General features: G+C 42.1%; 2 protein-coding genes across 7 annotated transcripts; both read right to left on the bottom strand.

Moving 5' to 3' along the window:
* Nucleotides 1–10,825: 10,825 nt before the first annotated feature.
* On the bottom strand, nt 10,826–16,321 carry KCNE1 (potassium voltage-gated channel subfamily E regulatory subunit 1). The gene is made up of 2 exons (XM_037904502.2): nt 16,100–16,321; nt 10,826–13,698 (listed from the first exon to the last, which is right to left on the bottom strand). Exon 2 carries the CDS (start codon nt 13,658–13,660, stop codon nt 13,280–13,282), a length of 381 nt encoding a protein of 126 aa, XP_037760430.1. The 5' UTR covers nt 13,661–13,698; nt 16,100–16,321; the 3' UTR covers nt 10,826–13,279.
* A 55,681-nt stretch (nt 16,322–72,002) lies between these two features.
* Nucleotides 72,003–142,701, bottom strand: RCAN1 (regulator of calcineurin 1). 6 transcript variants are annotated; one of them, XM_037904468.1, is made up of 6 exons: nt 141,940–142,078; nt 138,312–138,857; nt 137,946–138,083; nt 81,376–81,549; nt 77,450–77,609; nt 72,003–74,947 (listed from the first exon to the last, which is right to left on the bottom strand). In XM_037904468.1, the coding sequence occupies exons 3-6, from the start codon at nt 137,976–137,978 to the stop codon at nt 74,775–74,777; spliced, it is 540 nt and encodes a 179-aa protein (XP_037760396.1). In that variant the 5' UTR covers nt 137,979–138,083; nt 138,312–138,857; nt 141,940–142,078; the 3' UTR covers nt 72,003–74,774. The 6 variants fall into 6 exon arrangements, with proteins under 6 accessions (XP_037760396.1, XP_037760411.1, XP_037760368.1 ...); XM_037904483.1 differs by having other exon boundaries at nt 138,312–138,465; nt 141,940–142,069; XM_037904440.2 differs by lacking the exons at nt 137,946–138,083; nt 138,312–138,857 and adding an exon at nt 89,650–89,760 and having other exon boundaries at nt 141,940–142,701.
* Nucleotides 142,702–144,179: the final 1,478 nt, after the last annotated feature.

Below are 144,179 nucleotides of genomic sequence, written 5' to 3'. Positions count from 1 at the left end.
TTTGAGAACCACTGCTCTAGGTCACAGTGCTACTCACTGAAGTCTGTCCCAGCTGCTCCCTTGCTGTCCCCATCCTGATGGAGGGCTGAGTGGGCCAAACCTGAGCAATGCTGTGACCCCACATGCCAAGTTGCAAGTCCTGGGCCTAGCCCCATGGGACACAAGTGCCACTGGAGCTGCTGCTGTGGGGTGAGTCATGGACCCAGAAAAAGTTATGGACAAATGGACAAATATTATTTGTGACTTTTTTCAAGCCATGACAAACCTGCAGCCTTAACAATGATACCTACATTTGAGCCTCCTGGGACCTCTATGGGTATGTCTACACTGCAATTAAAAACCTTCAGGTGGCCCGTGCCAGCTGACTTGAGCTCGTGGGGCTCAGGTAAGGAGCTGTTTAATTGTGGAATAGATGTTTGGGCTCAGGCTACAGCCTGAACTCTGGAACGCTCCCACCTCCCAGGGTCCTAGAGCCTGAGATCCAGCCCAAGCCCAAACATCTATACTGCAACATAAATAGCCCCTTAGCCCGAGCCCCATGAGTCAGCTGGCACAGGCCACCTGCAGGTTTTTAAGTGCAGTGTAGACATACCTTTTGCATCTGTCCCTGTGCATCCCGCGGCAGCTGCTCTGGTTATTCCTCTGCCAGGGTTTTCATCTAGACTGGATGTCTCTCGAAAACATACTGTCTAGCTCAACCCAGGGCTATGGGCTTCATGCAGAAATTATTAAGTGGTGTTCTCTGGCTTGTGTTCTGTTGGAGGTCAGATTAGATGGTCACAAGAGTCACTTCTGGTCTTGGAAGGTATGAATTTTTGAGTCTATATTTCCTTGTTTCTTCCCTTCTCATTCAACCTGAAGGATAGCCATAAACACACCTAAACATATTTTTAGAAACAAATGTCCTTGCAAAACGTGGCATGGAACCAGCAGAGAAAATTATTTCCCTTGAGTAACTTTAGCACGATGCCAGCAAGATATTGTACTTGTTATGTACAGTTGGTTGGCTTTGAGTTACAGTTAACCTAGTACTCAGAACCACCTTCTGCAAACAACTGCTGTCTAAAGAAACCACTTTAAAGTTTCTCCAGGATTCCCAGGAAAATTCAGCTTGACCTTTAATGGCCAGCACCTCTACTTAAGCCCTCAAATTTGTGCTGGTCTCTTGGGTAGTGGTGTCAGACAGGCTTGCTATTAGCTGTTTGTATTAAAGTCCCAGCTCCTCGAGCCAGGTGATTACATGAGATTGGCATCTTCATTTAAAAAAAAAGTTTTGAGCCCTCATGGTTGTAGGGAAAAGCCTGAAATTTGTGAACTTTAAAGATTCCAAAACAAGAGGGCAAATAAACATAATCCTGTATTACTTTTTTTAAATCTCATGGTATTTTGCGGCCTGACTCCTGATTTTTGAACCGTTGGGGTCAGCAATATGATTACCCAGTGTCTTGCTTGGCTGACTCAATTTTCACTGCAGTAATATAAACAGAGCTGATGGCTTCTGCTAGGAAAGGAGATCAGGGAGTGATTTTAGTATAGTGATAATAACACATAGAAACCAAACAGGATGCGTTAGAAATATTGTACAAGATAATTGCTACGCTGGTTATCAACAGTAAAGAATGTTCTGCTTACCTTTGATTGCTCAAAGCTCATATTTATATCAGTTAGTTTTTTGCTATCCTTTGTGCGTGTTTTCCCTGAATAGCTAGTTTGATCCAAGCAACTCCAAATAGAGATCGTTTTGATAACTCTGCAGCGAGTTCTAACGTGCTGGAAAGGAGGGAGCCACCCTGGTCTTTCACACTCCAGGTGTCCTGGTGTGTGAAATATTTCATGGAGAGAGTAGTTAATATTAAAGAGTTTGATCTTGCTTGCCTTTAGCACCAAGAAGTTCATTGTGTACAATCCCAGGCCCATTGACTTCAGTGGGAGTTTTGTGTGTACTAGGGATGGAGCATCCGGGATGGAGCATCCGGTCTGGAGAAAATCCACATCTCCAAGACGGGAAGGAGGGTCTTATGCCTAAGACACTGGGCTGGGGGTGAGAAGGTCTGGCTTTCTTTGTGACTTTGGGTACGTCACTTACGGTGAGATCTTCACCCCACTCTGGCTTTTTTGTCAGATTAAAAGGGTGGCACAGTTGAAAGGGGTCATAGAAGCCCTGGCCCCCAATATCCGGCTAGGTGAGGATTCCCCTGTTGCAGGCAGGGCTGTATTAATCCATTTCTGAGCTGTAGGCTAATATATATACTCTTGGCCTCCACCTTCTAATATGATTATACATGACAATAAACAGCCATATAGCACATTCACTGTGGCTGGGCTGGCCAGGCTGTGGATTTGCTGGGACTGGCTGCTCCTTGGAGTGCTGCTTCCCATGACGGAGGGGTGGCTGTGCTAAATCTGAGTAGCATTGCGACTCCATGTGCTATGTCACAATGCCACTCACTCAAATTTGGACCTGCTGATGACAGAGGGCTGCATCTGGGCCAAACCTGAGTCACACTGTGACCCAGTGCACCAGGTTGCAAGACCACTCACTCAAGTGAGTGAAGTTCTTTCAGTTCACGTGCAAATCTGCATTGGTTAAAAAAAAATTGGCCCCACCCCACGAACTTGTGCCCTGGACACATGCCTATGTGTTAATGTGACCCTGGGTGCAGTCACAGTGGAAGATAGCCATAAAGGCTGTCTCTGTGACCCCTTTGCCCCAGTGTAGGAGGTGTGCTGGGTAGGGTGGCCACTGAGGCATCCCCAGAGTACAGGTTATCCCCTCAGATGCATGAAACCAAAGCCCGCCCCCACTGGCATGACCTGGCACACATGGTGCATGCAAGGTCACACCGGCAGGGGCGGAGCAGTGCATGGTGCAAAATAGAGTTCTCCGTGCATCTGCAATGATACCGGACAAAATCGTGCTGATTTCTATCAGTACCAGACACAAGAACCAACCTTACAAAAACAGGACTGTCTGGCTGAAAGCCGGCCAAATGGCTACCCGGTGCTGGGGGTGCGAGGGATGTGTTGGAGGCAAAAGGGTGCAGGTGCAACAGCGATTGTGGATAGTAGCGAGGTGTATAGAGCATCCTGGGGAGGCTCCTGTGATTTCGAGAGCTCGCCAGGGCCGTCCAAGGTATTCTGGAGGCCTCAACAGCCCAGGACTAGGTTGGCACTAAGATGGTTTAAAACCACTTTAGCTTCCCTTCCCTGCGGGCTGTGATTTCTGTACTGTACCTCGTAGAGGCACAACACAGAATCTCACTCATGAGCGCCCTGTTGCTCAGTTTCCCACAGAAGAGGGATAATACTACTTCTTTTTTCCTACCCTTTGCCTGACAGTTTAGAATGTAAAGTCCTTAGAACAGGGACTCTTGCTATATGGATGCAGAGGACCTAGTGCAATAGGACTCTGATCGTGTCTGGGGCTTTTAGGTGCTACCATAATATACAAGTAAATGGTACTAGTGATTTAAAAAACCAACATACCTATAATGTAGCTTATAAATCATCAGACGATAGCCACAGACGGTTGCCGAGCTAACACACAGTAAGTCGCAGAGAAGTAATCAGCCACACAGACATACTGGTTACCACCATCCAACATTAATATTCTGTATTTGACGCATACAAGTCAATGAAACTTGACACAAAACACCTCAGTTTTTGAGAAGCAGAGAAAAGAAAGGTTTCAGAGTGGTAGCAGTGTTAGTCTGTATCAGCAGAAAGAACGAGGAGTCCTTGTGGCACTAACGAGGAGTCCTTAGAGGCTAACAAATTTATTTGGGCATAAGCTTTCGTGGGCGAAAGCCCACTTCATCAGATGCATGCCGTGGAAAATACAGTAGGAAGATAGATAGATAGATATACAGAGAACATGAAAAAATGGTGGTTGCCATACCAACTCTAACGAGACCAATCGATTAAGGTGGGCTATTATCAGCAGGAGAAAAAAAACTTTTGTAGTGATAATCAGGATGGCCCATTTCAAACAGTTGACAAGAAGGTGTGAGCCACAGTAGGGGGGAGAAAGAAAAGAAAGCAACCACCTCACATCAGTGCATGAACCCAGGCCACATGCATAACTTCTGCCTCCAGAGCTACATATTTTTTTCATCAATTCATATATTCCAAGGGCAGAAGGGACCATTGTGATCATCTAGTTTAGCATCCTGTGTAAAACAAACTGCAGGACTTCGCCAAATAATTCCTAGAATGTTTAGTTTAGAAAAATATCCAATCTTTATTTTGAAATGGTCTGTGGTGAGGAATCCACCACAACCCTTGACAATTTGTTCCAATGGTTAATTACTTCCATTGTTAAAACTTTACACCTTACTCTGAATTGGTCTAGCTTCAACTTCCAGTCATTGGATCGAATTATACCTTTCTCTGCTAGATTGAAGAGCCCATTATTAAATATTTGTTCCCCCCCGTACGTACTTATAGACTATAATCATCACCCCTTATCTTGCTCTTTCTTAAACTAAATAGACTGCGCTCCTTGAGTCTATCACTATATGGCATGTTTTCTAATCCTTTAATCGTTCTCGTGGGTCTTCTCTGAATCCTCTACAATTTTTCTACATCCTTCTTGAATTGTGGAAATGAGAGCAGGACACAGGATTTCAGCAGTGATCACACCAGTGCCAAATACCAAGGTAAAATAATCTCTCTACTCCTACTTGAGATTCCCCTGTTTATTGCATTAGCCCATTAGGCCATTGTGTCACACTGGGAGCTCATGTTCAGTTGATTATCCATCAGGACCCCAAAATCTTTTTCAAAGTCACTGAATATTTACACTTAGCCATATTAAAACGTGTATTGTTTGCTTGTGCCCAGTTTACCAAGTGATCCAGATTTACCACTGCTCCAATTTTTGTGTCATCTGCAGACTATATCAGTGATGATTTTATGTTTTCTCCCAGGTCATTAATAAAAACGTTAAATAATGTAGGGCCAACAACAGATACCTGTGGGAGCCCATTAGAAACACATCTACTCTATGATGATTTCCCATTTACAATTACATTTTGAGACCTATCAGTTAGCCAGTTTGTGTGTTCAGTTAATTTTATATTGTTCTACTTTTATTAATCAAAAATATTGTATGGTATCAAGGCACACACCTTACAAAAATCTAATTAAATTACATCAACACTATTATCTCTATCAACCAAACTTGTAACCTCATTTTAAAACAGGGGTGAGCAAACTACAGCCCGCGGGCTGCATCCAGTCTGTCAGACCTTTTAATTTGGCCCTCGAGCTCCTGCCAGGGATCGGGGTCGGGGCTTGCCCTGCTCTGCGCATGTCATGGGTCCGCATGGCTCCCAGAAGCAGCTACGTGTCCCCACTCTGCCTCCTATGTGTAGGGGCAGCCAGGGAGCTCGCATGCTGCCCTGGGCCCAAGCACCAGCTCTGCAACTCCCATTGGCCAGGAACTGTGGCCAATGGGAGCTGTGCGGGCAGTGCCTGTGGATGGGGCAGCACGCAGAGCTGCCTGCCCATGCCTCTGCATAGGATCGGGGAAGGGGGGGGGACATGCCGCTGCTTCAGGGAGCTGCTTGACCTTCTCCCATGCCCCAACCCCCTGCCCCAGCCCTGATCCCCCTCCTGCCCTCTGAACTCCTCGGTCCCAGCCTGGAGCATCCTCCTGCACCCCAAACCCCTCATCCCCAGCCCCACCCCAGAGCCTGCACCCCCAACCAGAGCCCTCACCCCCCACAACTCCCTACCCCAGCCTGGAGCCTTTTCCCGCAACCTGACCCCCTCATTTCTGGCCCCAGCCTGGAACCCGCAACCACAGCCCAGAGCCTGTACCCCCTTCCACACCCCAACCCCCTGCCTCAGCCCAGAGCTCCCGCCCATACTCTGAAACCCTCTGCTCCACCCCTAGCCCACAGCCCTCCTGCACCCCAAACCCCTCATCCTTGGCCCCATCCCAAAGCCTGCACCTCCATCCGGACCCCTCACCCCCTCCTGCATCCCAACCCCCTGCCCCAGCCCAAGCCCCCTCCCTCACCCTCAACGCCTCATTTCTGCCCCCACCCTAGAGCCTGCAACCCCAGCTGGAGCCCTCACCCGCTCCTGCAGCCCAGCCCCCAATTTCGTGAGCATTCATGGCCCGCCATACAATTTCCATACCCAGATGTGGCCCTCAGGCCAAAAAGTTTGCCCACCTCTGTTTTAAAAAAAGATATAGTTAGTGTGACACACAAATAAATCAGCAAAAAGCCATCAATTTACTACAATTCCTAGCTTCTGATTTATAGTCACTATTATCAGCTTCCCCCTTCTTGCATTTGTTACAGATATAGTTTTATTTTTCATTGCTGCTTTCACTCCCCTCTAAACTAGGTCAGTTTTTTAGCTAATAAGGCCTTCTTCCTTGATTGTGACATTTTGGGCACTTCGTAAAGTGTTCTTAAACAATTCCCAGTTATCATTCACATTTTTCTGATTAAATATTTCCTCTCAGCTAATTTGGCTCATAATTGTTTTCATTTTTATGAAACTGGACCTTTTAAAGCACCAAGTATATATAACTGCTTTGAACTTTATTCTGTTTGCACATTAAAAATGTGATCAAGTCATGATCACATGTAAGTAGGCTATCATTAATTTTTAGTTCTGTGATCAGTTCCTCTGCACCTATTAAGATCAGATCTAACATAGAAGTCCCCTGTGTTGGTTGCAACAGTTTTTGAGTTAGTAAATTGTCATCTATATTAAGAATTTCTTATTACTGGCAGCAAGAGGCCTCCAACATATGCCACTCAAATTGATGTTCCCCCATGATCATGGAGCTTTCTTTCCTTACAGATAGGTATATAAGGAGAGCCTGTTCCCTAGCATGGTTTGATGGTCTGTAGCAGACACCAAATAATACCCCATCTTATGCTTTATCTGTTAGGACGCTGATTCGTAAACATTCAAGATTATTTTCTTCTGAGTTATCAGTGACTCGCAAACAGGTAATGCTGTTTTTTTACATAGAGTGCCATTCAACCTCCCCTTTTGCCCACTGTCCTTCCTAAATAGGTTATAACCATTGGTTTTAACATTCCAGCTGTGAGAGTCATTCCACCAGGTTTCAGTAATACCAGCTAGACTGAATTTATGCTCATAAATTACCAATTCCAGCTCCTCTTGTTTGTTAGCCAGGCTCCTAGCATTGGTGTATAGATAATTCAAGAATTTCTTCTTTTCATGTTCTTTGGTTCCTTGATTAATTTTGTTCTCAACATCTTGATTCTGTGCTAAATGAGTACTCAGATCTTCCCTCTGTTTTACCCTCTTATTCTGTTATTAGTTTATCCCCCTCCTGACTAGTCTATCCAGCCTGTCCCTGAGGACATCAATTCCCATTCTAATGAGTTAAAAAGTGTTGATTAAATAATATACAACAAATAATGTATCTAATGACTGTAGCCTCTTTTTCAGCTTACCAGTAGTCACCTACATGGCAGGATGCCAGGAAATGTGAGTGCTAGTTAATGATATTTATCACAATTTTTTTTGTTGTTGTTGCCGGTCTTTTGTCTGTAAATATGACCAAGAGCTAATTGCACATCCATAAGTGTTACTCGCTCAATTAACACTCTTGCTTCTGTTAAATATTTATGAGCAATTAAGACTCTAGCATCATGCACCCTGAATTAGTCAGTGATTAACGATAGAGGAAGTCGGAGTTAAGTTTACAAGACCTACACGATGCTTTGAAATGCACTCACAGGTGTTAGCTCTCAATATGTGCTATGTTTCATGTACTCACAAAGAGTTCACCCCAGTTTTTAAGCTAAATTATGATCTGGTGGTATCTAGCCTGATCTCCCTTGCTGCTTCTCCCTGCCATCACGTTTGGAACCCCCTTCCAGAGATTACAGGGAATGCAAAGGCAAGCCTGCTCCATCCACCTCCACGCCCGCCCCCATGCTCACTCTGTCTGCATCTCCCCCCATAGGCTTGGGCTACGCTAGGAATGGGTGTCGCTGTGACCTTGTCGCTCAAGGTCTGGAAAATCCTGAGCGACATAGTTATACCAACATAGCCCCGGTGTAGACAGCGCTGTGTAGACGGGAGGGCTTCTCCCATCGAGATAGCTACCGCCTCTCGGGGAGGTGAGGCACCTAGGTCAATGGGAAAGGCTCTCCCGTCTGTGTAGGTAGCGACATCACAGATCGCTACAGAGGTGTAGTTACACCGCTGCAGCGCTGTAAGTGTAGACAAACCCATAGTACTAGACTCATAGAATCTCAGGGTTGGAAGGGACCTCAGGAGGTCATCTAGTCCAACCCCCTGCTCAAAGCAGGACCAATCCCCAACTAAATCATCCCAGCCAGGGCTTTGTCAAGCCTGACCTTAAAAACTTCTAAGGAAGGAGATTCCACCACCTCCCTAGGTAATGCTTTCCAGTGTTTCACCATCCTCCTAGTGAAATAGTGTTTCCTAATATCCAACCTAGACCTCCCCCACTGCAACTTGAGACCATTACTCCTTGTCCTGTCATCCGCTACCACTGAGAATAGTCTAGATCCATCCTCTTTGGAACCCCTGTCAGGTAGTTGAAAGCAGCTATCAAATCCCCCCTCATTCTTCTCTTCCGCAGACTAAACAATCCCAGTTCCCTCAGCCTCTCCTCATAAGTCATGGTCTCCAGTCCCCTAATCATTTTTGTTGCCCTTTGCTGGACTCTTTCCAATTTTTCCACATCCTTCTTGAAGTGTGGGGCCCAAAACTGGACACAGTACTCCAGATGAGACCTCACCACTGCTGAATAGAGGGGAATGATCACGTCCCTCGATCTGCTGGCAATGCTCCTACTTATACAGCCCAAAATGTCATTAGCCTTCTTGGCAACAAGGGCATCCTGTTGACTCATATCCAGCTTCTCGTCCACTGAAACCCCTTGGTCCTTTTCTGCAGAACTGCTGCCGAGCCACTCGGTCCCTAGTCTGTAGCCGTGCATGGGATTCTTCCATCCTAAGTGCAGGACTCTGCACTTGTCCTTGTTGAACCTCATCAGATTTCTTTTGGTCCAGTCCTCTAATTTGTCTAGCTCCCTCTGTATCCTGTCCGTACCTTCCAGTGTATCTACCACTCCTCCCAGTTTAGTGTCATCTGCAAACTTGCTGAGGGTGCAATCCTCCAGATTGTTAATGAAGATATTGAACAAAACCGGCCCCAGGACCGACACTTGGGGCACTCTGCTTGATACTGGGTGCCAGTTAGACATGGAGCCATTGATCACTACCCATTGAGCCCGATGATCTAGCCAACTTTCTATCCACCTTATAGTCCATTCATCTAGCCCATGCTTCTTTAACTTGCGGGCAAGAATACTGTGGGAGACCATATCAAAAGCTTTGCTAAAGTCAAGGAATAACACATCCACTGCTTTCCCCTCATCCACAGAGCCAGTTATCTCGTCAAAGAAGGCAATTAGATTAGTCCCCATGGACTTGTGCTCGTCCAGATTTTCTAAATAGTCCCGAACCACTTCTTTCTCCACAGAGGGCTGGTTACCTCCTCCCCATGCTGTGCTGCCCAGTGCAGTAGTCTGGGAGCTGACCTTGTGCATGGAGACAGAGGCAAAAAAAGCATTGAGTACATTAGCTTTTTCCACATCCTCTGTCACTAGGTTGCCTGCCTCATTCAGTAAGGGGCCCGTACTTTCCTTGACCTTCTTCTTGTTGCTAACATACCTGAAGAAACCCTTCTTGTTACTCTTAACATCCCTTGCTAGCTGCAACTCCAAGTGTGATTTGGCCTTCCTGATTTCACTCCTGCATGCCTGAGCACTATTTTGGTAACAGAGTTCCTATGGTATGGAGGGCTCTGCCTTGGGGTGAATCCTTAATTAATTGGATGTTTTTTACAAACATGGTTAAAACTGTGTTTGATGTGCATCTAAAAGATGAACCAACTGAGTATTTTCCTCCATATAATGTTGGGCCAGATCCTCACCCTGGGGTAATTCAATGGGTGCCAATTTACACCAGCCAGCGATCTGGCCTATAACATCATTATTTCTCCCCTACATTATACAGCCTATAATTATACTTATAATGAAGACATAAAGGTGCTTAGCTATGACACTGCTGAGTATGCTTGAAAACTGAAAGCAAAAGGTCGGTAAATAGTTATTCAAACAGAAACATAGACTTTTATGTAACTCTTAAGCAAACATCTGGGATGTATTAGCAAGAGTGTTGTAAGCAGGACACGAGAAGTAATTCTTCTGCTCTAATGCACACTGATTAGGCCTGAACTGGAGTATTGTGTCCAGTTCTGGGTGCCACGTGTCAGGAAAGATGTGGACAAATTGGAGAGAGTCCAGAGGAGAGCAACAAAAATGATGAAAGGTCTAGAAAACATGACCTATGAGGGAAGATTGAAAAAAATTGGGTTTGTTTAGTCTGGAGAAGAGCAGACAGAGGGGGGGACATGATAACCGTTTTCAAGTACATAAAAGGTTGTTACAAGGAGGAGGGAGAACAATTATTCTCCTTAACCTCTGAGGATAGGACAAGAAGCAATGGTCTTAAATTGCAGCAAGGGCGGTTTAGGTTGGACATTAGGAAAAACTTCCTATCTGTCAGGGTGGTTAAGCCCTGGAATAAATTGCCCAGGGAGCTGGTGGAATCTCCATCATTGGAGATTTTTAAGAGCAGGTTGGACAAACACCTGTCAGGGATGGTCTGGATAATACTTAGTGCTGCCATGAGTGCAGGGGAGTGGACTAGATGACCTCTCGAGGTCCCTTCCAGTCCTATGACCTTATGAGGAATCACATCTGAGGCTACACCACATTTTTGTAATTATATGTTTTATTGATTTTGTAAAAAGGAAAATGATTTTCACAAAACAAACTGGAAAAAAATTATAAGACTAAAAGTTAACATTCAAAGTCTATGGTACACTTTTACACCACCATTGAAAAGCCAATTAATAGCTCCTCTATAGAGGAAATAATGACTATAAAATTGTATTCCCCCCTTTTATAAATAAAAAAAAATTATAGGTTTAAAACAACATAGAAGTTATATAATAACTAAAAAAGTCAGTCACCTTCACCACTAATAATTATACTGCAAGTAACATACATTCTTTTTAACAAGGACGCTGTCATGTAGTTTAGGGCCAAAACTTAGGTGGGGGGAGTTGTTTGTTTACCAGACTTTCAAAAAAAGCGAACATTGATAGTGTTTGTTAAACTGTTTTAGTTGAATTAAACTCGTTTTTGTTCTGGTTTAACCATTTCCCGGCAACGCTTCACTCTAAACTGTACAGCACAGGCCTACTGCAGGAGAACGAGAAAGCAAAACTGCTTAGCTTGTTTTCATTTGTTCAAGGTGAGGGAAATGCAAAAAACCAAACAAACAAACAGCATAAATAGCACTGAGAAGAAAAGTTCCAGGCCAGGAAGGCTCTTCTCCCCAGAGTCGGAGGGTGTTTGGATACGTTGCTTTATTCTAGAAAAAGTGAATCAGATAATAACAATGACTGAGATTCTCAAACCAGCCTAGGGCACATAAAACATAGACCTTCCGCTCAGATTAATGGAAGGTACTTGTCTAAATCCCCTAAACTGCTTTGACAGTCTCCACCAATTATTTTCAGCTATTGTTGGTGGCACAATAAGCCCAAACATTAATAGCACAAGCAATGCTTTTAATAGCGTGGTGATTTCTCATGACAGTGTCGTGCTTTCAGGAGCACCTAAGCTTAGAAAGAGAACAATCAGTGAATTACAGCAATATGTCTTGCCAGTATGTGGCCTGGCACATCCTGTGGTGCTGCACGTATCTTTCCAGCCCTCTGCCTACTTGTCTCTGCAGCTGAAGTGGCTCTCCACAAGAGTTACCCCGACCCAGAGAGGAGCGTCTTCCCACCTCACGTTAATGATAGGAAATTTTGAACCAGAAACTGTACGTGCGATGTGCAGCTGAAAGGGCATTTTTGCTCAGGCCGTGCTCCTTTGAGACCAGGCACAGAGGTGAGGTGCCGAGATCCCTGTTTTTGAGCATGTGTTGCCTGAGGAAGGCATGTGCCCCTGCTTTTGCAGAGACAAGTAATGCTGCTGTTTATTTTAGGTTTTCCCCTTCCCCAAGTTGCTGAGTTCAGCTGATGCTTTCAGCTTGACTCAGAACCAAACAAATGGCACCAGATAGGTAGAAAAATCGTCTTGCCATCACCTGGGCTGCGCTTTGGCCACTGTGTAATAAAGGACATTTACTGAATGTGAAACTGTCATTTTGGAGCATTCTATGGAACTACTCACAAGCTTGAAGTTAAGCACGTTTGTAAGTGCATTGCTGAATTGGGGCTAAATATCAGAGGTTTGCTAAACAAACTCATCACATAGCATGAAATTCACCCTGTGCACTGGCAGCACAAGATCTAAGCACCACTTAAATCCCATCAAAATAGCATGTAAGTGGAACGTAAGTGATGCACAGACATTGTGTTCACCTTGTGAAGTTCGGTGAATTTCATCCCTAGTGCATAATCTTTCTTCATGAGGAGGGAGAAAATACAGAGCGGGGCTGATCTGTAGAGTCAGTTGGAAAACTGTATTTACATTTTTCACAGAACAGTTTTCTGGGTTTTTTACATGCAAAACTGGAAACCAGTTTTTTTCTCAGATTTTCATCAAAAACATGGAAAGAAACAAAAATCTTCCACAAAATTTCTCATTTAGTAACAAGATTGTTTTTCCTTCAAACATTTTTTGAATGACAAATTTCAACCAGCTCTATTGATCAGCTTTTTCCATATTTTGAAAGGGTGGAATTGCCTAGATGCTACTTGATTGTTAACATTTCTAGTGTGTGCTAGATGAATTCCTGTTTTAGTCGTGCAGATTACTACAAATGCTACCAGCAGGTTCTAAATTTTGATCATTGTAAGAATATGGGATGCAGTCTCAAAGTCTAAAACACTTTTTAAACTAGCCTCATTGGTGAGGACAATGCAGTGATGCTGATTTACACGAGCTGAGGATCTGGCTCCTACTGTTCTTGATCTTAGAGATTACTGCAACCTGATATTCAAGGTTGAAAGCTTTGCAGCACAATTGTCCAATTTCATGGAACAAGGAATGTATGAAATGCAGTGCTACCACATCATGGTAGATGCTATGCAAAAAGAGATTTTGTGTTCTACATGCAAAATTATTTTGCACCGGATGGGCCACCAGCAACTTCCATTTGTACCAGGTGAAGACCTGGCTCTATACCTGTAAAGTTAACAGACCATCTCTTCTCCCATTTCTCTATGAAGACTTCACCTGAGGAATCTCATTAATAGGTTGCTCCACAGCAAGCTGGTTCTCAAACACACAGCACGATTTATAACTTCCCACAATTTTTGCGTGAAAATTTGCCTCATCCAACTTATGCCAAATATCTGTTTCAATGTACACATTGAATGGGTCGTTTGAGTGCTCAAGCTTTTTGGAGCGGATGTTGCTAAGCATTGTTCCAAATGTGAAAAAGCCAAAGAAACCAAGCAACAAGAGCACATAGATGATTTCCAGATTGTCACTGGGTTTTCCAGCCTGAGAAGATGCAGAGTTATTTGTCTGGTCTACATATTCTTGTAATAATTTGGAGAGGAGTGAATTCAGTGCCGTATCATTAGACAGCGTTGCCATCTTCTTCCGTCACTCTTTCCTTTCTGAAGTGGTGATTTCTAGAAAAGCATAAAAACCAGGTACACTTTCAAAACCCAATGTGGCAATAATTCTGTACAACTGATAAATATCCTGTCTGCCTTCCTTTCTTAGAGAAGAAAACTATTTCATGGGAGAATGCTGAACTTAGAAACAAACTATTTCGGACCATATCATCGGCTGGTGTAAATTGGCATAAATCTATTAAATTCAGTGAAGATGCATTTAATTTCAATTTCCATCAGCTGAGGACCTGTCCCTTCATGTGTAAATTTATAGTAATGTTTATTATGTAAGTACAAACATCCTAAATAAATTACTACTGCGCTCTCTGTCTGTTTCCCCACTGTGGAAACAGCAGGTGACAGAAGAAAGAGGCAGTAGCCTCCAGAGCCGGAGCTCCTAGGGGTTGGTGATGAAAAGTGCTTCCCTTCACCCACCCTACCTCCAGTAAAACAAAAACCAACCACCCTCCTGTAACTGATTCACAGAGCCCTTCTCAAAGAAAGCCACCATGCAGCTGTGAACTTTGCCGGATGGTTAAGCTGACCTCTGGTGACATCCCTGCAAATCAGGTATACTGCCATATAAAGTGCAATCAAATCACTTTGGCACCCGGAATCAAAGATTTTTGGTAATCAATTCTATTTTGATTGAGAGTTTTACACAAGAAGCTTAATGATCATTTCCCCCTTTAGAGTTTCAACACCAGACATCCTGTGCAGTAAATCCTTTCAGTGGATAAGAACAATGTACCAGGATTGCAATACCCAAGTCTCCCTAACCAGACAATGTAACTGACATGTCACTTTAATCTTAGTACAATGCATAATTTAGCTTTTGTAATAAATTAAAACTAACATTCCCGATCGTATTATGCCCTTGGACTTTTTGAATAGCAGGTATTGTAGTTCAAGGTGACTTCATTGACAGTAATCTTGTAACAAGATAGGAGCTGTCAGTTCTTTATACAGTTTTAATTATGTGAAAACAGAGTGGTTCATTTACACAGGCTCTTCTGATTTAAATGAGATTTTTTTTAGCCATGTACTGTATTTTATTCACTTACATCAAAGGTAAAATTTGCTCCTGGGCAGAAGGCCAGCACAAGGTTTATGCAGGTCTTACATGCTACTTGAGCTTTATTTTGAGCGCTTAAGTAGGACTTGAGTGATGCATAGATCTTGTGCTGGCCCTTTGCACAGCAGTGATTTTCACTCCAAACACTCAGTTTAGGAGTAATGGCACTCAAATATGTGCTATCTTGTGAGGCTGGTTTAAATTTTCTGTTTCTAGATAGTGTATGACTAATGCTGGGCATATTTGTTGCATGAAAGGTTGGGGGGATTTTTGGTGAAAACTGCAGATTCAGTGACACCAAAACCTTTGCAAATTCATGTCAATTTTGTCAAATTCTTTTGCCTGAAAAGAAAACCCAATTTTTTATTTTTTTGATCCAAAAAAACCCCAACAAAAGTTATGATGTTTTTATTTGAAATGACTTCTACCCTCCGCCCCCGCATTTTCCTTTAACTTAAAAAGGAAACAATCCAAAACAAAAAATGGTCAGCACTGAAATGAAACATTTGAAACCAAATGAAAACAGGTTGTTTGATTCAAAATGATTGTTTCAACTTTTTGATTCATGAAAAATTTCAAAACATTTCTTTTCAAATTGACCAAAACCATTTTTTTAATTGCCAGCAAACAGAAAAAGCTATTATTTACCCAGCTCTCTATATGACATCTGTAAACAGAGATGCTATGATGCCCTGGAAATGAAAAAAAGAAATGGATCCTATGATTCTTTGTCCTTTAAAAAAAACGCATTTATTTACCTGAAATATAATGCTATGAAAGTGAATGAAACGAAACACTAATTCAAGAACAGTATGTTGGTTTCAGCACTAGAATTGTGTGAACCTTTTGCTCTGAAACCCCAAACTATGTAATATTTCCCCTGGGTTTGGATTCATTGGGAACTTGACACTCAGCTCAAGTTTGTAAACATTTTGGAGAAAGCAGCCCCAGGGACTCCTGCACCTCACATTTTCTAGGAAAGATTAATGGTTTCAATCAAACCAAAGGAAATTTGATGATTTCAAACTGAAATCAGACAAAAATTGGCCGTTTGGGTTGCTGGGTGGTTCAGGTCGCTCCTGAAATTTGAAAGTATGGCTCAGTCGAGATGTGAACTGAAACAAAACGCTTACCATCAAATTTCATGTAGCAACAGTATCTTTCTACAGCATAGGGGCCCTCGGATTACCTTTTACAACACATAGAAGCTGAGTTTAACATTTGTTTGACGAGGGGTCCAAATTATCTTCCCACAAGATGGAAACATCTCCCTTACAAAATAATACCCAGATCCAAATTATTGCTTTAGACAAAGGATTCTGACAGGTCAAATTTACTTACAGAAAATTACGTCTTGGTAACTTGAGCTCAGCAGGCTAAAATACATTCACATTTCACAGCTGTGGACAGATTCTTTAAAAGCAAAAAAGAAAAGAAAAAAGGAAATTGAAGACTTTCTTGGAGATAATTATTTCTACAAACTGGGTGGGAAGTGCATCAGCATTATGAATACTGTAAAATGGAAAGTGCCACCCAATCAACGTAATTAAAAAACAAAACAAGAAATAATTTCTTTGAATCTCCCAGCTGACCATTCATTCTGGAGAGCTATTTATCTATTTGCTAATGTAAAATATTAACATACATGAGCAACCTTTAAGGACTGATCCGTTAACTTAAATGGGTTGGGAGCCCTCAGGTAACTATCCTCCTACACATGACAATACTTCCAAGATAACCGAACTTTCAAAGTAAACACAGTGATGGATTTGTAGAACATGTGTGTGAATTTTTAAAAATTGCAAATGGAGGTGTGTGTGAACTACTGCACATTACATTTGGACACTGGGTACACTTACTCCTTCTCCACTGATCTACAATGGATGGGCATAATGGGTGGTTCAAAGATAGCTGTGCAAGTATAATTGTCAAAGATAAATTCGATGGACTACTTCCATTCTGGGTGGGTAGGAGATAAATGAGGACTTTAGGAAACCTTTAAGTCATTTATTATTGGTGTTTAAGTAATTTATTATTGGTTCTAAAGTGCCAGCTGGATTTTGGATTCAAATAGAAAGACCCTTAAGAAGGGTCAGAGGGTGATATTACATTGAGACATAAGAATACAAGGCCTAATTCACGACTGCATTACTCCTGTTTAGCACTTGTGTAACTCCACTGAAGCCAGTCAAGTTGCACCAGTGTAAAACTGGAGTAATGCAGTGGTGAATTAGACCTACAGTTTCAATTCCTTGGTGGTCCTCACACAAGAATCAACCCTTGTATGTGGCAATAACTCTAGTGACTACAATGGAGTTGCACCAAGGCTGAAATTGAACTGCTATTCTTTCATGCTCTGTTTATTCCCAATATGGGCATCTTGTCCACTTTTTCTCCAAATCCTGCCCTTACTGTGTAAGGAAATGTGGGATTCTCTCTGAACTCTCTCTTTGAACCAAGAGCTAAGTTTCATTCCCTCAGTTGCTGCTTGATATAGGTACAAAAATATCCCTAGCTGCCACTTTGTTGACTTGATTTCCTCATGTGTGCAATCAACTGCATCTCCAGTGCCTTTCAGACATTTCAACCTCACTTCAATTTGCTTTAAACACAACTAAATTAGCATCCGAGCACCTGCTAGCTGTCATTCTGACAAGAAGGGTCATAGAGCAGGCCTGCAGGAAGCTCATACAGCACTTCTGTCGGTGAGAAAAGCAGGAGAGTTTGAGGGCAGAGTTCCATCAGTTTCAGTGTGTTTTAAAATATTTATTTGTAAATGTAGCACTATTTAAAACAGAAAGAACCAGAGCCTCAGCTTCTATAAATCAGCATAGCTCCATCTGACTTACATCAGCTGAGGGTTTGGCCCAATGTTTCCTTTCTCTATTTGTCTGCGGATATTGTTGGGGATGATTTAAACTGAAGGCTTTTCTACCCTAGGAGTTTTACACCAATGTAGCTGCACCAGTGCAAACCCCTAGCGTAAGTGTGCTGCACTGGTGCAAACTGTGACTTGCACTGCTACAAAACACCCTTGTGGACAAGGCTTTAGACAGTCAGTATCCCCTTTCCCTTATTCAAATGTACACTGAACTGTATTCACACTGCTCAGTCCTCCCTACTGCCCTCCAACAATCTCTTTATGTGCATGTGCTACCCAATTATCACCCAATTAATTCTCTCTGGCCTAGACAAGAGCCCTGTCGCCTGTGAAGCAAGAGTGGGAGGAGATGGGAGAGGTACATTAATGGTGGAGAAAATTCTCCAGAAAACTAAAATTGCTAAATAAGCATCCAATGGCCACTTTGTTCTTGATTTGTATCTTCATCCTATGGGGGCCTATTGCCAAAGAAATGAGCCAGAAGTGGCAAATTACAGATATATGGGAAGGAAAATATCAGAGGGGGTTCTCTGCCTTTCAAACTAGTGCTTAAACAGTTCATGTAGCAATCCAGAAAGTTGGTAAATAAAGCTTTCAAACCACCAGGATCCCTTTGTTTAAAAGCGTATTGCTTTTCAGTGGAGTGATCACGAACAATCTCCTGTAACCGTGCAATCGCAGAACGTGGGCATTAGATGAGCCGGGTGAAAAGCCATTACCCACAAGCACACTCTGCAACTTGATGGAGAGCCAGATGAATTGTCTGTGTGTGTCTCAGGTTTCACACCTCCATGACACGAGGCTGCTGAACGCTGGCTTGAAGACTGCCAATGAACACACCTGGTTCCAGGCCTTTCAAATGAAAGTTCAAGTACAACAGTACCATAATAAATTGTCTCTGATTTCTATCCGTCAGTTCATTACCAAATATAAGCTTGTGTGACTATGGAGTGGCTGTGCTGAGAAATGAAAGACACTCGAACCCTAATTCATCCCTAAAAGCATAGTTACAGCGATGTGAGATACACACAAGTACAATGTATACCACACAACTTGAACAGTTAATTTCAACATGTCAGTATTCCTTTGCAGTGTATAGTCTAAATGTCTCATCTGGGTTGGTGATTCTGGCAGGCTCATGCCGGATCAGAAAGCATGCATTCCAAGGAACAAATGCTGAAAAATTCTGTGTGGCCCCAGCTCCCTTTTACGGTTTTGTCACTCAGGGAGAGTGAGCCTATTACAATGGTCATAATAGGATCTGATCTTGCACCTGTGATGTCCCGGGGGCTATTGAAATTGGCCATAAAGTGGGCAGGATTGGGCCCAACACTTTTTTTAGGCTCCCTCTGCTTTCCCGTGCGTGCTGAGGTTAGAAAGGGACAGATTTTCATAGTGTGTGTAATGTAGACACAGATGACTGTTAAATGCCCGATCCTCCACTGGGTGGAAATTGGTGTGACTCCCTTCAAGTCAATGGAGCGAGGATGATTTACACCAGTTGAGGATCTGCCCCTAATATCTTTCCTGCCGTAGGACTGTCAGCCATAGAAGCCTACCCTGGAACTCTCTACAGAAGTATTTGTCTTCTGAAAATACAGCACTGTTGTAATCTTTTCACGGAGTGGTTGGGGGCTGAAAACCTGTGTGCCAATCCAACACATAGATGTTAGCACAGCCCTTTGCCCATAATCACTCCCATAAAATGTCTTGCCACAGTACTGTCCTCATCCGTTATCCATAATTGTAACCCATTACATCAGAGTGAAAGTGGTTCTCTTCCCTGGCCGTTCACTCAGAGAGATTGCTAGGGTGAGCAGGTTTCTGGAGAGTGGAGTGTTCCACAACTGAGCTCCCATTTTTTTCATATGGCTTTTAGAAATGTATGCAACAATCTGAGTGCCAGGATCCCACCAGAGACAGAACAGAAACAGGTAAAGTTTACTATGAACAAATGCTGGGCGTAGTTAGATATGTGTTTACATGTCATGGTGATGGGCACAAGAGAAACACCCAAGATAGACAGGGCGCATCTACACGGCAGGGTTCTTTCAGCAGTGTGTGGTCTACACACACATTCAGCCCTCAGCAGAGGTATAAACAGCAGTGTAGACGGTAAAACACGGATTAAGCCAGTGGAGTAAAGACATCAGGAAGGGTGTGAGCAAGTAACTGGGGTACATACCCTACATGTTCTCTACTCACCTCTCGTCTACACTGCTGTTTTTAACAATGTAGAGCTGCTCTGCCGCCCATTGATGGACCCTCTTCCCTTTACAGGGAAAGGCTCTAGCTGTGGGAGGACCACAGGGAAAGGCTGCCATCTCCCCACTGCTGAATCCCCTTCCTGCTGCAGGGAATGACTCCAGCAGGGGGGAAAGGCTCTGACAGGGGGATAGGCAGCGGGGAAAAGGCTGAGCCTTTCCTGGCTGCCTTCCTCCCCCTGCCAGAGCCTTTCCTAGCTGCAGTGAAAGGCTCTGAGAATGGGGAGCAGTTGACGTCTTGCCCCACTGCCTCCCTCTGCCAGAGCCTGCCACTGACTCGTGTCGCTGCACACCATGGTGTGCCTTTCACGTAAACTACATAGCTACCTGTAAACTGCACACCACCAGCAGTGGTGTGTAGTGTAGATGTAGCTTTAGGTAGGTTTATGCTTCCACTCCTGTGGAATCAGATTGTTTTCTTCAGCCACACAGATACAGCAGGGCTGGGCTAGTTGGCTTGTTCCTTTACAAAATGTTATGTTCATATGATTACAAGATAGAAATTCAACTCCCACTTCACACATAAGATATGACAGCCTAAAATCATGTGCACAGTGTTTGTCCCTTCAGATCTAGCTACGCTGGGCTGATGCGCAACATATGGACTGCAAAGTGCCAGGCTGACCCCTGGATCCATACAAATAAACAATAACAACATCAAGTTAAAGACCTTCTCCCTTTTTATTTATCTCCACAAATTCCTTTGCGGGAGGCTTCTGTGAGCATTATTATTTCCCCCATTCTCACTCCAGCCCCTTTGCACTGAACTTTATTTTGCAGTGCCAGCCTGTCTTAGCAAAATACAGTCAGGACTCAGGATTCCAGCTACTGCTGAGAAAAAGAGAAGCAGAAACGAGTGAGCTCTGGAGAAATCTAGGGCCAAATTCGCCCCCAGCTTCACTGGGATCAGAGCAGGGGAAAATTTGCTCCTAGTTCCTATGGGGGCCCTGCAAAAAAAAGTCCTGAGCAAGCACATCTGCCCAGCTGCTTGCTCTTCCCTTGATCTGTGTAAAGGCTGAGAGGCAAACAGGAAAACATGCAAACTCACCTGGCTGTGCAGCTGGAAGAGGCAAGGAGCCAGTGATCTGGGTGCTGTAAGATAGATCCTCGCACTATGAGCATGAGTGGGAGGCAACCTGAAGTCTGGGTGTTGGGAACCTGCCTCAGATTATGTATGTATGTGGGCGGGAACCTGCGATATGGGCACCAGGAGCCAACCTCAGACTGTGAGCACGGGGGACAGGGAGGCTGGGGGCAGCTCTGTGCAAGAGCTGGGGGCTGGCTGGGCACGGAGGGCAGGTGGCCCAGAGACACAGCATCCCAGGGGACAGCAGATCTTCAGCAAGTGAGTTGCCTCCTCTCACAAAATAAGAAAGGGGAGTGTGACTTGCACCTGGTACAACGCCCAGCACCTGGCCCTAAGGACACTCAGCCCTTGGCTCCCTTGCCTGCACCTAGTGTTCCCCTGCTCCTGGGTAATCACCCCTAGGAGAGCCAAATAATGACCCAGCCTCCTTCCTTTCATCCTATCTTCAGCACATCCCCTCCAGTCACCCACACACCTGCTCTCCTGGCATCGCCCCCACCCCCGAAGACACACCACACAACTGACTCCACAGGTCCTGCACACACTCGTGCATCTATCAAAATTCCTTTCAACATACTTCATCCTGCAGTCCTCACAGCCCGCTCCATTCCCCCTGCCCCACACCTCTTTGGAGTCTGAAGTAGGGAGAGAGGACAGAAGCTCAGAACAATCATTCTGACGCTCTCTGAAAATGGCTCATTCTTCAGTTGCATTATAAAGTCTGTCACAGGTCATTGCTTAGCTTTGCATTGATACACTGAATGAAACATTTTGGGAAATAAAAATCATCTCCAAAATGGCTTATATAAATGCTATGACTTTTACAGACATCTCGGTCCTGTGAGACCCCTAGAGTAGACGTTGGCATTATCCTTCTCAGTGTTAAAGGGAGAGGGAGCCACTTCCAGCAATTGCTCCTTAAATCAAACAGACACATGCAGACTGTGGTGTGGAACACACTATTTACTTCTGTTCATTATGTGAAAAAGGTTTGCTATCCAGGAGTAAGGCGTGTCCATTTCCACTGGATAAGCAGAGGGATCATTTGGCTGGCAGTCATTACTGCCTGAAAGGCTTCAGTGCCTATGTGAAATGAAGGGATGAGCTCAACTGGATAGCTTCCATGAGCCCTAAATTCACTTTTAAAATATGATTAAATGTGGCATAATGTGCCCTTCATACCCTAAATGCCCATAACAGATATATCTGGTAAGTCTCCCAGCATGTGCCAGCTGATAATAACTTTCTGTCCCCAAGAATTCTGACTAAAGGTAGCATAGGTTCCAAAACAGAAAATATTGCATTAAGAACAAAATTACCAGCTCCTACTTCCTTTATGTAGTTGTGTTTGTTATTCATTGTACATATTCCTTCAAAATTGAGTGGTCCTTGTAGCACGACTGGACTACCGAAGAGTCTGGAACGTGACCAGTACTTAAAACGAAGGAATGAAGACTAACACATAAGCATCTTGAAATACTTCTCACACATCCTTGCCAGAAGAGTGGAGCACATTTTTCCCCCATGGGGTGGGAGTAGACACTAAAATATACCTCCTGTCGGACTGTTGTATCCTGAAGATGAAGCAGGTTGTTAAAATGAAAAGAACAATAATTGCTTTAATGCACCACTTAGCATTCATATAATGCTCCCCATTCAGGGTCTGTAAAGCACTTTACAAACAGTAGTTAGTTAAACCTTGCAGCATCCCTGGACTTCAGGAAAGCAGACTTCGACTCCCTCAGGGAACGGATGGGTAGGATCCCCTGGGGGACTAACATGAAGGGGAAAGGAGTCCAGGAGAGCTGGCTGTATTTCAAGGAATCCCTGTTGAGGTTACAGGGACAAACCATCCCGATGAGTCGAAAGAATAGTAAATATGGCAGGCGACCAGCTTGGCTTAACGGTGAAATCCTAGCGGATCTTAAACATAAAAAAGAAGCTTACAAGAAGTGGAAGGTTGGACATATGACCAGGGAAGAGTATAAAAATATTGCTCGGGCATGTAGGAATGAAATCAGGAGGGCCAAATCACACCTGGAGCTGCAGCTAGCAAGAGATGTCAAGAGTAACAAGAAGGGTTTCTTCAGGTATGTTGGCAACAAGAAGAAAGCCAAGGAAAGTGTGGGCCCCTTACTGAATGAGGGAGGCAACCTAGTGACAGAGGATGTGGAAAAAGCTAATGTGCTCAATGCTTTTTTTGCCTCTGTCTTCACTAACAAGGACAGCTCCCAGACTGCTGCGCTGGGCATCACAACATGGGGAGTAGATGGCCAGCCCTCTGTGGAGAAAGAGGTGGTTAGGGACTATTTAGAAAATCTGGACCTGCACAAGTCCATGGGGCCGGATGAGTTGCATCTGAGAGTGCTAAAGGAATTGGCGGCTGTGATTGCAGAGCCATTGGCCATTATCTTTGAAAACTCGTGGCGAACGGGGGAAGTCCCAGATGACTGGAAAAAAGGCTAATGTAGTGCCCATCTTTAAAAAAGGGAAGAAGGAGGATCCTGGGAACTACAGGCCAGTCAGCCTCACCTCAGTCCCTGGAAAAATCATGGAGCAGGTCCTCAAAGAATCAATCCTGAAGCACTTACATGAGAGGAAAGTGATCAGGAACAGTCAGCATGGATTCACCAAGGGTAGGTCATGCCTGACTAATCTAATCGCCTTCTATGATGAGATAACTGGTTCTGTGGATGAAGGGAAAGCAGTGGATGTGTTATTCCTTGACTTTAGCAAAGCTTTTGACACGGTCTCCCACAGTATTCTTGTCACCAAGTTAAAGAAGTATGGGCTGGATGGATGCACTACAAGGTGGGTAGAAAGTTGGTTAGATTGTTGGGCTCAACAGGTAGTGATCAATGGCTCCATGTCTAGTTGGCAGCCGGTGTCAAGTGGAGTGCCCCAGGGGTCAGTCCTGGGGCCGGTTTTGTTCAATATCTTCATCAATGATCTGGAGGATGGTGTGGATTGCACTCTCAGCAAATTTGCAGATGATACTAGACTGGGAGGAGTGGTAGATATGCTGGAGGGCAGGGATAGGATACAGAGGGACCTAGACAAATTGGAGGATTGGGCCAAAAGAAATCTGATGAGGTTCAATAAGGATAAGTGCAGGGTCCTGCACTTAGGACGGAAGAACCCAATGCACAGCTACAGACTAGGGACCGAATGGCTAGGCAGCAGTTCTGCGGAAAAGGACCTAGGGGTGACAGTGGACGAGAAGCTGGATATGAGTCAACAGTGTGCCCTTGTTGCCAAGAAGGCCAATGGCATTTTGGGATGTATAAGTAGCGGCATAGCGAGCAGATCGAAGGACGTAATCGTTCCCCTCTATTCGACATTGGTGAGGCCTCATCTGGAGTACTGTGTCCAGTTTTGGGCCCCACACTACAAGAAGGATGTGGATAAATTGGAGAGAGTCCAGCGAAGGGCAACAAAAATGATTAGGGGTCTGGAACACATGACTTATGAGGAGAGGCTGAGGGAACTGGGATTGTTTAGTCTGCAGAAGAGAAGAATGAGGGGGGATTTGATAGCTGCTTTCAACTACCTGAGAGGTGGTTCCAGAGAGGATGGTTCTAGACTATTCTCAGTGGTAGAAGAGGACAGGACAAGGAGTAATGGTCTCAAGTTGCAGTGGGGGAGGTTTAGGTTGGATATTAGGAAAAACTTTTTCACTAGGAGGGTGGTGAAACACTGGAATGCGTTACCTAGGGAGGTGGTAGAATCTCCTTCCTTAGAAGTTTTTAAGGTCAGGCTTGAAAAAAGCCCTGGCTGGGATGATTTAATTGGGAATTGGTCCTGCTTTGAGCAGGGGGTTGGACTAGATGACCTCCTGAGGTCCCTTCCAACCCTGAGATTCTATGATTCTATGATCCATGTGAAAGATAGGAATGGGATGTATTATTACCCCCATTATACAAATATGTGAATGGAGACTGAGGTGGGTAAGTGACTTGGCCAAGTACAAAGAGTAAGTCAATGGTAGAGCTCGAAATATAAGAGAATCGGTCACACACTTCCCTACTGTAACTACAAGAAAACACTGCCTCTAGTCAAAGCAAGACTACTAAAAATGCTACAGAAGTATGTGGTAATGAATCACGTCCCTCATGTGTTGAGTTCTCTTCTGGGTGAAGGTGAGTTCCTTACAGCTAGAGCTGAGTGAAATGTTTTGACCAAACCTTTTTGGGGTGAAAAATGACGATTCAAGGCAACCGAAACATTTTGCATATTTATGTCAACTTCACTTAATTGTTTCAGTCAAAAAAACCCAACCCCCCCAAAAAAATCTGAAAAAAAAAGTTTTGTTTCAACATTTTCAAAATGTTTTGGTTTTTCGATTAGAAACTACTCTTGTTTTGAAATTTCCTTAAATTTTATTTTAATAAATAAATAAATAATAAACCTTTTAAAAGTTTGAAATGGAAACAAACATTTCATTTGACTCAAAACAATTTTTTAAAATTGTTTTGGAACTGCCAGCAAACCAAAAAGTCAGTTATTCACCCAGCTCTAGTTCCATCCCCTCAAAGTCAGAATCCTATCCAGTAAGTTTAAGTGAATCCAGAAGAACTCAATGAAGAATGTTAAGGTGAACACTGTGGCTCCTTAAGGAAGAAGTATGGTATTTGGTAACCAAGTCAGTAAATCTTCACTGACAACAGTACACAGATATAAAAAAAAAAATAAAAAAAAATCAAAGGGCTATGTAAACATGTACAGAAGGGGACAGCCTGGATTAGTAATCAGCTGCATCTGACTCTATATTATTAGTCTGCTAGAGCAATGGTTCTCAGCTGGGGTACATGTACCCCTTGGGGGTACGCAGAAGTCTTCGGGGGTGGGGGGGTACATCAACTCATATAGATCAGTGTTTCTCAACCTGAGTGTTGTGACCTCCAGGGGGTTGCGGGACTGGTTTTGGGGGGGGTCGCAAGTGCAGAGCCGGCGTTAGGGCATGGCAAGCAGAGCAATTGTCTGGGGCCCCGTGCCAACGGGGACTCCAAGAAGCTAAGTTACATGCTTCAGCTCCAGGAGGCGGGGATCGGGCTTCCAACTCCTGAAAGGGGTACAGTAGTCTGGAAAGGTTGAGAACCACTGTATGCCAAAGGGAGAGTTGCAAGAAAAGAGATCAAAAGAGAACACAAAAGATTCAAGAACAAAGATGAGAAGGATTAAAGAAGAGTGTACCCAGGCAGATAGTGACAGGAGAGAGCAAAGGGCCAGGCATTGTGCTAAGGCATGGCGTATGGGGGTTGAGATAGTGGGGGGCAGTCATCTGTCATAAGGTAAATGCCACCAGAAGAAAGGTTGGGACCAATGTAGTAGAGTTACCCAGAAGTAGAACAGCTTGAATATCTGAGTGCAGTACAGGATTCTATTTATGTATCTTTCTTGTTGGATAAAATATTTGTGATACAAAGAGAAAAGAACGAAAACAGTTTGTGATCACTGTTTGCATCTCATGGCTAGAGATCTGTCTTCAGCTGCCTAAGCTGACTAGACCCATTCTTTAAAAATGACTAGTCAGTTCTGAGGTGTCAGTTGATGTGGAGGAACTCATTTTCCTAAGTGACGTATTGGAGACAGGACTCACAAACCACATGCCAATCTTTGGTGATAGAAAGATGCATTTTTCCGGTTAATCCACTTCATCCAGTTAAATCCTGTCACTTGTACTGTCTGGCAGACTTTCTGGCCTTGGTTTTTATCAAGTGCCTGTCACTTTACTAGGTAAATGCCACACAACCATTAAAGAAAGCACAAAGTATGCCCTAAATGTACTAAAAGGGCGCTAAAAGGAAGGTATTTCTCAGTATCTCTGTTGGAATCACTAAATCGTCAAGGCTTGTTTTCCCCATGCCCTCTCCAGTAGAAAGACCAATGTGTTCTGATATTTGCAATAATATTATTGAGATGAGTGAGACACCTTGAGCCTTGTCCACAGGTGGGCCCATGAGCACTACAGCAGGGATGTGATTTCTAAAGCATGGTGCACATGAATTTGTCTGTGTAGACCCTGTTGGTGTGTATTAAACGTTCCCTAGTGCCGTTTAAAGAAGTGCTGTTTCAAACATGCTGAGTGGAGAGTTGGCTAAGCTAGCCAACAGGAAATACTGAAGAGAAGGACGAGGCATAAGCCCTTCAAAGAGAGATAGGGGCCTAAGTCTGAGCCGGAGGGAGGTACCTGTCTCCACTCAGGATTCACAGCTGTGAACCCTCTCCTGGAATTTTGCTCCTAAGCCCTTTGTCGCTAAACTCTGAAGAGGAGGAGCCCTCCCCCCGCATCCTTTATAATCTTTAACTCAGTGGTTAAGGTACTCACCTAGGATGTGGGAGACCCTGGTTCAATTTCCTGCTCTGTCTGATGTGGGGAAGGGATTTGAACTTGGTTCTGAGGCCCGTGCCCTAGCTTATGTACTGTTCCGGGGTATGCCTCTCGCAGTCTCACCGACTGAAGTGGTTTCTCTGTGTATAAATAATTAAAAATTGTTGGAGCAGGGGTACTGTGCAGCAGCAGCACCCGTACCCGCTCCTCCCCCTTTGTCCTGTGCGGGGTCTGATCTGATAGGGAGCTTCTGAGCGTGCCTACCAGACCAGGCTCCCCCAGGCGAGTTAGGCAGGGGAATGCCTAGTGTGAAGAATTCCATTGTGGTTCAGGCATCAGCTCGCTGCCTGGGCACCTAGGCTAAGGTGGCTGTGTACATACTCACTGGCAGGTTCTCAGGGGACTTTATCAGTGGAAATTTAAGCACGTAGGGACTTAAGGCACCTACAGGGTTAGGCAGCAACTGAGTGGGAGGTTCTACATTTTGGATTTAGGCACCTGACCTGGCAGTTAGGCACTTAACTCCCTTTGTGGATCTAGCTCAAAATCTCTCTACCCTACTGGGTCTGTAAACAAGCAGCGTCGCCATTTTCTTCAGTACACCCTATGCAGTAGTGACACGCTGAGCAACGGGATCCAACAGGTCAGTCAGATGCTGCCTGTTTTAGGAGGTTGGTCAGTAACATTGCACAAAAATCAAGGCTTTGCAGCTCTTTCAAAATTGCTTGCTGGTTTCTTGCAAACAAGGTCAAACTGGCCCTCGCTGTCAGTCTCCTACCAGCAGCACTGAGCTGGTGTATGGAATAACAACTTATTGTTTGGGGCATTTTCAGTGTTTATCAGAAAGGTTAGTGAAGGACTTGCTCCAGTGGCTTTTGTTAGCAATGAAATAATGAATCATGTAGTTCAAGAGATTGCTATCTTTGGCATAACTCCCATGCATCATACTATATTAAACCATTATCATCACTATAAAATCCTAGGAAAATCAGCTGGAAGTGATACACCTCTTGCCTCTATTTATAATGCATATGTAGTGCAGGGCCCAGTGGCCAAGAACCTGAGTTGTAGCCCAGGATTTCTCTGTTTGGCTCTGGAAGCCGGGGGGGGAGGAAGGGGAAGAGGGTGAGACAAAAGTAGTTCTAAGGCACCTTTGTACTCCCTTGCTCCTGGACCGATCTGTACCAAGCTAGTCCCCCAGCTCACACTCAGAGAAAATGGGCTGCTTGATCCTGAACCTTCTTGTCTGGACACAGTCCAGATATACTTCTCTCCTTCTCAGTCCTGCATTCGTACATCAAGAGTACTTTTGTAAAGTGTGGTCAATTGCTGGTTCATATTAAATGCCAACCTCAGTGACCATAGCTTGAATCCCCCTCCTACTTGCCAAATTGACCTAGATTATCACCTTCTCCACAAATATAAATCCAGTAACTCCAACAGCTGTCAAATCCTACGATACCCCAAGCTATTAGATCTTACCTTGATCCCATGCCAGTGACAATCTACAAATCACTATTCCAATCTACCTGGGGCAGGCCTGGTAGATTGGAGGTCTCGGAGGGAATCCAAACACCAGACAGGTTGGAGGATACATGCAGGCATTCCCATCTTGGTGGTTTAATGAATTCTTAGCATTTAGAAGGATTACATTGCACACTAAGGAACATAGTGTAGTTCACACCAGTGAAGGGCTTGTAATAACCACATCACTGGTGTGAATTAAATTTCTTAGGATGTGGGATTTGATCACTCACACACACTGCAACAGGCTCATTGGTATTTTGCTTGAGGCACTAGCACAAGAAAACTGAACTAAGTTATTTCATTCTCTTTTCATGTATTTAAAAGTAAAAGTAAATCAAATGCAAAAACCTAATGTTAATGAAATATTAATGCTAATAACTTAAACATATATCTCAAGACATTTAAAAGCTAAGATCCCCACAGAAACATCAACTCAGTAACATTGAACATTCACTTGTATCAGAGATGGGCCAGAACAAAAAGTCCCAGGTAAGGATAGTGTTTGCACCAGGACACTCTGTCTCTCTCGCTCTCCCTAATGAATATGCATATCAAATCTGATCACACTGAAATTTAGAACAATTTGGATTAGAATTTTAATCCTCCCCCTACCACTAAATTTCACATTCCCAGTCTTTGATTCTCCCCGCTAGAGAGAGATCAAATATTGGTTTGGGCCCATCCCTATCTAGTCATTTGAATTGCTTGTTCCTTTCTCTTCTTCCCTTCAACCCTAACACTTATTGTAACACCTGTTTTACCAACATTGCCTCAAGCTTCTCTCCAACTTCATCCTGGCTCCTCTCCAATCTGGCTTCTGCCCATTTCACTCTGTTGAAACTGCTCTCACTAAGGTTTCCAACAACCTCTTCTTGGCAAAATCTCAGGGTCATAAGCTTCAACTTCAGTGCAAACATACAGAAGTGTCTGGTGATTCTGAGTGATCAGCCTATGGCAGTTTAAAGAGGCCTGATTTTTTGAAGGACCTTAACACCAGCCCTCTGAAAATCAAGATCCTTTAATTTGTCTCAAATTATAGAACCAAAAATAGAATCACTCAGAATCCTGAAAATAACTGCTGAGATATTAATACACTTATTGACCTGCCAATATTCCAACATTAATGTATGCTCATCAGATTCATAACAACAAGGACACCAATCAATCAAATTCCTTCCCCATAATCCTAGGTCCTTGAGCCACATCCTCCTCTACCACACTACGGGCAGGGGCAGGAAGGTAGGGGATGGAGGCGAGGGGGGAGGGACAGCTTGCTTGACTACAGAAACAAGTTAACTATCACAGGCCAGATCCTCAGCTGGTGTAAATTGGTGTAACTATGTTGAAAACCATGCTGATTTACACCAGCTGAGAATCTGCCTCAACCTTTGTAATGATTCACAGATTGAATCTCCATCTTAGAATGGACTGTTTAATTTAAAATGTGCTTAAACCTGAACAAATTGTACAATCGGTTTGTAGTAGCTTCCACTGTCCATAATGTGGGTAACTGTAATTCCCTCTCCCCTAGATAACTGTGCGTTTTAGATGCCAATAGAGACATGCATGATAGAGCGTTCAATTTTTATGAAGAGCCAGATGTGTCATCCAAATCAGTGATCATTCACTTAATGATGGTACAGAGAGAATTTGGTTTAGAGGTGACTGATGTTACAGTTTATACTGCTGACAACTCATCCTTTAACTGGTGGGAAGACTGTGCCACTAACTAGAAATTAAAATTCATTCAGCAGATCTCTTGAAAGCAAACTCCAGTTATCGGGTATTGCAGAGCATGTGCTGGAGAACCCCGTACTGAACCTTTGAAATATAGTTTCAAGCAGCTCTATAATATGAGCTCTTTGGGGCCTGGGCTGTCTTTTTACTCTGCTTGTAGAGTGAAGGCCTGGAACCCGAGGATCCTTGATTCATTTCCCTTGGTGCTACTGAAAATCCAGTTAATAAAGGAATCAGAATAAATATAAATGAACTAAAAATCATACTGCGGTGGAACTCTGAGACCACCATAAAGTTCTCAGACACATTCCTACACAGGAGCTGAGTCTTTTTGCAGCAGTAGATTGCCTGATTCTGACCTCAGAATCCGTCTTTTTGCAACTGGGACAAGAACATAGCAATCAAGTTGAATGGTCTTTGCTCCATTCTGAGTAGACAGGTGTTCATATCACAATAACTACTGTTGTGACTGGCAGCCACAACTGCAACTGGTCAGCTCAGCAGAGGTGCAAGGACCGAATGGGGCTAATTACTTGTACAAAATTAAAATTTTAAATGATGCTTTCCCCCCCTCTCAAAGGAGTACAGACTGGCTCCTTAAAGAGAGCCCTTTTTAAAACACACAACACATACTAACACATGTAGAGGACGTTTGGTTAAATTGGTAATGGTAACAGAGCCAATCCTGTCTCCTGACCAAGGTAAAATCCCAATAAAGCCGCTTGGATTTTTGCCTGAGGCGGCGTGCAGGAGGGAGTCCTCACCTCCAAGTATGCTGTTTTGGATGTAGAATTTCATCCTAGAGCAAATATTGTTTCTTCCCTCTCATCCCAGGAGGAACTCACTTTTCTCTGCAGCAGTGCCCCTGTCTCCTGGGAATGGGAGAATTCAAAGAGTAGACTAAGGAATTAGAGGACTACGGAAACAGACTAAGGACATACGTTTGTTTCACTGCTTGAAGGGTGGGTGATGAAACACTGTAGAATTTCACTTTCTAAACTTAGACCAGTTTCTCTACTCGTCCCAAACTCCACTCAGTGCAAAAACAGAATGGGGAAGGCAAATGCAGTTTTATACCACCTCACCTCCCATATTCTAAGCCCAGACCTCAGCTTAAGTAATAGCAGCCTCAGTGCTGCTCCAGCGTATGCTGCAAATGCCCCTAAAGGGACATTCCACTACTAAATATAGCCCCCTTCTTCTCCTGACGCACCTCCAACACCTATGCTGGTGACCTTGGGAGCGTATAGGCCACTCCATGTCACTCAGGGTATTCTTCAGATGCCGATTCCTACAACTAGACAGGTGCTTTATGCCACTGAAGCTGCTTAAATGGTACGGAGTGGAATGTGAAACCTGTCCCATTCTGTTTTGGCATGATGGTGTTCATTTCCAATGAAACATGAATATATATTTGCTTATGTTAACAAATCTAATACACAGTAGAGTCCTCAAGGCAGAAATTTCTCAGTGCTGCAGGTCAGGGTGTCAGTACAATGGCATATAAGGTCAGGCCAGGCTGCACTGTGCTTTGCATTTGTTTGTTCAATCAACTCCTTGCCTTTCTGAGCATTAGAAAAACAAATTAAAAAATATCTAGGGAAAAAACTATTGCTTCTCAGATCACCTCACATACACTCTCATTGTTATTCTAAGGAGATGACCAGAGCTGTACTCTTAATAATACACCACAGAGATCCCATCCAACTTCCTACACTCACACAGAAGATGCCTCAAGCCTACAATTATTTCAGACCTTGTGCTAGCTGACACATAATGGCACATGCATCCAACCACCTCAACAACATTCATTCTGTTGAAATGTGCACAATACTCACATGTGCGTAGACTAATTTGTTCCCCCTTACACTTATCCAGAAGATTTTAGGCGTGTAATTCCTCCCAAGAAACCATTCAACACAATCTCCTTCTTGGTGGTCTTGAGGTTAGGTTCCAAACAGGGACTGAGAAGAAGCGGGTTCAGTTCTTAGCTCTTACACAGACTTCCTGAGTGATCTTATTCATGTCACTGAATCACTCTGCCTCAGTTCCCATCTGTAAAATGGAGATTGCATTTCCACATATCACAGAGGTTCTTGAAAGTTAAACACTTTCATATATATCAGTCGCTCAGGTACTACAGCAATGGGAGCCATATAAGAAACTAGACTGACAAATAGATTTTAACATGGCTCCTCCCTTACTAATACCGAAAAACAAAATAGTTTGCTCACACCTGTTACAATCTTAATATATTGAGAGTACAGCCACATTTTTCAGTTTGGTGCTTGAAGTAAGGTATCTAAATACCTACATAGATACTTTAACATGTGATTTGAGTTTCAGAAGTGCTGATCTCCCACTTCAGGAGGGACTGTGGGTGCTCTTCAATTCTGAAACTTGGGCAACTTATTAAGGGTAACATTTTCAAAAGTGTTTATGTGGCTCAGGAGCTGAAGTAACATTGAAAGGCAATGGGACAAGCTTCTAAATCCCTCAGGCATCTGGAGGAAAAAAATTAAAAAGCGCTTAAGTAGAGATTTAGGTGCCTAACTTTGAAAACTTGGAGAAAAATATATATAGGTATCTTAAATTCAGCATGGCTAAAACAATACCTCATATATTTACTTGGGAGGATTTAAAGTCACTCCCTGTGGATCTATCATAAACCAGCCGATCTTAAAAGACAAGACCTTTTAAATCAAAGTTGACACACTGACAGTTACTTTAGGTTTGTGGGGTAGAGCTCCATATTTTAAAACTGGGCTTCCAGTAACATTAGCTAACACAAATGGAAAAAACAGCTTTGCAAAAAACAAAAAACTTGAGCTCATTATGGAAATATTTTTTAAAAAACCCTCAGTTCATTGATTTAAATAAAGTCAATAGAGCCATCAGATGCAAGCTGCAAAAAATAACAGATATAGAATTAGAGTATTTGGTCTATCGTCATACAGCGTCTTGGCTCATTAAACCCCAGAGAAGTTATGATAGTGAAACAAAGACCTCACCTTGGTTATATCTAACATCCCATCTGTAACTCAAGTATGCTACCCCAGAGTGGGAAGGGCAATGAACTCCAGTTTCCATAGTGAACAAGCGATGATCAGATATCACCCACTACACAACAAAAGGGCAAAAATAATTTATTACATTCATAATGGAATCAGCAGGTTCTCAATGTCACTGACTTGAGGAAATTAAATTGTTTGTTATTCTTCCAACCACACAGTTTCAGTACATTAACGCAAAAAATGGATCTCAGGGATTACGAATAAAACCGTGGCAGAAAGTTCCCAAAACAGAAAGGCCATCAGGGAGGAGGCTGTGGTGTGTGGTCATAATCTCCCAGGGGGCAGGGCCATAAGGGATTGCATAGCTTGGAGAGTGGTGGTTCTGACTGGATAAGAAGTGTGGCCAGGGCAGGGGGATGAGGTGGCCTTAGTGAAATTCATTAGCCAGTTCAGACCATTAATTCTGTAGGTGGAGTAAGCCCTGAAGAAACTGAAGAGAAATAAGGGCATGAACACAGAAGAAACATCCAAAACATTCTTGAATTTATCGCTATGATGTTAAAAAATGTATGCAATTATAACACTGGGAAAGGAAAGATGGGAACAGAATCAACGAGGCTTAGACACCCAAAGACTTCTTGGCATAGGAATTCTTTTTAGTGTTGATGATGGGCCCAATTCCATCAACTCCCATTGATTTCGATGGGAGCTGATGAGGTTCACCACCTGAGGAGATGCTCAGTGAATCATAGGAAAAGGCCCTATATTGTGGAAACTTGATAGTCTTAACAATAACTGGAAATACTTCTAAAGAGAGAAGTTAGGTGAGGTTTTATTGGACCAACTTCTCTTGGTGAGAGAGATAAGCTTTTGAGCTTACACAGAACTCTTCCCCAGGTCAGGAAAAAGGACTCAGTGTCACAGCTAAACACTTCTGGCATTCAACAACAAGGAGGCAGCTTCCACTGGTAAGAGTGTGCACAGAGATTTTTTGACTTGGAAAATGTCCCACCAAAAATTACTAACTCTGTTTGGGGGAGGGGTGGGGGAGAGGCGGGGGTGGTAGTGGTAGGGGAGGAATGTTGTGTGTTCTGTTCATACCATGCAAAATTGTGAAAGAGACATGAGGAAACTTGAATAAGTTGGAGAGGGATTTCCCTTTTCATAAAGCTGCTAAACACAGAGTCTCTGCATGATTTAACATATCTGATGTCGTGTATATTTAATTCAGCTTAGTGGCCACGTGCACCTTGAACACCAAGCTTCTGATGTACTTTCAAAGCTTTATATTTGTGACCTTTTCTCTCTCTCCCCTTTTCGCAGGTTCCATTTCTCTTTTCTAATGGGAGCACTGCCAGACTCTCCTGAATGTTGGAATGCATGAAATGCAGATCTGAACGTTAGGTCTTGGGCCAATCATTTCTTCCGATAACATTTGCTATCCCCACCCCTTCTCCCACACTTCACATAATGAGCAGCTGTGTGGTAAAAAATCCAGGTGACCAAAGTATTAGAAAAATGTTACTTCCGCAAAGTAAGTCCAATCAGAATAGATCCCACTGTATCCAGAAGTCTATAGCTGGGAAAAGGTGCCTACACCTGAAAATGTGTACAGATCAATATTTTTTCAATGAACCATGGAGAGCTGTCATATCACCCTATAGGCGGGGAATTCAGAAACAATGACACTGCTGTATTATGACTAAGGTGTTGGAGCTTTATTCTGTCACGCAGCTAATGTCAATAGTGCCAAGATCCTGGTAGGTTTTAACTGCTCACCTTTGTCAATATGTGCTTTGACTAAGAAAAATATCTAGCATGTTATTTTCTCTTTATTTCACTAATATTGGATTTTTTGCCTTAACAGTATTATTGGGGAAATTATTATAACGCTGATGGGCGAAACACTGTGGAAATCTTTGCACTTATATTTAATGCATTGCATTATTTGTGACCTGTATTGTTGCTCAGTATATTCAAGTCTGCATGTAAATTGTGTTTTACTTGGCTCAGTGTCAGTAATATAATTGAAAATTGCCAAGTTAGAGACAGGGATGCAGTGAGACAAAAATACACTGATGGCCCTCCAGGAGAAAAATTCTTTGCCACATTTTTCAGTCCCTTCTAGAGGTGACTGTTTATTTATGATCTGAAGAGCTTGTTGAATTATTCATTATGAATAATAACCTTAGCCCCTTTTTATGTAGCAAATGGTTTGTGAAGTGATCTTCATTTGTATGTATTATTCATAATTACCCACCAGACAGATTGAATGAACAATTTTCACCCAGTAGGTTTTGCAAAATGGTCACTTTGACTATTTGCCATTAACTATTAGTGCTGTGTGGCCAATTAAGTCACATACTATTCCCTCTGTTTCCTGACTGGATATAACTGAAACAGTTTAAATAGTACAATAACGAATAACTCACCTCCTATATACATTCATAATTACATCTGTGAAAACTGCTAAGATTTATGATTTTTTTCACAAATACTTGGCAGTTGTCTGACCACTCATAATAGCTAATAAAAGCTCTCAAATGATAGTGAGCCAAACAGTGCTTTCATTCACAATTTTTAAAATCATTCACCCAGTCCATAAAAGGAGCATTATGTGTGCATGTATCTCATAACTGACTTCATCTGTAGCACTACATGTTGCTGTAAGAGGGCAGGACAAAGTCCTAAGGCCATTATTCTGCCAAAAATATTCCTTGGGTAGTACAAATCTGAGCACGTAATTCAGAAGAAAGTGGCACATATATAACTTTTTATCTAGTCCGTGTCAAAGGTATTCAGTCACCAGGTTTTCTGTTTGTTTCTTTGCATCACAGAAATATACATTTTCTAGTATCTATTGGGAAATCCATGAGCACAAAAAGGGACACTATCAGAGTGAAGGAAAAGCGTCCTGTCCAATTGTGCAAATTAATAAAGGCAAAACTTTCCCCAACGAGCCAAATCGAAAGATGAAAGCTACCCTATACATGGCTCTTTAACTTATGCAACTGGGAGGATGTGGTGCAGTAGGTAACCTGAGTTCTCATTGACCTTGACTGCATTATCACGGACGTCTTTAGAAAGGATGTACTGTTCTTTTTAAAAAAACAAAACAAAACAAAACTTTCCAATGAGGCACAAGTATGCTTTTCTTCAGCAGCAACCATGCATACCTTCCTGTTCCAACTACTTTTCTCTTGAACAAACATTTAATGTGAACAGTCCCAGAAAATTACTGCCCTTCTGAAATGTCTGAGATTCTCTCTATTTCTTATTCACTGACCCAGAGCGGTGATACAGAGCGGGATTTCCCACTCCGCTTTGAGTTTTCTGATCCAACTTTGTATGCCAGTAGCCCGCTTTGAGTTTTCTGATCCAACTTTGTATGCCAGTAGCTTCTTCTTTGAGGCGTTGGAATTGATGTTCCCTACTTTAGCATACTCCAGAGGCCCTGATGTCCCTTTACACCAATTTTACACTGGTCTAACCCCATTATCTTTAGTGGAGTTACTCCTGATTTACAATGCCGTAAGAAAGGAAAGACTTGGGTATAGGAGTGTTGCCTTGATGTGTGGCCAGACATTATGCAGACATAGCACCAACAGCCTAAACTGAAGAGGCAGATGATACCAGAAGTAACAGCAGCAGAGATGCTAGATACATAAGCAGGAACAGACTGTCAAAGCAATTCGTCTAGTGTATTCTATAGGCTCAGTTCTTAGCTGGTATACTTTGGGATTCTTAGAGACACAGAGAACTTCATTGTGTGTGGACTGTCTTATTCTTTGAATCCAGGGAAGATACTGCCACATATCAAAAGGGCAACACTAGTGAAAAACTATGCCTCAAGAGCTTGAAGTGGGTGTCCTTAGTCATCAAAATGATACAGGGCAATTCAGGAATAGCTCGCATTTTGCTCGAGTCCCAGGTAACTGAGTGGCTTGCAGTGCCTTTTCCCATGTATGGCTGGACAAGAGGTAGCGACCCTTCTTGCTGTGATCATCCGTGTCTTTGTAACCTCTAGGACAATCTGCTGCAATGTGCTTTGCTGAGGTCTTCTCTTTAGGTCTATCCAGCAGCTTCAGCCAGTGAAGAGTGCAGTTGCTGGCTCACGCTGTGCTGAGCACACAGCTCTGTGCTGATGCATTCACACTAGCTTTCTGTTTGCTTCTGGATACCATCTGAGGGGTTGGAGATAATCATTAAATCTTTGTTTGAGCTGGAATCAAGTGGCCTGACAGGGTGTCTCATGCTAGATCTGACCATGACAATTATTGTTGGGTGGGGGATGTTCTTGCCTGCACTTCCTGTGATTGAACATTCCACTGCTGCTACCAAACGCTCCCAGTGAAGGGTTAGTGCATTGGGAGCTCACTCCCCCTGGGGGTTTGCCAGAGCCATTTTTAGCGGACCTCAGGGCATTCTGTAAAGTGCATTTACTTGGTCTGGCTTTTGGTTACACTTTTCAATGACAGGTTTCAGAGTAGCAGCCGTGTTAGTCTGTATTCGCAAAAAGCTTATGCTCAAATAAATTGGTTAGTCTCTAAGGTGCCACAAGTCCTCCTTTTCTTTTCAATGAGTGTATGTAGTGGGTGCATCTTGATTCCTGCCTCTTGGCTGCAGTAGTAATCCTCTGGCTACCCCCAACTGGATACCATTTGTGAAGTTGACTTTTACTTTAATGTTGGCTTTAGTAACAAGTTGCTATAATAATAGTGTGTGTGTGTGTGTTGGGTGGGTAGGTGGGGGGAATGAAATAAACAAAAATATCCATCACCCAATAAATAGTTAATAACAACTTCTCAATTAACCACAGGTGAGTGATTTGTCCAGGCTCAGAGAATGGATATAACGTTGATTCCCTGGGGCTGAATCATGAGATCATCCCAGGAACTACAACATCTAAAATCTGACATTTGGCATTCTACCCTACTTCCTCTTTCTCAATAGGCCCTCATTCAGTTCATGCAAATGGAGGAAGAAGTTTGTGCAATCTGTAAAACAGGACAAATTGAAATCTAAAAACAGGATGTTGTAAAATTCATGCACTGTTTGCTGCTAAATCTTTCTATGGGAAATCTCGTTGATTTGCTATAGTTCTTCTGAATAGCATCATGAAAACCATTTATGATAGGGCTGATAGCTACTGTCTCCAGTGATGGTCTAAAGGGACCTGGTAGCCCAATAAGGCTGCTGCTGATTTAATCTTGATCACAGCAGGCAGGACATTGCACCTTCTCTAATTTTCTAAATCCCCTTTTTATGCCCAGCAGAGATCATGAATGGCCTCTTTATGGGATCTCCTGTGCTGCAACTGCTCTTTGGAGAGATTTTTCTGTAAAGTGGAGAAATAATTGTTCGAGGCAATGCATTTTTTGGGGGGTGGGATGGGATGGGATGGGGGAGGACAAACACCTTCTCTTCCAGAAGATCCAGCACAAGGTTTTATGACACTTCTCCAGGGGATCAGCACATGTATGAACGTCCATGGGGAAAGCTTTAGATTTCTTTGGAAAAGACAAGTATTCCCTTGTAAAAAAGCCCAAAACACTGTAGCACAGATTCTTCATTGCTCCATGTGGGCACCAGTATTTTTGAGATGTTTAGGGCTTTGCCTTCCCCTTGCGTAGGAGTCAGCCTAAGGACTGCTGTAATTTACACTCAAGCTGCAATGGCACCCTCTATGGGTCATCCCTCGGCTGAGAACATTACTCACGCTGGCGTAATATGTGCCTGATCTTGCCATTCATTGCTGAGGTTAACAGAACTAGGATCCATGTGAACCAAATATTTCCCAGGTCAGGTTTCATTCATTTTGGTCCACCTTTCTGCTGCAGAACCAATGGACATTTGGATGAAGTGCTTTGAGTGAGCTCATGTACTTGGCTCCTCTTTACCTGAGAATTAAATCTTGCTTTTGCAATTGTGAAAATCACACATGCTCCTGTGCTGCAGGCAGAGCAAGTTTTTGCCCAGGCAAACCTCTTGTCTTAGGACAAGTAATGGATACTCAACCCTTCCAGGCTGATTTTTAAAGAGACTTTTTGTTTGTCAGAAGGTGTTTAAGGCTCTCACCAAAGAGAAATATTTTAGTTACTATAAGTGTCCATCTTTGTTAACCCTGCAGCCAATCTACTTGTCAGTTTTCATAAGATTTGCTCAGTGCTTGGGCGAGAGGCCCCATGTAAAATGGAGAGGCTCCAGGATCTAGTGTTGGTGAATCAGCAGCTGGCACTTCTCTCCAAATCAGAAGGAATATAATGCCTCAAGCAAGATGTTAAGGGGCTCTGTGCCACTGGGAGTGCCATTTACTGGAAGGGTCTGTGAAACCAAGCTCTTCCCATAGATGGCCATTCGAGACGCCTGACACTTCTCGCATGAGTGCTAATCCCATGGCCAAATTTAAACAAGGGTAATTGCATTCTGCTTCTCTAAAATGCTTGCTGTAGTTTCACCAGAAATTATTCTTTGCTTCCACTACTAAACACTGTGGTGTAGCGTTTGTGAGGCAGAAAGGCTATAGGATACAAGTGGTAGGTAAGTGATCTCTCTCATGCCCTAGACTGAAGTCTATAAAAAGATTTTGTGCTTTGTCATGCTGAAAGGTGATACAGAATTTCTAAACTGCTGTAATTACCATTTTGCTTGCTTTGGTGAGTAGAACAATCATAATAATCTTAAAGCTATAGAACTATCAAAGTGTGTATCTATCTATATATTAAAGATCAAAGCCAGCTACAGAGAAGTGAAACTTGAAGGCTTAGAGATGGACAGGTCAGAAAAAAATTTAGACCATATAAATTCTTTACATATTTCAATTTAAATAAAAGATTGCTGTTGAAGTAATCTCATGTGCACTGCCTATCTCTGCATGACATGGTGGCCCAGGGCAAAAAGAGAAAAGAAACGGGGAAAAATCCTTAATTATACGAATCTACTTTGCCAGACTAGGCTGACTTGCAACTGCACTTGAGTAGTTTCCACATAGCCACCAAGGTGAAAGAGCATAACTCAGAGCTACAGGTTAACTCATTGGTAAAGAACATAAGAATGGCCGTACTGGGTCAGACCAAAGGTCCATCTAGCCCAGTATCCTGTCTTCCAACAGTGGCCAGTGTCAGATGCTTCAGAGAAAGCAAACAGAATGGGACAATTTATCAATTGATCCATCCTGTCGTCCAACCCCAGCTTCTGGCAGTCAGAGGTTTAAGGACATCCAGAGTATGGAGTTGCAACCCTGGCCATCTTGGCTAATAGCCAATGCTGGACCTATCCTCCATAAACTTATTCTTTATTCATAAACTTATTCTTTTTTTAACCCAGGTATACTTTTGGCCTTCACAACATCCACTAGCAATGAGTTCCACAGGTTTACTGCATTGTGTGAAGAAGTACTTCCTTATGTTTGTTTTAAACCAGGTGCCTATTAATTTCATTGGGTGACCCCTGGGCAAATAAATGATTATTTGTTTCTGTGGCAGTTCTGGGGAAAAAAATGGTTTCACGTCAAACTGAATTTGAAATTTTTCAGAGTTTTTGTTGATTTGCAAAAGTCTCTGTTGGGTCTGCTCCAGAGCAGGGATTTGAAACTGGCTCTTCCACATCCCATGTGAGTGCCCTAACCTCCAGGCTAATGGATATAAAGGGGAGGAGGGCAGCAGCATCACCACCTTCACCATCTCTTCCTCCTCCTCTGACCATTTTGTGAATGGCAGAAACAATGAATGTCATATTTGCAAACAGTTTCATGTCAGCCAAAACTCCATTTTTCATCCAATAAATGATTCAGCCAAACACTTTTTTTACCCAGCTGTACTCACTAGTTCATGGGATGGGCAGCCATGCTGCAGCACGCTAGAGCACCCACTTCCTCCAGAAAGCAACTAAAGTAGAGGAGACCATCTAAGCCTGGATACGCTCTCCTAGTTACTGGGTAAACGACACCTGTGACCCCACTTGTGCTCTCTGGGCACACTCCATCGAGGTCCAGGCTCAGGCCATCTCCTGTCTCTTGGGATGGAATCATGCGATTTTCCCACTCTCAGATGGGCCCTAGGTTGCAGTCTCCTGTGATCAACCATGTTTGCCTCAGCAGGTCTGACGTAGGCATAGACCCTGAAGTTCTGTTCCCTCTGGGGCAAGGACTATGGGAACCATTGGCCAAGCATCCTCCTTCAAGCAAAGTATTTAGAACAAAAGCATTTCAAAAAAATAGATCTTAAAATCACTTAAACGGACTGTATGCATGTTTACCTTTTCCCTAAGGTTTACTATACCCTGGACCTGGGAAGGTCCAATTTTTTTAGCTTCCTCCAGCTTGCTTGCTGAGACAGCTTCTGGCAAATGATCTCCCTACCTCCCCTCAAAAGGGCTTCTTAACTGTTCTGTGTTCTTTTTGTGTCCAGGCTCCCATTCTGCCAAAATAACTATGCCACTTCAGCCAGAAGCCTTGAAGTGGAAGTCCCCCCCTTCCCTTCCCTCCCCTCCCCTCCCAACAATGTGCTGGGATGTTCTTATTTACACACCATTGTGCTGCCTTCCTGCACAGTCCCAATGGAATTCAAGCATGATAGGCAAATAATAAACATTCCCTGACTGCCCCAGTTGAGGTTAGATCCATACAGTCATACAGGAAATTCTAACGCCCACTGCAGTAACACAGTAACTTTACCTCACTGGCCAGGCCTCTGATCATACTCGTACCATTCTTACATGTTATATATCAAGGCATATTAACTCCATGTCTGTCAGAAAGACTTCCATGCAAACATGTAGAAAAAACGGATTTTGTGGATCGCCACGTGCATTAGAGACTGACTTATGTTCAGACCCCTAGATAATAAGGCCCCCCTGACTAATGCAGTGAAGGATATCACTGTGCAAAGCAGTGCATATGGTAAAATAGTTAGAAATGGCAAAAAGAGGTCAGGCAACAAGAGACTGGAAGCGCTTACAAAGAGAGACTTCCAAGTGAAGAGGGACAATGTGTGGATGCGGCAGACAGACAGAGAGAGGTGTGAATGGGGGTGGACAGTATGAAGAGGAACCAACTGAGGAATGGCAAACCAGTGCACAAGTGCAATGAAACCCAGCTGGCCAGAAGAGGCATGAGCAGGAATTGCAGGAAGGTAGGTCAGTGGGAACATGCCTGGTACACCAAAACCACAGCTAAACTGGTTGTTGCCCATTGGGTCTTTCTGAGGGACTCAAGTGCATGGTGAAGCTGAAAAAGTTTAACTGTTTTATTAAACTTTATAATAAAAATAGGAGCAACTGGCATCACAGAGGAAACATTCACAAAATGAGTAAAGTCCTCCCCTGAGACAGAGAAAACTCTAGTTATAATCAACAGCACAGATGGCAGAAAAAATTACAGAGACTCATCTGTGGCTCGCTCCACCTTTAAGGGCATACCCTACACAGGCATATGTAGCTTTTATAATCAGTAGGTCTTTTGTGTATAACTTGTTAGGTCAGACAGCAGCCAGAACAATAGATCTTGTAAGAGGAATCTAGGGAGCCTGTGGCATATTTGGCAAGAACCTGTTAAAAGAACTTTTAAAACAAGCAGGTAAGATCTTACACTCCCCGAATGACCTACTGAAGAAAGATATAGCAGGATTAATGAGGACAGAAACAAATGAGAGAGTAGTGAAAAACGGAATGGTACACACCTACGGTGCCACTTCTGAAGCTTGGAACAGGAGAGGTGGCACAGCTTAGAGGAATGACTATGGAACTGGGAATCAGGAAAGTAAATGAGGCAATCTTCTGCATGACATTGCCTCAAAGCTGACAGGACACAACAGTGTTTTCATTCCTGGTCACAGCCAGGGGTTCTGGAAGGTTCCTCTACACTCTTACACAGCTCTTGAAATATAAAGCAAAAGGGTGTGGTCTGACCCAGAAAAAGTGAAGGTAAATTCAGGAACTCTCACCACCAAGCAATACCTCCAAGATGAAATGGATGCTAGGGATGATAGATTATTTCAAGTGATATTTGTCAGAACTACCTATTATTAGACAACTCCCCTATACCGGATCAAATAATTAAAAGAATTGAATTGAATTAAAATTCAAGATCAAATGGGGTCATTTTAAAATGGAAAATGGAAGCATTTTTTTTTTACAGATAAATATTGCTATAAGAAGATGGTTGAGAAATAATAAATATTACTGAAGAGAATGACTGTTGGAAGTTTCATCTTTCCTATGGCCATGGATGACTCTGACCTACATGGAAGCTGCTGCTTCCAGAAAGTGAGAGCAATAAGGATGTGGAAAAACTTATTCTGCATAAAATTCAGTGAGAGAAGGTGACCACTTTGAACAATGTTTATAAGACCCGTTTCAATCTATAATTTCTTTTAAACACAGGTTTATTTTAAATTAACTTGGTTTTGTTCACTTTATAGGCAGATGGCTCTGGTGATGATTGGCGAGGTTAGATAATCAGCACCTTCCCATACCCCTGGGAATACTTCTCTCTTCCTTCTCTGATTCTTTGGCAATTCATCTCTCTTCCCATCATGCCCCAACCCAACTTTGGCCTCTATGAGACTCATTCAGTAAAGTCTTACTGTAAATACCATAGATGAGATTAGTCTGTGGACTTGATTCTCCATTCCATAACGTCAGTATATACTCCAGTAAAGTCAGTCTAGTTACACTGGTGGAATGGAATGGAGAGGCAGGCCATATTATGTGATGATGGATGAGTTTAAGAGCAAACAGGAAGAGGAAGGAAATCAGAGAAACACCAATTCTCAGGAGGAAAGAAGGGGGCAGTAAGTAGATTAGGTTAATCTATAGCACCCAGACCCCATATCTGCGTGCAAAGCAATGAAACATTTTTTAAAATGTTAAGAAACAAAAAAGACATTTGCCAACGTATTTTTTGTAACTATCTATTGAAACTTGCCTTTAAAACAGCATGCAAGGTGTCTTGCCTTTTCCCCACTAAATTCTGAGCAGAGTGATTTTCACATCACCACCCCTCCTCAATTGTCCTCATTGTCTGGAAAGACAGTCTCCATAGACATATTTATTGATTATTCCATTTTAAAATGTCTATGCTGTTGTTTTGGATAGAATTCTACTCTATTGCACATAGGTCCAAGCATACATTAAGCAACATGATTAACATCTGTCATGTATCTGTTGTCTCGTCATCTCCTTAGGGGAAAAGGTGTGCACAGTGGAGTGTTGTTTTGGAATTTTTTTAATAAATGCACACACACACAGAGCTGTGTATTTATGTTAGAGAAGGATAAGGTGCCAGAATGCTACTTTTACTTAGAGTGAAAGGTAGTGACATTTGTGATGGTTTCCTTTAAGTATATGAAGACCACTTTCCTGCTACTCTTATTCACACAAGCAGCCCTATTGACGTCAATGGAACTACTTGTGTAAGTACTATGAACCATGGGTATGTGGGGCAGAATCAAGCCACAAAAGAGCTGGGGTGAAGTGCTGGACATAGACTTCAGTGGTGCCAGGCTTTTATCCCTACAACTACCTGGTACCAGCATAGCATGATATCCACAAAATTCATGCCAAAGCTCACAGTTCAGCCTCCTTGTTTTTCATTGCATCCCTCTCCTCTTCTGTCATGTGTGTGTGTTGTCTATTTAGATTGTAAGTTCCTCAGGGCAGGGACTTGTCTTACTTGTCTATAAAACCTCTCACACACTTTGGGCTTTATATAAATAGAGGTAATGTGAATAATTAATTGATCTATGGTACAATAAATCTTTAATACTTCTAATAAACAGGACACAGAGTTTCTATGAAGTGCCACAGGCTGCAGCTCTGCCTAATGACATTGCAAAATGTCCAGACGTGCTGTGAGAAAGATTGTGGCAGATACTCTACCAGAAGTCCAATGGGATGTTTTACTGCCAACCATCTAGAGACAGAAGTCCAGGCCAATGCTGATGTTCTTGAAAGAGACAGACCAGCTCCCCTGCAAAGCTAGAACAAATATGAGCAGTATCAATGGCAAAGAAGAATGGGTAGCCCATAAGTAACATCCAAGTACAGCCCAAGAATTTTATGCCGGCTCACTGAACTAAATGGCCCGATAGTTTACAGTATGTGAATTGCCATCCTCAAAACCCACCTCTCAGCATATTGGCTTGGCACTGGTGCAGACATAAAAGAAGAGGTGGAAACCTATTAGGAATGCAGGTTCAGCAGAGGGTCTGAGAAAAAGGAACCATTCCTTTCAGCTCAGTTGCTGGAAGGCCTATGGCAGAGAAGTGCCATTACACACCTACAGAACCTCCTGATTATTTTCTGAGATTTATTGAAATACAATTACTGTAAACCATCAATGAAAAGGTAAAAGGCACCTGTGGTTATTCTATCATGCCTAAAGAAGTTATCACTGGGGATAATTCCCCATGGGAATAGCCATCCCAGGGGAAATTCCAATAATTCAAAATTTGCATGTTAAATCAGGATGAAAAGTTGAAATAGCCAACATTTCTGTGAAATGGAAAGTTCTGAAAACTTTCACTTCAGAAAATGTCCAAATGTTTTGTTTCAATATTTTTGGTTAAAACAAAAATGTTCTGACAACTTTGAATCAAAATGTTTTTGGTCTTGAATCAGTTCAACGGTAACTGGTGTCCTCCTCAGATCTGCTCTATTGTCTCTGGGTAGTTCTAGCCTGAGTGCCTCATGCCCCTGTTCTCTGTAAGCCAGACTCCCTGGCTGGCTTTTCGCTTTGCGTGCGCGCACGCACACACACACACACGCATAATTTCCTTTACCATAAGCAAATTCACGTCTAAGCAAAATGTGAACCTAAGAACATTTAAGTGAAATTTTTGAATCCCCTGTCAAAATGGGCTTGAAATTAAGCAAAACAGATCTGTCCACCCCTAAATCAGACTATACACACTCTTCTCTCTGTGCACTTGAGTAAAAGGCTGTTGCTGAACCAGTTTAATATGTTCTGCCCCTCTACATTACAAAAATAAGGGTGGAGCATATTCTGTTTCCTAAATGGTGATTACAGCAGGTGGCTGGCAGTCACATCCTCTAGACCAGAGGTGGGCAAACTACGGCCCACGGGACCGTCCTGCCCGGCCCCTGAGCTCCCAGCCGGGGAGACTAGCCCCCGGCCCCTCCCCCGCAGCCATGCGGCTGCACGGGCAGTGCTCTGGCCCACCGCTCCTGCCAGGCAGCGCTGCTTGGGCCCGCCCACCTCCCAGGCTTTCCAATAAGCCTGTCCCGCCACTCTAAGTGGCATGATAAGGGGGCAGGGGATCCTGGGGGGCAGTCAGGGGACAGGGAGCAGGAAGTGGTTGGATGGGATGGAGGTTCTGGCAGGGGGGACGGTCAGGGGACGGGGAACAGGGGGGTTGGATAGGCGTGGGAGTCCCGGGGGGCCTGTCAGGAGGCGGGGATGTGGATAGGGGTCGGGGCACTCAGGGGACAGGGAGTGGGGCGGGGGTTGGATAGGGGGAGGAGTCCTGGGTGGGCAGTTAGGGATGGGGGTCCCGGGAGGGAGCGGTCAGGGGACAAGTAGCAGTTGGGGTTGGATGGGTTGGAGGTTCTGAGGGGGGCAGTCAGGGGCAGGAAGTGGGAGGGGGCAGGGGCCAGGCTTTTTGGGGAGGCACAGCCTTCCCTACCCGGCCCTTCATACCATTTCGTAACCCTGAGGTGGCCCTCAGGCCAGAAAGTTTGCCCACCCCTTCTCTAGACTCCAGCATTGATTTACTGTGTAACATTGGGCAAGTCATGGTTTTTGGCTTAGTTTCCCGCCCCTCACACACACACACCACCACCATCACCACCCTCATGTGCAAAATGGGGATAATAATACCTCAGTCTGAAAGGTGATAGGAAGCTTAAATTGTTGTGACTGAGATCGATGCATGAAAGGTGCTGTGACCAAACAGTTTGTAACTTGTTTCTTTTGGGTTTAGCATTTCCAGGTAGCACACACATATACTACGTTAATAAAAGTAACCATCCTCAGGGAATATTGCACCTTTAAATGGAAGAGTTGAAATTAAAAATGATCATTTAAAGTTATAGATTTCCAGTGCAAGATATTTTACTCTGAAATGTACACACATACATTATAAGTAAAGTTGGTCAACATTTTTAAAATGAAAGATTTTCCTGGTGGAAAATGAGGTTTCATCAAAATCCAATTTTCTACAGGCACAGATTTTGACAAAGAAAATTGATGGGAAAATATCAACACTGTCGAAACATTTCAGTTGTGTGTTTCATTTCAATTTCTGGAGCCAAAACATTTCAGTTTTCCAAACTTGGCTGGGATTTTAGGGACTTCCACACACACACACGCACACACACACACACACACACACACCCCCGCTTCCTTTTTACCTTTTCTCTCTTTCTTCCACTGGAAAAAAGCAGGGGAAGTTTAAAAGAAAGGTGTGATGAAGTGGATTTTCTCCATATTTACATCACCACTTATATGTCCAATTAATTTGGCCATTGCATCTCTGGAAGGACACCATGAAACGATATCACTCAGCACATAGATTCTATCTTATTCCAATACTCAGCTTCTAGCAATTTCCCTCAGGTATCTTTACAATCACACTCTATCGGTGTCTACAATCTTCCGGTTACTGAATCCTACTGGCCCCCTCTATCTCAAACCTCCAGCTGTATAAAGGTGAAGGTTGTTAGCTTTCTAGCTGGCTGTCCAAATAGCAGGTCCATCTTTATTATGGTAACGTCCATATGCTAACTACCAGGAAAGTTATTTAAAACTTGTATATTAACTCTGAAACCATTTTCCATGAGCAGTGGCATTAGGATAGTGTGACATTCACAATGCACTGACTAATAGGGACTTACTAATTTTAAGCCTACTTTGTTTGTCCTGTACGAGGAAATGGAAAAAGTGAATTCCTGTGGTTCAGCTACTGAGCCAGATATATCACACATTATTCCTTTTGTTTGGAAAGTCCTCTTTCCAAACACTTTCCAATACCCAAACTGTATTAACGAAACACATTTATCATCCAAATAGTTTCCAGGAGATCAACAGGATCTTTCCCCTGGTATGCTGAACGGGTGAGTTTGAAAGAGCTCTAGTTGGTGTCCTCTTTTATTCTGAGTGCTTATTGAGAAATAACTTAGTACTGGCAATGGGAAAGCCTCTAAAGCTTGGGAGTTTTAATTTGGTTCAAATGAGCATACAAGAGTTCAGGTACTCCTACACAATGGGTTATTTCAGATGAGCTCCCCAAACCTCCAATCCTGCCACCTCTCCCTCCTCACACAGTCCCCTGACGGGCACCACAACCTTCATTCTTTCTCCAGTAGGCGGCTTGGTTCCATTGCATTTTCATGAGAGAATCTCAGCAGCCCGGAACTCCTTCCAGCATAGGAACGGGCAGCCCCACTGACTCCCAAATCCATTGACGTCATCTTCAAGTCTTACCAGGCAGCCTAATATCCAATTCTAGAATAGCAGGAGCCAGTAACTTCTCTGTTGGGACCCATGGCTCTGGCTCTAACACTTAAAAGCATTCTGGATGTTCTGGCTCCGAGAGCACTGTATTAATCCCTAGTCTTGTACAATCCCTTCTTCCCGCCATTCCCACAAGAATAATTAATCCTGCGGTAATTAAGACAGTGTCTACACCACAAAGTGAATTTACATTTTAAAAAGCCGGAGCAGCAGGATCCAACAACAGACTTACTAGCTTACGCTGATTCAGATCCTTCAGTCAGTCCCCAGAAGAGGGCAGTGGGATGAAGCAGAGGGAGGGACAAGAGATTGCCCATGAAGACACTTGAAGGGAGTATGGGCCTCAAAACCAAACGCTTATTGAGTTAAAAGTGTGTGTGTGTGTTGGTGGGTTTGGGGGGGAAATTAGCTAAACTTTTAGACACAATTTGAAATTACTCTTTTTGAAAAACTAACTTAATGTTTTCTGTTCTATGCTGTTGACAATATAGCAAGAAAAGCCCAACTGGCAGAATATCCACAGCTGCTTAACAGTGAGAGCTCCTGAAAGCTGAGGAAAATCACAAGAAGGGCCACGCAAACAACCAAGTCTCAATATGTTTTGACCTGGAACTGAGGCTTGCTGGTGTGTTTTGTTTTTTTGTTAATAGTTCTTTGATGTCCTCATAGAGAGCTTGATCCAATGTATACTGAAGTAAAAAGATACCAGCTCTGCAGACTGAAGTCCCCTATTTATCCACCTAGCTGGTGAAGTGTTAGCAGTGCAAGTTTTCCCATTGATCAGCTCCCATTGATTTTAGCGGTGAAGGCTCAGGGATATATTCCCTTAATCCCCCTCTTAAAGGCCCCAGAGAAGCTCATTTTATATTTCTAATTGAGGATTGCCTGGTACAGCTCCCAACAGTGACCATGAGTGTTACCCCTGGGTTGGCTGGAGGGATTGTTTGGGCCAATGTGAGGTGACCCGCTCCTACCCATGGACTGAGCACATAGTTCTTAAAACCCCAGCAAGCAAATGACCCTAAATTATTTTAGCGCTTTGGAAAATATGGTAACCCTTTCGTCCGAGTGGTTAGCCAATATTTGGTGCCTTGCCAAGTTTCTGCTAGGAGGAGAAATTGTTGATGTTGTTAGAGTCAGGGTTGTGTGTGTGTGTGCAATCCTGTTTATTTACAAAGAATGTACATCAAGTCCTGTCTCCCTAACCACATTAGAACAAACAATAGAAGATAGTTTCCTTACTCATAATTTCCAGGCCTGCCTATCCGGCCACCACTCTGCCCAAAAGAAACTCTCTCTTTCCCCCTGGGTCACACTTGCACTGAGTCTCTCACTGTCTGCTCACTTTATGATTCCTTTCACACACATTCAAAACGCTGTAACCAAATCAACACCACAGCCCCTGTGTTTACAATCAGTCTCCAAGGAAACCTCTTGGGCCACATGGCTCAACTTCTATTCAGGCCTCGCCATGCCGTGTCCTGGGCAGTGGCTTCTGGTGTTTCAGCTATCACTAAACAAAAGGGAATTTAATTGCTGAAGGAAAGGTGGCTAGCATGCCCTTCAGCTTCAGCGAGGTCTGTGATTGCCCATAGATCAAAGACACAATTGCTGGAAGCCATCAATACCCTCCAGCTTAACAATATTTTTAAAAACCATTGATTCAATACGATCATTGAGCATTGTTGACTCAGTACTACCTCTCATTTTCCCTCTCTGTGACTCCTAGTAACTGTCTGAATTACAATGCCTCTACATGGGGATGGATACAGAGCGCACACACAATTTGCTATCTATCCATGAAGCACTGACAGCAGAATGCTTTTCATTTTGATGTAGGACTGTCCCAAAAGCACTCATTTCTAAAGATTACTTTTAGATGGAAAACCATTAACCAGCTGGTTTTATTTAACCCATGTCTGAAAGAAAAAGCAGGTTGGAGGAAAACCAACATACGTGTAGGAGTAGTTAAATATAAGGGACAGCATGAATAATGTATTTCAGCAATTTAGGGAACTCTATTCAGGTCAGAGAACAGTCCTTAAAATGAGATGGCCTTTTGGCTCTCAAGATATGATCTACTAAAACAAACAAAGATCTTGTCACTGGAGACGAGGAAGCTCACGATTGCTAAAGGAGCAGTGAACTTTGTTTCAATTCAGCAGTGAGTGACCAAAATTGATTGCCACCAGTGTCTGTTTGCTGTACTCTGTGAAACGAAATGAGTTTGAATTCTCAATCCACTTTTCAGTGGCTGGATGTCCTCATCGTAACTGACACCTTTAGCGGCAGCATCAACCAAAAAGTCAAAGAATGGATGGATAGGGGAGATTGAACTACCTACTCACTGCTACTGGTCAGGGCTGAGTCAGGCAGGATGGGAAAGCCAGCTCACCCGAAGCCCATGCTGTAACTGCTTTGTGATTAAGCAGAGGAAAACACGACTACTGAGCTATCATATTTTATAGACACTAATAGTCACATCATTTTGCAATTAACTGCTGACTATATAAATGACCAGCTGAAGTTCTATAGTTAAATCTTTTAAATAGAAAACTTGAACGTTAGGATCACTATAATGGTTTATAACTCTGCTCTAGCAGATCTGGAAATGACCTTAACTTTTCACCACCAAAATGGTTCTCTCTCATCCTTCACAAGATGTAATAATGAGCTTGATGGCAAATACATTAAACATGTTGACAGCCATGACCGAGCCACTGCGGATGGAACAAAGTATTGAAAGTCAAAAATACAGCATGCTGTAAAAAAGTTTTCCATATAAAGCAATAAAGTACATTTGTTCGCTGTAGTATCATACTAGTTTAATTTTAAAGGGACATTGCCAAGTCAAATTTGGCCCCAATTCTGGGCTGTGTGAAAACAAGGTCTTACAAAAGCTAAGAACAATACAAATGTTTCCAAGTGATTGTGCACATATACAGTCCATTTTAGATATGCATGTGCCCAATGCACTCGTGTTGGAGACTTTTGCCAGCAGTACCACCAGGAGACACATGTGCCCCTGCTCTCCTTGTGCATTGAGCCAAAGTCAGAAAAAGGGAATGTCTGCTGTCTCCATCTCTGTTCCTTCTTGCCACTTGTGCAGTTATTGTCCCAACCAGCAGGAAACGTCCGAGGGTCACGGAATGTATATGTGCACACCTCTCGAAGACCAACAGTAACTGTGGATAAGTAATCGCTTTTCTCCTTCACTTGATTGTGTACATATATGTTCCACTGCAGGTGACTCTGTGGCAATTCCCTTGCAGGTGGTGGGGGGACTTCAGATTATCTGAACAGAGACTGCAATACTGATTTGCCGAAGTTGGTATCGTCCCGAAAGACCTGAGAGAAGTCACAATGTCTGGAAAAGGTGTCTATAGACCACCATGTTGCTGCTTTGCTGATGTCTGTTATGGGAACGTTTCTCGAAAAGGCTGAGGAATTGGACTGAGCTGTTATTTTTGGTGGAGGAGAAACTTTGGCAAAATTGTAACAAAAAGTTTGATGCAGTCAGAAACCCTGTGTGAGATATGCTGAGCTGCCACTGGTTGGCCTTTGACTCTCCCGGCCTAGGCTACAAAGAGCCTGGGAGAGGCTCTGAATGATTTGGTGTGGTTAAGGGAGAATACCAATGTTCTGCAGACATCCAAGTGCTGGTGGAGCTGCCGGTGTCAGCGGACACGTCCTGAGAGAATGGAATTATGCTGTCAAAGCTTCTGATGATGCTGGTCACACTGACTGCATTAACGATGCCAGCAGTGCCGAGCGCACTGAGGGCACCAATTGCACTGATAGTGCAGACCAGATTGATAGTGACCTCAGCAGTGCCAGGTGTGTTGATTGCCTAGAAGATGCTGGCAAAGCCAGCGGAGCTGGATGTACTGATGGTGTCCAAGAAGCTGGAATCTACAATACCAGAACCAGGTGTAGTGGGGGATTTGGTACAGGTAAACAAATCAAACCTCTCCAAGATAGAAAAGTCTGCAGAGTTGAAGGCACCAAGACAGATAGGTGCTTAAGTGACAGTGCCAAGACTGTCTGGACCAGCTGAAGTGATGGCAGCAGCCCTGGTATGGATGAAGGCACTGGACTCAACGGTCCTGGAGGAGCAGGAGTCAGCAGTGCTGCCTCAGATGGAGCCAATGAGCGCTTATGCGTGCCATGTTTTGAACCAGCTCTGGAGAACTTACTGGAGGGAAAACGTAGCTTTAGAGCATTTGTCAGCATGAGAACGCTCCGAGCACTTGGAAGAGGACAGGGGAAAGGACGAGGAATGAAGTTTGTCATCTGACTTGCGTTTAGAGACCCAAAGAGGTGGCGAGGCACTCCTCGTGGACTCAGCATCTGCTGATTCATAGTCTGAATATCTGAAGACTGGGGAGAGGCCGACATGGTGAACTCAGCCAGCTTGTTCTCCTACAAGGTTCAGCAGCTGCACACATGAGTCTCTGGTCTCTTGGCTTGGTTCCTTCTCCGTCTCCAGGTGGTGGGGCCACACAGGGCTGTCCTGGGAGCGTTGGAGAGGGCAGCAGGAGAGGTCAGCCTGTCTCTCTTGTTCCTTCAGCTCTGGCACATAAAAGTCTACATATGCAACTGCATGTATAGGTACTGGTGAACAATGTAGAACTGTAGGGGAAGATTTTTCAAAGGCACATTGACAGGTGACTAATTGCTATTGGTTTTAAATAGAGCCGGGCATATAAGTGCTTTTTGTGCCTTTGAAAATATCCGTCTTGATTCTTTCTTAATCCTAGAGCAACAAAAGAATAGCACTAGAATCAGCTCACCTCAATGCCTCAAGAAAAAATAAATTTTTGCCTTTGAAAAAATGTCATCATGTCAACGTTGCAAAATTTCACAAGCCGTGGGGAAAAAACAGATTTCCCTGACTTTTACACACATGTTCAAAGGCAAGTTTTTGCTTTTATTAAAAAAAAAACAGTTTTCTTCATGTCAATAAGTAAATAAACGTATTTAAAAATACATTAAGTTCAGTTGTTTAAAATTTTCACGTTGCATGGAAAACAACATTAAATGACACCACAAAATGTCTTGAGAGCATCATAAAATCTTGGGCCCTGATTCTGTAAAGACCTGTGAAGGCCAAGACTATAGCAGGGTTCAAAATAGAAATAGATACATTCATGGAGGATAGGTCCATCAATGGCTATTAGCCAGGATGGGCAGGGTGGTGTCCCTAGCCTCTGTTTGCCAGAAGCTGGGAATGGGCGACATGGGATGGACCACTTGACGATTACCTGTTCTGTTCATCCCCTCTGAAGCACCTGGCATTGGCCACTGTCAGAAGACAGGATACTGGGCTAGATGGGCCTTTGGTCTGACCCAGTATGACCATTCTTGTGTTCTTATGACTTACGCACACGCTTAACTTTGCACAAACATCAACTTCAACAAGACTATTCATATTATGCAAGGTTAAGCATCTGTGTACAATCTTTGCCAGACTGGGGCCTTGATTTTTCCCAGGTGGTATAAATTGTTTTCCACTGATTCATTCTATTGCCAGCTTTCTCTCTCCTTCTCACACCTTTGATTAGTATCAGCCTTGTGGGGCTTCTTTCTGAGCCATTGATGCCCTCTCACTCACCTTTTATGTGTGTGTGTGTGGGGGGGGGGGTTCCTCAAGGGAAGTATTTCTGTTGATACTACAGCAAATTGTGTAATGATCTGCACCTCTTCCAATAGTAAACAACTGATCCAAATTGATGGACCTTGTGATGAGGAGAGGGATAGGCTAATAACATAAATCACTCTTTTAAAAAGTGTTTATTTGTCTTGCTGTGGTTTTTAAAAAAATAATAGTGGCGACTTGGAAATTTAGTCCTCAATTGCTCAGAGCCTAGGATGATTTTGGCTGATGAAAAGGCCTGTATCCCATCATCAAACACACAAACCCTACCATCTCTTTATGAACATGCTTTTTTAATGTTAAAGATAGTTTAGAGTGCTGTAAAGAATCCCACATTTCAAGGTTTTCTCTTTAAAGATGAAGTGAGGTACAGTAGAACCTCAGAGTGACGAACACCTCGGGAATGGAGGTTGTTCGTAACTCTGAAATGTTCATAACTCTGAACAAAACGTGATGGCTGTTCTTTCAAAAGTTTACCACTGAACATTGACTTAATACAGCTTTGAAACTCTACTATGCAGAAGAAAAATGCAGCTTTCCCGTATTTTAGTAGTTTATGTTTAACAGGGTACTGTACTGTGTTTGCTTTTTGATTTCGTGTCTCTGCTGCTGCCTGTGTACTGCCAGTTCCAAATGAAGGGTGTGGTGGACTGGTCAGTTCATAACTCTGAGGTTCTACTATAAGTAGGGTTGCCAAGCCTCCAGGATTGTCCTGGAGTCTCCAGGAATTATAGATGAATCTTTAATTAAAGATTATGTCATGTGATGAAACCTCCAGGAATATATACAACCCACACTGGCAACCCTAACTGTAATACACATTAGTTTCAGAAATGAGAAGATTCACACATAACAGTAATGCCATTCCAGCCCTAACATTTCCATATGACTTAGTTTTTAGGGTTAAGGACTCGCTTCCTGACACAGTTTAAACACAAACAGATTTTAAAAGCGAAAAGTCTAAACGATAGTTTTTAAAAGGAGCTTTTTTATTATTTGTTGTATCCAACACAGGCCTTGTCATGGGAAATTCCAGGGTGCCCCAGAATCAAAACATGTAAGGCCAGTTTTCAATACCTGAAAAATTTTAGTCAGTAACTATGAAGGGTGGCTGTTAGTTATGAGAGTTTCATGTGTACCCTGCTAAGAGTGCTATTAAAAAACCTTGTGCTTCACCCACTTTGAGGAATACAAAATCCTGGATAGGTTTGTGGACCTCTCAACATAAGAAAGTGTTCTGTTTTCCAGCAGGGTGTTAATTTAGGTAAAAATCTGAGACCAAATGTTTGTGCTCTGAGGAGCCATCTGCTGTCAGATGTACAGCTTCCCAGATGCACAACATGGGCATCTAATCAACTAATGAAGGAAATAAGCAGAATAGCTTGGATTTTAGTACACCTGCGAACTTGGACATCTACCAACTGAAAGTTGGCTGAAGCTGGAGTCGTTTAATTGCATTGCCAGAAGCCAGTCATTGCTCAGATCAGTAGACCTGCATTGGTCTCTAATACAGCCGGATTTGCAACAAGGTTATGGAGCTCCTGTAAAACATTCAACATGTTACTATCAGGGCTGGAATCCGGTGAAGACGACTGAACAGCCTAATCCAAGTCTGAAAATGGGGCTGTCCACAAAGGTACAGACTTGAGTCTATTTCTGTTATGGAATATATTTTAATAGGACCTCCCTTTGGAATTGTCTCCTCCTGAGAAAAATCATGATTCTCCATAGCACAATGGATGATAGCTCAGAAAATCCACAGGGGGTGGGAGAACACAGATAAGCAAAAAAAAATTTGGTCAGTGGTGTTTATGTGTACTTATATTTTAGTATATGGGTGGGAACAGAGTGGCACATAAGCAGATCCCAAGCTTAGCTGTACTACAAATTCCTCAAAGACCTCCTGTTTGAAGACAGTTTCTAGAATCTGTTTCTGTTTGATTTTGAAGTTGGTACAATATCATAAGACGTAGTCCAGGGAAATTGAGTTTGGAACAAAATACTTAGCATCTGCAGCTAGTAAGAGGCATGTAGATCAGTCAAGCTGCAGTGCAAGCAGCAGTAATCTGTCAATACTTTAAGATGTATTTCCAGGAATTCCAGCACCAGCCATACCGCTTTGCTGATCCTGCAATGTTAACTTGGGAAGTACTGCTTTTGGGGGGCCAGCACTGCCATTCAGATTGGCCCTGGATAGCAAAATGATAACCCCAGCTCCAGTCATCCTAGCAAATGGATGATTTTTATGATGTTCACAGAAGTGAACCCTTGTGACTGAAGTGAGTCATACAGAAGTGCCCATGAGCTCCTTTCAGGTTCAGGGTTCATTGTGGTAGGTACTGCGCAAACACATACAAAGATAGGATCCCTGCCCCAAACAACTTACAATCTCAGGGCCCAAGTCAGGAACGCACTTGAGCACATCTTAAGACCATCCCCATTCAGGACAGCACTTAATACACACCTAAGTCCCTTTGATCTCAATGGGACATAAGCATTTAAATGTATACTTTCCTCAAGAGGGAGTGAATCAGATTCTAAGAATTGTCCCAAAGTTTGAGAGAGTTTGGATCCTGAGTTCTTGATTGGGTTTATCTCTACTTAAAGGCTGATTTATTCATTTAGCCTTCCTCTTTGGTCTCTCCAGTGCAGTTTGCTCACATGGCTGGATCTGATCCCTAATTGCCTGTGTTGTAGCTTAAGTTGCTTGAGGCTGAGACCTCAGTTTTGTAAAGCACATGTGCTGTGACAGGGTGATTGTATGTGAATAGCAAATAATAGCTTTTAACCTGAGTGAGTCTTCCCTCCCCCATTCCCACAGATAGTCCACACATCCACTGAGACTCATCAGATATCATCAGCACCTTTGAGAGTAACACAGGCAAAACAATGAATGAGGCACACCTTGCTTCTGCGTTAGCATTCTCTGAGCTACAACCTGGGGCCACATGCTGACATGTGCAATGAAACCCCCAAAGGACTGGTGCAATCTGGCTGGAGCGCTGGGGTAAGTACAGCAGTACCTTGATGATGGTGTTTATCAGGAAATGCGGTCAAAGGGCAGCTGGATTATGAGGATGGAAGTGACTTAAGTTACTGAGCAGTTATCTTATATTGAATAAAAAGTTCAGTTATTACCATCCAGCTCAACATACATGAACCATACTCCCGAAATTAGTGCTGCCCCCTCTCTGGGCTTCAGGCAGTGTTAAAGGAAGACAAGCTCTTTGCCAAACTCCTTTCCTACATAATGCGATTTGGGTAAGGGATCAGTAGCATCATGCCCATATGGCCCTTTAAATCTGTTATGCACAAATTTAGACTGACTTAAAAATACTCTCCTTAATTAGCAACTGGACATGTAAGCCACTCTACTGTGAGCACTTATTATATATTACACCACAAGATTACAGGGCTAGGATTGGGAATCTTTCTTACTGACCTACATACCGTAGCTATATTATAACAGCACTAGTCTATCATTAAGGCTGTGTCAAAGTTTCCATTGTACAAACCAGCCATAGAATCATAGATTTTTTTTTTTTTTTTTGGAGTTAGAAGGGACCCATACTGCTCAAGTGTTAGGGTTTTGGTTTAGTTCAGCTAAGCCTCCAAAATGTGAATGCTTACCAGAAAGCTTAGCCAAATCTTCCTAGGAGCCCAACACCATGTACAGTAACCCTCCATTCCTGCAAGCCCCCTCAAAGTGGGGCACAGCCTACAATAGCCTCAAACTTCCCCACCATCACTTTACCTTGAGTTGTCTTCTGAGAGCAGGGAAGCTTTAACCTATCCATAAGAAACGGTTACCTTTCTGTAACTGTTGTTCTTCAAGATGTTTTCCACATGTCCATTCCACTGTAGATGAGTGCACCCTAAGCACATGGTTATCAGAGATTTTTTCCCCCCTCAGTGGTACCTGTCAGGACAGCTTGAGCGCCCTCTGCTGCTTGCACACCACTATGTGCAGGTATAATGGGTGGAGCCACCCCCCAAACTCCCCTCAGTTCCTTCGTATTGGATAGTCTCTGACAGAGAGAGGAAGGAGGGTGCGTCGAGGAATGGACATGTGCAACACCTCTCGAAGAACAACAGTTATGGAAAGATAGGTAAGTGTTTCTTCTACTTCCGGTGATTGCACATGTCCATTCCACTGTTGGTGACACATAAGTAGATCAGTCTGGAGGTGGGCTCAGAATCTATTTGAACAGTGATTGTAGAACACCATGTCTGAATCTGGCATTGTTCTTGGCTTGATGGGCTAGAGAGTCATGAGAAACAAACGCGTGCACCGATGACCAAGTTGCCACTTAGCAAATGTCAAGAATAGATACTTGTGTCAGGAAAGCAGCTGAAGCTGCGCAATCTCTAGTTGAATGGGCCAACACTCTAGCTGGAGGAGTTACATTAGTCAACCAGTAGCAAAAACAAATACAGGAAGAAGTCCGGGGGAGATTCTGAGAGGATACTGCGTGGCCCTTCACTCTGTTGGCCACTGTGACAAACAGGTAAAAGGCTAAAGCTCTTCTAACTTCTTCTTCTCCATGAGTATGAGTCTGTGGAAGAAAAGTTGGAAGATGGTTTGCCTACTTAACATGAAATTTGGAGACTACTTTTGTCAGGAACATATGGTGAAGGAGAAGGCAAACCTTGTCCTTACAGAAAACTGTACAGGGAGGCTTTGACACCAGTGCTCTCAACTCACCCACTCTCCTTGCCGAGATAACTGCAATTAAAAACACCACTTTAATAGAAATGACAAGTTGTAAGTAGTTCAAAGGGTGGCCCCATTAACTTTGCTAGTTCCAAGTTCAGAACCCACTGGGAAAGAGGCTCTTGCATTTGTCCCTTCAGCAACCTGACAGCTATGGGGTGGGGAAAAGATCTACTATCCACTGATGGATGGAAAACTGAGATATCTGCCAAATGGACCTTGATAGCGCTAAATGCCTTGATGTGTTAGGTACAGACGATGGATGGGAAACACACTTCCATTTAGGCAGATAAGTCCCTCTGGTGGAAGGTTTTCTGCTTTGAAAGGTACCCTCTGTATGTCTTTAGAAGAATCCCTTTCCAGTGGTTGTAACCATGAGCATCCATGTTGTCAAGTGGAAGGCTTGCAGGCTGGGATGAAGCAGGCACCTTGGCCCTGGGAAATCATTCCTGGATCCAACAGGAGAGACAGTGGAGGCCTGACTGAAAAAATTAGGAGGATCCAGTACCAGGGTGGCAGAAGCCACACTGGTGCTATAAATATGATGCAAGTGTGGTCTTGCTTGGCCTTGGACAAGACTTTGGAAAGTAATGGAATTGAGGCAAGGCATAGAGTAGAGAGCTCTTCTAGGGTGGCAGGAACTTTCTGTAGGTCCTTGTTGCAAATAGGTCCACTTGGGGAGTCTCCCACAGCTGGAAAATGGTTCTGGCAATGTCCAGACATAGTGACCGCTTGTATTGATCAGAGAAGGATCTGCTCATCTGATCTGCCCAAGTATTCAGCACCCATGGAAGGTAAGCAGCTCTGAGATTAAATGAATTGGCTATGCAGAACTCCTCCCTGCCTGTTTACACAAAACGTAGTTGTGCATTGTCTGTCAATATCAGCAGATTCTCTCCCACAATATGTGGCCGGAAGACTGAATGAGCTAGACTGACAGCTCACAATTCCCTGATGTTTATGAGAGTCTTCAGATCTTGAGAAGACCACAGACCTTGAGTCTGCAAGGTCCCCATGTATTCCCACACAATCCAGGGATGACACATCTGTGATTAACGTGAACATTAGTTGTGGGAGAATGAAGGGAATCCCTATACAAACTTTCAGAGGGTCTGCCTACCAGTCCAGAGAGGACAAAACTAATGTTAGTACATGAACTGTCCTGTCCTGACAGATGAGGACTCCAGGCATACACTAACGCTAGCCATCCTTGAAGTTTTCTGAGGCATAGTCTGGTGTGTTGCACCACATGGGTACGTGCTGCCATGTGCCCCAGGACCTCCAGGGAGGCATAGGTGCCAAATCCCTAGCTTAGCAACCACCCGCAGCCTCAGTGCCTCCCATCTGCCGGTGGCCCCACCAATCAACTCCTCTCCCTCCCTCCCAGTGCCTCCCACTCACTGCAATCAGCTGTTCCGTGGTGTGTAGGAGGCACTAGGAGGAGGAGGAGGAGCAGGCAGAACTGGGTGGGAAGAGGCAGGGCAGGGGTGGGAAGAGATGGGTCAAGGACTTGGGAGAAGGGATTGGGTGGGGGCGGGACCTGGAGTGGAGCACGGCATTGAGCACCCCTGGGGCCCGATGAAACTGGCACCTGTGCCGTAAGGCGCTGCACCCTGCTCCATCTGTTCCCCCAAGACTCCCCCCCCGACCCTGCAGATAAAAGAAACAGACATTAGGCTTGTCAAATGGCACCCGGCCACACAAGCCAAACCCTGGCCTGTCCAGGTAAAAACTGGACTGGTGGCAACCCTAATGGAAGTACTGTGAATTGGTAATGAGTCCTCCTTACCATGAACCTGAGAAACTTCAGTGATTGTGGTGGATCATCAAGTGAAAGTAAGCGTCTTTCAAATAAAGGGCAGCATATCAGCCCCCTTGTTCTTGGGAAGGAACAACAGAAACCAGTAGAACCCTGCCAAATTTTATTTCCTTCTGGTATTTGTTTAATTTTCTTGAATCTAAAATAGGCTTGAGACCGCCTCTTGCTTTAGGCATGAGGAAGTAGTGGGAGTAAAACCCTCCCCCCGCGAAACAGAGGAACTTCCTCTATGGCCTCCACCTGAAGGACAGCCTGTTGGGGTGGGAAAGTGGGGATAGGAACAACTGAGGGAGTATCCCACTTCCACAGTGGTTAAGACCCACTGATCTGTGATGAGAGTCCAAGCACATAGAAAGTAGGATAGATGATTGGCAAACATTGGGGTAGGAACAGATGGTACCATGGGGGAGTGTCACTCACTGCTCCTACAGCCTGATCTGATGAGGAAGAGGATGGAGCAGGATGCTGAGTCAGAGCTCTATCTAACTCCTGTGATGGCAGAACTGCTAGATTGGTACTGCTTGGTACTGGTCCAGTTCTGACTATCAGCGGATATTAGTTGTGGTGCTGATGCTCATGGTGAGATCTCAAGGAGACCAACTGAGGTGGGTGAGGGAATGCCCTGGTAGGAGGAAGGAAACCCTACAGGGTCCAAGAAGGCCATTGACGGTCTTGGAACCCATTCTTGTGTGGACCATTGGCCCTTAACAGGTGACCATTGCTGAGTCTGCTGTGAGTTCCATGGCCCACGAGAGGCTGATGGAGGATATATGTCCTGTCTAGTTTGAGACACATATGACCCAGTCTCTGACACTGAGAAAAATGACGACTCCAACTGCTCTGATAACAGGGCAACAGACCCTGTCAGTACCACAGAAAGACAGCCAGAGTCCAGAGATGGTGGAACCAGCCAGACCATCAGCAGCTTCTCTCTCAACCATACCATCTTCTGAGGTAGGGAAAGTGTAGATGGCATCGGTACTGCATCCTCCAGAAGAACAGAAGTAGGAGCCTTAGGTATGAGTATTGGCTGGAAACCTTCCTGCACTGCAGGGGACATCAGTACCAAGAGGTTAAGTAGCTCCTTAGAGGCTGCAAATATCTCCAGAGTTGTTGGTACCAGTAGTCACTCATATTTTTGAGACTCTTCCACAGGCACTTCAGGTGCCGGCCTTGATGGACCTGGCAGAGGTTTCTTCTTCTTAGACAACTCGATGAACTTGCTGAACAGGACACAGTCTTTTGAAGCCTTGTGCCACCTTTTTGGCACTGGTGACAGGGAACGTGCTGCCAGCTCAGGCAGTGCACTCTGGACAGAAGCCATGGTACCTGGAGCCCGCTCCGAACGTGGCTGCCTCTATCAGAAGATGTTTACGTCTGGCTGCTCTGTCCTTTTTGGAGTGGGGTTTAAACCCATTGCAAATGTGACACTTGTCACTTACATGGGATTTTCCCAAGAATTTCAAGCAGGTGTGGTGTGAGCTGCTTACCAGCATTGGTCTACTACATGACCAACAGGTCTTAAACCCTGGAGAGTGAGCTTCGGTACTGGTCCTAGTACCGAAATTCAAATTTGGTGAGAATAAGGACCCAATTTAAACTGAAATATATCGTTAACTGTATATAGTATAACTAGCTAACTGACTACTAAATCTAAGAAAAACAGGTTCTTTACAAAGATATGAGGGAAGAACTTGCAGTAGTAAGACTGAAATCACTCCAACTGCAACTGGCATTGGTGGTAAGAAGGAATTGTTGGGGGGGGGGGGGGGGAATGGGGAGGGTCAGGGCTGGCTCCACATTTTATATGTAAACACAGAACCATGCGGCAGCAGAGAGCTCTCAAGCCACCCCGACAGGTACTACTGAAGGAAAGAAAAATCTCAAACAACTGTGGATTAGGTGCACACTCACCTACAGTGGAATGGGCACGTGCAATCACTCAAAGAACAACATAATTACCTTCTTCTGTGGCATACAGAGGGGCAGGTCAACTGACTTGTTATATAGTAAATGTGTTGCACTTAAATATGCATTCCACCCTCCAGTCATGTCTTTGAGGTTCTGTCTTTGTTCAATTTGATTGGGTTTTTCGGATAGTTAATCACTGGAATATAGAATGTGTCTGTATGGGTATATCAGTCTTAATTGCGTATATTCCTTGTAACTAAACTAATTAGTACATTGGTGGCTCCTCTCCTCCATTCTACTCCTCAGTTCTCCAACTAGCTGCACTGCTGCAGGTTTGAAAGTCCTTGCTGTGGCCTGGATTTAGCTTGTACCCAGATCCTGTACCAACTTTGGTGCCTCTTGCTGGTTTCCTGCTGGGCTGGAATGATGGCTGCTATATACTCAACATCTCCCTCCACACTTCCCCACAGCCTCCTGTTTCCCATTTGTCACCTCAATTCCTTTCCTTCCCTCTTTCCCTTCTCTCTTATCTATCACATTGTCTTTCTGCCACACGACACGCTCCTGGCATACTCTGCTCAGTCTGCCTACTGCTCCCCATGCTCCGCCTGCACCCTCTTCAAAAACTCAACATTGGTTTGAAGTATCAGAGGGGTAGCCGTGTTAGTCTGGATCTGTAAAAGCAGCAAAGAGTCCTGTGGCACCTTATAGACTAACAGACGTCTTGGATCATAAGCTTTTGTGGGTGAATACCCACTTCATCGAATGCATGCATTCACCCACGAAAGCTTATGCTCCAAGACATCTGTTAGTCTATAAGGTGCCACAGGAAGGACTCTTTGCCAACATTGGTTTGGTAATATTTTGAGAAGTATTGTACACAGCGATGCAGCTCAGTTTGTATAAACTTGCCTGTGAAACTGAGTGGCTCAATAAATAAAGTGCCATGAATGGCAAAGGAAACAAGGTATGTTTCAAACAATTCTTCTTCCTGTAATGTATCTGAAAACAACATAACCGCTTGAGAACTGGATGTTAAAATAACCAGGGCAATCACCATGTTTCAAAACCAGCCACTTTATGCTGAATGGATAAAACAATTACAGGCAAGAGAGGCACCAGTTTTCCCACAGCAAAATTTCTATTTACAAAAATAGTTTTTTCTCCCTAATCATTCTTCAGCACAAAAAAGCCTATATTCTTCCAACTGGAATATTTTACATTGTAACATTTTTAAAATAGCACTGACCTTCTCAAAATCAAAGTGACAAGGAATGCATTACAATTCCATTTTGCAACAAAACATTTTATTCCTTTTATATATGGTCTTGCCCTGAAACTATACATACAGTAGGTGCTAATTGACATGGGTTCTCAGTTTTTCTTTTGTTGTTTTTTAAAAGTACTTGGCTGAAGAATATTTTCATAAAGCTTTTAGTTTAAAGGCAACCATTCACTGGCTGTTCATTTCTGCAATATCAGCGATTAGGAACAACTTTTTCAAGTGCATTCTAGCATGACAAATAAATTACATGTAGGTAACGGAGAAGATCTAATACACTGAAGGATATGTAAATTCTTAGAGAACATAAATAGATAGGCACACAAAGCCATTGTCCATAATGGACTTGTTATACACTATTTGTCTGCTAACTGCCCAATAATTCCAGATGCAATTTATTCATTTTGTCTTTCAGGAATATTATGACATCATAGCTCAGTAGGGGCTCAATCCTACAAGGTATCAAACTCTCTGACCTGATACAGCTAAACACATTAATATTTCCCCACTGACTTCAAAGTTAAGCAAGTGCTTAAGTACTTTGTTGGTTCAGGCCAAAGTGCTCCGCACCTTCTGGGATCAAGCCCTACATAAGAATAAGATAGGTTTATTTATCAAATGTGCCTCTTAACAAATCGAGAATAAATTCAGTCTCAGGGCTAGATTGCACTCTTACTCATGCCGAGTACTACTTTTCTCTGTGAATAGCCCCAGTGGCGTCAATACCTTAAATAAAATAAATACATTGCTTAAATACCCCCATTACAGGCCCAAGCCAGCACCCACTGAAAAACTTCCATTGACTTCAACATTGGATACTGCTGCAAAATCCACAATGGTATCTAGACATTAAATGCTGCATTTTTTGAAGTTGCTTCCATTGTTCACTCCCGTTATGAAATCCTTTTGGCTGAACCAGGGCCTAACTTTTTAATATATTTACATTCCATACTGCTTCTAATCTTGCAACATTAAGTTATTTAAAAGGGCATGAATTAATATCAGACATTTCTAATAATCTAAAAAGTGTTCATGTAGGACAGGATTATATCTTAATTTGCAAAATAAATATATGTATTTTTTCTCATTATCAATTTTCTACACATTCATTTACAAGTGAATTCACCATGCTAAAAAAAAATCATTTTAGACAGCTGAAAGGTTTTAAAAAGCAGATTACAAAAACAGGAGTCTGGATGTTGGATTTTTAAACAGTTAAGATATTCCAATTCTGGAATTATCACAACTATGATATTTTTGAACAAAAACTCTCTATATCGCATATAGATTTTCATGACTTTTGTATATATATGCACAATACAACTGGTCAGAGGCAACACAACTATTAGAAACCATACTGAAGTTCATGCTCAGGGCTAGATTGCTAACGTTACTGCACCACAAACAACATGCTTGTTTTAAGTTTTTCTCTTCTAACATATAATTCCCCCTTTTTTATATGTAGCTTAGTTTTTGGGTTATAAGTGCTCTGAAATAGCCCTCAAATCTGGGGTTTAGAATAACAGTAGTCTGAAAATTTGCAATACAAAAGACTTTTTAAAAAGTAGAAGCATTAGTTACTACTGTATATCAGCTTATAATGCATGCAAGTCTTGGTATACCTTGCTTTTCACATGTACCATGTAACCTTCATGTACTGCTTTTGTCACCCATTAACCCCCACAAGAACCACCTCACACTACAGGTGAATTTCACCCAAGTGTTGAGGACTTACACGAGATGTTCTGTCCTGCACCACTTAGGCGCCGTATGTTAGAGACTTTGCAGAAATAGCATAGTTGTGCAAAAACTCTAGTCTGTGAGTAGATGTAGCCAAGGGACTGTATTGCAGCCCTGTGGCTTGTCCACAGACTGAAGATGTGAATTCTGTTCCCCGACCTAACTCCCACTGAGTTTCCTGCACCCTGGTTCCACTTATGAGTGGAAGTCCTTACTTTAGGCCCTCATCCTGTTTAATGGACTACTCAGGGGAGAATGGTTTCACATGTGAAGTCACAGAGTGCTTAAGTGCTCCCAGGGCTGGGGCCTAAGATGGCAATTACAATTTGTACATTATAAGTTTAGAATTTTCATCACTAAAAAGGGATTATTATTACATGGTGTTCACTAAAAGCCCATTATACAGTTTATATTTTAATCAGCCATATTCAAAAGGAACAGAGGCTCTGTGATGGCCACATCTCTCTCTTCTACAGTGGTCTTTCTATTGTGAGTTGAAAGGTGATCAGCAGCTTGCAAGTTTGGGCCTTTATTTTGGCTAAATGGTAAGCAGGTTGATATTGCTGGATACTTAGCTCCACCTACTGGGCACCTACATATACTATTACTTTCTTTATAACTATAGGCAGCGGGACTAAAGTATTTTATTTATACTTGAGGCCTGATCCTGCAAGTTTTCTACACAGGCAGATGTAGAGATCTGCTTAGAGCAACATGCAAAATCAGGGTGTACTTTTAAAACATTTTTGGCCCAAACAGCATATTTTGGGGCAGTTTTCATTGCTTTAGTGATGGCCACTAAATGGCAACTATTTGCCCATCAAAACAAGGGCACAGAGTGAAGAGGTTCAAAAGCGCAGAGGACATAGCATACATAGAACTAAACGGAGGTTCCAGCACAGGTATATATACCTGAGTGTAATAGCTATATTTTCTACAGTCCATAAAAAAAACATTACACTGAGTGACTCCAGATCAGGTACTCCTTGGGCTCTTCCTGAATTACTCCTAGAGTAGAGGTCCTTCCTTCGCAGCATTGTCAAGAACTTGAACCAACCACAGAAAAAACTCCAGACACTTGGCTAATAGGGTGGAAGTTTGATTTCCATCGGTCAGAGAGAAGTGAAAGAAGGCATCTCAGATACTGTGGTGAGATAGATCTATACCTAGACTAGAAAATGTTCCAGAATATATATTCAGAAGTTCCACAATGTTTCAGTGAACCCCATTCACTGACTGCACCTTAAACTGAAGCTTGTCTGATGTGCTATGAAACAGAGCCCTGGAATAGGAGACCTGGAAATAATGAAGAATCTGAATAGAGCTTTAATTACCAGTGGAGGGGTGCTGAATACCACAGCCAGGGTGCCTGGTCTAAAGCACTCCTATTTAGAGATTCCCTGCCTGCTGTGGTATTTCCAAGAACTCAGACTGAAAAAAGAAAAGGGAACAGAAGAGGGGGGCTACCAAGGAATTACAAAAAAAACCTAATGCCTGTGCTTTGGGCTTCCTGTACATTCATTTACCTTAAGAAAGGCTTTTCCTCAGACTGAAAGTTCAGCTTCCCGGCCTGTCATCTCAAGGAAATGTCTTGTTGTCAATTGTCTGATGGGAAGCAGGGATGACAGGGTGAATGTGTCCAGTGATGTATCACAGGACCAAAAATAAATAAATAAATAAATAAAGAAAGAAAGATCAGCAACTAGGAAGATGACCTGGTTTTCCCAAACTATTTAGCATCTTTGGGAGCTGTTGGGAGCCAGAAGGCCTAAAGAAGCGGGAGGGGAATGGAACAATGGGAGATAGCCGGGAAATGGAGAGCCCTGTCTCAGGAAGAAAGCCCATGGTACCTCACCCAATGACTGTAGATCAAGTGCTATGGTAACTCTCAGCCCTCCCTCATGTGCTGAAGCAGCTTCTCTCTTCTTCTTAGTAGCAGGGATTCAATAAGAGGGAAGAGCTCAGGTTGCACAACTTAAGACACTTGCTGATGAACAGGTGAATGAGGCAAACATGAGAGGAAGCACTAGGATGCGTAAGATATTACGGGTTTACTCCCCAAGGGTTGACCTTTAAAGGCCTAACTGAGGAACTGCACATGGACTGGGATAAAATTGGAATGATAGCTTCTGCTGCAGCTATGTAGGTCTATACTGTGGCCCATATTAACCAACATACCTGCTGTCGCCAGCCCCTGCTTGCAGAGAGGTGAAGAGCAACTACCCTGGTTGTAGAAAGGGTAAGTGAGCCCTGTCACCATGGGAAACATCCCAGCCATGCAGGTTGAACACAGCCTCTATTTCACAACCACCACGTTTTGAAAGCAGAACACCTACCTGTAAGTCTGAAATGGGCAAAGGTAGAAAACGAATTGGTCTGAGTGGGACAGACTCCTCCTGAAAAGGGCAGGATTGAAAGTGTTTTGTCTACCCAAGTTTGTTTGGTCTACCCAAGTTAGATGAGAAGTTAGAGCAGCTCAGACTTAGGGAGACTTTGGCAGGAAATTTCTGCCAGTGAACATAACATCTGTTCCAAGCAGAATATTCATGTGTATTATTACAGGGGGGGAAATTGGAAGAAATGTTTAAGACTATATAAAAAAAGAGGTTTATTAGAAAGAGCATGTGAAAAATCTAGTGGCCTTAGTGACTGCTAATTTGTAAGGTACATATGTTGCCCCATTTCCGTTGTATCTGAGCGCCTCATTTTTTCAGGTTTCAGAGTAGCAGCCGTGTTAGTCTGTATCTGCAAAAAGAAAAGGAGGACTTGTGGCACCTTAGAGACTTTATTTGAGCATAAGCTTTCGTGAGCTACAGCTCACTTCATCGGATGCATTCTTTCATGTATTATCCTCAAAATACCCCTATGGAGGCAAGGAACTACCACCAAGAGACTATGACTTGACCAAGTTCATGCAAAAGTCTCTGGCAGAGTAGGAAATTGAACCCAGATATAAAGTCCAGTGCTAGTGCCCTACCTCTGAAACATCCTTCCATCTAAAAAATAAAGTTAAAGGGAAGGCTGGATGGAGCATGTTAAATTTGCAACAAGACATTCAGTATAGAACCACTGAATAAGTTTGATACCACTATATCAGACTACAAATTTAGCACGTGTCTGAAAATTAGCCGTTATAAAGAATGTTCATTGACAGTTAAAGCTCCAGGCATGCGACCCATACCATTTAATACATTAATATATGATATAGGAAGGTGTATGATTATCAAGGTCCGAAGTTGTAGATTACTATCCCTTGAATTTTGGGCAAACAAGAGTGTGGATTGTGTTCAACAAGATCATGTTCATTCCTAAGAAGTGTAAAGTTACGCAGCTAGTGAGAAGAAAGGATCAAAAGGCTGTACATGTGGAAAAGTCACCTGTTTGACAGAAATCCAGAGGTGACAGGCGGCAAATGGACAAATCGTGCATTGCTGTTGCAAAATGAAAAAAGAAGATGGCGGCATGTGTGTGTTTGAAGGGAGAATTCAGTGTAATACCAAATAGCCCTGTTGCAACTGGACGTGGTAGACTGCATGCAGAGGGTGCCACCATTTTGGGAGAAAAAGAAAATACAAGGAATAGCCAACTATATGGCAGAAAGACTGAAGGATAAAACATAAGGAACAAATTAGGGACCTATATTTTTATAGGTTAGAAAAGTAGACAGAAGGGCAAGTGGCAAATATCTTGGAAGTAACCGGAAAAGTTAAAGAATATAATTATTCACGGGGTCAGAATTTGTTAGCACAAAAAAGCAATGGGATGAAGACAAGGACTGAAGAGTTTTGACTAGGTATAAAAAAATGTCTACTGCTCCTCCATGCTATCCTGCCTATATACAAACTCAAAAGAGGAAGTGCTAGATCATCAAAATATTGTTTTGAAGCCATGGATATCGAGCTATCATGTCTTTTGTGGGGGAAGAGAGGAGCTTCAGGCCTTAAAAAGTGACAAGGGGAGTGTCTCCTAAACTTCATGGAGCCTCAGTCTGCTGGAGCATCTCCAGAGAGCCGCAGGGAAAGCATTCTATGGAAAATAGCTGCTTCCTGGGTTCCCCCACTACCAGCCAGTGGAGATAAGCATGGGGACATTAACAGCCGGGTAGTTAGACCAACAGAGGTAGTAGGGCTCCATTATTTTAGATACTTAGATACCGATTAGAGGGGACAAGTAAATGACGTAGGCCCCAATGCTGTAGTCATTGTTCAAGCAAGGGGAGTTTTGTGAGTAAAGAGACTGCAGGACTGGGTTTTTAAGTAAAACATCCCGCAAAATACAGGTGATTAGACTGGATGATGCGAAACATCCTTCTGGCTCCGCTACCCATTCGCATGATATACAACATTCTATATTTTATTTTCAATGTTAATATGGGTCAGTGACTTGCATTTTTACAAACAATACATGAATTATACTAAATATAATTTGTGTGATCATTTAAAAATGATTATCAACAATTTTGGAGCACTGGAGCTAATACAAGATTATAGTAAAAATGGGAGATGAAACATAAGCCCAAAAACCAAATATTTTGATACTCAGTTCTGCATGAATAAAGTAGGATTCTACCTATTACTTTATTATTTTGATTATTTGGGGCTCCTAGGTGCAACTGGAATACAAACAAATTATAGGTAGAGAGCTTCAACTTTAACAGAACTTGTTTTGCTAAGACATTCCTTCTAGCATAATGCAGAATATAGTTTAACTATGCAGGCAAGTACTGTAGCTGGGATTTTTTAAAGGACATGAGAAATTCATTGGTAGTTAGGCACCTTACTTCTTCAGGCTTCTTTGACAATGCCAGCCTAAAGAATCAGAACTCAAAATAGTTAAATACTTCTTGATAGCTAGAAATAATAGCCTGCTTAAAAATAATTTTTGCCCTATGCATTTTTGGACTTGTCTTGACTATGAGTAAGGGCCACATTCTGTTAACACTTATGGCACTGTACACAGCCCATCTGTACCAATTTCATAAGAATGAACACACATTGGTAACCATTCTTATATGCATGTGATTTCTTGAATGGCAGAATATCATTTTCATTTTTCTGGAGTTTCATGAGAGTGGGTGAGACTCTTATAAAAAAAAACAGTCAATAAGCAAAACAGAGTGGAACTAGCCAGACACAGCAACTTCCATGTATTTGTTTCTAAAAAGTGAACCAACTTAAGGAGGTGTGCTAGTTAAAGCACACTGGTCCAATTAATCCTGTAGTCTTAGTTGTTCTGTCTTATCAAGAGCCAAATTATTCCCTCTGATGTGTAAGTGGCTTCCATTGAATTCAATTGGAGAATTGCTTGTCTGTATTAGAGGCAGAATGTTGCTACACACAATAAATGTAAATAATGCCAATTGTAAGATACTGATACATCACAGAGTTTCTATGCAGAAGGAAATGTAAAAGACTAACATTGACATCAAAAACTCCTTTCTCCACACTTATTTTAGAATAAAATAATTCTTACCCTGGGTTAAGAGGTGGCCCTTTAATGTATTTTGCATGCCTCGTAATGTTTTGTAATGACTAGGCTTGCTGGCTACGTATATGAAACTATTGACACTATGAAAAAGATTTTTAAAGAGATTAAACAATGTTGTAAAAGACTATCAAAGACTATCAAACTGGATTCTCCCCCCCCTCCCCCATAATTAATATTAAATTTGGTTGGCAAGGATGTGAGCCTACCAAGTAAGCGGGGACAAAGTCCTTATCCTAACATAAGTATATTTTTGGATGCTTGAAGTTTAAGCATTTTTACACCAAAATCTTTAACTATTGTTTCATGCATAAACAACACGACATTTATAAGTAGACAATCCAAATATTTTAATTTAAATATGTCCCATACTATACAATCTTATAAAATACCAGTTTGTCTTAACAGAACAGCTGTTATTTTCATACAGAAACAGAGTGATCCATACACCACATTGGTGCTAAGAGAACAGACATCGGCCAAGATACACAAACTGGGGGCGGACAGCAAGATGGGCAGTTACCGTCCAGTAATCCATGTTCACAAATACAGTTGAGAGTGGCAGAAACTGCAGCCAGCCCAAATCATTCATAGTTCTGAATCTGAATGACTACCTTCAACCTCCATCATGCAGAATGTCTCAATGTGTACCAACATTCAAAATCATGTCACTGTTTGTTTTACATTCTCTTCTCTATTGAAGATAATTGATGCATCTTGGCAGTCCCATAGAAGCAACAGTAACAGCACCCAGTGTTCAGGGTCTATGCTGGCAGCAGAAGAGGAGATGGAAGAGAATGCTACAGAAATTAGGCCAAAGGTTTTGTGCTGAATGAAGGGCAAATATAAAACATCTGCATCAAATTTAGCAGCAGTGTCTTTGGCTACATGGGAAGCCTTAGAAAGCTATACTAGAGACATTTGTGTGCTTCGATGTTTCTCTAGTTTGGTCATTGTATCCTGCACTTAAAAATAAAAAGAACAAAGAATGTCATGCATTGCAGTCTGATGTTTACACTTCAGTAACAGAAAAGTAGCTCATGTGCAGCAGTAAAACACAGCCTGACCTAAAGCTATGCTGGGTGACATTCTACACCTGCAAACTTGGTATCAAACAGCATAACATACACAGGGAGAGCATCTCTCTCTCTCTCTGTCACAGATAGGAACCAAAACTCAGCATCAGTCTGTGTGCATGCATGCTTACTGTAAATCTAATCCATCAGAATAGGGCCCTACAACTCCAGACGATTACTGAGGTTTAACAGGTTTCTGTTCTCTTTGGTCACAATAATATTGTGTGTCTTGGTCAGCACAATGGTAGGCTTTTAGTGGTGTGGAGTATGTACTGTATTATCAGTTGGAATGATTGTACAAATTCATCGGTACATACAGTATTGTATTCTTTATAATATTTGCCTATTTCTACCCAAAAGTGTATTATGTTGGGCCTCCAAGTCAACATTAACTACAAATGGCACACCATAATGCATTTCATTTTAATGCAACAACAGCTACAATGCTGATCCCAAGCCTAGTCTTACTACTAATGAAGCTAATGGCAAAGTTCCCACTGACTTCAAAAAGAGGATCAGGGTCTTTATTTCTAAAAAGATGTCTGAACCCCCAAAATACCTCTCCTTCTAAAAGAGAAACATGTCCTCCTCCAACAGTATATTTTGTCAATATATTAGTATATTTTAAAAAAGTATTAAAATATTTCAAAGTCAGAATCTCCATTTTAAAAGCAGATTCTTGGAAACACTTGAACTGGTACAGCATGTATTTGTTTGTTATGTAAACATGACAGAAAACTTGTACATCATTCGTCACTGTCCTTAAAACAGTACTCAAACCAAACAGAATGAAAGACTGTCTGTTCCCACAGCAAGCCATCACCTGAACTGATAAAGCATGCATTATTACTTGGTACTAAGCATTTCTAAATGCCAGCCTGTTTTGGAAACAAAGCCAAAAGAGAATACATATTGGACGGACATAGCCAGTAGAAAAAATACAAGTGTTCAACTAGTATAACAATCCCATCACAAATGAATGGGGAAAAGGCACTCCATCCCGCTTAAACATACCACACATCTGTCATCTATTTCACATCATGTGTGTTGAATCACTGTTAAAATGTGTAACTGCACCAGCTACAATGTACAAGTTAATGTAAAAAGTAATACAGCTCAGGTTTTCTTCCCTTGCCATACTTCTCACTGAAAACTGTACACTGCTGTGAATATACAGTACTAGCTTTATTTACATGTTTAAGAATTTTGTTTTTCAAAAGGAGAAAATCAAAATAATTGAACCAGCATTACTTAAAAACGTATAACTTAACGTTTAAATAACTTAAAATCCACTTACTTGAACAATTTTCCTATTGCACAGTTTTTTCCATAACTTTGCTAGACAAAATCCCACATAAGCATTTAATAACAGATTAAAATTTTAAAAGCACAAATTATATTGCACCAAAATAAGGTGCTACATAAATTGTATGTCCACTGGAAACTGGGTACCAATAAAACATACATACAGTAAGAGACCCAGGATGCTGAGAGATAAGCATTGAAGACAACTTCCCAGATTTCAAAAAGCGTGAAGTGAGAAACTATATAGAAAATAACGCAAAGTTATTTTTGAACATCAGTAAACAACATGCACAAAACAACCTAAGAAAAATGTTTACAATTCCCATATCTTTAAACCATCTCAATATCACATGTACTTCACATATGTCTAGCCTATGAATTAGAGGCGTATCATGTGAGATAGAACAAAGAAAGCTTTCCCCATCTGTTTTATAATGAAGCAGCCTAGGATTCCTTAAAAAGGAAGGTTTCTCAAAATGCCTTTTTCTGATCACCCTAACTCTGATCTGGAAGTTTATTTTCGGTTCCATACATATTAACCAATGTGCAGCATTAAAAACAATGAGGAAACTTCCAGTGTTTTTCTGAGTTAAATTACATTGGAATTTCTCCTACTATTGCTGCAGCCACTGCCACCAAACCTGTAACCTGACACTTCCATAGTAAGCATTTTTCTTGTATACGTCTACTTGAAACCCTTGAAAGTTAGAACCACTTCAACTTAAATGAGTAGAAGTATACTCCGGCCTTCTTGTCTGAATAATTTTTGGTTTGGGTTTCTTCATGCCTTCCTCTTCCTCCTCCACTTCATTTTCCTGGTCACTCTCACATACGTGGACAACAACACTGGGAGTAGTGTCAGTTGCAGCATGGAGTTCATACTTTTCTCCTGAAAGTTAGAACATTAGCAAAACTGGTCAAAAAAGCTCCATTCTACACAGTAAGCACAGAACAAACAGTCTAAATTTAAAAACAAACAACAACAACAAAGAGTCCTTGTGGCATCTTAGAGACTAACAAATTTGTTTGGGCATAAGCTTTCATGGGCTAAAACCCACTTCATCAGATGCCTGGAGTGAAAAATACAGAAAGCAGTATAAATATTACAGCACATGAAAAGATGGGAGTTGCCTTATCAAGTGGGGGATCAGTGCTAATGAAGCTAAATCAATTAAGGTGGAAGTGGCCTATTTTCAACAGTTGACAAGAAGGGGTGAATATCAAAGGAGGAAAATTACTTTTGTAGTGCTAATGAGGCGAATGCAATCAAGGTAGACATTGCCCATTTCTAACAATTGACAAGAAGGTGTGAGTATCATTGTCCTACTGTTCTTACAGTGAGGAAGTATTTCCTGAGATTTAATCAAAAAATCTTCTATGCTGCAGTTTGAACCCCCTGCCCTCTGTGCAGGACCGGCTATAGGCACCAGCAAAGCAAGCATGTGCTTGGGGAGGCAAAATTCCAGGGATGCTTGGGCAGTTGCACTCTCGGAGCTTGGGGAGGCAAATTTTTTGCTTGGGGTGGCAAAAAACCTAGAGCGGGCCCTGCCTCTGTGGCAAGAGAGACATCTTTTCTCCATCTTTTTTATGGCAGCCTTTCAAGTATTTGAACACTGCAGTCATGTCCTTACTTCATCTATGCTGTTCCAAACTAAACATACCCAGTTCCTTCAGCCTTTGCTCATATGGCTTGCATTCCATCCCTTTGATCATCTTTGTCGCTTACCTTTGGATCCTTTCCAGTTTCTCTATATCCTTTCTATACAGCAGTGACCAAAACTGGACACACAACTCCAGCTGAAGACTAACCAGCACCAAGTAGAGTGGTACTATCACCTCCTGTGACTTGCATGCTATACCTTGGTTATTGCAATCCAAAATTGCATTTGCTTTTTTTGCAACATCGCATTGTTGACTCGTGTTACGGTTGTGATCCACCACAATTACCAGATGTTCTCAGCAGTGCTGCTGCCAAGCCAGTTATCCCCCATTCTGTATTTGTGCATATGTTTTTTCTTCCCGACGTAGAGCACCTTACATTTACCTTTGTTGAATTTCATTTTGTTGTCCATAGCCCAGTTCTCCAATTTATCAAGATCCCTTTGAATTTTAGCTGTAGCCTCCAAAGTGTTTGCAACTCTACCAGGTTTGTCTCATCCGCAAAATTTGAACAGTATGATCAAATCTGATCATTCAGGAGAACTGTCCATCTCCATACCATGAAGATTTAAAACCACAGAAGCAGATTTTTTCCAAGGCTTCCACTGGCAGGAGAAGTTAATGAAGTTAGATATAGTTTTGCTGACCAAAACCTAAAGGGCTGAATTCTGCCCTGGGATTCCTGTGTAACAACAGAATTGGCTAGAAGCGATTTTACACATCTACTTGGATAGCATTTAGATAGGCTGTGTTATAATTTTGTTATGTCCATTGATTAGTCATTTGACAGTGTCAATCAGAAACAACCCTACAATTTATTATTTTCAAATACCTTTTCTGTAGGAGAAAGAAACCACCACTCATATTTCTATATGTGTTCCTCTGGTCACTTTTTCTTCTGTTCCACTCAATTTGGTATGTTTTATCCTCATGCTTTTAAGACCTCAGTATCTTAGCAGCTGCACCACCATACAAATTGTGGTGCTTGCGACATCAGATATTTTAGGGAACCAAAGAGCAAGCCAGGCTGGATAGTCTGTAAGGTGTCCCTTGCACAGTTTTTCCCAAATAGTTCTACAGAAAGTTGATGAAAGCTCTCACAGAACAAACAAGGGATTCTGCCTCCAGCTCTGCAGATATATGGGAGCCAGGCTCTTAGAGCTTCCTCTGTTCCCCTCTGCCACTGACTTACAGTGTGATAGTCACTTATCCTCTCTGATTTCAAAAAAACCTCTATCAAATGGATACAACACAACATCACAGTGGTGTGAGACTTAATATGTGCAATGTCTGCAAATCCTCTGATGAAAGTGGCTAGACCTATGTCAGTTATTAATTTACTGTCAGATGGTTGAACAACAGCAACTGTGTTTTAAGAAAAAGTAGTAGCTATATAGTTAAAATATAAATATTTTAGAAGTGCCATTTTATTTCTGGGGAAACTTATGTTAGAGTTACAATTTTATTTTAAATTTTATAATCTTATAATTCATGTTGTATGACTCAGCAAGAATGTTTTGTTCTGGCAAGGATATTCCTATGGATACAAAATGGTGATTTCAGAAAACAATCCTTGACATAAAAAACTTCAGAGTGTTTTCTGTAGTTAGTAATTTAATTGATAATGAACAAATATCTTGGAGGAAAAATCTTTTTGAATTATTACTAGTATTCCAAGTCATTTTTTACTCAAACACAAGTATTAAAACTTTAAGCTCAGAATCCTTCTTACCTGGCCCTAGCTTGGAGATAGCATAGAGAAGGTCATAGTTAATGACTGGCGTAGCATCTTCTACTTGTTTCCAACCAACAGGAGGAGAGGCTGGAGGTGAAATCAAAAACTGTTTGTCTGGTTTTGGTGGAGCCAAATGCGAGCTTCCAATGTGCAAAGTCTGGGAGAATAAAACAAACGATTAACTATTTGATTAATGGAAAATTAAAAGTGTCATTTGCATGGAATTTAAAGTTTGAACAGATATACTACAACAAGCACTCAAGGTGGCAGTATGTAACAATGTGTGATAACATATCAAACATACAAATTCAAAACCACCTTGCTGACAATGCTGTCAAAACACACAGTGAAATGTGCACATCTGCTTTTTTTCCCCATTTTTGTTTTAATATACAGTTATTTCATCAGAGAAAAATCTGCTCCCAAAAGACCAAAATAGAGGGAAATTAAAAAGGGGCTGTAAGGTCTAATGATAAATGGTGTTGAAACTTATTATCACAAGCGGTGAAAATTCCAGAAGGTATATAAATAAACTGGCTCCTTCAGGATTGTCCTTGAGGACATTTGAAACAAACACAAAGGATACCAAGAAGAAAGGAACACTCAGATTGATTTTCCCATTAAAGTTAAAAAAGGAGTGCCTAATGATAGCAGCTGAAAGTGCACACATTTTCAGAGCTGAGGTACAGTTAGAGATCTCCTTGGTATTACCTACACTCAGGAATCCAGCATTCAGTAACCCACTGATGACTCATAGATGCACTGGTGAAAACCCTTAAGTGTAAATAAGAGTATACAGGGGTTTGCACCAACCAGTGCAACCATACAGGTTTTAGAAATGTGACAGGGTCGGGCCAGATGGCTATAGGAGAGTAATAGAAGGCAGATATATTAACCCCAGGCTAAGTAGGTCCCTTTTCCCTGGGTAAGGTAACAGGGAAGGTTCGAGAACAATCAGGAACCTTCTGGAGACAAGTAAGACAGGCTGATTAGAACACCTGCAGCCAATCAAGAAGTTGCTAGAATCAATTAAGAAAGGCTATCAGGGCACCTGGGTTTTTAGAAAAGGAGCTCACTTCAGTTTGTGGTGTGCGTGAGAGGAGTTGGGAGCAAGAAGCACTAGGAGCTGAGAGTGAGAACGCGAACTGTTGGAGGACTGAGGTGTACAAGCTTATCAGACACCAGGAGGAAGGTCCTATGGTGAGGATAAAGAAGGTGTTGGGAGGAGGCCATGGGGAAGTAGCCCAGGGAGTTGTAGCTGTCGCACAGCTGTTCCAGGAGGCACTCTAGACAGCTGCATTCCACAGGGCCCTGGGCTGGAACCCGGAGTAGAGGGCGGGCCCAGGTTCCCCCCAAATCCTCCCAACTCCTGGTCAGACACAGGAGGAGTCGACCTGCACTGTGGGTTCAGAAAAACGGCCAAGCTGAGTGCTGCCGTGAAGCTCCAAGGCGAGCAAATCTGCCAATAAGCACAAGACCCACTAAGGTAGAGCAGGAACTTTGTCACAGAAAGTATTGACCAGAAATCAGTATAGTTCTATATACTGGTACAGACCCCCTGCACACCCTTGTCTATATTTAGGAATCACTGCCAATGCAGCTCCACAGGCCAACCCTGTTTGCTGAATCAAGGGCTATTTTTGAGGCTGGAAAAGATCGAACTTCCAAGCCAGTGTTATTTGCATCTCTGTATAACAATTAGAGCAGTGTTTTCTTTGCGACTCCACAGGCATCAGGTTTGCTGAGAACCCACTTCATGCTATAAGAACTGTGCTCAAGAATGTAAGCTTTGATTGAAGAAAAATTACATTTCTAACTGTTATGACTGCAGAGAGCATCAAACATTAACCAAGTGTAAACTATGCAGGTAAGTAAGTGTAAGAGTTTGTGCATAGCCAAAATAATTGGTCATCTCAAAGGGGAGTTAACTGATCAAATGATTACCTTATCTAATATTACAAAATAATTCCCCAATATCATTTACTATTTAGTTACTTTAATGTTGTGTAGTTGGGTCCCAGGATATTAAAGTTAAGGTGGGTGGGGTAATATCTTTTATGGACCAACTTATGTTGGTGAGAGAGACAAGCTTTCGAGCCATACAGAGCTCTTCTTCAGGTCTGGGAAAGGTACTCCAAGCACCACAGCCAAATGCAAAGTGGAACTGATTGTTTAGTATAGGTTGTTAGCACATATTCTATTCCAAGGGACCATTCAAGGTAGAGTGGCCCACTAACAGTCCTTTGCAGTCATAGGACGAAAAGAGGATTTAGTTGGTTACAGATCATTGTAATAAGCCATGGCTCGAAAGTTTTGGGCCAGTAAAAGATATTACTTCATCCACCTTGTCTCTCTATTTAGTTGCTTATCATTTTGGCAGAAATCTCCAGCTAATGCATTTATCCAACATAATTCCCACACCTTTCCCCAGGTCCCAAAGCTATAACTGTCACTACTCAAGCTGCCAACTATGTTGTCAGTACAAATCCGTATAGCATCTTAAAAAATAAACGTGTATATATTAAACACCTCAAACTAAACTTATTACCACAAGGGACACAATACTAGTACAGTAAAAACTTTTTAAATCTGGCATGTTGGGGTAATGGGGGGTGCCGGCAAGTGAAAAATGCCAGTTAAGAAAGAGAGAGTTTGGGTGCGGGTTCCCATTGGTTCCCAGCCAATGGGAGCTGTTGAGTCAGTGGGCAGGGCAGGGGCAGCGCGCAGAGCCATCTGACGGGTCTCCACCTAGGAGTAGCCAGGACAAGTCACTGCTTGTGAGCAGCCTCCCAAGGTAAGCACCCCCCCGGATCCTGCACCCAAACTCCCTCCCAGAGCCCATGCCTGCACCCCCTCCTGTGCCCCATCCCCCACTCTCGCACCCCCTCCTGTACTCCGAATCCCTTGTGGCCGTTCTCCGCCTAGGAGCAGCAGGGACATGTCGCTGCTTCTGGGGAGCCACGCAGAGCCAGGTAGGGAGCCTGCTGGCCCCACACCAACCGGACTATAAACCAGACTTTATATCAAGATCAGAAAAGCCGGTTTATAGAGCTTTCCAGTTAGTACAGGGCCAGATAATACAGCTTTTACTGTACTAGTTATTGGGATTTAATTCAATAAAGCCTTCCATTCCAGTGAATAAATGTATCTGAAACTGCCGCAGAATCTCTATAGTTGCACTGTAGAGATGCAGAATATCTAGGGAGTGTTGCTAACAATTTGGCAAAGAGCAGACATGCTTTGTCTCCCCCCTCCCCCCCCACAAGTGAAATCTTACAGTTATTTTGTTTTTTAAAACCATCTTTGTTTTATGACCCTGGATATCTTTAAGTATCTCATTAGGAGTTCTGGGGTTACTAGATTTTCAATTAAAGCTGGCTGAAAATTGTCAAAATTTCTTCAACAAACAGTATTTCCAATAAAATGGAAGTTTTTGCAACAATATTTCATTTTGATTGAAACTGATGAAAAATTTCAGAACATTATGAAAAAGAAGAAGCTAGGAAGAGAGGAACACTCCCCTCTATCAGTGGAAAAAAATTAAAGTAGTGAGAGAAGATGGTTTTTATATTCAATAAAATCAAGTGTTCTGAATATTCCCAAAAGTTGTTTGAAATTTTACAAAATATACTCCTCCCCCTGTTTACCCAACCAGCTCTTGGTATGACAGTGAGTACTAGATGTCTCCCCCTTATCCCAAGACAGGGCAAACAATACACAAGCAGGCAGAAACCCAACATATTCATTAGCCTCCAAACACTCCTAAGTTTGGAGGTACCTACCTGATGTTTTCTCCAATCAATTTGGTCACTAATGAATGCTACAAATTTTCACAGGTCTTTAAAAAAAATTGTGAACTACAACAGCATAAGACTCAATGGCAAAATGATTACATTTATATAGAAATGCTTGGTAAAACATACCTGAGCAAAATACAGTTTTATTTCCTTTCCAAGAAATTCTGTCTTATGTAGCTGGATTCTAGCATCTGCGGCTGACAAAGGGTTGCTGAAGTTTATTCGTACTCTTTTGAAGCTCTTAAAATACTGAAAGGTGATATCTTTGTCATATGTTCTAAAGAGAGATTCAAATTTGGCCTGTAAAAAAAAAATTATATATTTTTAAAAACAAAAGAAGCCATGTACATGCCACATCCCTTTTTTCTTGTAATTTATTCTCATTCCCTCAAGGACAACTGCTGATTATGATGGACTGCAGTTAACAGCGGCATGCTAAAATATTTTATTAGAGAATATGGTAAGCCATTCAAAATAAACCAATCATCATTTATTTACAACATAGCAGCTGCTTTTTTCTTGCTGAAATAATAGTGCCTTCAAGATAGAAGAAAAGATTACAAATAAGTAAAATATATTGCATGTCTACTGGCTTCTGTCTCAATTTTGTGGCATGCTAAAAAAAGTACTATTCACAAGTGATGAAGATCATGGAGTTTTAATTGCTTAGTTTAGTTTATATAGAAATATCTATAAAAAGCAGGCAAAGTAAATTGAGGGCCAAAAGTCCTTACTCAAGTAAACATGAAGGACATGAAAACGGTAGACATGAAAACTGAATAGTGTGCTGTACTAAAATGTGCTTGTTTTTAAGGTAATCTGACACCTCAGTAATGTTATGACATATGAAAACTATTTTTTGTACTTATTTTTAATTTAGGGAAATGAAGTGTGCTTAAGGAAACTTCAGTTATAATGACACACGGTAATTCTATAACACCCTCCATCTATGGATCTCAAAGAACTTTACAAACGAAGACTCAATTCCCTTAGTAAAGAAAGTATTGTTCTAATTACACAGACATGGAAACAGAGGTGAGGGCCTTGCACAAGGTTAAAACAGTACATTTGTTGCAGAGTGGGAACAGAACCCAGCCCTTCTGACTCTAAAACCTTGTACTTTTATCGGTGTGGCCCAATGACTTAGCCATCCGATCTAGATGGCAGTATGAAACTAAGTCCATCAAAAGTTGGCAGTCTTCACTGATGATTTGAGTAACTAATGTTTGAGCTTTTAGAGCACATGGGGCAGCTATCCAAACCAAACTCAGCTATTTTTACATTATTTATGAAGAATGTTTCCATTTTTACTTCAGGGTGCTGAGGGGAGGGGAAGGGAAAAATGAGTGTATGGCTGGCATACTTGCTGTTTCAGACTTATTTTAAGCACAATGACTCGCTATGTACAACCCTTAGTAGTAAGTTATGTTTTATGTATTGACATTTTGTATGTTACTATTTCACAGAATCTTACTGATCAGAATGTTCTGACTTCATGTTCATCTTTCAACTGCATTCAGTTTAATCACTGATTTTTGGATAAGGCTACATAGAAGGGTATAACAAAATAGCATAATATATTTTTTTCTTGAACGCTTAATTTCCTTATTCTCTTATATAAACCTTTGGTTATAGTTTTTATTTAAGCTAAGCGTGGTTCTAACTCACAACAACTTGCTTCTGCTATCCCAAGACTCTAAGTAACAAATATATATTAGACAAAAGCCAAATATTTCATGTATGCATGTTAACTCAAAACTATCCTGTCTCTTAGTGTTCTAATAAAAGCTAGCTGTATGTAAACTCCAAGTAGTTTTAATACAATTCTCAAGAATAGAACCCTTAGCACAGGAATTACTTGTTATTGTTAGCTTTTTACACCGGAAAGAAAGCTGCTTTGTATTTCTGAAATCTAAGCCTTTTTTTAAAATCTTTTTTCTACATTACACTACTTGGTGCACCAATATCTCATTCATACCTATTCAGAAAAACAGATTGGTCTATAATTCAGAATTCATATTCACCACTAAACCTTTGGAGACCATCTAGATGATTACTGAAATGTATGGAATCTTCAATTTTATGTTAGCTAAAAAGAAAAGTCTGTACTATTATAAAATACTCGCCTCATGGATCAAACTTCCAGATGAAATCAGATGTTAGCATCATAGTGTCTACTAATAAAATCCAATTGTTTTGTGCCTGACAGATGTCTTAGCACCACTAATCAATAATTCACTACTGTAAGTCAAACATTTGTGTGTTTGTTACTCCTTCATTCTCATCAGTTAGATAGCTGGAGTGATTATATTACGTAGCATTCCAACACTACAGAAGTGTCACCAGTCTTAACAATTACAGTGCTACACCAACAATGTAATTTAAACATCTTCATATATTCTAATACAAACAAACCTATTAGCAACATTCTAAATCTGAACATCATTGAAAATGCCTTCAAATGAAGTTTTTTCAACTCATATTCACAATTACATGCATATATACACAGTATTTTTATGGACAGACAACAAGTATTTGAAAAGGCAGAAGATAAAGATCTTAAAGTCCATATGATACATTAAGACTGAAACATAATACACAAAATACACATTTGCAGACTACAACCTGTTAACCTCTGAAATAGTTCTTCCCTACTTCTTAAGCATTATCTGTTTAATGTTTTAAACAGCACAGTATTTTTCAACTATTTTAGAACAGCACCTATCCTTCAGTATTTAAGAAATTCACAGATCTAAAACTCAACTTTAAAAAAGCCATACCCTCGTTTCAATTTGATTGAAGACATCGCTGTCTGCCACACAGGCAATTAGGGAACCAAAACTGTAGTTAAGGTTCCTAAAATGCATTTTGTGCTTCACTAAAGCAACGATAGCAGTTCAACACAAATCCAAGGCAATTACTTTTAAGGAAGCTGTTGGTTCTGTAGACTGTGTTTATAAAGGAAAAAGTCCAACCCCCTCAAAAAAGCTTTCAGTGCATCCCGTAAGTGACAGCAAATTCCTGAACAAAGTCCTACATGCTTTAAGGCAGTCAGGGACAAAATGTAAGCGACTACTGGAAAGAGGTGACATCAGCACATTAGTCAGCTTTCCTATGCTAATTAACTTTGCTTTGGAAGATGGAAAAAACAGCTGAGGTTTGCACAGCAGCTGCTTTATCAACTCCTCTTGCAGCATAGTTTCCATTGGTAGTAATTCCATTCAGCACTCAGACAACATGCTCTTCACTTGAATGGGCCAGCCCATCTTAAGATGGAAAATGTTACTGCTAACAGCTCAATGTCTACAGTAATAAGCAGTAATTAGCCAGCAGGGAAATTTCAAGACTTTGGAAACCAGAAAACAAATCCCTTAGTAAATTTAGTCCTTGTACTTTCTGAAAACGTACAAGAAGTTTTAAGTTGGGGATTAGAGGAAATCTATTTTGAAAAATATGTTTTTCAATGAAATACTTTATAGTGGAAATTCATTTTGAAATACCTTTTCCAATTAAACTTTATGGAGTAATTTCCTGCTTCCATTTTATTTGATTCTCTTATGGTCTCAAGGCCCTGTAATATGAAATCATACAAGAGCTCAATTAGTAGTTTACTACTAGGATTTTAATACAAAACCCTAATTCTCACTGGTGTAAAACTGTAAAGCCTACACTTATATCCCCTGTTCAATGAATTCAGAGTGTTGTTCGGAGAAAGTTTCCAGAGAATAAAGCAAGATGGCGAGATTTAAATCAAGGCTATTTAAGTCACTGATTTAAAATATTTATATCAGATCAGATCAGATGGGGCCTTTGTCAAGCTAATTTGAAAATCTGTGCTATTGCAACTATAAATTTTAATCTAATGAACAAAATTACAAATGCTTTTTTTAGTTAGTTTATTTTAGTATAAAATCTACTACAGTTAAGGTATCTTATTTGAATTTTATAAAGCAGCTACAGGCAAAAAAAACAAAACACAGACGATTAAGGGTTTGTAGGACAAGGACTAAAACCAGCATGTAACTTTACTCAAATGAATAGTCCCTTTGACTTCAGTGGTACTACTCATCTGCTTAGTTAAGCATGTGCATAAGTATTTGCAGCACCAGAGGCTAAAAGTTTTTAATATTTGTGTACAAAATCTTTGCCACTTCAAAACAAAATTGCTTCACTGTTAAGAAGTTTATACTTTCAATACATTAAATTATTGTAAACTATTTTGTACACAGGCCAAAAAGTTTTCAAAACTATGAGCCTAAAATTAGTCTCTCAGGCCCATATTTAGGCACTTAAAGGTGGAATTTTCAAAAGCACAAGTTACACTGAGTTCATCTGAGAACAGCCTAGCACCATCCTCTTTGGAACCCCCTTTCAGGTAGTTGAAGGCTGCTATCAAATCCCCCCCTCACTCTTCTCTTCTGGAGACTAAATAACCCCAGTTCCCTCAGCCTCTCCTTATAAGTCATGTGCCTCCACTCCCTAATCATTTTTGTTACCCTCCGCTGGACTCTCACCAATTTCTTCTATAGTGGGGGGCCCAAAACTGGACACAATACTCCAGATGTGGCCTCACTAGTGCCAAATAGAGGGGAATAATCACTTCCCTCGATCTGTTGGCAATGCTTCTACTAATGCAGCCCAATATGCTGTTAGCCTTCTTGGCAACAAGGGCACACTGTTGACTCATATCCAGCTTCTCATCCTCTGTAATCCCCAGGTCCTTTTCTTAAGAACTGCCAGCCTGCAGCAGTGCATGGGATTCTTCCGTCCTAAGTGCAGGACTCTGCACTTGTCCTTATTGAACCTCAGATTTCTTTTAGCCCAATCCTCCAATTTCTCTAGGTCACCCCCATACCACTTCCCAAACTCTGAACCCCTTGTGGCTGTTCCTCCACTTAGGAGCAACGGGGACATGTCGCAGCTTCCAGGGAGCCATGCGGAGCCAGGTAGGGAGCCTGCCACCAACCGGACTATAAACAAGACTTTCAATGAAGATCAGAAATGCCGGTTTACAGTGCTTTCAGGTTGGTAAAATGCTGGATAACACAGCTTTTACTGTAAAAACATTCCAAGACAGGAAAACATTAAATGCTCTGATTTGTTGCCTAATTGCAAGTTATATAAAAATATTAATGGCAGCATTTTCTTTGCCAGTAATGCCTGCCATTTTCATCATATGGAGTGAATAGAAGTATTTTAAGAACTCTAAAAGCAAAAAATACCTCTTTGAATATACATATATATCCCAAACCCCATTTCAAAAATGGAAGACTAATTAAAAAATTTCTCTATACTGATACACCCAGAAATCCAGTTTTCAGCAATGAACTGAACAAGTCAACTTAAATCACAACGGTGATATCACAGCATTAACTGACCACATACTTAGTCAAGTTATTCTAGTTCTTGTTGCAGAATTCTATATTCAGTTTATTTCTACTCAGAAGCCTTTTTTTCCTGAACATCACCTTCATGGTACAGTAAGTGTATTACTAGTCTGCCCAAAGCATGATGTTGTATTTGAATATGGGGGTTCAACTAAGAGACAAGACTTTTTGACCATGTAACCACCATTCTAGATACATAGTTTTAGGGCCTAATCCTGCTCTCACTGATGTCAATGGGTAGCATTCCTCTCGGGACTTTAATGGAAACAGGATTGGACCTTAATTTGCTATGGAAAACACACACGGCATTTACTCACAAAAGCAGTTTCCATAAGAGGTAATGGAACTAAGGAGAACTTAGTTCTATGGGAAATGAGACATAACAAAACCTATCAGTCTTCCTGTGCTAATGCTCCTCTTCCTGTCACTGAGGCCCAAACAGGATGACTTCATGTTTCTTCCTGATGGCACAGTCACCCACATTCTGGAGACTACTTTTGTGGCTCAAAACCTGACTGAGGCTTCTGGGTTACTGTAATACAAGTCGTCAAAATCACCAAATATCACTCTGCCAAAAATAAAATAAATAAATAAAATTGTCCTGCTCCAAAACTTCCCATATAATGTATCAACCAGGGAACAAAATGTTTTGTCTTCAATCTGAAAAGTGAAGTTTGGAAAGAGATTAGTTTAAAACATAGTCTAACCCATTGGTGCTGTATTTTGATTAAAAGAAACAGTCTACATGCTCGGAGATATTCTGTTAAAAATAAGACAGTGTGTATTATAAACAAAAAATAGTTAAACTAAAGAACTTGCTGTGTCTTTATACAAGAAAATAAATGTATACTGTTAACTATTCTGTTTTATCTAATAAAGTGTTAGTAATTAAAGCAGTACTCTACCTTGAAGAACTGAATATCTATTTTAGAAGCAATCAGAAGTTACAACAAAATAACTATTACAACTTCCTGATGTTGTGTGACAACTCGGTGGCGATGTTGTTTTATGGCATTTGATATCACCACACAAATGACACATCCTGAAAGAAACACTGAAAAAACACAGAATTTCACAGAATCTGTCTCTGGCTGCTCTAATGCAACATCACCTTTCCTTCTTCCCAACTCTTGACTACTAGGGACATGCACAATTTGATGTTTTGCCTCCATGTTGGCCTGGTGCACCAGTAGGGGGAGAAAAAAGGGGAGGCAGAGAGGGACCCTGCCTGCCTAAATTGAGGTGCGGGCGGAGCCCCCAGCCTGCCCAGGGGCCGCAGGGACATGCAGGCTGCTTCCAGGAGCGGCACGAGGTAAGCACCACATGGCCAGAGCCTGCACCCCAACCCCGAGCCCCCTCCTGCACCCAAACTCCTTCCCAGACCTTACACCCCCTCCTGCACCCCAACCCTCTGCCCCAGCCCTGAGCCCCCTCCTGGAGCCCACACTCCACGCCCCCTCCTGCACTCTAAACCCCTCCCCCAGTCCTGAGTCCCCTCTAGCACCCAAACTCCCTCCCAGAGCTTGCACCCCCAACCCGTCCCAGGCACAGCCTGGAGCCCCCTCCCACACTCTGAACCCCTCATCCCCAGCCCAGAGCCAGCACCCCCTCCCACACCCCAATTCCCTGCCCCAGCCAGGTGAAAGTGGGTGAGAGAGAGCGAGCGATGGATGGAGAGGGTGGAGTGAGCAGGACAGGGCCTCGGAGAAGGGCGTGGCTGGGGCAGGGCCTCAGGGAAGGGGCATGGCAGGGGTGTTTGGGTTTGTGATTAGACACTTGGCAACCTTACACTCTAGCTGGATGCAAGAGGAACCTGCTGAACATGCGACAGGGCTATCAAACATATAAGTAGCACACGAGATAAGAGAAACATGGCAGCTCTGCTTTCTTAATGTTTTCATTTCCAGCCAAAGCCTCAGGGATTGTGACTGATGAAGCCCAAGTTTCTAGAAGCTGATTTCTGCCTCTAAGTTGCTGTGTGAGTAGAGAAGAGGGTGGCTGGAGACTACAGTCCCCTATTCTTGTACCCTCTAGCTACTCCTCCTCCATGATGTTTAGTTGGTAGCAGTCTCAGGGCACAAAAGCAGACTTGAGTGGAAGCCCAAGCAGCAGGGTTTTTTTGGGAGGGTTGGGGGAGAGAGATGATGGGTAACTGATAGGTGACAAGAGGATAGTGGAAATATGAATGGACAAGTGGTATAGTGGGAACATGAAGGGGAATAAGGAGACACTGAAAGCCACAGATGGTGTATAAAAGGATATCAGGAATTCCAGGGGACACATGCAAGACAAATATGAAGAGGGGGGGGGGGGCACAAAAAAGAGGAAAGCCACAAACATCGCCTTTTTTTAGTTGACACCTATGCTATCACTGACTGGGAGACCAAGGAGGAAAACCTATGTAATATTAGAAGTTACAGAATTGACAATGCTGTTAAAGAAATGTTTGTCCTACAAGCAACAAAACCAGAATTTCATAATCCAGCTGTGGCCTTCTTACACTTGGTGAATGTTTACACCAAACCTCAAAGGTTGCACTTCATACCCCAAACACCCCCACCTTATTATACAGTTATTGATTTTCTGTGTCTATGTACTGTTTTCATTCCTGTTTTTATGTACTACATAAAGTTTAAGATAATAAAGGTTAAACACTATCCTGGAATGAACTTTCCTAATAGCATTGATAGGTTTTGTTTTTCAAAGTCAGGGAAACAAGATTATCTATACATGTCTGGTATCAGGAAAGTATATTTTTTGCGCATGTGTGAAAATTAAAGTCAACCTCTTACCCAGATCCCAATAAAGGAACAGGAATGCATAAGTGTGTGAAAGGCATTCTAAAGAACAGGATGTGAAACACAGTCTGCATTCCTGTTTTGCACTCTGGATAAGAGGTTATTTTTAAGGCACACTCTGCAAAAAGAACTGAAGAAATTACTCAAGAAAAAAAAAAAAAGAGGCAAACTCAAGTTAGACAAACATACAAGCAGTCATCCAAAACACTCTGTACCTGTGTAAATGGGTTTCCTGAATACTCGAACCAAATCATCAACATTTTAGTCATACAAGAAACCTCTTTGAGCATCTCTAATTTTCCAGTCAGAGGGAGCAAGAAACTTTCCTGTAAGGAGAGAAACTAATTTAACAAGAGGCTGCTGTCTTTACATCTTTGTCAGCTGGCTGATCCACAAAAAAGAGTAGTAGGGACAGGAAGCTAGAGAACTTTCTTACCTCCCATATAGTGAAAGAGTCTATGTTGGCAGTTATCAGTAAATGGGGCTTAAAAAAGGTAATATGATAGAGAAACAGGAGAAATGCATATAAAGAGGGAGATTCTGCAATAATTTTAACAGCCAAATGTTTTGGGGTTTTGTTTTTTTAAATTTTTTTTAATCTGGATGTTTTTGGTTTTTTAATGCCTCTTTTGGCAAGTCTAACAGGACTTCCCTGTTAAAAACAATTGGCAGATACATTCTGCCAGACATTAGACTGTCTGTGGGTACCTGACAACCTTGATCTTTCTCCTTCAGCAAGGAAAACAGTGCAAAGCGGATGCATCTTCTTCTGCAGCTATGCAAAAATACAACACTCCTGCAGCTACTTTAAGTAAAGCTGTAAGTCCCTGCAGTGGCATGCAAAACCATACATGAAAGAAGTTAGGCAGTGGTTTTGCAGTTGTTCTCAATCAACACCATAACAGGATAAAACAAAGTATATCCCAAATAAAAAATAATTAATAAGACAACCAAAAAACAACATCATGACTAAACAGCAGAGTAAAAGGTGGTTAGAGGCAAAAAGGCATCCTTTAAAAACTGGAAGTCAAATCCTAGTGAGAAAAATAGAAAGGAGCATAAACTCTGGCAAGTCACGTGTAAATGTACAATCAGGCAGGCCAAAAAAGAATTTGAAGAGCAATTAGCTAAGGACAGAAACACTAACAGCATTTTTTTTTTCAAGTGCATCAGAAGCAGGAAATCTGCCGAAGAGTCAGTGGGTCACTGGGCGATCAAGGTGTTAAAGTAGCACTCAAGGAAGACAAGGCCACTGTGAAGAAGCTAAATGGATTATTTACATTGCACTGAAGAGGATATGAGGGAGATTTCCACACCTGAGGTGACAGATCTGAGGAACAGTCCCATATTGAGGTGTCAATAGAGGAGGCTTTAGAGCACGTCAATAAATTAAACCGTAATAAGTCACTAGGACCAGATGGTATTCACCCAAGAGTTCTGAAGAAATTCAAATATGAAATTGGTATGTAACCTATAGCTTAAATCAGCCTCTCTACCAGATGACTGGAGAATAACTAATATAGTGCCTATTTTTAAAAAAGGCTCCAGCAACAATTCTGGCAATTACAGGCTGGTAAGCCTAAATTCAGTACCAGGCAAATTTGCTCAAACTATAGTAAACAAAATCATCAGAGATACATAGATAAACACGATATATTGTGGAAGAGTCAACACAGCTTTTGTAAAGGGAAATCATGCCTCACTGATTTACTAGAATTCTTTGTGTTGATAAAAACGTGGACAACAGTGATCCAGTTGATATAGAGTACTTAGACTTTCAGAAAGCTGTTGACAAGCAAATTATGCAGTCATGGATATGAGAGAAGGTCCTCTCATTGATCAGTAACTGGTTAAAAGACAAGAAACAAAGGGTAGGTCTAAATGATCAGTTTTCACGATGAAAAGAGGTAAATAGCAGGGTCCCCCAAGGATCTATACTGGGACCCATGTTGTACAACCTGTTCATAAATGATCTGGAGAAGGGAGTGAACAGTGAAGTGACAAAATTTGCTGACAATACAAAATTACTCAAGATAGTTAAGTCCAAAGTTAAGTGAAGAGCTACAAAAGGTATCTCACACAACTAGGCAACAAAATGGCAGATGAAATTCAATGCTGATAAGGACAAACTAATGCACATTGGAAAGCATAATCCCAACTATACATACAATATGATGGGGTCTAAATTAGCTGTTATCCCTCAAGAAAGATCTTGGAGTCATCGTGAACAATCCTCTGAAAACATCCATTCAATGTGCAGAATCAGTCAAAAAAGCTAACAATGTTAGGAACCATTAGGAAAGGGATAGATAATAAAACAGAAAATATCATAATGCCACTATATAAACCCCATGTTATGCCCATACCTTGAATACTGCATGCAGTTCTGGTTGCCCCATCTCAGAAAAGATATATTAGTGGAGAATGTGCACAGAAGGGCAACAAAAATGATTAGGAATACAGAACAGCTTCCAGACAAGGAGATATTAGAGACTAGGACTGTACAGCTTAGAAAAGAAATGACTAAGGGGGTGAAATGATAGCGATCTATAAAATAATGAACGGTGTACAGAAAATTAAAAGGAAGGGGTCATTTGCCCCTTAATATACCAAAAACCAGGGGTCACCCAATGACATTAATAGGCAGAAGGTTTAAAAACAAACATAAGGAAGTACTTCTTCACACAATGCAGAGTCAACCTCAATGCCCGGGGATATTGTGAAGGCCAAAAGGATAACTAACTGGGTTAAAAAAAGAATTAGATAATTCATGGAGGAGTTAGGGATATACAGACTCTATTGTAACACAGGTGAGCCAATCAAACATGCTTTTTCCTTAGAGGATTTATTACATTTCCCATATTTTATGCATTTATTTCAGCCTGGAAACTGACCTTTAAAAAAGTATTTAAATATCAATTGATTACTATTTACCACAGTATTAATGATGGCAAAAGCAGCATGTGTTTAAATGGAGGAAATTGTGAAACCACAAGTCCTTTGTAGTAAGTTATACGCTGGGTTTTGTTCTTCTGGGGTCACAAGTGAGTCATAAGGGAATTATAGAAGCTTTTTCCCCAGAGATACACCTTTTTAAATAAAGGAAACAGCCTACAGGGAAACACGTAGCCAGAACAAAATGGATAGAAATACTTGGAAAAGAAAATCCAGTGACACTAAAGGATGATTCTGTAGTTTTTTTTCTTTAAAAAATGAGAGCATAACACTTTTGTCTTGAAACAATGCGTGTCTCCACGATGAGGAAATTTAAGAGGCTGGTAATGTAAAAAGTGATTTTTTTTACATTAATTACTGGATTTGTAGGCCTCTTTGGAATCAGCTCTCCTCCTCTGTGGTAGAAGGAAAAATATCCCAAGAGGAGTTTAAAAAAAAAAAAGGCAACAAACCCATCTATTTAGTAGCACATTTAAACAGTGTAAGAATTTTTAACATAAAATAGCAATAAGGAAATTCTTGTTAAATAAGAAATAAAGATCTGAAAAACAGTTTCACTAAAGATAAAAGTATCTGCAAGATACATATAGAAGAATAGAAATAAGTAATAAGTAATGGTTTTTTTCCTAAAGATATACACCATACATAAAAATACATTTAAAACTTCAGGGGTGAATTTATTACTGTGCTGTGGAATACAGGAAGCATCAGATATTCTTCCCACTACTATACCTAGGAAAAAATGAAAGCTGCTTGAAAATAGAGTTTTAGAGAGTATTAGTTTGAACATCAGGTCTGGGGAAAAGTTAGACAAAATTAACAAATAATGGGTATTTAAGGCAAATTAACTATTAGAAAGAAAAAAGGGGCACATGGTATAAAACAGGAACTAAACCAAAAAGTGGCCCATCAGAAATTTGAGTGACGTTGTGCACATAGCATATGAAGAATACTTTATAGCTGTTTATCCCTTACAAAACAAAGTTATTTAGAAAGAGGTACAATCTGTATGGTTTAATTATTCTGTAGTGTATCACAGTAGCACCTAGAACCCTATTGTGCACAGTGCTGCATGAACTCAGAATGGAGCCATATTCCTTGCCCCAAGGGCTTACAATTCAAATTTGGACCAGATAGAACTGATTCTCCATCTTACCAGAGCTCTGTTTGGCTGAGGAATAGGGGTAGGTGGACAAGATGAAGGGGAGAAATGGGGGGAGGAGGAGGAAGGTGGCTTCATGCCACCTTTACACTCCTTCATATTTACTCTTCCCACAGCTGGAGTGCAGCCACACTCCAGCCCTTCCCCAGTATAACTCCTATGCCAGGGGCTGGTGTGAAGTGTAGGGTCACGTCTACATCACCTGAGGAAATCCCTATGCTATTCCCTTGTATCCTGGCAAGGGAAACATGCTGTCATCAAGCTACTGGAGCAGCATAAAGGGGATATTATCACAAAGAACCGGCCCCCAGTAGTTCACTATTGGTGAAGTTAATGTTTAAATAAGTGGCGAGGTATCTAGGATCCATCTTAGACAGGTACAGACATGCGCCTGGATGGAGGATGGAGAGAAGAGGTAAGAAGTGGAAAGGCAGTTTTGAGAGTCCTGGCATAAAGATGCTAGAGCCACATGAGCTGATAAAAACTCCCAAAGTAAGGGTGCAGAATGACAGAGGGAGGCAAAGCGGCTATGTGGAAACCCCAGGTGATGGAAGGGGAAGAGTATTGGCAGTGAATCCATACTGCTGTGTATTTAATAGTCAACCCTAAGCCCCAACACCTAACCTGCCTTACTCGTCAAAACCCTCTGATGCTATTACAGACTGAGCCCAAGTCAAGCGATGCTCCACAGTGCACAGGAATATTCAAACTAGACCTTTCATTGTCTGGCATCCCCTTGCATAGTAGGCCCAAAAGAGTTGTGCTGCGTTTTGAGTCCTATGTCTTCCATGGCAATTTGGGCTCAACGTTACTTAAAATGTAGTTTTGTCATTTATTCTGATGTGTATTTTTTTTAAATCACACTTTTTAAAAATACTTCCCAGAAATCTGTTAAAGAAAACAGGAGGGATATATGAAATCTAGACTGAATGGGGGGGGAGGGAGGGGATAGAGTAATAGCCCAGGCTCTCAAATTTTAACTCTACATGGATAGTGTTATGTAATTAAAAGATTTGAAAAGTGTACTGTAGTAAATTGAATAAACTAAGTCTCAATGTCAACCTTGAGAGAGCATTCTGTTCTATTAAATATTTGCTGAGAAATTAGGAAAATTTGGGGGGTTTGTGGATTTGTTAAGCATGTACCTACCTAGTCTTCATTATACTGGGACTTTAAAACATTAAAATGCTGATGTCGGTCAAATATTCCAATGTTTTATGCAGCGTTGTTGCAGTAGTGTTGGTCCCAGGATATTAGAGAGACTAAGTGGATGGCAATATCTTTTATTGGACAACTTCTGTTGGTGAGACAAGCTGTTGGGCTTATACAAAGACCTGAAGATAAGCTCTGTTTTACCTCACCCACCTTGTCTCCCAAATATTCCAACATCAGTTAATGCCTTCTGGAAAAATCATATGCGAAAAAGCCAAGAAATTTCTTATCTTAAAAATTATTTTTCATTCTAAAAGATAAAGGGAAGAGATAGCATGTAAGTTCAATATGAGGTAGAATGAATGGAAAGAATGAATCAGCAATGTCACTGTGTTTACCTAGACTTGCAACTCAAAATCTAATAGAGTTACCATAAAAGCACTGATTATTATATTGCAGACACTCTGATACACATTAACCAAAATAATGATTTTTTTCCTCTATTAACACAGTTTGTATATATTTTGAATCTTGGGTTTGATTCAATATTGACAAGATGAATTGCCTTTTATGGTTTTCGTTGAGCGTTCACCTTTGCTTTCACTGGGTGAAAGACCTTTTTGGAGATTCTTCAGTCTCCTTTGGAAGACCAAGCTGTTATCAGACTTGTATAAAGGAAGAATGCTCTGAAGCCACTGTTGGAGAAACTTTGTTCTAAATGCATGCCTCTCAAGGGTAGAGAAAAAAAGCATAGACGTACTTGCACAGCTGAAGGAGAAAGGCAAGATGTTATTTATTTTTTAAACATAAGGGCGAGATGTTGACTTAACTCAAAACAGTACTCTTGAGGCCCTCACCCAAGACTCCATCTCTTGACAATGGCACTCTAAATGTTTCCCTTTGGGATTATGAGAAATCTTTGGTGTCGCCTGAAGTCCACCGATATTTTGCAAGTGTCGTTGTCTGGATGATCTCCAAGTGATGGAATATGGTCAGGTGTCCATGATTCCTTAAGATTTGTTATCATTCTTTGTGGGTTGTGTTAAGGTGATCTCTGGCTGGTTTGGACAGGATTGCTTTGGAGGGGTTTTGTTTTTTCTTCTCTGAAAGGATGTAGAGGGTGGTTTGGGGCAGTTGCTCATTGTGCCCCAAATAATCTCTTTTACAGGGGTATGCAATACTATTTCATTACCACTCCTTAATGCGTGTGAGACCATGTAGATTGTGAAGCAGTTTTGTCTATGGTGTCATCAATAACTCCTGAAGTCCCATATCTCTCTTTTCTCCCTTTACTGAAAGATTAAAGGATTCTATTAAAAGCACATGAACTGCAAAACCACTTAGCTCTAGTAAATGCTTACCCAATTGCTAAATGCTTTTTTTTAAACCCAGATTCAAAAGTTTGTCACAAGATTGACAAAAAAATTCCCATAAAATGCTGCCTATCTCTACTGCTAATATTTTAAAAAACATCAAGAACAATCCTCCAAAAATACAGTTTTTAATAAATCACGTTTACTTTAATAGTGTATTGCGGAGTGTATGATACAAGGAGTCCAAATTTTGACTGCAGATCAAAGTGTGCCTTAGCTATAGATATCAGTGGGACTCATGTATCCAAGGGCAGAATTTGGTCCTTGTTCTGCACAGAACTACTGTATAACTATTTATTTTGTAGTCAATCCAGTGAGGGGTAAAAGAATCATAACAAGTGCTCTGACAATGCTTTAATTTCCTTTTTTGAATGTACTGAAATAAGTTCTTTCCTTCCTGGAAACAGTGCTGCAGGTTTTTTTTAAACTTGTTATACTGAATAGGTTCTCATTAAATGAAATATTATTACAATAAAACATAACAATATATTTTTATACTTGATCATGTAGTTTTCATGTGTCCAAACAGAGTATAAAAAGCTGTGCTTTTTCATAGAAAGGCTATTTACAGATTGGCTGACCATTAGTTGGAAAACTGTAACACATTCAACTGGCAGAAAATAATACCTACAGTGCTTAATTCCTTCCTTGGAAAAATCCATGACTTACTTATATTTCCAAGCATTAAACATTAAATTCCTGTTCACTGACTGGTAATATTAGAGTGGTAATTTGGAAATTCCACTGCAGAAAATGTTTGCGTAACCAGCTAGACACATTTACTAAACTCTGTTTTTTTAATGTGGCATATACCTTTATAAATTAAAAAGTTTCTTCAATGATGTATTTCCCCTTTTATGGAAAGTATTTCCTTAAAATACACACATGGAGCTACGTGGAGCAAATATTTTAATGTATGTGTGTAACGGTATTTTAATAAGTATTCTTCATATGCTATATTTACTGGAAAATCCATAATTACCTACATTTCCAAGCATTCAGCATTACATTCCTGTTCATATTGTCAAATAGAACTGCATTTTCTAGTGGAAAAAATATCCAGAACTTATGTATTAGCAGTGACTTCCTCAACAGACACACAACTTTTATATTTTTCTGTGCTGAAATGTAAGTGAGCATTAGAACAGAGAAACCATTGCAGTGGGGTATCAAAACTAATTATATCCACTGTAGAATTAAGTGGTTTTTAAAAAGTCTATATTCCAAGTGAACAAGGTCAGTGTAACTACAGATCGCGTCTAAGTATCACTGTACATACATTAAAGCAAGATTATTCCGGGAACAGAAGCTATACAAATGCTTTGTACAACTCTACCAGCTCTAGTGACTAACTCCACATCTCCTAGTAAGTGTATTTAGAAAACTACACATTGTGCCTTAGCAGATCTGTCCTTAGGAAGCCTTACTTCCCAGCTTAGGAAGTGGCAGTGCTTTCGATAAAGTAGGTCTTGACCACTACTACATAAGGCTGATTCTAAACACTCAAGCATCACTGTTCCACTCTGATATGTGAACAAACTCATCAGCACCAAAATTCCCTTCTATCTGTGTAAAAATTCCAAACTCTGATATCTGAGTTATGGAGGCACCAATTAATCTCAGGAGAGAACTATTAGAGGGAAGACAGATATTCTGGATCTGATGGAAATGTGGGGACTGAACAAACTAAAGAGTACCGATGACAACTTTGTTCTTCTGACGAAGTATAGAAGAAAGTCTAAGCCAGGGCTGCTAACTCCTAGTCAAGGCAAGTAGAGACAACTGCCATTAGAAAAAAAAGGAGTTAAGGGTTAAGAACTTCAAAGGAATACCCTGCATAGGTTTGAAGGGAGAATTATTAAGAGCTTGTATACTAGATTCACCCTCCATTTGGGCTTAAACCTAAAAAGGACTATAAAAATGCTATGGAAAAAAAGATGTTGTCTTCTAGCGTATTTTTGAATTGTACCCCCATGATCAAACACCTCCCCAAAAGCAAAGGCCGCTAAGGACCTGATTGCAACAGCTTTGTCAATTCCATTGGGATTTTTTTTAATACTACTGATACATTTTGTAGGCTAAAGTTTTTTTAAAAATTTAGTCAATGGCAGCTACTATAGGAAAAGAAAGCATAAAAATTTTGGATTTAAAGAGTGCAGTGATTGTCAGATTCTCTCCCCCAGCCACCCCACGTCAACTCCAAACAAAGGAGAAAGAGAAACAACTCTTACATGCCAGGCTACTAGGGTTAGGATCTTGAGAGACAAATCAAGGACTAGTGCCAGAAAAATGCAAAACCAGATACAAAGGAGTCTTCTTTCTAGGGACAAATGGACTAGGTCCTTGACACAAGGCCTTGGCCAAGGAAGAGCCATAAAAGTGGTGCCAGCTTTGAGTCTTGCCACTCAGAAAAGGGGACTATAAAAACTATGCATAAAAGATCCTTGGAACCAAAGACTAAGAAGGCACCCAGTTGGCAGAGCAGAGGTTGCTTGTATGTGGAGGAATCCCAGGAAGTAGATCATTTACCAGAAACACACTAAAACGATGCTAATACAATAGTGAAGATTCAGGCACTTGATAATGGGAAGTTATTTGCTACAAGGTTGCTTGTTTTTGTCTCTTTTAGAAGGGGGGAGAATTGAGTTCTGCCACTAATATTCAACCATAGCAAAGGCTTGATCACTTGCTGGTCTAAAGTATAACAGTAGGATCTCTAAAAAGGTGTTTTATGTGAGTGCAAGATGTCCAGCAGGATGGATGGGCAAAGATCTAAAAACAGTCAGGCCCCACTGTGCTAAGGGCTCTAAAAATAACCATATCCGTCAAAAGAAAATAAAAAAAAAAAAAAGAAGAACAAAACCCCTCAGTTAGCCAATATCAAAAAAGCCATGATATGATCATGCCTACTCAAGCCAGTGCGTCGACATACTTCTCCTTTGCGAACACGATGCAAGCAACTGAAAAGAATAATATGGAACAACAATAATTGATCCACAAGGACATGGCATATGTTGCTGTTACAAGGATGCCAAAGGATTAAAAAAAAAAAAATTAGGTACAAATCCTTTCAAGGAACAGTAATATTTTCTTTTTCTTTCCAAGGTACATTTCTTGAAAAAATTCTTACCGATGGCAATTAGTTTAAATTGAAAAATGGAATCAGCAATTATGCTTTCCTAAGTCAGGGTCTGAATGAATCATTAAATTTCAAATCAGAGGCTTTGCTGTTTATCATCTTGAGGTAGACTATATCAGTCACATACCACAGAAATACTTTTTTTTTTTTTTTTTTTAAGTGAACTAGTGATCATGAAAAAAAATTAGAATATATGCCCAGCAATTTGACCGTATAGTCCATGAAGATGCATTTCCATTGGCTGAAATGTAATATGCAAATTAACTGAGTAAGAAGCAACCATCCCTGTGATATGCATCTCACTATTCAAAATAAGCAGCTGTTTCCCCAAGTATCAACCAGTAAAGTTAACACTACCTGGTAAATATGAAAGTCATAGAATTAGGAAATTGCAACATTATTGCTTCTTTCTCCTCCTCTACTCCTCTTCCAATGGCGGGATCTTCCTAAGTAACCACCATATTAAACAGCACACTGAGTGGAAACAGAGTACCAATGGGTGACTGTGGTTTGAATGGATGGGAGTTAAAGGGAACAGATATGAGAGATGATCAGGTTACTGTTTTTTTTCCTCCTGTAATATTATATATCTTGCCAGCTGCAACTACGTTTCTCCTTTTCATTCAGGATGATCTGAAGACAGAGTCTGACATCAAATCATAAGATCTCCACAATTTTAACAAAACAGACTAATGAGGCAGTTATAAAATTGATCATAACCCCATTCTTGAGAAATCTCCTTTATATTTATTATTTGCCAAAAAAAAAAAAAAAAAAAAGAGTGTGGTATTTTTGGTAGATATTTAAATTAAAAAGCTTTTTTCCTGAATCACACTTTGAGTAGTCAACTTTATTTCATACCCTCACATACCACATAACCTCACATAACACATACTCTCTTAAATTTCACAGAACGAATTCATTTTCATTTCAATAAACATTTACCATTAAATCCAGATTTTAATTTCAAAAGCCTCTCTTTGGTAAATATTGGTTTAAACTAGGGTTGTCGATTAATCACAATTACTTCATGTTATTAACTCAAAAAAATTAAGCACGATTGAAAAAATTAATTGTGATTAATCGCAGTTTTAATTGCACTGTTAAATAGAATACTGATTGAAATTTATTAAATATTTTGGTTGTTCTTCTACATTTTCAAATATATTGATATCAATTATAAACCAGAATACAAAGTGTACAGTGCTCGCTTTACATTATTTTTATTACAAATATTTGCACTGTAAAAATGATAAACAAATAGTATTTTTCAATTCACCTCATACAAGTACCGTAGTACAATCTCTATCATGAAAGCACAACTTACAAATGGAGTTTTTTTTGTTACATAACCGCACTCAAAAACAAACCAATGTAAAACTTTAGAGCTTGCAAGTCCACTCAGTTTTACTTCTTGTACAGCCAATCACTGAGAGAAACAAGTTTGCTTACATTTACAGAAAATAATGCTGCCCGCTTCTTATTTACGTCCCCTGAAAGTGAGAATAGATGTTTGCATGGCACTTTTGTAGCTGGCATTGCAACGTATTTACGTGCCAGATAACCTGGGCATACGTATGCCCCTTCATGCTTTGGCCACTATTCCAGAGGACATGCTTCCATACTGATTAGGCTCGTTAAAGATAATGCATTAATTAAATTTGTGAATGAACTCCTTGGGGAAGAACTGTATTTATCCTGCTCTGTGTTTTGTCTGTATTCTACCATATATTTCATGTTACAGCAGTCTCGGTTGATGACCCAGCATGTTGTTCATTTTAAGAACACTTACACTGCAGAGATGACAAAACGCAAATAAGGTGCCAATGTGAGATTTCTAAAGATAGCTACGGCACTCAACCCAAGATTTAAGAATCTGAAGTGCCTTCCAAAATCTGATCGGGACGAGGTAGGGAGCATGCTTTCAGGAATCTTAAAAGAGCAACACTCCGATGTGGAAACTACAGAACCTGAACCACCAAAAAAGAAAAACAACCTTCTGCTGGTGGCATCTGACTCAGATGATGAAAATGAACATGCGTCGGTCTGCACTGGTTTAGATAGTTATCGAGCAGAACCCATCATCAGCATGGACGCATGTCCTCTGGAATGGTGGTTGAAGCATGAAGGGACATATGAATCTTTAGCACATCTGGCATGTAAATATCTTACAACACTGGCGAATACCTGTTCTCACTTTCAGGTGACATTGTAAACAAGAAGCAAGCAGCAGTATCTCCTGAAAATGTAAACAATCTTGTCTATCTGAGCGATTGGCTGAACAAGAAATAGGACTGAGTGCACTTGTAGGCTCTAAAGTTTACATTATAGTTTTACATGTGTTTTAGTTTTGAATGCAGTTATTTTTGTACATAATTCTACATTTGTAAATTCAACTTTCATGATAAAGAGATTGCACTACAGTACTTGTATTAAGTGAATTGAAAAACTATTTTGTTTTTACAGTACAAATATTGATATAAAAAATAAAGTGAGCACTGTACACTTTGTATTCTGTGTTGTAATTGAAATCAATATATTTGAAAATGTGGAAAACATCAACAAATATTTGTATTTAACAATAAGTAGTATTCTATTATTGTTTAACAGCAGGATTAATGGAGATTAATTTTTTTAATCCCTTGACAGTCCTAGTTTAAACTGAACACTCTAATCACAAAGATTCACATGATTTATAAAAATATAAAATCAGAAACAAAACATTATTATGAACCAAGGATGAGGAATGCTTAGAACTCAAAGGATGAAAGGTCAGTAAGAATGTATTCTAGCATTGCTATCAAGACTGAAACATAATTGTCCAAGTATCATATCATATAGCTGACACTTGAAACATACGTATGTATCTACAGTATTGGCCTGCGTACACAAGTGATCAGCCAAATCCATCCTGATATGGATCAAGAAATTATCTTAGGATGAGTGTGTCCTAATGTCTGGTTTTTTTTTGTTTTTTTTTTAAAAAGTAAAAGCCATATTTGGTTGATTTTTAAAAAACAGAGTAAAGGTATCTACTTCAATACCTTAAATACTTTTTTTTCAGTTATCTTGAGGTCAACTGGCATACTCTGTAAGAGCTGAGTTGTAAATACTCAGCAAGTAAATAAATCTGTCCTCCTTGAATGGATCTTCTGAAGTCTGAAGGCAAAGTCTCTGGATGTAAAAATCTATGAAACCTGAACTGCAGAACACTCCAAAATAAGGAATATCATCAGATTGGTTTAATTGGTTATGAAAGTGTTCTACTATAAGAAGCTGGAAGATTTTTTCTTTCATCATATCATACATATGCATAATTAAGTGCAAAAAGATTAGCATGTTGTAGAGGTAGCACAGTTAAAAGCAAAGATACGCAAAGCTAAGGCTGCCACAGCAACATTAAACATTGCACATGTAATGTTTTCTATTGCTATTCTTCTGTTAAATACGTAGATTAGAAGTGGTGCTAACCTGAAAAGTGAAATAAGAAGGTCATATTATTTGCTTAATCTGTTGCATGTGAAGATGCTATTTTTACAATTACTTCTCAAAACAAACTCAATTTCTACATATAATGTTAAATGTGTATCAAAATACACAGGTATGGAAAGTTGATACAGAAGCCTTAAAAATTTTGCAGTTTTGGTCATTTCAACTGTACAGCCTTAGGACTAAATTTTGGCCTGAACAGAACAGAAAGGGCAGCTAAACCCATATATTTGAAGTTTACACCTCTGTAAAGGAATACATTCCGTATATTACTATTAGGCTAGAGACAGTTTTCTACAATTCTGTGTTAATATGGCAGCAGTGAATCCATTTATTTTGTGATATGTCTTGGTAAATGGAATCAAGGTGGGTGAGGTAATATCTTTTATTGCACCAATATCTGTTGAGGAAAGAGACAAGCTTTCAAACTTTCACCTGAGGGAGAGGTTTGCGTAAGTTTGAAAGCTTGTCTCTTTCACCAACAGAAGTTGGTCCAATGAAAGATATTACCTCACCCACCCTCTCTCTCTAAAATCCTGGGACCGACACAGCTACACCACCACCACAAACAACACTGGCAAATAGAAACATTTCTCTTTCTGAGAGTAATCTGAGAACGGAAGAACATACTGAACACTAGTGGAAACAACACAGATCTCAGGATCCACAATATAAAATACATATCCATTACTGATCCTGATCTGGATTTCAAAGGAAGATTTGAGAAATGTGCTTGGTGGGTTTTCAATGAAACACGTACTATCTCCCACATAGACTGTCCTAGGAATAGCTAGAGAGCAACAGCCTGTTCAGCTGGGAACACGCACACTACAATTTCATAAAAAGATGGAGGCATCATTACTAAGACTGCATGTCTGTCACAGATTCTTTGACTTTCTGTGACTTCTGCAGCATCCGGTGCTGGCTCAGGGGCTTCCAGAGCCAGGCAGCCCCTGGGCCAGCAGCAACAGTTTGGGTGTGTGGGAGGGTGCGGGGAGGCACTTACCTCGGGGGGAGAAGGGGGGTCCCTGGTTCCCACTGCAGCTCCTAGGCGGAGGGGTCAGTGGGCTCCGCACGCTGCCTGCACCTGCAGGTGCTGCCCCCGCAGCTCCCACTGGCTGTAGTTCCCGGCCAATGGGAGCTGTGGGGCTGGTGCTTGTGGTGGGAGAAGCGCATGAAAACCTCCTGGCCACTCCTCCCCCTAAGAGCTGCAGAGACATGCCCATCAGAACCTGGAAGGGAGTCTGCCAGCCCCGCCAACTCTTCCCCCCCTCCCCCGAGCACCCACGGCCCCCTGGCCCAAGTTTTAGTTAGGGGTGAAAAGTACAAGTCATGGACAGGTCATGTGCTGTGAATTTTTGTTTACTGCCCGTGACCTGTCAATTACTATTACTAAAAATACCCATGACTAAAACGTAGCCTTAATCATTACATTTTGCCAACAATCTTAGATACCCACTGAGCATGTTCTACTCCTGGGGGAATTCTGTGCCAAAATAATGTGCACCAAAAAAATTAAAATTCTGCAAAATTTCAACATTTTATTTGTCAAAATAACACAATATAATCACACTAGTTTCAATTATTTTTGTAATTTATTTCAAAATACTTGGCAGCAACTGTGCTCAAAAAAGATTCAGAAAATGTTTTTTGACAAATATTCCTTACTAGGCATTAATACAGACTTCTGAGTAATAATTCATTTAAACTACAATAAAGAAATGTATTTTCCGCACACCTCAGAAGCAATGCAAAGGCTTGCAGGTGTCAGGGGTAATGGAGGAGCGGAGAGAGAGGGAAGTAATTGCTGGGAATGAGCCGGGGTGTGAACTTGGAGGGTTGCTGGGTGTGGGTGGGAGAAGAATGGAACAGGTTTTTTGGGGGTGAGGAGGGATTGCTAGGGAGCCTCCACCATGCAGACCAGGGCTGACTCCTAGCCTCCCTCATTGTCAGCCACATCTGCCCCTGTCCCCATGTTTCCCTGCACCCCCCATCCCCATGTGTCCTTGCACCCAACTCAGCCACCCCTCCTCCCCCATCCCCATGATTCCCTGCATCCCCTCCCCCTTTGACCCTGCCCCATCACCCTGTGTCCCTGCACCCTCTCCCCATGTGTCCTTGTACCCCCACTCAACCACCCATCCAGCCCCCCCCGGACTAACCCTTCTGAACCCCAGTCTGATTCCCCCAGCAGCCCCATATGCCCCATGCTGTCTGTCACCCCCATATCCCATGCCTGCTGACCTGGTCCCACAGCCAGGGTGCTGTGAGGAAGGCAGCTTCTTTCTCTTCCCTATCAGCAGCTAGGGCTGCTCCCGCCTGGGAGCAGCTGCTTTCTGTTCTGGTGCCATAGCGGCCCATGGTGGGCGAAAGGAGTAACTATAGCACCTTTCCAGCAGAATGTACTTTTGGGGTGGGGACAGAATTCTGCATGGCACATGAATTGTGTGTGTGCAGTGGCACAGAATTCCCCCAGGAGTAATGTTCAGAAATTTTTTTTCACTCCTTCAGAGAGCAGCCATTAAATTTGGCCACTCGCATAATCCAAAAAGGCCCTTTTTTGTTCTTAAACAAAAAAAACAAACAACCACCACCACAATAAAAAACAAAAACAAAAAAAAAAACCTCTCACATTTCAGCTGAGATTAAACATGGAAATTCATTCCAAATGAGTATTTTTGTAAAGTTAAGAGCGGTCTGATTGTAACTGCTTGCAACCTTACCAGCAAGCTTTTCTTATTATGCCATATGATTTTAATAAAACCATGGAAAGTCACAGTATTTCCTGATAGCAGAAGCTGGGGTGGGTCACTCAAATACCTCTTCTGACTAATTCATTCCATTGTGTTTTCCATAAAATGATTCACAGTTGTATTCTACTTTCCGGACTACCTGGAAAACTTTTTCACAAAGTCTGTACATTATGTAAAGCAGAACACATTCTTTGTTTAAAGAAAAGGAGTATTTGTGGCACCTTAGAGACTAACAAATTTGTTTAGTTTCTGACTACAACTTCTGAAGACATTGTTTTCTTTCTAAAAGCAAACTGAGAATTGTTTTTTAAACAATTTATTCTAGTAAATATTCTTACAGTTTCATGAAGTAAAGTACCTGCCTGGAATAAATTCTGCTATGGAAAACCAAACCAAACCATTTTTTGTAAATGAAAATTTCACTATGTTCTTGCAAAATTATAGTTACATTTCGCACACAGTTCTACTCAGTTATATATCTTATTTATGTCAAACCTTTTAAAATATTTATTCTACTCTTACATGTCATCTCCTGGTGTGAGGTCATTACTTTTTATTGATGGCCTAATCTTGCTCCTGTTTAAAATCAGCACAATAAATTTGCCACTTAAGTGGAAGCAAGCTCAAGCCCTTAATCATAAACTCCTCTGGACAAGGACCTGTCATTGTTTAGAAATCTGTAAAGCTATACTGCCGTATAAACAGAAAAACTTGAAACTGATTATATTAACTTCTTGCAGATTTACAAAGTTGTCTTCTTTTTAAAGACACTACCTAGATAAGCGCATGAAAGGTTGTGAAGTATGTAATACTTTATGTTTAAGGATAAAATTATTCTTGAAACTCTAAACAATAATTCAGCTCAAAATATGGAGCTCAAACACTGCAATTTAGATGTTTTGTAGCTTTCTCTCACCTAAACTAAATTATAAAAGTGAATTTGGTTTTCCAGTATTTCATTATGATTTCCTCAGACAAAAACTATGTTTCTCACAATTTTTTTCCAGTTAAATTTTCCATTACACTGCTGTTCAAAAACAAGCTGGGTGATTAGATCTGTGTCACAGTTTGAGGAGGTAGGGCGTCACACTGTGAACTCCATTTTTATTTTAGGAGTGCCACTTTTGATTGTAAACTTTATTGTGACCTTCATTATGTATTGTAACCATGTTGATTAAGACATCAAGTTTGTGCTAAAAAGTGCCTGGTCATGACAATGCCAGTCTATTCTAGACATGGTATTGCTCATTATGAGGGGCGGGACTCTTCAGAGAAGGCTAACAGAAACATCAATATTTAATGACTCTTCCCTACTGGAACAATGGATTTTCTATCCCAGGAAAACAGACTTTGAATAACTTCTAAGGGAGCTGGAAGGGAGCAGTGACAATGCTGGAGCCTGATATTCCTCCATCTGAAGCACATGGTACACTTACACTGAAGCTGGAAGGAAATCTTCCTACCTATATAGACAGACTCATGCTAGCAGGGCTAGCACTAGTGCGCTAAAAATAACAATGTGGACATCCCAACTCAGGATCTCAAACATACCTGATCCCCTTAGCTTCAAAGCCTGAGCTGGAACATCCAATTTGCTATTTTTAGTATATTTGTTTGTGCCACACTAGTGCAAGTCTGCTTCTCAGGCTGGGAGGCTCACTCCCAGCTGCAGCATAGACATACCCACAGGAAACAAGGACAGAATTTTAAAAGACGACTGCTTCTCTGGTCTTGGCGCCAGTCCATCAACACACAGTGGAAGATCAGATTAAGGAGAGAGAAAGCAGGAGAGTCAGCCTAGCCTATGAATGCTGACCCAAACCTCAGTCTCATAGCAGGAATCCTTTCCTAAGCCTATCTGCCATGTTGTCGACGAAGCAATTAACAGAGAAATTCAAAGCACCTACAGCAAGGTGAAACTCTGAGGGAGCTTGTATAAATTCAGAGGGGCTGAGACACCAGGCTGAAAAACTCCACATGCCCAGGAAGAGGTACAAACATGAGACCTGCACCTGGAACGTGCCTTAGAGACCCAACAGAAAGAACAGAGACCTTGATTCTGCCAAGACATAGTTGGTTTAGGAGCAGCTTGGGACAACTCAACAGACTGATGTCCACCCAGAGAGGGTTGTGACTCCCTGTTTCTGCTTACATCCAATATCACAGAAGTAGGGGGTTCTTATGGCTAAGGCAGGATTTTATCCATTGTTGTTTAGGACTATTACAACTTGACAGGTGGAAGAGCAGTTAAGGGCCTAAAAAAATGCTCAGAAACAAATTCTCATCACGACAAAAATTTTTTCAAAATATTTAATACACCTCCAAATTGGCATATAATTTGTCTAGACAAAGTGTTGCTTGGACACCAATCAGGGATTGACCAGGGAATTTCAAACAAGAAAATTCTAAGATTATACTGTGCATAGTTAAAAGCCACTTAAAAGCAGGATTCTCAATATGGACCTGATAATGCATATTAACATCAAAAAAATGCTTCTGACATGCTCTTTTTGACAGAGAATTGAACTGTTTCAGAAGTAAGTGTGGCTAAAAGTAAGTATGATTTAATCACATTATTGCAAAAAATCTGAGATAATTCCAAAATAATAAATAAACGTTAAAAATGCAACATCAAGTGCAACATCAACATTTCAAACATCAAGTTAAAAAAGTGAGCATTATGAAAGTGGATAATGTCAACACCTATTTTTCACTACATAAGTTCCTAGTGCACATCTAAATTCATTCAGATACTCTGTTAACAGTAACAGTTAGAGAGACATTTAATTTTACTTGTTTACCTTGGACCAGGACATGAAATTCACTTACTTCAAATGTCTTTATTACTTACTTAGCTAAAAGACATGACATTCTTCAGTGTCCAAATAGGTATGGTAAAATTAGGTATTAAAAAAAGTGTTTCACATCAGAATTGACACATCTGAGTGTGTATGTCTGAATTTCCTTGAATGCTTCTGACAGTGCAGACCCTTACACAGTCCTCAAAGGTAGATTTCCACACAGGGACATGGAGGCACTAGGCTCCTGCAAGCTGCTCTCTGTTGGGGTACCCTTCGGTGGGAGTGGTCACTAGTGAGGTTTTGCCACATAAGAGGAAGCACTAATTCACATCCATGGCATCCCTGACATACTTAAGATGCCCTTACTGGTGGAACTCTCAAGGGAGGGCAGCACTGGCAGTAGAAACAATACCTTCCTTCCTCTGGCACTGAATGTCCCTTTTCCCTCTAAGCAAAGCAGCCTTTGCTGGCATAGAAGGTGTACCAGTAGGGATCAATCTAGCCTATCTACTTAGACCCCAATCCTGCAAAGACTTGTGCATGTAAACCCACTACACTCCCTGAAGGATCAAGTCTTAATTAGTTTGTTCTATGTGCTCTTTAATGGAGAGTTTCAGTTACAGGCCTTAATCACACATATAAAACTCTTAAAACTTCAAATACTTCTTTCAACATGAAATGTCATGTGTGGTCGCTTACAGTGGAGAATTTTTCTTTTTGGAAAGTGATGGACAAGCAGGTTGTGGTTAGATGTTGTGCTGTGTGTGTTTCCTTTATGTGCTGTCCCAGCCCTGTGCAGACAGTTGGCACAGCAGACCTCGAGTGAACCGCCCAATGACCACAAGGTTAGTTAAAGGACGAAGGCACCCAGCCAGGTTTATTGTTGACAAAGCATGGTACTGGTACTAGTACCCCACAGATTTTACCAGACCACTAATTCATGTATGCCCATAACAATGGACCAGCTCAGTGAACGGCGGGATTTTCTGTTCCTCCTTAGGCCAGACAAAGATACTCCCTTTGAGATACAACCTTATACCCCGATATAAACAAGTTAGTACTGTCCCTCTGACATAGTTAGTTACTGCTCTCTGACATGGCTAGTTATTATCCATCACCTTATACATGTTGGTTCGATTAAAACATATTTATTACGTACTGTTATCCTGACCTTATCTTTTAGGAGGGGTCAGTGTGTTCCTGTTATCCTTGGGGAATGTTTTTGTACCATCCTTGATACTGGGATATTCTGGTACCACTTGATATCGGGATGGGTTTGCATGAGTACTTTGTGACTAGCGCTTTTTAGGAATGTGTATTTTTGCAAGATCAGCTCTGTTCTTGCCCGATTTTGTGAGCTGTTTCGGCCTCATACCAGGTCTCTGATATAGGGGCTTATGTTTCAGGTTCTCTTCCTACTACATTTCCCCGCTTTTTGTCTTTTTATGGGGAGGATGTTTACCCACTGTCCTGGAAAGGCATAATGCATAGACTGAAGATGGCACAATGGGCTAAACACTGTTATGTGGCCACCTTACTTTGAGAGTCTTGGGAGACAGAGGAAAGGAAAGGGAAGAGGACGTTTTTCACATTTCAAAACACCTAATTTTTTTTGAAGATGGGCCTCAGCTTGGTCTTTCAAAAAGGTGTGTATATGTTGATTTTATTTTTTTATATTTATTTACACACACACACAGTGTGTTTTACAATATTTATTAAAATATTCCAACTTTATTTGTCCTGGTCAAATTTTGTTATCTAGGAATACTAATGAAAGGTCTACAGAAATTATTCAGTAAACTTTTTTTTATTCTATTATGTCTTTTGTTTATTCTTCTCTTGATACATGTTGCAACTCTGACCAAAGTGTGTCTACCTAATGAAAGAAGAACAAACTAATTACATGTATTTTGGCTATTCCCAAGAATAGTTTCCACACTATGTTGGAAAACCTTGCCTGACATAAGTAAGTCAATTAAATGCTAAACAGTACATAATCTAACCCTATGTCTCTCAAATGACCACTTCCGCTGAATGTATTCAGAAGGGTCAAGTTACACAAAGTTACAGTTATCTCTCTACTTGCATACAGAAGTAATGAAAACAGAGAACTTGAGTTTGATTTTTAAGTGATATATGAATACAAATGATGCTACAAAAGTAAGACTGGCTATTTTTGTCAATTCTGTAAAGTTGTCTAAATGTGCCTTAAAAACAAAAAGAAAATAGTGCAGCTATGACAGATTAAACATATATTAACACTGATTTAATTTCCCAAGTTTCGGGATATTTCAGTTTCAACTTCTGATTGATATACAATTTTTTCGTCCATTTCATAGCCATAAAATCCTTTTAATGGCAGCTATAATCATGAAACATTTTCTCAGGTTAAGAAGGAAAAATATGAAACTTCCTTCAGATTACTACTCAAAGTTATCTGTAGTTTGTCTACTATTAATGCCACTCTCTAGTGTATTTCTCGGAGGAGTCTTATTAAATTACTGCAATGAAAACATCTTGTTCAAAGGAAAGACTACCAATATATATACAGCATATGTACAGTGATTAAAATAACCAAAGAGTTGAATACAGAGGGCCTACTCCCCTTACCCATCTGGAGAGCAAATTTAACCGGAAAAAGTGACCAGCTTCTTGTGCATCTAGACATAAAATTAGATCAGAAAGACAACAGTATAATAATCTGAATCAACATTAATACAGAAACATGTTAAAAGAATGATGAGTGTTAATGGAATATGTAGAAAGATAGGGAGGGGAGAAGAAAAAGAAAAGGAAGACCAATAGTAGTATTCCGCCCCCAACCCGTAACAGACAGTGATCTGGAGAGCTCACAAGAAAAGTTTCTTAGACAGTTGGCTCTTTCTTAATAGTTAACTATTTTGCTACTCAGTAACTGACAATTATGCTAAAAATAAATCAACTTGGTTACAGTTATACAAGGGATACAGTTATGCCTGTATCAGGAAGCCGTAAAACTGGGCGTCTATTTTTGATTATTTTTTTTGGGGGGGGAGCAATAAAACACCTTTGACAGTTTCTCTTATCAGGTGTTAAGCTGCAACTGGTGCAGGATTGTGCTGGACATTAATTTGGCCAGATCCCACTCTCGCTTACATATCATTTTAATATACAATGAAGTCTAGCTTTTTTGGGATTACTTTTTTATTTCCTCACCCCAAACCTATATGTGACCAGTTCATCGAGCTCTGTTTAGTTTGCTTTGTGCTATTTAAGGTAATTCATAGTGTTTTCTATAAATCCATCAACTATATTTCTTTTATACTAAAATTCTAATTCTTCATCGTCGCATACAGAAGGAAGGGTACATGTGAACGTGAGTGGGGAAAAAGTGTTTGATTTAGCACCTAAAATCCTCGCTGGTGGTTTTGTCTTGTTACTGAAGGTCACCAAAATCAGAATACACAGCCAATCGTGACTTGCTCAAGGTAACCTACCTCACCTACTTTGTCTTGCTCAAGGTAACAGTCAGCTGCAGGGATGTGAATAAAGCCTAATTCTTTGCACTATGTTGCGTCCACTAGACACCCTTCCCCTTTCAGCTTATTCTTGGTTTTCTGCGCTTTTATAATGGAAACCTAGAGTTGTAGTAAGACATTAAGCAATAGGTCTCATCAAGCTGAAATCTTTGCTTGTTCTGGTCTTTAAGTCTTCTCTACTAAGGAAAGCCTTAACAGAGTGTTAGTAGTCTCCATGAAATTTAAAGTTTTATCCAAGTCCTGTTTAGAACATACTACTCTTGGGTGAATTCTGTGCCACTCCATACCCAAACCCCACCTCCCTGAACCTCATACCCTGCATCTGGAGCCCCCTGCACCCAGACCCCCTGTCTCCAGACAACCTCCCACTGAGCTCCCTGCACTCAAACCCTAACTCTGACAAGCCCCACTCCCCTGCACCACCCTGAGCCCTGACATCCAGACCCCCACGCCACTGACCCCCACTTAGCTGCACCCAGATCCCAACCCAGCCCCACTCTCCCAGCACCCAGACCCCTCTGCTGAGCCCCAACCACCTTCACCTGGAAGCCCCTGCAGAGTCCCATTGCCCCTGCACCTGGAACCCCATCAACGAGCCTCTGTGCATCCAGCTCGCCCCACACCTAGACCACCCCCTCCCCGCCCGCACTGAGCTGTCTGCACCCAGACTGTCCCACACAGAATCCTTTCACCCCACATCTGGATTCCCTCATACTTGGAACCTGCCTGGTTGAGCCTGCCTGCCCCACCCTTGGTGCTCCTGACACAGAGGAGCAGGGCCCCAGGGTGTTTCTGGGGCAGACTCAGGCCTTGTACTGTTGTCAGGGTCGGGTGCAACCTCACCACTGAGTTCGTGTCCCAGGAGTGGGGGCAGCAGGGTGATCTCCCACCTTCATGCAGCCAGTGACCTATGCTCTCCACTGCCATGTGAAGCCTCTGCATTTATTGACAAATAAAACTTGCAGAATTTTAAAATATTGTGTACAGAATTTTTAAATTTTTGGAGCAGAATGTCGTCAGGAGTAACATACAGTTTTCAGAAGCTGGTCCTTTAAAAACAACCACAATGAAACAGTCTGTAGGACCTGAAACAGACTTTTCTGATATGCTGACAAACTAAGCATTTTTGGAACCAAACTGAACTTTTCAGATTTTTTGATTTGTTAACCAAAATGGAAAAAACAATTTGTGCAGCTCTAGTTATAAACTTGACGAGAATTAGATTTTACACTGTGTCCAAAGCACACATATGAATCACAAAATTGCAGATGTATGTAAGCCCTGAGGTAATATATCCACTTGATGAACAAAGGCATTTGAATATGAGAAGCCAGCATGACCAGCTTCTAATATTAGGGTCATGGGGGCTATAAGCGAGCCACAGCTATTGCGGTTGCTTCTTCCCGTCTGTCCTGCGTACTAGTAGACTTGGAGGAAGTGCAAAGACATCTTTTGGAGGTTCTGTTGTTTCTTCTTTGAGCTTACTCCTTCAATTGCCTTCTCAAAAAGCTCCCAAAGAGCTTTGAGTTACTTCCAGGGACATTCTGTGCCAAAAGTTAAAAATTCTGTGCACAATATTTTAAAATTCCGCAAATTTGTCAAAGCAACACTACATAATCATGCCAGTTTCAATTATTTTAGAAATTTCAAAATACCCATCGGTAAGTATGTCTAACAATACAGACACACACAAAAATTCCCCCAGGAGTAGAGAGTCAAAGAAACCCCTATGACAACCAAGTTCCTACTTCTCTGTCCCCTTCCTCCCCAGAGCCCAGCTGCATGCCCTCCCTCCCCAGCCCAGATACCCTTCCCCCGAGCCCAGCCGTGGGCCCCTCCCCAGCCCAGTCACCCAACCCCTTCCCCACAGAGCCCAGCTGCGGGCTCCCCCTTGCCCAGATACACAACCTCCTTTCCCTGCCCCCAGAGCCCAGCCATGGCCCCCTCACTACTCAGAGCCCAGGGCTCCAGAGAGAAACAGCCTGATGCTGGATCTCGAGTCTGTTTGGAGTTTCCTGAGCACTGCCATCTCCTTCCCTCAGGGCGTGCAGGGAACTGCAGCTACCAGAAACCTTCTAGCTTCTTCCCCTTTCCCCAGTAGCATCTTCTATGTGTGAGCTGGGCTGTGCTGGGTCTAGCAGCCAGCACTACTGCAACCCATTTCTGTGCGGGAAAGGAAATTCTGTGAACGTTAATTTCTGCAAAATTCTGCATTGCGCAGTGGCACAGAATTCCCCCAGGAGTATTTAGTGTATCTGGAATCTTCCATAAACTATTAACCTGGATACCTGCTTTCCATTATTTTAGCTACAAATGTCATATGGCTACCATATGTATCTGAACCTTACTGGTGAACTTCAATGGGTTCTGTGAACTCCTAAAAGAAAGATTTTCTCATTAACAAATGCTGCACTAGGTCAAGTTTGGGATTTGGGACTCCAAAGAATTTTCCATCCTGCAGACTGACACACGATTTGTCTTTTTTCTGTACAGAGATGAAGGGTGGCAGAAAGAAGGCACAGTTTCTATTATTTTCCTTCATTCGTTTGGCCATCAATCTGGGCGCCTCTATGAGAGACTACTGCTGTCTATATGGAAGGGAAACTCCTTCTTAAAGGCAAAGATTCCTTCTAAAATGCAAGCTTGGCTTCAACTTCCAAACAAAACAAAAAAACCCACAAGTAAAATATGCTGAAAATTGAGGGGGGAACTTCGTAATACACCTGTGCCAACACCGCACTTCCTCCTTGGTAGAAGTCTAAAGTAGGCAGAACTGAACTGAGCTGCCAGAGAGTGTAAACCCAAGTCCTATCCTGGCGACTGATTGAAAATGGGACCAGACCAATCTTATTCACAGAGGGGAAAATGAGTTGTCAAAATAAGCCTAGATGTGAAGAACAGGAACTCACCTTTGCCATAAATAAAATCCTGTCATTATGAGATTTTTCTAATGAAAGTTTACTAACCTGATTTCTTAATATCTGAAGAGCGAGGAGGAAACGGACAATGCCTGGTATACTGTATAATGTCATCTGTTATGAGGGGCTCCATTTCCATTATTTATACATATAGCACAATCATTAAGCGCTCAATGCAAGCAGTACCCAACTTCTTTAGAAGACCAGCTTCCACACTAGACTTGGTCTCCTCCTTTCCTGGAGTGGTAATTCTGAGGTTTCTTTATGACTCTGGATCACAGGTGACAGTGCAGAATGCAGCAAGCCTACAAACTATGTTGCCTACTTGCTTATATCAGCTTTTTTCAGGGGGCAGAGAAAGGAAGAAAAAAGGAAAGATTACATTTGATTTTTATATATAAAGCTAGCAAAAATATCTGGCAGCACAAAAAATAAAAGATGTGCTTGTGGAATATTGGTTTGGAAGATTTTTTTTTTTTTTTTAAAGTGAGAATGAGTTCAAATCTAAAACAACTAGCAATATCATTCTCCCATTTTCTGAAGCATGCTGAAAAGGGAAGTCTCTTACAATATTTCCTGTTCTTAGGCTTCTTGGCACTTCAGCCATGTCACTGCAGTCTGATAGCAAACAGATCTGTCCTAATGGAAATAGTGATTGCTCCAGGGAGATACGTGAAACAGCTGCTGTTGCAAGCAATGGAAAGTATGAATAACTCCTGCCTGGGGTTGCATAACAAAGAATAATCAGATCAGAATTTATGTTAAGTTATCATTACTCTTGACTATTAAACCCACTATTAGCCCATGTGTTTTCATGTCTCAAAACAACATACAATGATTTAAAAGTGTCAAAAGACACTAAAAATAACTGGGGAAAGCCATCAGAGTTCAGGAATCAGACATTTTTCTCTTGAGAAGGGAGAAAAGAAAATTAAGTCTGCTGAGAGATTTGTATCCTTTTAAGCAGTTCTAAGGATGTTTCAGTTTTTTTCCTGTTTATGATCATACTCCAGGCAAAGACTAAATGCAGTATTAGAAACATAGCCAACAAGAGAATGCAAATCTTCAGTGCAGCAATTCAATGCAGGGATTTTAGGACAGACTGTTCCCAATTGCTCCCACTCACAAAAGATGCAGCTATGTCTCTTCACTGACTTACCAAGAGAGTAACAATAGAAACTACTGATCTTATCAATATGATAATGCAATAGTAAAGTTTTGAAGCTCCACTGTAAAAGACTGCCAAAAAAAGACAAGATTAAAAAGCAGCAAAAAGGTGGAGAGAATGAAATGAATATTCATCTCTGGTCTTACGTAATATTGACTAAAGCTTACGTTTAAAATTGAAAACTATTGCCCTGCCAGTTGAACAAGCTATGATAGCGGAGGCATTATTTCCTATTAGCTATCACTTTTTCAACTTAAAGACCACCACTTTTCCCTATAAAACTATTAAGTGATTTTTTAAAAACATGTCCTAAAACTTAAATGCATACTTATTTAAATGCTACACTGTCACAAACAAAAAAACAAACAAACAAACTTTTCCTGCTAGGACATAACACTGGAATTACTCTACACTGAGGCTTTTCTATTTAGATCATAGGGTCATATGACCCTGTCTCATTCTATTTTTAGATGCCCAGAAATGCCATCAAAAGTTAACCAAGTACTGTACTGTCAGATCATTGGTGAAACAGAAGGGTTAAGTAGTAATATTAGTGAGTTAGAGATACAATGTGTCACAAGATACAATGTGAACAAGAGCTGCTTGCAATTAGAATTACAAAAAGTCAAGACCACAGAATCTTAGTGTCCATTAAGAAATTTACCTTTTTGGGCTTCTGCCATCATTAGTGTTAAAAAACTCTCTCAATATACAATAATTGCACCTGGAAAAATACAATTACTTCTTGAAATTAATGTTTTGTCTGTTTTGCTAACTATCCAAAAATGTTCCACTTCAAAATATATGTTTAAACCAACTCATTGTTCTTCCTCAACTGACTGCAATGGAAAATTTCATTTGATGGAGGCTACAGAAATATAATCCTGCCATTTTTAACACTATTGTGGTTTTCTGAAGATTACTAGAGCAGACAGTAATTTTTTCCTTGACTATCCTTAATTACAGAGGATGCAGAGGAAGACTGGTCAACAGAAGATAGATATAAAAAAGTTAGTAACTTGTATTTAGCTGTGATCCCATGTCTATCTTTAATCATCCAGTCATACAAGCCAAGACAGTACCTGCCTTTGTAACAAAAAATGAATCTGCAAGACATTTTAAATCAAACCTTAATCCAAGCAGTAGTCGGATTTAAAAACCAAAAATCTTGTCTTTATGTAGTACAGAGAATCAGGCACCAATTATAGACTACTTTAGAATAAAATCAGTTAACTGCAGGAGTACGTTTTAGAAAGTTTGTTTAATCATACAGGTGACTTAGGTAAGTCATACAGAAAACTAATTTCTTGGTGTGTTTTGGGGTGGTTATTGGATCTATGAAGATATGAGTTCCTGGCAGTAGATAACATCTACCACAGAATATGCTCCAAGGAGAAAGTCCAGGATATACACCTTAACACACTCAAAACCGCCTTCACCAAACAAAGACAATCCTCCAGAAAAGTAAGTCGCATCATGGAATGGACCATCCAAATACCCCGAGAGAACCTGCTTCAATACAGAAAACTCCTTCTGACCACCCAACTGTACTTGTCACCTACCACCCCACACTGGAACCTATATGGGTATCAAACAATTACAACCCATATTGGATGGGGACCCCATCATGAAAGAAATCTTTCCTGAACCCCCTCTTTTGGCCTTCAAACCTATATGGGTGAAACCAAACAACCACTACACTTGAATGAACTCACAGAAAAACTATAAAAGACAAAAATCCCATATCACCTGTGAGTGAATACTTTTCACAAAGCGATTGCTCTATAATCTGACTTCTCAGACCTCATCCTCAAAAGGAAACCTGCATAACGCTGTCGAAAGACAAACCTGGGAGCTTAAATTCATAAAAATCATGGAATGAAGAGACACATTGGATATAGTAAAAGCTGTTTTATCCAGCACTTCTCCAATCGGAAAGTTCCGTAAACCAGCATTTCTGATCTTCATTGAAATTCCGGTTTATAGTCTGATTGGCACGGGGCTGGCAGGGGGTTGGAGCGTGGGATCTGGGAAGGAGTTTGGGTGCGGAAGGGGGCTCGGGGCAGTGGGCTGGAGCCAGTGGACATTCACCTCTGGCATCTCCTCACAAGCGGTGACCTGTCCTGGCTGCTCCTAGACAGAGGCGCGGCAGGTGACTCCGCTCACTGCCCCCGCCCCGAGTGCTAGCTCTGCAGCTCCCATTGCCTGGGAACTGTGACCAATGGGATCTGTGAAGGCTGCACGCAGGACAGGTCACCACTTGCGGGGGAGCTGCCCAAGGTGAGCATCCCCCAGATCCAGCACCCTCTCCCATGCCCCGACCTGTTGCCCTGAGACCCCTCCCGCACCCAAACTCCCTCCCTCCTGGTTAACCGGCATTTTTCACTTACCGGAACCCCTTATTCCCCGAACATGCCAGATAAAACACCTTTTATTGTATATGGCTTATTAAAACAATCTATAACCCATTAGCAACCCCCTAGTTGCCTTCCCCCTCCTTCTTTCATGCCCCTCTCCCCCATGATTGGAGGGCTGTTAATGGGCCACTTCACCATGAATGGTCCCCTGAAATGAGCTAACTACTTATGCTAAACAATTTATTCTACCTTGTATTTAGCTGTGACACACTGAGTACATTTCCCAGACCTTAGGAAGAGCTTCGTATAAGCTCTAAAGTTTGACTATGTCTACACTACAGACCTTACAGCAGCTGCACCGCTCTAAGGTCTCCTGTGTAGCCACTCTATGCCGGCAGGAGAGAGCTCTCCCACTGGCATAATTAAACTATCTCCTGTCTCACTCCAGAGTTTTTTTGTTCTCAAAGCAACTAACATTTATAGAAAATTACTACAAAAAAAAGTAGAGAAACAGTAATTTTGTTACAAGAGGAAATATGAGCTATTTTGCTTCCCATGCAGCAACGTCCTCCATCAATACATCTAATAATAAATAGCAATGCTACAGGCATTTAATATAATTATATAGCCATCTTCACAGGTGGGGAAAATATACTGATTGACGTCAGAAAAAGCTATAATGAGACCTTCAAGAGGTGGCCCAAAAGGAAACTGAAGTGATTTAGTTATGATTTGATATTCAACTTATATCTACTTAGCAAGAAGTATTTAAAATTGGTTTTCAAAATAGTTAAAAATACCTGTCATTATTTCACTAGTCCCATATCTGTGAACTGTGCTCGTCCCTCCATTTCAATGGGAGCTACCACGATGCTAATATTGTGGTTTGGACTTTCTACTAAAAGTAGATTAAGACATAGGAAATCATCAGTATAGGTGGAAAATCATAGAATCTTAGAAACGTAGGGCTGGGAACCAGAAGTCATCCAGTCCATCTGCCAGCTGAAGCAAGATCAAGTATGCCTATGCCATCCCTGACAGGTATTTGTCTAATCAGTTTTAAAAAGCCTCCAAAGAGACGTTCTACAACCTCATTAGGTAACCTTCCTCATAAAGTTTTTCCTAATCTCTAACCTAAATCTCTCTTGCTGCAAACCAATCTAATTAATTACTGTCCTACGCCCAGTGGTCATGGAGAACAACTGATCGCTGTCCTTGCATTCAAATCTATTTTAAGGCATGTTTGTTTGTTTTTTTTAAAACACACAATTTCATTTTATTATTATAAAGATATGCTTTCAAAGAGCTGCCACAAGCTAATCTTTAGTTAGCTTTTATCTATTGCAAGTTTTTTTAATAGTGCAATGCTACTTGGAAAGATGCATACACCCAGTACTGTATTTCACAGCTCTTTTTAGGAGCATATGTAACAATGTATCGGTAATGCATTGTCACTTAGGAAAAGAATTGTTAATTTGAATATTAATATAATCAAGATTTATTTACTTTTTTAGAAAAAGGCATGTTTGATTTTGACTGACTTTCCACTTCAAACAGTAGTTTCTATGGTTGCAAAATTTCTGGATAAGATACATCTCATACAGAAAAGGGACATAACTTGCATACTATTACTACTAAATATAACTTTTTTCTCTAAAGTATAGAAAGTTCCGTTAAGTCAGCAATAGTCAACATAAGTAAACTGTTCTGTTTCCACATTCAGGTTAGTCTCCCCAAATTACGTACTTCAAAATGATTATTAATCCAATCAAAACACTAGAGTCTAGCCCAGTCTACTACTAATTGTGAAAAGTGAAAGACTAAATTAAAAGAAGAAAAAAAAAAAATCTCCTCCCAGGCATAAAGGGAAACAAAGCAAAAACAAAAGCACAACATTCCTTCTTTGCGAATGGGGGGGGGGGGGGGGCGGAACCCCCCCTCCCCCCCAAGATCTACCCAAGTCTTCATATATAAGGCCTTGTCTACACTACAGAGTTTTGTCAACAAAAAGGGAGCTTTTGTCGACAAAACAGTGAATACTACAATGTGACTTTTGGTGGCAAAAATGCCGTTTTTGTGACAAAACAAAACCACTCTGACTAAAAACATAAGGCTTTTTGCGCAAAGTTTTCTGTCGACAAAAGGCCAGTGTAGACAGCATGCTTGATTTGAATCGCTTTAATTAGCCTCCAGGAGGTGTCACACAATGCTCATCCTGACCGCTTTGGTCAGCGCTTTGAACTCCACTGCCCTGCAGCCAGATAAACTAACATCCGCCCCTCCCACTTAGAAGCCCCAGGAATTTTTGAAATTCCATTTCCTGTTGGCTCAGCATGAAGAAGTCTCATTGCATCTTCCCAGGTGACCATGGTGGCTTATTGCAGCAAATGCTCTCCTACTTGGATCACAGCGGAGCTGCTCGATCTGCTCACTATATGGGGAGAGGAGGCTGCACTTAAGCTGTAGGAATTTTGATACATACGGGCAGATTTCTTGAGGCTTGTGCAAAAAGGGCTATGACCAGGACACGCTGCAGTGCAGAGCAAAAAAAAGGAGCTGAGGCAGGCGTACCATAAGGTGAGGGAGGCAAACGGTCGCTCCGGTGCTGCACCTAAGACCTGCCAGTTCTGTAAGGAGCTGGACGCTATCCTTGGTGGCGACTCCACCTCCACCACCAAGAGCCCCATGGATACCTTGGCAGGCCTGAAGGCGGTGGAAAAAGGACCTAACCCAGAGGATGAAGTCGTTGATGAAGAGGAAGTTAGACAATGATGTGGAGCTCCCAGTGGGGCAGGCAACCAGGAACTGTTCACTACTCCAGAGGTGTCTAGCTAGTCTCAGCAGTTGCTCTCCAGTGAGCAAGAAGCAGGAGGCCATGCACATCCGGCAGTATGTGTTCAGGTGCCCCTCCCCCTGCTGTTTTACAGCCAAGTTGCTCCTGCAGCTGCTCCCGGGACCCTCCTACTGGCTGTGCAGAGCGGGAGGGGAGGAGAGGGGGCTAATGTCAGGGTGTCCCCCTCCCCTGTACCCGTTCTCCACAAAGCAGGGAGAGCTGCTGTGGTCTGAATCCCCCTTCCGGGTGAGTGAGTGCCATATATATCACACACACAGAGACTCTCTCCCTCCCCGCTGCCCATGTACCCCATCTCCACAGAGCAAGAAAGGGGAGACAGGGCTCAGAAGCAGGACAGGTTTCAGTAAGTGCCTTAAAAAGAGAGAGTGCACAGCACCTCTCAGAAACTTCCCCAAGAGCCAGCACGTGCACATACAGTCTTTCACGCTCACTTCCCAACACATACTCGTGTTGCTGCTGTTGTTACTTCTTGGTACTTCCTGCAATGGACATATATTCCCTGTAATTGTATTCTTTCAAAGAGTGTTATTTTAGTTTTTTGACTAGTCTATGCATTTCATAATTTTTATTTCTCTTACACTTACATTTAATTCTTTGAGTAGTGAGTTCTAAAATGCCTAAACTGTCCTGGCTGGCGCTCCCCCTCCTCAGTCAACACTCACCATGCTTTGGGCGTTCGCTGAGATGTGTGCTTGTCAAGGGTAAGTGAGAAAGTGATTGTTACCTAACCAGAGGTGTAATTTTACTGAAATGTTTAAATGCTGTTCATGAACTTATGCTTCTGTGCCTTGTTCCTTGTGCTTTGGCAGATGTGGCCTTGAGAAACACCCCGCACACTCTGGCTGAGCATCTCCGCCAGAAAAGAAAGTGCCCAAGACGCAGCAAAGACGACATGTTCCATGAGGTGCTGCATTTCTCCAAAGTAGAAAAAAGGGAGCGCAAGGAGAGGAGGGAAGCCAAAAGACAGGACAAAAGAAAAATCAGGAGTTTGTGAAGGATGCTACTGAGTGGATGATTAAAGTCATGGAGACGCAAACACTGACGCTGAAGTCCTTAATAATGCTGCAGACTGAACAGATGCATGCCCACCCTCCCCTGCAGCACATTCAGAACTCTTTTCTGTGTCCCTCCCAAACTCCGTCCCCACAATCCTTTCCACTTTCCAGGACTGCTCGGTTTTCCCTTCACTTCACTCCCTCGGAGAACTTTTAAAACGATAGCTGGACCGACACACAACTCTGAAAGTCTGCCCTTCCCTGGTACCTCCTTTCCCACCAAGCATCTTTGTATGGGTGTTGTTTCTTGTGCAATAAAAGCAAAGCTTTTGAACTGTAACATCTTTATTTGTTTTCTACAAATTGAGGTAGCAGGCACTACCAACACATATACAGGCAGTTTAATCATTTGATTACTGGAATGTAAGCCTCCAAATTTTACCATTGCTTCCTAGGAAAACTACATAAAATGTAACAATGCAGCACTAATCACAGAGATATACATTACTGGTTCTCATTTTCAGAGTGTTGCCTCAAAGCCTCTCTGATTCAAATTGCCCCTGCTCTAGGCCCCTCTGATAGCCTGGCATCTGGCTGCTCAAAATCAGCAGCCAAGCAGTCTGGCTCAACACTCCACCCTCGAGCAAATCTTTCACCCTTAGCTTCACAAAGATTACGCAACGTACAACACACGGCTATGACCAATTATCCTCACTGAGGTCTAACCTGCCATAAAGGCACTGCTAGTGCACCTTTAATCTGCCAAAGGCAAATTCCATTGTCATCCAGCACCTACTTAGCCTGTTGAACCATTCCTCACTGCTGTCCAGGTTTCCTGTGTAAGGTTTCATGAGCCACAGCTGTACCTGTGGCTCATGAAACCTGGGAGACCTGTACACCGGGTCTCCCAGGATCACTATGGGCATTTCAACATCCCCCAATGTAATCTTCAGGTCTGGAAAGAAAGTCCCTGCTTGTAGCTTTCTGTACCGGCCGGTGTTCCTGAAAATGTGTACGTCGTGCACCTTCTCGGACCACCCTGCGTTGATGTCAGTGAAACGTCCACGGTGAGCCACAAGTACCCTTTCAGCTTCCCTCCACTCCTTGCACTCCCTTTTCTCTGCATTGGAGAAGTGCAGTATCTCCAGGAGTACTCCTATTGATGTGCATCTCTCGAGGCATCTAGATAGACTTATGTGTAGTGCTGGGGAGGAGCCGGTGGTTGTGGTATATGTAGGTACTAATGACATAGGGAAGGGTAGGAGAGATGTCCTGGAGGCCAAATTCAGGCTGCTAGCAAAGAGACTGAAATCCAGGACCTCTATGGTGGCATTCTCAGAAATGCTTCCAGTTCCACGCACAGAGCCAGGTAGGCAGGCAGAGCTTCAGAGTCTCAATGCGTGGATGAGACGATGGTGTAGAGAGGAGGGGTTTAGATTTATTAGGAACTGGGGAAACTTTTGGGATCAAGGAGCCTATACAGGAAGGATGGGTTCCACCTAAACCGAAGTGGATCCAGACTGCTAGCACTTAACATTAAAAAGGTTGCAGTTTTTAAACTAAGATGTGGGAAAGCCGATTGCTGCAGAGGCGCACGTGGATCGGACAGAGACTTCTCTTAGAGGAGAATCTATTGATAGAGATTCTCTAGGTTTTAGTCAGGAGGAGCGGACGGAAGAGGATAAAGTATGGGCCAGATCAGAAGAGAAACATTCACATAAAAAAGAATCTGACACATCAGAAAAGGGCAGACAAACAGTGACAAGTTTTTAAAGTGCTTGTACACAAACGCTAGAAGTCTAAATAATAAGATGGGTGAACTAAAGTGCCTCGTGTTAAAGGAGGATATTGATATAATAGGCATCACAGAAACCTGGTGGAGTGAGGACAATCAATGGGACACAATCATTCCGGGGTACAAAATATATCAGAAGGACAGAACAGATCGTGCGGGGGGTGGGGAGAGGGAGTGGCACTACATGTGAAAGAAAATGTAGAATCAAATGAAATAAAAATCTTAAATGAATCCACATGTTCCACAGAATCTCTATGGATAGTAATTCCTTGCTCTAATAAGAGCATAACAGTAGGGATCTATTATCGACCACCTGACCAGGACAGTAATAGTGACGATGAAATGCTAAGGGAGATTAGAGAGGCTATCAAAATAAAGAACTCAATAATAGCGGGGGATTTCAATTATCCCCATACTGACTGGGTACATGTCACCTCGGGACGAAATGCAGAGACAAAATTTCTTGATACTTTAAATGACTGCTTCTTGGAGCAGCTGGCACAGGAACCCACAAGGGGAGAGGCAACTCTCTATTTAGTCCTGAGTGGAGAGCAGGATCTGGTCCAAGACGTAAGTATAACAGGACCGCTTGGAAATAGAGACCATAATATAATAACATTTAACATTCCTGTGGTGGGAACACCACCTCAACAGCCCAATACTGTGGCATTTAATTTCAGAAAGGGGAACTATGCAAAAATGAAGAGGTTAGTTAAACAGAAATTAAAAAGGTACAGTGACTAGAGTGAAATCCCTGCAAGCTACATGGACACTTTTCAAAGACAACATAAGAGGGGCTCAACTTAAATGTATACCCCAAATTGCCTACTAAACAACCAGTGGGGCCCCTGGGTGATCGAGACAGAAAAGGAACACTTAAAGACGATGAAGTCATTGCGGAGAAACTAAATGAATTCTTTGCTTCAGTCTTCATGGCTGAGGATGTTAGGGAGATTCCCAAACCTGAGCAGTCTTTGGTAAGTGACAAATCTGAGGAATTGTCACAGATTGAAGGGTCACTGGAGGAGGTTTTGGAATTAATTGAGAAACTTAACAGTAACAAGTCACTGGGACTAGATGGCATTCACCCAAGAGTTCTGAAAGAACTCAACTGTGAAATTGTGGAACTATTAACTATGGTTTGTAACCTGTCCTTTAAATCAGCTTCTGTACCCAATGACTGGAAGATAGCTAATGTAATGCCAATATTTAAAAAGGGCTCTAGAGGTGATCCTGGCAATTACAGACTAGTAAGTCTAACATCAGAACTGGGCAAATTAGTTGAAACAACAGTAAAGAATAAAATTGTCAGACACACAGAAGAACATAAAGTGTTGCACAAAAGTCAACATGGTTTCTATAAAGGGAGATCATGTCTTACTCATCTATTAGAGTTCTTTGAAGGGGTCAAACAAACATGTGGACAAGAGGGATCCAGTGGACATAGTGTGCTCAGATTTCCAGAAAGCCTTTGACAAGGTCCCTCACCAAAGGCTCTTACGTAAATTAAGTTGTCATGGGATAAGAGGGAAGATCCTTTCACGGATTGAGAACTGGTTAAAAGACAGGGAACAAAGGGTAGAAATAAATGGTAAATTTTCAGAATGGAGAGGGGTAACTAGTGGTGTTCCCCAAGGGTCAGTCCTGGGACCAATCCTATTCAACTTATTCATGAACGATCTGGAGAAAGGGTGAACAGTGAGGTGGCAAAGTTTGTAGATGATACTAAACTGCTCAGGATAGTTAAGACCAAAGCAGACTGTAAAGAACTTCAAAAAGATCTCACAAAACTAAGTGACTGGTCAACAAAATGGCAATGAAATTTAATGTGGATAAATGTAAAGTGATGCACATCGGAAAAAATAACCCCAACTATACATACACTATGATGGGGGCTAATTTAGCTACAACTAATCAGGAGAAAGATCTTGGAGTCATCGTGGATAGTTCTCTGAAAACGTCCACACAGTGTGCAGCGGCAGTCAAAAAAGCAAACAGGATGTCAGGAATCATCAAAAAAAGGGACAGAGAATAAGATGAAGAATATCTTACTGCCCTTATATAAATCCATGGTACGCCCACATCTTGAATGCTGTGTACAGATGTGGTCCCCTGATCTCTAAAAAGGTATACTGGCATTAGAAAAGGTTAAGAAAAGGGCAGCTAAAACGATTAGGGGTTTGGAACAGGTCCCATATGAGGAGAGACTAAAGAGGTTAGGACTTTTAAGCTTGGAAAAGAGGAGACTAAGGGGGATATGATAGAGGTATATAAAATCTTGAGTGGCGTGGAGAAAGTGAATAAGGAAAAGTTATTTACTTGTTCCCATAATGTAAGAACAAGGGGCCACCAAATGAAATTAATGGGCAGCAGGTTTAAAACAAATAAAAGGAAGTTCTTCACACAGTGTGCGCACTGTAAACCGGTGGAACTCCTTGCCTGAGGAGGTTGTGAAGGCTAGGACTATAACAGGGTTTAAAAGAGAACTGGATAATTTCATGGAGGTTAAGTCCATTAATGGCTATTAGCCAGGATGGGTAAGAAATGGTGTCCCTAGCCTCTGTTTGTCAGAGGGTGGAGATGGATGGCAGGAGAGAGATCACTTGATCATTACCTGTTAGGTTCACTCCCTCTGGGGCACCTGGCATTGGCCACTGTTGGTAGACAGGATACTGGGCTGGATGGACCTTTGGTCTGACCCTGTATGGCCATTCTTATGTACTCCATCACAAGGTGGTCTGGTGCCAAAATTGGAATGTGGGCACCATCTATTGCCCCTCCACAGTTAGGAAAACCCATTTCTGCAAAGCCATCCGCTATTTCATGCACATTTCCCAGTCATGGTCCTTTGTACAAGGACGCGATTAATTGCCCTGCACACTTGCATTAACACAGCCCCAACAGTCAACTTATCGACTCCAAATTGATTTGCGACTGACCGGTAGCAGTCTGGAGTCGCCAGCTTCCACGCAGCTATTGCCACACACTTCTCTACCGACAAGGCAGCTCTCATTCTGGTCTGGTGGCCTTGCGCCACAGTACTGGGGCAAGCTCTGCACACAGTTCCAGGAAGGTAGCTTTCTGCATCCAAAACTTCTGCAGCCACTGATAGTCACCCCAGACCTGCATGACGATATGATCCCACCATTCAGTGCTTGTTTCCCGAGCCAAAAAGCGACAGTCCACCATCTGCAGCTGCTCCGTGAATGCCAAAAGCAATCTAAAGTTGCTCCTATCCATATCACACAGCATGTCAGGCAACTGGCAGTCTTCTTCAGTTCGGAACTTTGTGATCAACTGCACTGCAATCTGTGATGTCTTAATGACAGTTATCAGAGCACAGGAGAGCAGTGCGGGATCCATCCCTTCTCACAGAGATGCTGGGGTGCACCCCAAACAAGGGCCGTTGAAAAATGCCATCAAAGAAAGCTGGAAGCCCATGGCATGCTGGGACAGAAAACAATGCATCATGGGACACTGAGCTCGGTCCCAAGTTGCGCTGTGATCCGCTCCGCCTTCTCACAAGACCTAGCGGCAGCAGGTGTTGAGCTGGACTTGGAATAGGTACCCACAGGGCATTGCTCATATTGTCAACGAGAGTGCGCCAACTGTGGATGTGCTCTGATGACAGAGGGAGCGAGTGTGAACATGCCATACTGATTTTTATTATAGCACTTCGAGTGTCAACAACTTTCGTCTACACTAGAGAGTTTTGTTGACAAGACTTAAGGTTATCTCTACATTACCATTTGTGTCAGTACTACTGAGGTCACTCAGTGGTGTGAAAAAGCCACCTCCCTGAGCGACATAAGTTACACAGACCCAATCACTGGTGTGGACAGTGCTGTATCGGTGGAAGAAGCTCTCCTGCCAACATAGCTACCGCAACTCACGCGGGCTGGAGTAATTAAGCCGACAGGAGAGCTTTCTCCCACTGGCTTAAAGCAGCTACATTAGAGAGCTTACAGAGGCAGAGCTGAATCACTGTAAGCTCACTAGTGTAGCTATAGCCTAAAAGTCACTGTTTTGTCTTTTGAGAACTTCCCACATTCTAGTACACACATCACTTGTGTATCATTTCAGAAAAACAACAGATTCAGGTAACAAAACCATACAGACACCTTTTTCAATACTGTAGTTTCTAAAGGGAAAACTATAGAAATTGCAAAGCGGGCTACAATACACAGCATAAAGGTCATTCAAAGGTGACAGCTGCATTAGCTTTTCTGTGTTCCTGCACAGCACAGCTAAAACCGAAACCTTCTAATGAAATCTAAATGTTAATTTAGCATACAACACAGGATCTGGATCAGAAAGTAAATATTCCCATGTAGGATCAGAACCTCACCCAGTGTAAGTCAGCACAACTCCTTTTACATCAGTGCTGTAATACTAGCTGATGATGTGGCCCTCCCGGGTGCGATCACATTTTTCCATAAATATTAACAGGGAAAATAGTATTGAGTTAACAGATTATATATAGCTACAAAATGTGATACCTGTGTAGATTCTTTCCCCCTTATTAGATGCATATATATGCATATTCTTCTAGAATTGCCACATTATGTGCAAGAAGAGGGACAGGATGCATGCAATGAAAGCAGCAAACTTAAGTATTAATAAACTTAATAAACTAATTCACTGATCCCAGTCTATGAGCTGGACAGTGTGGGCACATATGCATGTGTACATGGGTTATTTTTCAACATTTCTCATGCCACACACTTAGATTACAATTATTCCAATGTTGAATCTTTCAGATCATCCTCCATTTGAACAAAATTATTGTTGAAAATTCTAAATAATCAAAAGCTAGGGGTACTAAAGACTCCTCTCTACTTCTTCCTCACAAGAGCCCAATTCCCTCTTCAACATAACGTATTAACAAAATTGTGCATTTTTTCCCTATGGCTATGAACTCCAGAAATGTTTTTCCATCCTTGATAGTTGCCTATAGTTTATGTATAACAGACTACTTTTATTAAAGTAATTCTTTTTCCCATTGCCCTTACTTTTAAGGCCTTTTTAGTAAATGCCTTTTTAAAGAAATGTACCAATCTATTTATTTTATACAGTACATTATATTCACATATCAAAGCTATTTGGCCAAGACATTAAATAAAAGTATTTTCTGTTTATCTTTCTGGACTGTCTAGGTAAAGAGGATCATTTGAGCATTTCTGAAATGAGTAAGTAAGAGCCCTAGGATTTTGAACAGTGCTAGAAATCATTTGCCAGACAGACTAAAAATGGAAGTGGAATCCTCTATCTATCATGAGACGTTCAAGGGCTTAGCTATAAAACTAACACGGATGCTGAAAAGCATGTCCTCTCAAAACAGATTCTTTCCAATCTTTAAAGCTCCAAGAGTAAGGTATTCATGATGCCCTGGTCAAACACTTAATCTATTTAAACCCTTCTATTCCAGACTTCTTTTACTAGGAAGGTAAGCTATGTCCAGAAAAAAAAAAAGCTATTAAGAGTAACTGGGAAGCCTCTCCTGAATTGGGGTGCCAGAAAAAGACACATGAACGAAAGCATTTAAAATGTGAATATTCCCATATTTTAGGGACACCAACCCCTGATAAACAGAGACCCCCAAAATCTAACACAATAGTTAGGTATTGGGGTCTCTCTGTTTAAAAATTTTAATTAAGGGGGGAAATAGCATTTTTAAACACCTAATTCGATTTCCTGACTGAGATTGTCAGGGAAACTCCTTTGCACCCTATGAGGGAGAAACAGCAGAGCAGTGACCGCTGAACAAATTCTGTATACATACACATATACATGGAATGAGGATCTTGTGTTCAAAATGCCTAAAAAACTAAGATTTTCAATGCTTCATCGCTTTCTTTTACTGCTTAAAATTTTCAGCAAGTATATATGCACAGTATAGAGGGGATTTATACTGCATTAGGCTCATAATTCACATGGTTCTGTATTATGAATTTTATTAGAATTATGAATTATAGAAAAACATTAAGGATAAAGTTTCCCAAAGCATGAATGACTTAAGAATTTAAGCCCCAATGACTTTCAATAAGACTTTGAAACCTGAGTGCCTACGTAATTTTTGAAAATTTTACTCAAGGCCTCAGTCTTCCAATTAGATTAAACAGTGAGACTACTGCAAAAGTCTTTTAAATTATTACAAGAAAGGCAGTCGTGGACTTTTGGTTTATGAAAACTCCTACCATGATCTCAATTGCCAGAACTCAGTGTCAATTCATGAATGAGTAGCACAGGGAGAATTACGTGAATGGGTGTGGTAACAAAGTGTATATGGGAGACAAACATATTTTGAGATTTTTTTTTTTTAGTATACCTGACAGTGAAATAAATATATGTACACATGTATTCTATTGAATAAAACACTTGAATTTTAAATTCAAATTGCAACAGAATCTTTCACTTAAAATTTTTTTTTAATTTGGCCAAAATACTAAAACAATGGTTTGTAACGCTTATAAAGTGCACCTCTTTAAACACTTCTTTTTAAACACAAAGGGTTTAAAATGTAATTCATGACATAACAGGATTATTGTACATGTGAGAGGGATTAATTGAACACGTGAGACACACAGGAAAACCCAAGTACAATTTTCTAAAGAAAGTTTTGTAAACACTTGAATAAAAAACTAAAATAAAAAGAGATATCCTGTAAATGTAAGATTAGCTTTATGGAGAAATTCTGTGAATATTTAATGAAAGACACAAAATAATGAAAGCTTCTGTTAAATAGGTCACATGACATTTAGAAGGCTGTAGATCACAAGAGTTTTAATAAGCTTGAATCACTTCAATAATGACTTAGCATTTAAAGATCAATACATAAATGTCTTTTTCAACATTAAACTTTTACACTGCAGACAGTTTTAGAATTTTAACATTATATGACAGTCATTAACAATACACAGTATATTTGCCATTAAAAACCCTTGCCTATATTACTTCAAACTTGCAACAGGTCAGATCTAATTTCTGAACACATGGCTGCTACTCTGAAACCTAAACACAAATTGTGATCCTTCATGGTTTTAGCAGGGACACTTTTTTTTTTTTAAATATACAAAGATAGTTCTGTCTGCAACTACCATGGAAGGTCATTGTGAGAGATTGTTTCCACTCTCCAACCCTTACCACTCCAGCAATTGGGGGAAGGGTTCTATGCACCTAACAACAGTTCTCTTTTCTTTTTCAAGATAATTTTGGTAAAAACTGGGTTATTGTCCAGAGTTTGTGGAGAAAATTGTCTTACCTTCTAGCTAAAATCCTGTCTTAACCAAGAGGGATAGCTCTGATTGTAATGGTAATTATTTTGATTATTTAAGACAGATCTAGCACTACATTCATTAATTTGTTTTAATATGCAACAAGATTTACAAGTCTACAGCAAACTTAAATCCTTTAAGCTAATTTAAGGTACCTGTACTTAAATGACAAAAGCTAGCTGGATCATACAATCTTTCACTGTACCTGATCTGCTAGCTTCAGAACTACATTTACTGCTCTAACACAGAATTCCACCTGAGTGCACAACACATGTATTAGACCCATATTCATTTTAAAACCCAAACCATGAGGAAAACATTTATAAGTGACAAACCTGTCCATAACTAACCTGAAACAGAAGCTTCACACTCAGAAATTCTTTGAGATCTTAAATATGAACAATGTAGCCTACTTTGCAGGAGCCTAATAAAGCATAAATGAAGTTACTTAGCCCCCTTGTGGCTTCACCCAGTATTATTTTTTAAAGTCATTAAAGTTTGTTGGTGCAATATTCTAGGATATATAAGGAGCATCAATCTACTGTACTTATGCGACAGTAAATTCTATAAAATCAAACACCTCTCCTACATCAAAAATACCATTAAAAATGCCAAATGGAGAACAAGTTGGGGAGGCAAGGAGATGGAGCCATTGTGCTACAGCGAAACATTTCATGTTTTTTGTTAATTGAGTCCTGCCACATATATTGCATTGGAACACAGAACTAATAGGATTACAACCTTATCATGAGTTGCGATGCTTTCCTAAGGAATTCTACTTCTCTCTAAACACACCATTAGTTGCCCATCTACATGGCTGACATTACAGCTGCTAGAAAAGTTACTTTAGAGAAGGCAATTTCAAAGGGTCAGAAGAGAAAAGTGTTTCAAAGACTAAATCTTTGAAACCCAGGGAAATGGGCTTGGGAGGAAACCATGAACCTGAAATGCAGAAACAGAACCACTTTTTAGTAACCTGGAACTTAAGAAGAGAGGAAGCAGAATCTACAGTGATTCTTCTAATCAGGGCATCTGAAAACCCTTGGAGATGAACATTCAGGTTTTCTTAGGAAGATTAGCTGTAGACCATTCTAGAATCCAAGTTGAAGAAATTTTAATAAGTCAGGGATTGTTTTTGTTCCTTGATCAGCTATTATTAAGCCTGGTAAGGAAAAAGCAACAGACTACTGAGGATACTTTTACTCAAATTGATAGTCCAGTCTTTTAAGAGCCTTATAATCACAAAACAGGCTAAGAGAATTACTACTCCTGGGTTGAAATACAGTATTGACCCCAGATGTAGCAGTTCTATAAGACAGAGAGAGGAGCATGTGCGCCAGCTCCATGTCTCAGTGGGTTTCTAAATAATGTATTCATTATTCTAGTGCTATCAATATGAAAAGGATCTGATGTCTTGTTTATTTCAGCACTTTCCAGAAAGCTGATCAGTTTAGGCCAAATTCTTAGCCACTGTAAATCAGTGTAGTTCTACTGACTTTAGTTAAAGTATGCCATTTTACACTGGCTGAAAATCCAGCCCTTCACTTTCTAGACTCCACTTTCCTGGTTGGATTTCCTCATTGCTTAGCCTGCCTGTCAACCTGGATGTCCTGGAACATGAAGGAGTGGTGGACAGAAAGTAATTCTTGACTTAAAAAGAATTACTACTCTGAAAGGTTTTAATCTTGGACTGCTGACTGTGATATGATACTGGAGTTACATTATCTGTCCTTATTGGTATATGTTGCTGAGCACAGGATTTTTTCCATGAGGAGCAGTGATTGCTTCACTTCTGAAAGTTGCAGTATACTGGCATATAGTGACAGCTCCCTACAAGACCATTCTCCCTGTGCAGAAGCTTCAGTAGATTGGCTCCTTTTGGCTATCTGTGCTAATACAGTCTTGGTACATCTGCAAGCAGAGGTCTTTTAAGGATGTTCATCTACTATCCATCTACTAGAGCAAGGACAACATTAGTTTTGCTAAGACAGATGGCCTGACATCTAGATTCCCTCCTGCAATTCTGAGGGTTGATCATAAAAGTCACTAGAGTGCTGTATGAGTTTGGCATAACCTAAGACATTAAACAGCATATGACACCTTGGTCTCCATCAGATATATGCAGTTTGTGGCCATTACTTTTGTCAAGACTTGCATAGGGGTCAGTCTGATTACCTCTTCTAATAGGAAGAAGACTTCCTCTGGGAAAAGTATTTCCCCCTTGTCCTCCCCATGGGTTCATCAGTGACTTGGAAGAATTATGTTCCTCACTCAGGACCCTACTCAAAGCCTAGTGATGTCATTCACGTTTTCCCACTCACTCCAGTGGCACACTGGAATTCACGTGGGGCCTAATCTAAAGAGACAGAATAAGATTAAGGCCATGAATAGCATTTGCCAAGTTGTCCTCTGTACATAGGTGCTGACTTTTGGTTTTGCCAGAGGGTGCCCCATCCTGGCTCCGCCCCCTCCCCCACTCCACCTCTTCCTGCCCCATCCCCCTAGGCTCCCCCCACCCCCTGGAACGCCTCGTCCCTGCCGACCTCCCTCCCCTAAATACCTCCCACCTGCCGCTCACTCCTTTCTACCCCTCCTGCCTTAAGGACGAGGTGTGTGTGCTGGAGGGGTGCTCCGCCAGTTTTGAGGGGAGGCTATTTTCAGCATATTTACACACTTTCATTCTAGTTACTGAATGTATATCTATCATTGGTATCTCCCCTTCCTGATGTTTCCCACTTCTTGCTCTCCACCTGTGTCCCTTTTCCCCATCTCTCTCTGCTCCCTACCTCCTGGTGGTTCTGTCTCGCGCCCGCTCCCACCCATGCACTCAAAGCAGCTGTCTCCCCCCAACCCCAACGGCCAGCCCAGAAACTGCCCACCCTGACACAGAGAAATTGAATTCAACAGCCCGGCATAGAAATGTCCCATTCATTCATCCTGCTGTGTGGCTGCTGTGTCACTCCAGTTCCTCCCAGTCCCCAGGGCTGCAGCCCATCCCAGCTTTGAAGTTCACTCGCTGACTCCCTCACACCTCTGCAACTTTTATGGGAGGGGAGCCCCCGGTGGGACCATGGCCAAAGGCGGGGGAGGGGATGGGAGAGAAATAAACTTCCTCTCTTGGAGGAAAAGCCCCTCAGGCAGGCTTGATTGGGGGCGAGGGGGGGGAGGGGGGGAAGAGAGAGAAGAGAACAGCTTTGAGCTGGGCAAGCATTACGTTGCCAAGCATGAGAGCCAGTCATGGAGAAGAGCCCGCAGGTAGGATGTGGCTAGAACTACTGGTGGTGTGTTCCCCCTTCTGTCCCCCCATGCACGGGGGAAGGGATGCGGAGCCCTGGGACCTGAATCAGAACCGTAGGGGTTGGGAGCTCCCAGAGCCCGTGAGGGAGGGGTCCGGGCACAGGCAGGGTCCGGGCTGGGGGAGACTGCTCATTTGCGACTGGGACTGCAGTGAAGCCCCTCTCACCTTTGGCCGCGCGCACCCGACTGGCTGGACGGAGCACGGGGAAGGGACGAGCTGCTGGCCCCAGCCCAAGTTCACTCATCAGACACAAGGGTAAACTTTTCTTAAAGGAGCCATGTCCTTTGGTTTGTCCCCCTGCCCAGCACTAAGTGGGTCTGCAGCTAGTTTCTCCTGGCTAGAGGGGGTCACAGGTCCTGGGGGAGACACCAGAGTGGGCTGAGAATGGCTGTCTCGGTCCTCGAGGAAGCCCCCCCCTCCACCCAGCCCATACACCCCCCAGCAGTCCCCTGTGGCCAGCCGAGAAGCTGCCTGCCTGTCTCCCCCAAAACCCCTGCCAAGAAGCTGCCCATGCTGTCTCCCCCACCCCTCTGCAGCTAGCACAGAAGCTGCCGTGTCCTGGCTGCTTGTCTCCCTAGCCCAGCTCCCTTTGCCCTGAAAATTAAAAGGACTCACACCTGCCTGCAGTGGGGTGGAAGCCTGCTGGGAGCTTCAGCAGCTGCAGGGGAAAGAGCTGATAGGTGAGGACTTCTAGGCTAAACAGCTGACTGGCCGCAGCCAACCAAAGAGCTGATGAGGACTGTTGCACATACTAAATAGCTGATTTTTTTTCTGTGGGTGCTCCAGCCCCGGAACACCCCTGGAGTCTATGCCTGTGCCTCTGTACATTTACTGGGATCACACCAAGTTATTAGGGATAACAGGCAATGTACATCAACCTAATTAGGTCAGTGTACATACTCCAGCCTTGCTCCGGCCGATGTAAGTACCCTACTACACCAACATAACTCTGCCTCCATGAGAGGCTTAGGGCTTATGTCAGTGTAGTTAGGTCAACACAGTGTCCATGTAGACACTCCATGCTGGAGCTGTGAAACTGACAAAAAAGCCAGGCAATCACCCCAGGATGGGCTGGGAGCAGAAGGAGGAGGAGCCAGGCTCCGTGGAGAACTATGCCAAGGTAAAAGCCCAGGCATAATTGCCCCACACTGCCCCAAAAATATTCCTGCTTCGGGCATCCAGTGGGCTAGCACCAGCACTGATGGAAACGGGAAGTTCATTAAAGCCCTGTAAATTTGTTAAATTCCTTTTCCTGATTGCCTGGCTTAGTGAAGACACCTAGCACCACTCCATTGTTGAAGGCAACTGCCCAGGTGACCATGCCGCTTACGCACCCCAGATGTGCGCCTGCCTAAAGTAGACAGGAGATATTGGATCTCATGGGCCTTGGGGAAAAGAGGCTGTGCAGGCACAGGTCCAAGCCACCCAAAGAAACGTCGACATGTACAAGAAGATTGCTCAGGTAATGCAGGAGAAGGGGTACAACATAGACTAGCTGCAGTGTCACATGAAAGCCAAGAAGCTGAGGCAGGAATGCCAGAAGGCCAACAATCGACCAGGTGCTAAGATGCAGATCTGTCACTTTTACAAAGAGCTGCATGCCATGTGTGGCGGAGACACCACCTGCACAGCACGGGGGAGTCACAGGCCCCTGCTCTCAACAGTGAGGAGGTAGTGGAGGATATGGGACAGGCGACTGGGCGGATCCAGCTACACAGTGAACCAGGACATGTTTTTGACTCCAATGAAGTCCAGCCAGTCGAGCATGGGTGAGCCCGATGCAGGGGAAGAAACCTCAGGTAAGTGTGCAGATAAACTTTCACTACAGGAATGGCATTCCCAAAGTTGCAAAACACATCTTTTGGCTTTTCCTTAATTTACCCACGCTACAAGAGGTAGTGGTATAACCAAGAAAGGTAGAGTTATCTGCTTTTCATTCCCCTCTAGAGTTAGGTGGCAGGAAGGGTGCGGAGAACAGCATGAGTAGTAGTTTATGCATACAGGAATGTCCATTGAATCCTCCTGAGAGATCTTGATGAAACTTCCATGGAAGTACTCTGCAACCCTCTGCCAAAGATTTCTATGGAGGGCTGCCTTATTTTTTCCTCCAAGGTAGGACACTTTCTCACATCACTCAACAATAACTTCAGCAAGTATGATTGCAATACACAGGCTGTGCACCACATGGAACCAGGTACCGTCAGGATATCAGCCGCAGCTGTGCTCTCTCTGCCGTTGTTACCCTGAGGAATGAGATATCAGCTAAAATCACCACCGCCTGTGGAAAATAATGCCAGTATTCAGTGCCAGTGCCCTCTTCTACTAGAATCAATTACAACCAAGCAATTCCCTCCTCCTTTCCCCAAGCCACAGAGGGCCATATTCACCATGGCTGGTGCTGTGACTGGTGCAGTGCACAAGCAGAAGTGAGAAGAGTGAAAGGGTAGTGCTTAAAATTTTTGGGTAGCAAGTTATGCTTTCTGTAGAAATTATGCTGGCAACGGTACCTCTATGTTTTATCTGGAGGTGTTGCCATTACAGCCTTCAGGGTCTCCCTCTCCACACACACAGAATGCCAGAGCCAGATAAGGAGGAGAAAGACAACGACTTAGGATGATCTGTTCAATGAGATCCTGCAAGCTAGTGCTCATGGTCCCATGCAGCACAAGGCCTGGAGGATGGACATTGCGGACAGCCTGGAGAAGGAGATATTGAAGAATATATAGGCCCAAGAGTCCCAGCAGTAAAAGGAGAGGCAAATGCACCAGGACATAATGGGGCTACTTGGGCAGCAAAACACACATGCTGCAGACTCTGGTAGACCTGCAGGTTCAACAATCCCATTTTTATTAGTTCAGAACATATGCAGCTGAGTGCTCAGCAGTTCTGAAAGCAACCAATTACCTGTTACTGCACAGTGTCACACCCATAGGATCATTCAAACAAAATTAATACATGCATTGAAAAGGTTATATTCCCCATATACAGTAATCACCACACAATTCCCACCAGGCCACAAAAGAGCAGGGCCAGGTAGAGCACTCTATTCAGGCTCAGAGTTAAAACAGTCTTTCAAAGCCTCCAAGCCATACAGTTCCACAATACCTCTTTTAATAGCCGTTGTATCTGACTACTCAAATTCAGCAGACAGCCGCTCCACCTCTGCCCTCTATCCCAGCAGAGACTTTTCCCCCTTTGCTTCACAGATATTATGCAGGACATATCAGGCAGCTGTGCCCATTGAGGTATTTTTCTCACTGAGGTCCAATTTTGTGAGTAAACTATGCCAACATCCATTCAAATGATCAAAAGCACATTCAACGGTCATTTTGCACCTGCTGAGACAATAGTTGATGTCATGGGCACACAGATTCAGTGCTCTAGAACAGCTTTGAATTAGTCTTAGGCAGGACCCTTGTCAGCGTGGCACTCCCTCAGGTCACACACTCACTAGGGAAAACCTCCTCAGCTTTAGCTCCAGGGACTGGGACTGGGACTCCAGGGACTGACCTCGGAGTTTTCAGCACCCCCATTCCACGCCATGAGCTCCCCACAGTAGGTTCGTCTGAACGGGACACCTGGGGAAGTCTTACACACTCAAAGGCATGCACGCCCAACTTTGCAATCAGCAGTGACTCGTAGACAGAACTGTAAAAGAGAGGGGTTTATTAGTTGTCTGGAACACAGGGTAAGAAAGTTCTTCATTAGCACAGAAAGCAGGGAGTCCCAGCAAAGTCCATCTTGGTTGGGCCCCGAGCCTGGGTTCCCTCTCCAAAACACACGAGAAGGAGACTGTCCTGTTTCCAGCAGCCCACACTCAGTCATGCCCATTTGCCCCTCTGTCCTTTGTTGCGTTTCCCAGTAAAAATTGGTCACCTGGCCTCCACGTCTTTGTTCTTCAACTTGACACAGCAGTCTGGCTTCTTGCAGAGGATGTGCCCCCCCGGCCATCAGTTTCTAAGTTACAAAATGTCTAGCCATTGTCTGGGCCCAGGCAGCTAGACAATCACACCTGTTCCTCTAGGAGTCTCTGCAAAGATCAAACACCATCTCACCACATAGTTAATCATGCAACACATAGGGGAAACTGAGGCATGCAGTATTCGTTCAAAATCTTAAGAAAATGCCACACTTCGTCACAATTGAATCATTCCTTGGTGCTGTCCAGGTAGCTGGTGTACAGCTTCATGAGCAATGGGTAGGCTGGATTGCCCAAAATTACTATTAATCCACCAACTGAGAAAGAAAGTCCCTGGGTGCAGCTTTCTGAAGAGTTCTGTATTCTTAAAGATGTGAGCAATTCATCCCCCCAGGAACAGCCAAGTTCCCCACTCATTTGGTTCTTTTTGTAGCTCTCCAAATACTCCAGGATTATGCACTCTGTGTTTGTAACGCTCATAATAGTGCAGAGCTGTGCAGGCTCTATGATGTCAGACAGCGAGGAGGGTCACGCAGGTTTGTGGGATTTTGAAAAAAAAAAAAAAAAGCACGAAAATTATGGGATACAGATAACACCATGGAATGGAGACAGTTGCAAATAAGAAGTTGACCCCACGGTCCCAGACACCCCTGCCTGACTTATTTTGGGCCCCTCACACAGTGCCAGAACTTCTCAAAAGACAGTGTACTGGATGGTGGCAAGTTGCACAGTGGGATACCTACCTCTGGTGCATCACACACTGCACTGATACAAGCTTTACTGTGAGTACACATACTGCTGCCACAAGGAGTCAAACTATCTCTTAGCGGTAGTGGCTACATGCTGATGTAACTTGAGTCAACATAAGTTTGTAGTGTAGACATCGCCTAAAAGGGAGTGGAAGTTCTTCATTCCTTTCTTCAGGGGTATTGTGTAACATTCATACCATTTTATAAAGCATCATCTGGTTGACATGCTACATTAAAATTCCACCCCACCCCCCACCGTTCCTCAGACGTTCTTGTTAACTCCTGGAAATGTGCTGGAAATGGCCCACCCTGATTATCACTTCAAAAGGTTTTCTCCCCCCACCCCACTCTCCTGCTGGTAATAGCTCATCTTAAGTGACCACTCTCCTTACAATGTGTATGATAAACACCCATTTTTTCGTGGTCTGTGTGTATATAAATCTCCTCACTGTATTTTCCACTTTATCCATCCGATGAAGTGAGCTGTAGCTCACGAAAGCTTATGCTCAAATAAATTGGTTAGTCTCTAAGGTGCCACAAGTACTCCTTTTCTTTTTGAGAATACAGACTAACACGGCTGTTACTTTGAAACCTACATTAAAATGTATTTCTTAAATTCAATGCTCCCTCACAATCTGACGTTTTGCACTATAAAAATTGTACTTTTTCAATAGAAAAAAAGTTTTATCTTCATCATCTCTATTACTGCATTAACTAAGATTGAAAATTCCAGATGTTTTTAATGGCTATTGGTCCCAGTATTGGCAAAACTGAAACCTATTCTTCATTCTCATATTTAAATCTCATCTTCATCTACATAACACTTACAATACAGGGTGGCAACATGCCTACAGCACTTAGGAAAACTAAGTCTTGAAAATAGTATGTACACTAAGAAGTCTATTTTTCCTCTGACACATGCATAACTTATCAGTGGCAGTGATGACACACTAACAGGATACCAGGCCTTAAGTGATAAATAAAGTTTTAACTTTTCATGTAACTACATAGTCTTTTAAAGTGAATACAACCTTAAACGTAAACATTGAAATCAGCAGTTAATACTGTTGCCAGTTTTTAAAAAATGTAAACTCTCATCTTTAATGAATTGTAATTATCTGGAAGCTCAGAGACTTACTACTGGTCTACTGCCATGACAACCAGTAGCTGTACTTTAAAAAATTAAATTAAATTAAAAAAAAGACACTGTTAAATTTGGCCCCTAGATCTGAATATTATAAAAACATGCTTTTGCAAAAGATAAAAACCAGTACAAATATTTCCTCAAGTTTTTAATCCAGCAAAAACAGTTGATTTAAAAACTAAACAATCCCTAGCAGTGTTTGAAAGGCAGCCATTACAAGTAATAAGACCATAAAAGCAAATTGAAACAACCAATTTCCATCGTTTTCTACACTTTTAATAATCCAAGCATTACTAGTAACATAGGCAAAGAGATCTCTTTACAACAGAAGGCACTGATCCTGCAAACATGTACTCACTCACTTGCTTAAATTTACTTGTGTGAGTAGTACCATCAACTTCAAAGAGACTACTCAAACAAGCGAAGTAAAGCACGTAGGGCTCGGTCTATGCTAGGAAATTATGGTGGTATAACCGTGTCGCTCAGGGGGATGGAAAATCCAAATCCCCAAGCAACAGAGTTACACCAACCTAACTCCCACTGTAGACAGTGCTATGTTGACCAGAGGGCTTCTCCCATGGACAAAGCGACCACTTCTTGGGGAGGTGGAGTACCCAGACCACCAGGAGAAGCCCTCCTATCTGCGCAAGTCCCGTCTTCACTGAAGCGCTACAACAGCGCCGCGGCAGCATTTTAAGTGTAAACAAGCCCCGAGTATAGGCAGGGTCTGAGTTTAGTATATTAAGATGTCAAGGTCTGCTTGCAATCATTTCTTTAAAAAATGATTATTTCTTTAGAACTAAATCCTCAGGTTAGGGACCCTCGCCACAAACCTGAAGACACCTAACTAAGCACACGCTATCTTCACTCAGAGGAGCAGCTATCCAAAAAAATCATAATTATTACCTGCGTATATTTGTTTAAGTTCCAGAATTATTCCTCTTAAGGTCACGGAGGTTAAAATATAGCCTATCACCGGGCACAGCCAACAGTGGCCATTGGTTTAATGCAAGGGAGTTGCAACAGAAGGGCATGGGATCTCTGCAACAGGAAGTGTGTGGGACAGGGTCACCCCCCAGCGGGCGCCGCTGGAATGCGGGGGGTCACCGGCCTTTGCTCTCAAGCAGCGCTTGGCAGGGGAGCGGGCGGGGGGGCGCCCAGGATCCAGGCAAGTGCTGCAAATGCTTCACCGACCGGCCTCCAAGGGCTCCCCACCTCCCAGCTGCCTGCGGACGTCACGCTCCACCCAGACGCCCGGCCTCCACCGCATGACCGGCTCCTCACCAACGGCCTTCCCAACGGCCGCCCTACCGCCCCAGCCGCGGACCGCCAGCGAGGCGCCACGAGAGCAGCCGGCTCAGGCAGCCCTCGGCTGTGCCGCAGCCTCCCCACGCGGCCTCCCCGGCCAGCGGCCGAGCACTAGCGGGGCCGCCAGGCAGGGAGCGAGGGGCACCCCCGGGGCACGGCCAGCTTCTGCTCCGGCTCTCCCTGCTCTGCCCGCGGCCGGGCGGCGAGCTCTCCTCCGGCAGCCCGGCGAGCCGGAGCGCGCCCTCCGCCGCCCCCGTGCAGCGCCCAGCTCCGAGCCCCGGCAGCCGCCCCGACGGCGGGGAAGGGAGAGGCCACAAAGTGACCGAGCCGCCATGGCACCGGCGGGACTCGCGGCAGCTCCCCGGGGCCCCATCCCGCGCTCACCCGGCACAGGCTGTCCTCGAAGAGGCGCGGGTCCAGGTTGCAGGCGATGGTGGCGGTGGGCAGGTCCCGCAGCGCTACCGCCTCCATCTCGCAGTCGATGAAGCTCCAGTCGGACTCGGCCTCCGGCGGCGCCTCCTCCCCGGGCGGCTGCGGCTCCAGCTCGCTGCCGGCCGGGCCCCTCCCACCCGCCGCGCCGGGCAAGCGGCTGCAGCCGGCGCCCTCGCTCTCCATGGGGCGGTCGCGGGGCCCCTGTCCCGGCCCAGCCGGGCTGCGCGGCGGCGGCGGCGCTGCGGGCTCCTCCTCGGTTGACGGCGCCGCCTCCGCCCGCGGCCCCGGCGTTAACCCTTTCCCCGCCGCGCAGGCACCGCGGCCCGGGGCAGCCGGAGCCAATGAGGCGCCGCGCTGCCTCCACCTCAACAGGTGACCGGCCCGCCCGCCTGAGCCGCGGCCGCCATCTTGGGTGAGGGCAGCGGCCCGGCTTCTCCCCCAGCCCAGCAGCGGGCGCCCGGCGCCTCCTGCTGCGCGGCGCGCGGAAGCTCCCTAGGGCGTAGCGCCGCCAGCATGGGCCAGCAGCCCTCGGGGGAAGGATCGTGGCTGTCCCCGGCCAGGGAGAAGTAGAAAATATCACCCCCTGGACCGGTCCGCTAGCTGGGTGTCTTAGTGGAAAACGGCAAAGACATTGCCCCGCCTGTGGGGGGCATGCTCACCCCCAGCAGGTCACCCCTCCTGAGGCTTCACGGAGACAACGGCTGTGAAACGGGCTGCTGTGTAAAGGCCAGCACCCCAGCACGCTGTAGTTTTGTGGTGCGGTCACCACCATGCACAAGCCAGGGCTCCGCCCCTGTAATTAATTAGGCAGCAGGTTTGGTACAAACAAGAGGACGTGTCCACTTTCCACCCACTGCACAAAGAACTTGTGGAACTCATTGCCATGCATGTGCTGTTGATGGCCAAAAGTACGACCAGTTTAAAAGAAGAACTGGATAAGTTCACGGAAAATAGGTCCAGCTACGGCTGTTAGTCAAGATTGGCCCAAACATGGGCTGGACTACCTGAAACCTCTCCCTACAAGAAGCTGGGGATGGAAGACGGGTGGATCATGCCATAATGGCTCTTTTCTGTACACTCCCACAGGAGCTCTACTGTGCACAACTGCTAAAGACAGCAGAGTGGGTCAGCTAGACCATGGTGTGAAGCAGTATGGCAGCTCTTTTGTTTTTATGTGTATTGCAGCATATCAACCTTTTCTTGTCATTGAAATACATTTATCCTACTTATAGATAGAGGGGGGCAGGGAGGGGGGAACAGATATTAGACACCAAATAAAGGACAAGTGTTCAGCAAAAACAAAGGAGCCAGGTGATTTATGATCAGCTACACAAGACTTCTTACCCACATTAAGTTTAGATCATTTTTTTCTGTTCTGCAAGGCATGTAACAACATTATGTGGGCAGTTGCAACTTATTGTGCTGGAGGAATTATGCAGCTAATCTTATTCATGAACTTATACGTGTGGTACCCTATTTCTAAGACAAACTGTCTTTGCTTGATATTTGCTTGATATAATGATATTTCAGATTTAAATAGCTGTTGTAGGAGGGAGTGTAAATATGATTTAAAGTCAGCCTTATGTTCTTTACTTCTAACCTTAGCTGTACCAAGTGAAGCAATGTAATAATTGAGGATCTGCATCAGTATCTTTGCATCTCCTTCACTTCTTTCCTTTCCCTTCCTTACAAAGTCCCAAGCATGTAAACATCGCTGTCCCTAAAATGGAGCCAAACTAGAGCACTATTTATGCTCTTTCTCTCCCCCTCCTCATCTGGACTGTGCTTGGAATTCAAATCTTTTTATCAAAATAACTTTTAAAAAAATCTCAGCTATATGTTACATATTTCTCTCAAAATAAACACACTTTTCCATGTGCACACATACAACTGTGTTGAAGAGAAAAACAGTTCCTTATAGGTAGGAGAATTCAGGTAATTTCAGGTCCATTCCTATAGGCCAGAGGAGCAGTAGTGATCAACATCTCCCATAGATTAGCTGGCTAGTTGAGAAATGTGTTTAACCTAAGTAAACAAATAGATTTTACAGATATTTAAGTAGGATCAATTTCCAGGGGAGCTGCCAAAGACAAGAAGTTTTAGAAGCACACCTCTTCACAAAATTTGCATGGGTGTCCAACTACTGAGCAATTTATCCCAGCACAAGTTTAATACTGTGTACAAGATAGAAG

This window comes from Chelonia mydas, chromosome 1 (assembly GCF_015237465.2).
Source record: "Chelonia mydas isolate rCheMyd1 chromosome 1, rCheMyd1.pri.v2, whole genome shotgun sequence".
NCBI classification, from domain to species: Eukaryota; Metazoa; Chordata; order Testudines; family Cheloniidae; genus Chelonia; species Chelonia mydas.
Note: the sequence above shows the minus strand (reverse complement) of the source record. Positions and strands in the feature narration are given on the sequence as shown.

Excerpts from the sequence above, each read along its gene's own strand:
- KCNE1 (XM_037904502.2), bottom strand. The coding sequence starts at position 13,660 with ATGGCAACGCTGTCTAATGATACGGCACTGAATTCACTCCTCTCCAAA.
- RCAN1 (XM_037904440.2), bottom strand. The coding sequence starts at position 142,170 with ATGGAGAGCGAGGGCGCCGGCTGCAGCCGCTTGCCCGGCGCGGCGGGT. Across the intron at positions 81,550-89,649 it reads CAGGAAACCCATTTACACAG|GCCAAATTTGAATCTCTCTT; the intron begins GTACAGAGTGTT and ends TTTTTTTTACAG. Across the intron at positions 77,610-81,375 it reads TAAAACTGTATTTTGCTCAG|ACTTTGCACATTGGAAGCTC; the intron begins GTATGTTTTACC and ends TTATTCTCCCAG.